This window comes from Cucurbita pepo, chromosome 2, assembly GCF_057944985.1.
Source record: "Cucurbita pepo subsp. pepo isolate OVF chromosome 2, ASM5794498v1, whole genome shotgun sequence".
NCBI classification, from domain to species: Eukaryota; Viridiplantae; Streptophyta; class Magnoliopsida; order Cucurbitales; family Cucurbitaceae; genus Cucurbita; species Cucurbita pepo.
This window is the reverse complement of record NC_141799.1, coordinates 4,104,149-4,209,042: the sequence shown is the minus strand read 5'-3', so window position 1 is coordinate 4,209,042 and position 104,894 is coordinate 4,104,149. Positions and strand designations below refer to the sequence as shown.

The window sequence follows — 104,894 nt, the reverse complement described above, 5'->3', positions numbered from 1 at the left end:
GATTTCAAGTCTTGGGAAAACAAAGGGCCAAAGGATATAGTTGGGAGTAATAGCAAAAGTCCACAAGTTTTTGTAACACAAGAGAGAAAATGCAACAACCCAAGCCCACCGCTAGTAGATATTGTCCGCTTTGACCCGTTACGTATCTTACCGTCAACCTCATGGTTTTTAGAACGTGTCTGCTAGAGAGAGGTTTCTACACTCTTATAAGGAATGCTTCGTTCCCCTCTCCAACCAATGTGGGATCTCACAATCCACCCCCTTTGGGGGCCAGCGTCCTCGTTGGCACACCGCTCGGAACCTAACTCTGATACCATTTGTAATAGCTCAAGCTCACCGTCCGCTTTGGCTCGTTACGTATCGTTGTCAGCCTCACGGTTTTTAAAACACATCTGTTAGGGAGAAGTTTCCACACTCTTATAAGGAATGTTTTGTTCCCCTCTCCAACCGATGTGGGATCTCACAATCCACCCCCCTTGGGGGCCCAGTGTCCTCGCTAGCACACCGCTCATTGTCTAGCTCTAATACCATTTGTAACAGCCCAAGCCCACCGCTAACAAATATTGTCCGCTTTGGCCTATTACGTATTGTCATCAGCCTCACGATTTTAAAACCCGTCTGCTAGGGAGAGGTTTTCATACCCTTATAAAGAATGTTTCGTTCCCCTCTCCAACTGATATGGGATCTCACAAAAAATGTCAAACAGATCTTTCACATACAGATAAAAGAAACAGGACAGCTTTGTTAACACCAGATATATATATAGATATATATATATATATATATATATATATATATATATATATATATATATATTTAAATAAATTAGTTTAAACACCATAGGTTCAGTCCAGAAAGATAGCACCAATATGTACAAAATATCTTGCAACTCGTTTATTTTGGTAACTCATACCTGGCGTTATGCACTTCAAGAGATGAAGTGATGAATCATATTCTTGAGTGTTATTTACAGACTAGCTTCCTCTTCATCTCCAGCATATAGGGTTCAAATTCACCTCTTCCTGGAACAATTCTGATTTCAGAGATTCAAGTGAATTACCTGTTTCATTTACAGGAGCTCCCACTCAGAATCAGATGCATAACTAGTCGATACGTTCTTCGTGTCCAACTTCCGCGAACCGTCTGTACCGAATTCCAGATCGATATCTCCATACCAGATTGCTAGCTGTTCATACTCCTTTGCCAACCTCTTTTTGGAATTGAAAGCCTCCTGGATTCTCTTCTATTTTTCAGTAAAGGACAATAGATTAGAAACAAAACATAGAATCTTCAGCACTTTTGGTCATTTATGGAAAGGCAAAGAAAAGAATGAACAGATAAAAATGATGGTATTTCAAAGTGAATATTGTTTGAGGAGGCTCATGTGTGTAACTTTAAATGAGGGAACGAGACCTTATATGAACGGAGCTTTTGCGTTCTGCGAGAGATAGCATTGAAAGCTTTATAGTCGACGCTGTCACACTCGTCTTTAACGATCACCGGATGTCCCAAATCCACTGTTTCCAATTCAGCATCCGAAATAGAGCATCTGGAATTGTATGGACGACCTGAGAAAAGATTTTAAGATCATTGTTAAACTCGGAAAAGAAGGGGAGGGGATAAAAGCTTTTCTCCGATTTTTGTGTCGTTGCTTTGAGGAAAATAAAATGAATCATAACAATTATAGATAACAGAAATGAATTGAAAGAATAGTACATAACAAGCTACGGGGCGTGCCTACTTCAGTCGAGAGACTTAGATCTCTAGAACTAGTCGATTTCGAAAATGCAACCTGGCTAGTGGTATGGAGTTTAGGATGAAATGCACTTTCATTGGCTCTTGAAGCATGGGTCCCTGTTGAGTCATGAATTGTTTAAGAAAATCAGAAGAAAACACAAATACTCCTCCTAGGTTGAAAGATAAGAGTACAAACCAAGTGAATCCATAAATGATAAGGAACTGCTGGAGGAGACAAACTTCATCTCCAAAGCCTTGTTTTCAACCAATGCACGATCGACCCCTTCAAAACACGGACGAGATTCATATTCAATAGATGCACGCTGATCAGCCGGTTCTTCAGGAAAAAAAGTACAATTAGAAAATTTTTGAAGGGATTTCAAAGAGGAGACTGGCCTCGTCTCTTCTACAGTTTCCCCACGAGTTAAGCCTTGTGACACGAGTTCAGAAGAAGTAGCGTCTGGAGCATTAGAACGACCAGTTCCATTTTCCAAGTTCTTGGGAGTTGTCTCCAACTTCGGTGAGAAGTGAACTAAATTATTTACCAAGATGCTAGAAGTTTGAGTAACGTTATGAGCGGATTCAACATCTGTACCGTGAATCGAAGTTTCCGGTGGACCTCTAGTTGAGGTCACAATATCCTCTTCACATTCATTATCAATTCTGCCTGGCTTCAACAGAAAATTAGAATCATCAGCTTCTTTACTAACAAAGTTTGTCTCACTCCGTTCATGGCTAAGACGGTCGTTGTTCAAATCATCAGTAGTATTAGGCTCGATAATGACACCCTTCTTTAAAACCTCATCTGAGTTTTCATCTGACAAGTCGTTGCCGTTCTTACCGGAGAGTCTGGATGATTCCAAAGTTGGATGAGAATTATACGAAATAAGAAGTTCTTCTCTGCTTGTAACGTTAACTTGACACGATGTACAATCAGCCATATGCTTCAAAGGATCACTAGCATCGAACTCCATGGTAGTATCCTCTTCAGACTTCTTGCTTGCATCTCTATCCGTTAAAACCTCATCATTAGTCCCTACTAAACATACATCGTCCTCCAATTGCAAATCAGAGTCATCACGAACTGAAGAAGCTCGTTTATTCGTATCATTAGTTTCACTAATATTTCTCGATGAGTGACTCGAAGGAATACTAAGAGACTGATTAGGAACTTCGGCAACTTCTTCATCTACAAACATAACTTTACAAGACACTCGACTGCAGTTATCTAGCTGATCAGTACTACCACGCCCCACAGATGCTTTATTAACATCATTATTTGCAGCTTTTCCATATGCATTTACAGGAACATGTCCCCTCCGAGCTGCTGCTTTCGCTTCATATTTCACGGAATCCTCTACACGGGGAAGTAGACCTTGAACAACACCAGAGTACAATTTCTTCACATTTTCACTTGCTGAACTAACCTGGTTTTCGACATACTTAACCGTATCCTGTTCGTAAGATCAGTTTAACAGATTATACTTACTGGAAGCAAAACTCAGTGACAAATTACTAAATTGCATGAACATTGAGCCACACACACAATCAACCCAATAAGAAAGTCACCATATGAGCTGTTTTGTCAACATATTGAATCACTGAATGCAAAGAGTATAAGAAATGGGGATACCTGGTTCATAATATTATCCATTTCATGGCAGGCTGCTTCAAATTTCTGGAACATGTTTCCAACCCACATATTAGCTTTATATCTAAAATCCATTTTTGTTCACCTGCAAGATTCATAATCCTTAAATCCCAAGAAACAGGACAGCAACCTCATTTCTCCCCAACTCTGCAAATATTTTGTTAATCATCATTCAACAGCCGTAGCATATCCTCATTTCTCCACAGTGCCAGTACTGATTTCCAATTCTTTTATCCTCTTATTAATGTAATTAAACCCACTTAAACATGTTGAATAAGATTTAAAGCAAAAAAGAGATCCTCCAAGACATTGGAGGCATGAAAAAACCAGAATTCTCGGTTTTGATCAGCAGAATTACGTTGTTTTTCCAAAATTCAACAACCACAGCACTTAAAAACGTATAGGAATTGAACTTTGACGCAACATTCACGCAAACTGAGTGTCAGAATCAAAAGGGGTTGGCGATCAAGAGTAGCAGAAGAAGAAAAGGTAATACGAAAGGAACCTGAGCAGCCCGTCGAGGTCAGTCCATCGTCGTTGGAAACCTGCTCTTTCTCCTCGGCAGCCGCAGAAACAGGGTTTTAGCTTCTTTCTTTTTCAATGGCAGAGAGAAAGAATATCACAGGAGGTTTTAACTTTTGAAGTTTGCTTATCATATTCAGATTAAGTCAAAACTTACAACTACTTTCTTTTTTTAAAAAAATAAAAAATAAATAAATAATAATAATAATAATAATAATAATATATATATTAAAGAATTTGATTTGAATTTTTAATGTGTTGATGGTTAAATTGTTGGCTTTTAACATGATTCTAAAAGAATGGAATTTTATGTTACATCTCACCAATATATTAATTAATCTTGAATATTAAAAATAATTAAATAACTTAATCTTGAATGGTTTTAAATTCATGATTTTTTTAATCAAATAACAAATTTAACATTTTTTATATTAAATATGTTAATTACATTTTTTTAGAACATTGAACAAATATAAATTTTCCGGGGTCGAGTTCCCACGGAATTTCTTTTCCATCTTATTAAAAAAATTTATTGCAAAATATTAATTTAAAATACTTTTTTAATGGTTCATTTTACAATATAATCTTAAAAATAATTTCTAAACTCAATTTTAATATTACAATGTAACATTCTACATATATAGTAAGCAGGGTAACAGAATGTGTATATATTTCTGTCTCTCTATTTAGCTAACAAAAAAAATATCTCTGTATGTTCCCTTTCCCTTTTTTTTTAGATCTCTCTATTGTAGACATGAGAATCCATACTCGATCGCAAGCTGCAGCACGGTTGACGTGTAGCTTGTTCACCCTCTTTGTGAGAATCAATATTGCTATCACTTGCCTTCCCAAGGAGTATCGCCACAAGGCCTTGCAACAGCTCGAGCTTCGTTGTCACTCGCACATAGTCGAGCCAAATATAGAGTAGCCATACAAGCACAGGTTGCAGGACAAATACAGCCACATAGAGGAAGTTATTATAAACCTGCGGACGGGATAATGTCTTCCTCAAGCTAAACTTTCCACTACAAGCTATAAACTTCGTTACAGAAATATGTCACTTCCACTGTAAAAAAAAAGAAAAAAAATGGCAACTACCTCTTTGGGCAACACCAATTTAGAAAGCCCAATTCAGAAATCAAAAGGTGGTGGGTGTCGTACATAATGCAATTTACCCATCACAAAGCAAAGCAAAGCCAAGAGGCTTCCATTTCTCTGTAATCTATTAGCAGTAGAAACTCTATACTTTGTGCAACTAGGTGACTACAATAAGGCAAAAGTCAAGCCTCACAATAAGCAAATAGCCTGATGTCTTCCAATAACCCCCAGAATTCAAGGCAGCAACCAACGTGACTACATTATAAAAATGGTCCTCTGTGCTTGCATTTAATCTCCATTTAATCTCATCAAAGTGCCCAAATACATATATAATTTAATTCACTGAAAACCACAAATACAAAATCTAATGTTTGGTTCAAAAGTGTTAAATCATCAATAGATGCATCCAAGACCAAATGAGTTGCATGCAGCACAGAAACACAGTCCCTAACACCAACGAAACAAAAAAAAAAAAAAAAAACAACCAACAAAGGAACTGCAAGAACGGACCCTGCCACAGTATCCTTCTAATCACGAGTACTATTACAAAGAGAGTTGGAATACTAAAATCGTTACATGTGCAAAAGGCAAGCCTCTCTTCAACAGGTAGCAGACATACCAAACCATAAGAGCATTAACCACTTCCCAATTCTCAAAATTTGTAGAGAGAGCTTTAGCCCAACAAAGAGGGGGGGTGGGGGGGCACAGAAATAAGCGATCACTTGTTAGACTATTTTGGAGGGGATGAAACCAAAAGCATATTAATTGTAGACAAGTACAAAAACACCATTGAATGATTTCTTTCTACAAGCACTCAAAAACATCTAGAAAAAGCAAAGCCAATACATTCACCAAATCAGATCGATAGTCGGCATTCTACGCAATCAGGTGAAGCACATAAAGCATCTGCATCCAACAAGATAAACTGAATCAAATACCCAGGTTGAACTTGCTTCATCATCCCACCTCATAATGCAAGGGGAATTCTAATCTAATTCAGGATCAAAATAATACAAACAACGTCAACATAACAAAACAAAATGGCATACCATCTGACATACAGAAAATGATGAGTACAAAAATTCAAGTCTCTTCCTAATCATTAAAAGTTGCAAATCCAACGTCAAAATTCAAAAGGTTGATCAATTATTGTCTGTCAGCCATAGGCAAACTTGTTATCAATTAAAGAAAGAAGATGCAACCTGAAGTAAAAACTTCGTCACGGACTAAAATTTAATGGTCTACAAAAAGGAACAAAATAAAATAGAAGCAAGAAAACAAAAACATGGGTAAAAGCTACCAAATCATACAATCATCAGGTAAGTAGGCAGCAAAATTGTTGCCATAACTTTAATACCAGTAACAAACATCTGAAACTAAATATTTATTAATTGCCAGTACATATGGAATGACAAAAATGAAGGGTGCAAGAAGAATAACTAAAAGCTATATTGTTCCTAATGTTCAAGGGAAAGAATTAGCCAATATAAAGGTCACCAGAAAAATGCCTGAAATAGATCAATGGTACGTAGGGGCTCCAAAATCATATAAATAGAACAGGATTCTACAAGAGATGGGAAAAGGAACAGACAACTTCGAAAGAAAAGCGAGATGTTTTCTTTAAGGTTATGCTTTATGCCCTGAGAAGTAAACCTTGCCCAGAAGAAAAATATAGAATTATTAAAATCCAAATAGGAAAGCTTAAACCCAGTGAAAGCCATCAAAACAAGACAAAAAGGAGAGAATGAGAGAAGAAAAAAGAACAAAGCAAACATGTGGGAGCAATGCACCCAAGAGTGTGAGGATCGAAAAATAAGCATGCGCAAATAACATTTAAAAAGTGACGAAAGCATATAAAAAAGAATTATATTTGCCATCATATACTAGTCAATAATTATACCAAGCATAAAATTCCAGACAAATAAAAAAGAATCAACACTGGGAAGGAAAAACTCATTCAAAACATTGAAATGAAAAGGCCTGCAACACAGTACCGTTGGGCAAAGGAAAATTCTCAAAACAATATATGACCAGGAACCATAGAGAAGCCATGGAATAAGCATAAAAAACAGAGGAAAGACAGGTAAGATCTCCCTCTACCCATTGTCTCAAGAAGGACTTGCATATTGCCAGCCTTCCACACACCAAAAAGGTGGATGAAATGAAAATTTGAAAAGAGAATATCTACCACTTTTGAGACCAACTTTGCAGATCAATAAGAAAGCACAATTCTACTCCCTGGCAAAATAGCATGAGCACTACAAAAGTAAAATAAGTCTCTCCTGGAGCCGATGGTTTTACCTTAAATTTTTTTCAAAAATCTAGGAATACTCATGAATGAAACATACATATGTCTGATCTCAAAGAAATTGGATGCCCACACTGTTGCAGGGCACTGTTGCAAACTTTCGTCCCATAAACCTCATGACTGGTTTATATAAAATCATAGCAAGGGTATTATCAGAGTGTCTTAAAAGGTTCTCCCCTTCACAATAACTGGGCAACAAACAGCTTTTGTAGAGGGGCGACAAATACTTGATGCATACCTCATGGCAAACGAACTCATTGATGAATGGGAAAGAAAGAAATAAAAAGGTTTAGTCATTAAACTTATCATGGAAAAGACCTTCGACAAGGTTGATTGGATGTTCCTCGAAAACATTCTTGTGGCAAAAGGCTTTGGCTCAAAATGGCGAAGGTGGATTAAAGGATGCATCCCATCCACAAAGGGTAGATATAAGGTATGCATCCCATCCACAAAGGGTAGATATAAGGTATGCATCCCATCCAGCCTTTTTGTGCCACACGGGGTTTGAGACAAGGAGATCCACTATCCCCTTTTCTCTTCATCTGATAATGGATTGCCACAGTCGCCTATTGACAAAAGCAAAATACGAATGGTAGATATAAGGTTTCCAGATTGATAATGAAGGCTTGAGCATCAACCACCTTCAGTTCGTAGACAACACAATTTTCTAACTTGGCAAATGCCTCTTCCATACAAAACATGATCGAGACGATAAAAACTTCAGAAGGATTCTTTGGACAAAATATCCATCTCCAAAAAACAGAGATCATGGGCATCAATATTAGCATAGATATTATTGAAGAATTTGCTAGCATATATGGTTGTAAAAAGGGAGAATGGCCAAATATATACCTAGGACTACCTCTAAAAGGAAACCACAAATCCTTTTCCTTCTAGAAGATTATTATTGAAAAAATAAAAAGAAGGTTGTCAACGTGGTCATCATGTTAACTTCAAAAGGCGGAAGACTCACCCTAATATAAACCACATTATCCAATCTCCCCACTTAGTACACATCTCTATTTGAAATGCCACAAAAAGTGGTTGCGGATTATTCAGAAACTACTTGTGGAAAGATGGCCCTTACCTTGTTCGATGGAATATTATAAACCTCCCAACACAAAAGGGAGGCCTCGATCTTCTCTCGATAAGGAAGAAGAACAAAGTTCTCCACGACAAATGGATATGGAGATATCATCATGGAGAAAAGGCCTTGCGGAGAAATCTTATAAAGGCTAAATATACTCCTACATCAAATGAAAATCACCCCCTCCATCTTCTATAAAAGGACCTTGGAAGTACATAAAGAAAAATCAAAACCTCATCACCAACCGAACTTGCCATAAGGTGGGTGATGGAGGAAGCACATCATTTTGGACCGACCCATGGATTGAAAACACCACATTAGCCCTGAGGTATCCACTTCTGTACTGGCTCTCTCATAGCAAAAAAGTCACGATCAAAGAAACGTGGAATGTTGTCAACAAATTTTGGGACCGAAAGCTTGGTAGGAATTTAAAGGATAATGAAGCAACAGAATGGGTGAATTGAGCCTTGACCTTACCCTTGTGGTACTGTCAAACAAAGCAGACTCGTTGATTTGACTCCCCAACGCTGACGGGGTCTTTTCTAAAAATTCCTTGATGATGGACATGGCGGAAAAAGTAGAAGCAATAAATCCTAGGCTAACAAAGATAGTCTAAAAAGGTGAAGTTCTATGGAAAATAGTGCATAAAGCCATTAACACAAGTGAAAATCTTAAAAAAAAGAACGTCTTACATCACTCTTTCTCCAAATTGGTGTCCATCATGCAAGAAAGAAAACGAATCACAAAGCCACTTGTTTATGCAATGCACATATGCTCATAATTTCTGGACAACGATTCTCAATATATTCAGATGACATCTCACATATACTAGGGAGGTAAAGGATTTTTTGGATATGCCTTAACATACTACCCTTTCAAGAATGCATAAACCCTACTATGGAAAAACCTCACCAGGGCTTCCTTTTGGAATCTGTAGAAAGAAAGAAATCAGAGAATATTTGCAGAAAAGACACATAACTCACAAAACTTTTTGACAATGTTGTTTACCAAGCTATATCTTGGTGTAAACTGTCAAATATTTTTACTTCCTATAGTTATACCTCCCTCATTGTAAATTGAGAAGGTCTTTTGTAAACCCCATGATAATACATCCCTTTTGTAAATTTCAATCATCAATGAAATTGTCTCTTATGAAAAAAATAAAAATAAATAAGTGTCGTGAAAAATGATCTACTGCATTTTTATATTAGTATCTAAAAACTTAGAACATCAGATGTCAAGGAACAAAGATAATGCAACAAGGACGTTTAAAATTTGAATGACGCCAAAGTAACAAAACAAAATTTAAAGGTGCTAATAAATCATATCACAGAGCCAATAAAATGGGGTACTATTAACACTAACCAGCATGAGGCAACATCACAAACCCTTGATTAAAAAAAAAAAAAAGCAAAGAAACAAACTACAATGGACAAGTGAAATAAAATCCCAGGGATACAACAGACAAGTTAGTGAACATACACAGTTTGGACCTTCAAATAGTAAACGAACAGCCATTACGGATGGAAAAGGAACGGACAATGCAACAATAAAGAACATAAACGGCATGCTTGAAAATTACCTCAATAAAATGGCGGCACATTAGGGTACATGCCCCCAGGCGGCACTCGGGGCGCCGGTGATGTACCCGTGGTGTGTGGGTGCTGATTTAGATAACCAGACGAAGACGACAAACTATATGGCAAACTATCTGGATAACCATTAGAAGGAACTCCCCCAGAATTCGGGGGCAACCTGTACAAACCAGATCCCGTTCCAGCACCGGAACTTCCCTGGCCGCCGGCTGGACCAGCACTCAGACCAGAAAAGCCAGTTGACCCAGGACCACCGTATCCACCACCGTAAGGGCCGCCGCCAAGCCCACCACCATACCCACCAGTACCATTCAGAGGATTTTGTGTTTGACTACCCATAGAAGACAAGCCTGGTCCCAACGACGAGTTCAGCGTATTATGCCCAAGCTGTGGTGGACCATGGAGACCTCCTGAAAACCCACCGTATGATCCAAGACCGCCAGGTCCCCCATACTGTCCACCCATTGAACCAGGCATCGGAGCCTGCGAAGGCATACCCATCCCATCTCCATGAACATTACCTTGATTACCAACAGAGCCCTGAACGCCATCAGGCCCAGAACCTCCAGGCTTTCCCTTCTTTCCATCATTGGCATATTTACAGCTTACTTGTCGCCCTTCAATAGTCTTAATCGGATCCACCAACGCCGCTTGTGCACCCTCCGCCTTCTTGTAGACAAACAATGCATAACCCCTACACTTCCCCGTCTGCTTATCGAACCCCAAAGGCCCTTCCTCAATCTCCCCGTACAGAACAAAATGCGCAAGCAATTTATCAGCAGCCATGTCAATCGGCACATTAGCCACGTAAATTTTCCTCATCGACACATCGGGGGCGTTGGAGTTAGACCCAGTATTTCCTGCAGCTGCCAATTGAGTCACAGTGACACGCCCATCAATCGTTTTACTCGGCTCTTTCAAAGCCAGTAGAGCACCATCAACATGCTTAAACGTAACAAACCCATACCCTTTCGACTTCCCCGTGGCCTTATCTAAAATAACGACGGCCTCTTCCAATTCGCCATATATAGAAAAAAGCTTCCGGAGACCATCGGTCGTAGTGTCCCAACCAAGCCCACGAATAAAGAGCTTACGCTGAGCAACATCTTGATCAGCAACAGAACGTACTGCGTCAAGCACATCCGAATGACAGGAAACCGCGTCTTGAAGAATGTCGATAAGTTGATCCGGAGTGAACCGTTCGATGATCTTGCGAGCATCTTCCGGTGAAAGTTTTAACAAAGAATCGTCGGAGTCGGTAAGAGGGACGCCGTTTTCGTCCATCTTTCGCTTCTTAACGACGTCCATGGTCGAGTCAAGAACGACGTGGAGGGAGGGAACACAGGGAAGAGAGCGTAAACCCTAAAGAAAATCCTACAAATTCCTAAACAGTGACGACGGAGTCGCCGATTGGTAAAATGTGGATCTTTACAGTCCGGTCCTCATTTTTTGGGCCTTTTGGGCCGATGTAAAAAGTGGGCCAAAGCCATATTAATGGCCCACCATATCTTTCTTTATTTTCAGAAATTAATAATATTTAATATTTTTTATGACGGATTTATAATAATTAAACCATGTTGGCTCACAAATATATTCTAATTTGGAAACATTAAACCAAATCAACCTTAATAACACCGAATTGAACTTGGAAACGGTAAGTGAACTCACTGTTTAAATGCCTATGAACTAAGTTTGATGAAATTGTTTGATGCGCAGATAACACATACAAAAAGATTCAAATCTCTGGTTTTTTAATCAATGACACATGCCTTAATCAGTTGATTTTATGTTGAGGTTGGCTTGGTGATTCAAAACATTTGCTAGACTTACGGTTACATTTACACAAACAATTTGAACCAATCCAACGGAGTTAACTGTTTAATAAAGGTTATTTGTCGGCAAGTTATTTATTATTATTATTTAAAAATTAAAAAATAAAAGTGACAACCACAAATGCTCCAATAATATAAATTAAACAAAACTATTGAAATAATACCTAATCGGATGAACATAATAAAGAACCAAAAAAGGAAGCAAAATCAAAATGGGGAGTCTCCAAAAGCCTATCCATTCGATCGAGTAAAATCATTACAAAGTTACAAAATTGAGAGATGGGTTTTGTTTGTGGATCCTCCCTCCACTTCAATCCAATGAGTTGCAGTGTGAATGAAATGAAAAGAGGGGTTTCTAAAAATAATCCCCCAAAATGGACAGGGCAGAGTGGAGTGTGTTACGCATTGGGGGATGAGAAAAAAAAAAAAAAAGAAAAAAAAAACTCGAAAATGGGGGGAAGCCCGAGTGCCGAGAGAGAGAGAGAGAGAAACGGTTTTGGTGAGAGAAAAGGCGAGTCCTCGTAGAGATGGGTTTGTCATGCCATTTGTTGTACTTGGTGGGTACTGTTCAGTTTCTCAAAGTTATCTTGCTTTCTTGGGTTTATGACCAACCGTGAAGAAGGTACTTCTGATGGCGATATGATGGGCAGAGGAAACGCTGCTTCAATTCTCCTTCACAACGGTGCAATACCCATTTCCATTTTGTTATCTCTTAGCCCTAATTCATGTCTTGATTCTTGATTCTTGATTCCATTTGCATGTTGATGGCGAATGTAATGCCTAGCTGAGGTGTTTTTTGTAGTGGGTTTGTTGTGTTTTTTGTTCATTTTAGCTAAGATGGTTTCTGTGAGATGTATGATGGATTTTGATGCGTTTTGAGCTGGAAACGAAGATTTCTGCAAATGGGTATGAAAGGATTCTTTACATTTTTATTGTGTTCTTCTCGTTTGTAAGATTTATGGAAAAATAGTAATGTTGTTCAGTGATTTATGAGTTTTGGATTTAGAATAGAGAGATTGACACTAGGACACTAAGGAAATGGGAGGGTGATACATGTTTGTCTCGTTTTCTATTCTATTCTATTTGAAATGCCGTGTGTCGAACAATGCTGGCTATCGATAGAAACTGTTTGAAGGGGTCGAGCAACGCTTCCTTGTCTCACGACTTTGCTTTTGGTTCGAGTGAAGGAAAGATAGGGGTGGTGGAAGAAGTTAGCCTTTCTTTGGACAAGTAAGATTAGAGCGTAGAAACGCCACTTCTTAACGCGCTTGTAAGATTTATGGACGAAGAAAGCGAAGTTGCCTCTTCCACACATTTTTCTTTCTCTATAGCTTGTCTGGTCATTTGTTTTCAACACCAGGAAGGAGGAAATCCAAAGAAATATGTTCCAAAAAGTAAGAGTAAAGCATCCGAGAGAAATGTCTCTAGCTCGGTAGTGTCATTCTTTAATGTTTTCGTTTTGCATCGATAAACATTATGGATTGTTTAGATCATTGATGCAATTGACGGATGATCTAGGAACTGTTATAGAATATGAAAGTGCTGGTAACAACGGGATTTTGTCGCTGGCTTTGTATTAGTTCATCGAAGTGAAAATGGGATACAGAGTTTGAAGTAGTTTGGAATGTCAAATTTCTCTTTAAGGCTTCAGCAGCACAAGCGTTAGATGAGTATATTTTAGCTCGTTGAAATCCTTTATGCCTATCTTATCTGCATATAAAAACATTTTCTCTTGCAGTTTTCGAGTACCTTCCCAGATGCGTTCCTTGTATATCGCACTCACATCTAATTACATTCTACCAGCAGACACTCAAAACGTCCCCCATTGTACAGTGTTTTTTTGAACAAGAAACTAAAATTTTCATTGAATAAATGAAAAAAGAATAATGCTCAAGGAAATAAACTCTGCAAGGGAGTGAAAGAAGAACGAAATAACCAAGAAGTATGCAAAAACAAAAGAAACAACAAAGCAACCCAATTATCGTTCATTCAATGTCTGTTGTTATTTGACTTGTGTCCTTTAAATTGGATCCGATTTAAGTTAAACATTCTTATTTTTTAAATGCTTGAAAGTAATGTTTGATTTCTCATGCTACAGGTCCTGCCTTCTGAAGTAGTGTACGTGTAGGGTAGATAAGTGAGGGTCGAAAGAAGGTTTTTGGTCCATTCGTATGGATTTCGAGGATGATGGCTTCGAGGGTTCTGCGAATGAAGACATTATTTTTAAGGAGGTTTTCTTTGGGAATATCTCTAGCCACTCCAATAGATGTCCTTGCAAAGCATTTAGTAATAAACATGAGCCGTGGAAGATAAATGATGCATCTTTATGTTCAAGTAGTGAACTCTCGACAGTGTCCAGTCATTCTTATTCAAGAAATATAAAGGTTGATGAATGCTACAATGCTACTGAGAATATTAGGACCGATTCTGTACTGTATAGTTTTCCATGCAAATGCCCTTCAGTGGAAGATAATTATGAGAATGCAAGTGCTAAGCGAATAAAACTTTCAACTGATGAACCTTCTGATTCTATACCCGATCTAGGTAAGGTTATGAACTCATCAGTAATTATAAGAGAATCTGCTTCTACATTCCACGTTGTAGAATCGTCTAGACAGGGTATTGTATCAAGTTGCTACCTGTTAAAGGATTTTGTAGAAAGGGACAGCAATCTGGGCGAACCTGATGTACCCAAATGCACGTCGTTGATTTTAGAAGGTCATGAACCCAATATGGAGAATAAAGTTAGTGCTTCGCCTGTTTCCGAAGAGAGCTCAATGACCAGACTCTTGGTAGCAAGTCCTTCCGATACATTCAACGAGAAGTTTGGATCTCCATTACATTTGGAGGTAGGACAAATGAAATTTCAATGTCCAGAACTGGACACTTCCTTGAAGACAGATTTGATAAGGGATCCCCGTCCTCTTCTCCACTATCATGTTGTTCACTTACTTATTGCAGCTGGATGGTCTATTGAAAGGCGCAAAAGACCTTGCAGGCGCTATTTGGAAACCGTTTATAGATCACCCCAGCGAAGGCTCTTTCGTGAATTTCCCAAAGCTTGGAGGGTTTGTGGTGAACTCCTATATGCTGATAGATGTAGTTTTGTAAAAGAATCTGACATCAAGGAATGGACCGGCATTCATCAATTCTTATTTGATCTTTGTGACACACTGTTACAAGTTGGGAAGGAAATGAATCAACTAGGAGCTTCAACGTCACTCGCTCATTGTTGGGTTATTTTAGATCCCTATGTTCAGGTTGTTTCGATTGACAGAAAGATTGGTACACTTAGGAAGGGAGAATTAGTTAGAGTTACCCGTAATATTAGGGTTATTGGGAACAATAAGACTGATAATTTTGTGACATTAACAAATGAGGATAGTATTTGTAACCTATCTGCTGACAAAAATGCACCTCCACTCCACGATCATTCACCGTCTGCCAAGAGTGCATTGACGGAGGCTGCATTGAAAGATCTCGATGGTGGCAATTGTGCTTCTGATGAGCAAACCTGTGATACAAGTTTATCTAATTACTATGGACATACAAAAGATGGAACAATGAAATTTCCGACAAGGGTGTCTAATTATGTCTCCGATGTAGGGGATGGTATGAATTGCTTGGTCAGTCATTGTAGTGCACTCAAACCTAGATGTCCGCCTCGTGGTCCTATTCTGTCTGGAAATTCAGATAATGTAATCCCAGTTTCTGGCCCTACATCTCCTTATGAGGACAGCGCTTTGTATAGCTCGGATGAACAGAGCTCTGAAAATCAAGTTGAAAAGCCTAATGAAATGGTGAAAAATGCACTGATGCATTCCCTGGGAGAAGGAAAAGAAGTGGAAGTCCCATTCAATGATAAGATGCAAAATAATCTGGAAGAATCTCTGTATTACTGTCCAAACTATATAAGCGATGATTTATCTCATTCTTGTGCTTCACAGGTTGTACAGAAGGTTACACATAATGAAGAAGGTGGGCAGCACGTTTCAACTTCAAAGTTCAAAACAGAGAGTAAAGTTTCTGCTGTACATTCTAATTTGCAGAAGAAAGGGCGTAGAAAGTGTAAAAAGATATCTGAAATTAATCCTACCTTGCCACCTCAGACCGATGTTGACGTGAGTTGTTCTCAATTGGATATGATAGAATACCAGAAGTGCCATATAGCTGATACGAAAAACATGGACGGTGATGTGAAGTCCTTGTATCTCAGTCCTATTTCATGCCATTCTGAGAGGAAAGGTTCAAAGTTCAAAAAGATTTATGACAGTCTTAGAGGTTCAACAACGAGAAAGAAGAAATTGAACGAATGTCAAATTGAAGATGATGACCTATTAGTTTCAGCCATAATTAGAAACAAAGATGTCAGTTCGTGTGCTGCTGGATTTTCCGCTGTAAGGAAGTTCTTAAAGCCTAGAGCAAAAACGAACCGCAAAAGGCAAAAGAGTAGTTGTAAGCTACTCCTAAGAAGCTTGGGTAATGGGGAAAAGAATTATAAAGATGGGAAGTGGTATACCATTGGGGCTAGAACAATCTTGTCATGGTTGCTAGATGCTGGGGTTATATCCTCAAATGGCATGATCCAATATCGAAACTCTCGGGATAATAGTGTAGTTAAATATGGTAGAATTACTGGAGATGGCATCATCTGCAATTGCTGCAGTGAGCTACTCTCAATAACTGAATTTAAAAGGCACTCGGGTTCCAAATTTAATCGTCCTTGTTTGAATCTTTACTTGGACTCTGGGAAGCCTTTCATGTTATGTCAGCTTCAAGCCTGGTCAACTGAGTATAAGACAAGGAGAAGTAGGACCAGAACAGTTCAAGTCGATGAAGATCGAAATGATGATTCATGTGGGATTTGTGGTGATGGGGGAGAGCTAATATGCTGTGATAATTGCCCCTCTACATACCATCATTCTTGTTTGTCAATTCTGGTTTGTCTCTTCACTTTTTTGTAATTTGGTGATGAATTTTCTTGTCTCCTTACCGCCCGCTCGTGTTTAGCTGTACTTGTTTACTACTATTCAGTATGTTTTTTTAAAACTTTTTTTGGTTCTCTCATGTTCAATATGCTGTACTTGTGTTTGTTCTAGAAAGCATACTGATGTTGACAGCATGTGAAAAGAATATACTGATTGGCATTCAAGTGTTTCCCTATTTTTCTAAGTAATTTGTTTTGGAGTTAAGCCTTATATGTAAGTGTTGGGAAATTATATGATTAAATAAATAATGCCTCTTAACTATTGAACTTTAGGAGCTCCCTGAAGGCAACTGGTATTGCTCGAACTGTACTTGCCGAATATGTGGTGATCTGGTGAATTATAAAGAGTCGTCGAGTTCTTCTGATGCACTAAAATGTTCTCAGTGCGAGCAAAAGTGTAATTCCTATGCCTTCCCTGTAATTATTTATATTTATTTTGTTATAAAAAGTGAGCTTAATCGGCTTATCGTATTTGACGTGGAAATTAATTTCTCTTTAGATATCTTAAAGATTGAAACTTGCATGTTGATTTCTGTGAGGATTATACATTACTGGATTTCTGTGGACGGTTGAACGTTTGAGAGCTGAGATTATGCTTAAAGGAGGCAAACGAAAACTAGAGGAATTGCAGAACCGTTCCCAATCGGAACAAATCGTAGATAGATCCTACATAAATGACTGTTTTTGGAACTCGAAACCGCTAGATAAGAATATCATCCCATGACCTGTGTAAGGGATTTTCCTCCTATCAGAAAACTGTCCTGATTCTCGTGAGCCGAAGAACGACGTTTGACATGGTTTGGATTACTGGAGGCCAACCACAAGTTTAAAAGGCTTCCTCAATAGTTCCATAGCAAAAGAACAAAGAAGAACAGATCCTTTGAGAACTTCTCATTGCTTTTAAGCACATAAAACCATAACTTGGCAGAAGAACCATAGAAGGGTCTCCTTGTAGTAGTACCTCTATTAACTCATCCATGATAAACTAAGTTTCTAATATGTGACTACTGCACTAATTGTTGGCGTTTTGAGGAGAGTTTATTCTTTCTATTTTTGCTCAAGTTCTCGTGAGGGAACTCCTGAAAATGGGTATCTCATCCTTCTAATAGATTGTTGGTTAAACAGATCATGGGCGATGCCTGAAAGAAAAAGACATTGATTATGGAGCAGAGTCTCTTATTTGGTTTTGCAGTGAGAGTTGCCATAAGGTATTTTTGTATGATTCTTCTGTCCTATTCTTTCTATTGTGGTAAATTTATTAGATTTGGTAGAAGATGGAATTCAAAAAAAGGCGAAGATATCCCAAATAACAAATATTCTCAAATACCTGAGTGTGGGATCCTACATTGGTTGGAGAGATGGAGAGAGGAACGAAGCATTCCTTATAAGGGTGTGGAAGCTTCTCCCTAGTAGACGCGTTTTAAAACCTTGAGGGGAAGCCCGAAAGGGAAAGTTCAAAGAGGACAATATCTGCTAGCAGTGGGCTTGAGGTTTTACAAATGGCATCATAGCCAGACACAGAGCGGTGTGGGATCCCGAGGGTGAATTGTGAGATCCCACATCAGTTGGAGAGGGTAACAAAGCATTCCTTATAAGGGTGTGGAAACCTCTCCCTAGTAGACGCGTTTTAAAACCTCGAGGGAAAGCTCAAAGAAGACAATATCTGCTAGTAGTAGGCTTCGGCTTTTACAAATGGCATCAGAGCCAGACACAGAGCAGTGTGGGATCCCAAGGAGGGTAAATTGTGAGATCCCACATCAGTTGGAGAGGGGAACGAAGCATTGCTTATAAGGGTGTGGAAACCTCTCCCTAGCAGACACGTTTTAAAACCTTGAGGGGAAGTCCAAAAGGGAAAGTCCAAAGAGGACAATATCTACTAGCGGTCAGCTTAGGCTGTTACAAATAGTATCAAAGCCAGAGACTGAGTGGTGTGCCAACGAGGACACTGGGCCCCCACGGAGGGTGAATTGTGAAATCCCACATCAATTGGAGAGGGAATGAAGCATTCCTTATAAGGGTGTGGAAACCTCTCCCTAGCAGACACGTTTTTAAACCTTGAGGGAAAGTCCGAAAGGAAAAGTCCAAAGAGGACAATATCTACTAGCTGTGGGCTTGGGCTATTACACCGAGTTTCTCCAAAAAAGAAAAAAAAAACATGTTCTACATTAGTTACCTTGTACATTTTATGATTTATGTTGCTGACCAAGTAACGCAGGCATACCGAGTATTTTTTAAAGTAGAAACTATGCATTGTCGATCTTGCTGGTTCTGATATTTACATAATGTTGTTCACTGATGTGTGCAGATTTACACAGGTCTTCAGTCTCAACTTGGGTCGATCAATCAGTTTGCTGACGGATTTTCTTGGATGCTTCTTCGATGTATTCATAGTGACCAGAAAATTCTATCGACCCCACGCTTAGCTATGATGGCAGAATGCAATTCCAGATTAGTAGTGGCTCTTACTATAATGGAGGAATGCTTTTTGTCCATGGTAGATCCAAGAACAGGAATTGATATGATACCACATCTCGTGTACAGCTGGGAGTTAGTACCTTTTCCATTTGCATTATTTTTTTTTTATTTTTTAATTTTTAAGAAACTGCGGACAATCTGTTAGCTATGGGCTTGGGCTGTTACAAATGATATCAAAGCTAGACACCGGCGGTGTGCCAGCAAGGACGTTGGACCCCGAAGGGGTGGATTGTGCGATACCACATCGGTTGGAGAGGGGAACGAAGCATTCCTTATAAGGGTGTGGAACCCTCTCCCTAGCAGACGCGTTTAAAAACCATGCGGCTGAAGGCGATACGTAACGTGCCAAATTGTTTTGCACTCCTCCTTTACAAAAACCCTAAGTAGTTTTCTTCTTCACCATGAATTAACTCAGTTTTCCAAATTTTCTTACCTTTTCCTTCGAAACTGTCTTCTGCTAAATTGTTCTCAGCTGCATTTATACTTATAAACTCTCGATGTGTTACGCAGGTCGAGTTTTCCTCGTCTGGACTTTCATGGATTTTACACTGTGATACTAGAGAAAGATGATGTGCTGCTCTGTGTAGCATCTATCAGGTATCCAAAATTCTTCTCTGGTAGCGTTTATCCTTAACTTTTATTTGTCTTGGCATTTCGGAGTGAGTTCGATGCAAGAAGTAGAAGTGAGAAGTAGTAATGTGACCATGGATTTTAGCGAGAAGTAGCAAGTTTTCACATTGAATTCTTAAATGAATTCTTCTATGGACTTTCATGGATTTTACTTGTGTTGGACTGTGTGGATAGTCTTTGCTTCTAGAAACGAGAAGTAGTAATGTGACCATGTTGTAGAGGATTTCAGGGAATGTCGGGGCCATCAGGTGTCAAATCTGGATTTCGAATCCTGATCCTAATCTTGGACATGGGTCGTTACAACTTATTAGAAGCTAACAGGAAAGTTAAATTTAAAGGCGTCAAGTTCAAGAGATTGTTCGACTCCATGGTTTTTCCCGATCCATAGTGTCATATCAGAGATAGATGGCCAACACATTTTATATATGTGATGAACTTAGAAGAATATTTTGCTTTTGGAAATATTATATTCTAGAGCGTTTACTGATTGTGACTCATTACAAATATACATGTAGCTATGTTCTATGTTTATTCCAACTTTCTTGTTGCAGGGTACATGGATCAGAAGTTGCTGAGATGCCCATCATTGCAACTTGTAGTAAATATCGTCGCCAGGGAATGTGTCGGCGTCTACTGAACGCTATAGAACAGGTACTTTTCCATGTCTTGCCAATAGATATGCTTAAACTCGTTATTCTTGGATGAAAACCGTTAATACTTTATTAAAAATTTCTAAATATACTTAAAAATGTAAAGGTATTAACGTTACTTTCCAAAGTTCGTGGGTATTTTTGAGATCTGGTGCTAACCGTTCCGTCTATGACTTATCATTGTTGGGTCGATCTTGCTTGTGGTTCCTGCAGCTCTCGCCCTTTAGGTTGTTCTTAGTACATGCTAACCAATGTAGATGCACGTTTTAGTAGATGCTAACCTATGTAGATTTTTTTATCGAAGTGTCAGTTCATCATTATTTTTTTGGGCGTTCCAGATGCTATTGTCCTTTAAGGTGAAAAAGCTTGTGATAGCTGCAATTCCTAGCCTAGTGGAGACATGGACCGAAGGGTTTGGGTTCATACCCGTGGAAGATGTTGAGAAACAAAGTCTTCACCGGTTCAATCTGATGGTGTTTCCTGGAACAGTGCTACTCAAAAAAGCCTTGTATGTAAGTGCTCAAAATTCAGAGAACACACAAGGCAAGTCTTATTTCTTCCCTATGCTAAACTCATCTTAAGAAATAGAGAACGAAATGATGTAACATCGTTTCATATGAACGGATCGTATAGCAGGAACTCGTTCGGATGCTGATTCAAAACAACAATGTGTTTACTCCTGTCCTGATGAAGCACGTCCCAGAACGGAAATGAAACGTTTAAAAGATCAAGACTTGCATGAACAGGATGAAAAGACGAAGAACGATCATGAGGGAAATCCAGCTCCAATTGATTCATCCACATTGCATTTGGTTGAATCAAATAGAATGGATAATTCAATTCAATCAGCACTACAATCTGATGGAAACTGTTGCACTGACGAAGTTCGAGCCACGACCCATGAGTCGAAAGAGTCGTTAGAACAGGACGTTGAGCTTCCAGAAGGAAAGAGCTGGGACAACGAAGTTCACGTAGCCACTATGACGAGATTAGTCGAACCTTTTGTACTAACTTAGACAATAATCCAACTTTAGAGAGAGAGAGAGGAGTCCAGGAAATGAGTTTGCAGGACCATTTTTCAAAGCTGTCCTGTGAACATGAATTTGCAACGTTAGGGAATACTTGAAATATGAGAAAACTCGAATCTTTTGACTTTTTAGTCAAAAATATACGTTTTAACTAGGTAAGCTGTTATTATTTACTGTGGTAAAAAAATTAAGCGGGTGAAACAAGGTAAATTGGAGATGAGCTAAATTGCCTAATTCTTTTTAGGAATATTAGTGGCAACATAATTGTAATAACTAGGATTGGTCGGTCATAAATAGGAGGTTAATTAAGACACGAGCAAATTCATTCATTACTTTTAGTCAAACAAAAAGCGACAAGGTGTTATTTACATAAAATAATTTTATAGGTTAAAGACAAATAAATTCTTTTAAAAAATCCATCAAAATTTAAGGTAAATAATTCAAAGCAATCAAGAAGTTAATTAAATTAACCTTAATTGAATTTCTCACTTTAATTTATGAACTAAAAATTGATTAAATAAATAAATTATCTTAATTTTTACTCAAAAGAAAAAAAGGAAAAAGGAAAGAAAATCTGAGGTCGGTGGCCCCCACCAACCGGCAACCAAAAACCAGAAACTCTCCGTCTCTGAAAGCGCCATTTCTTCCGATCGGAATGATCCATTATCGATCTTCGTTTACATTTCGATTCCATATAATCTGAAGCTCAGTTGGGTTGCTCTAGCCCTACGCCATGCCTTCCTCGCCTAAGCTTTTCCACGCGCGCCACTCGCCCACTTCTCCATTCTACTCTCGCAGATCCTCAGTGCTCCTTCTAGTTTCTTGTCTCCTCATCGGAATTTCTGGCTTCATTTTCGGATTGACCTCGTTTTTCAGTCCTCGCCTTAGATATAATTGTTCTAATCGTGACCCGAGGACTGTCAAAGTCGTTTGGGATAAAGCGGCTGATTCTGGTGGCGTTTTTGGTGCTGGTACTGGAGGGATTGGTGGCGATGCGAAGCGTCATAAAGTGATGGGGTTTGTGGGCATCCAGACTGGGTTTGCATCTGTTGGTCGGCGGCAATCTCTGAGGAAGACGTGGTTGCCACCTGATCGGGAAGGGCTTCAACGGTATTGTTTCTGTCTTGTTCATGATTCGAATTTTTTGTTGTATGGATGTTTAGTGAATTTTAGTTGCCATTTTGAAATAGAATTCATAGGCTTGTGCTGTGATCTGGATCAATCTTGGTGTATAATTCTTTATGCTTGTAGATTTATTCGCTTGATTTGGCAATGGCATTGGAGGGACATCCCCTTGAAGTTAATACAAATCATACACTGTTTCCAATTTTCCATGTTATATTGATATGCATCTCAGATTTTCATAAACTCTGCATTTTTGTGCGCTTTCTGGGAATGATATGGTGATTCGTAGTTGTGCTTGTAGTAATTTATGCACTGACATCAGTGGTGGCTCCCAGTTTGGAAGAGGCCACTGGCTTGGCTTTCAGGTTTATAATTGGAAAGTCAAGTGACAAGAGGAAAATGGCAGAACTCAAAAAGGAGGTAGCAGAATATGATGACTTTTTGCTATTGGATATTGAAGAAGAGTATAGTAGGCTACCATATAAAACGTTAGTATGAACAGAGTTTTATTAAACGAAATTCTGATTCTATTTATTTTGGAACTACTAATCTTTTATTCTTAAGTTTACAGGTTAGCATTTTTTAAGGCTGCATATGCACTATATGATTCTGAGTTTTATGTCAAAGCTGATGATGATATATATTTAAGGCCAGGTGATTAAATTTTTTGAGATGGATTCATTATTTCCAGATCTCCATGATATTTTAAATATTTGATACAGTTGGTTCCATCTTGCTAGATCGCCTCTCGCTTTTATTGGCTAAAGAACGCACGCACCCTCAAACCTACATTGGTTGCATGAAAAAGGGCCCAGTCTTCACAGACCCAAAATTGAAATGGTTTGATTTTTTTTAAAAACTTTTCTGTTTATCCTTACAAATTTTTTGTTCCATTTTTCTAATTTTTAATGTATTGCTGTTATCAATGGTGAGCATGAAAGCTAATAATGCAATTATAGCTGAGGCTGTAGTTTGGAGCGTTCGGTCTTCGGGTGGAAACCTGTGTTGGGATGCACAAAATCCACCCCATGAAATAGTTAGGTGGTAGAGGAGAGCACCAAGAAAAAGTGTGAAACTAGCAAGAGCCTAAATTTTGTCCTGATCTCTTAAGGAGGGACTCTTCTTATAAGAACACTGTCCCAGCAATTTGAAATTGGCCAATTTTTTGTACTCGGACTTGATAATGCGGAAGAATGTTCATGTAAAGACTTCATTGAGACCCAAAACCTGGTGTTTCTTCCATTTTTGCAGTTTAAGACGAGTTCATCTCTAGAATGGGTTTTAGTTTGATAGTGGAAGTGGAAGTGGAAGGTCACAATCTCCTACCAACATTATAAAATTTATTTACCTCAATCCAACCATTTGTCTGAGCATATATACTTTGTAAGAAATAATTTCATTGATGTATGAAATTACAAAATGGATAAAAAATCTTGAGAGATTGCCAAAAGTTTGCCCAATTGTTAAAAGGGTAGCATAACGATAAGAAGAAAAAAAACTGAAGATTTATACCAAGAAATAGCATCATAAATAATGGAGACACTTGATTAAGAGGAACTTGCAGTACGAACTAAAATTGCCAAGACGAAGGCCACCATACTGAAAGAGGAGAGAAATAATGTTTCAATCTATCACAATTACCATTGGAGAACATTAGTTCAGAATTTTTGCTATAAATTTAAAATTTTACAAGTATGTTCATAGATTAAATATTTTTACTGTGTATGCTAAGGTTAGTGGCGGCATTGCCATATAACATTCCTTAGCCAAGAGATAAACGGTGCATATATACAGTAATTAATACAGGCTATTCACTACGAGAGGTAGGCGTCAGCTGTCATACTATGGATTCCAGATTGCAATTGAGTTTTGATGATTCCTATTGATTATTTCCATTTTGTTTGATTGGTAACATATCCATACTGATTCATTTTGTAGGTACGAGCCACTGTCACATTTGCTCGGAAATGAGTATTTCCTTCATGCCTATGGTCCAATATATATCCTCTCTGCTGATGTGGTGGCAAGCTTGGGTGCTCTTAAAAATAGTAGGCAAGTTTATTTCTTAAAATATTTTAACCTTTGGGGACCTTTAAGCGTTGAGGATGTTACTAATTTTCAATTGAAGATTTTTTATTTGCTTCTTTTTACCCATCTCCAGCATACATAACCCTCTGAATACAAAGTTCACTAGTTAATAGTATTTGTGGAGCTTGTACTTGTCATCTAGATTTTTGAGTTGATTTCTTTTCAAGTTTTATAAACCATACTAACATCGAAATCGATCTTCATGCATTAGTCTCTCTTCTTTTTCTGTTGGTCTGTAAATTTCTGTGGATGGAAAATCTCATTTGTATGGTTGCCACTGAAAAAGCAAGTTATGATATTGAAAAGGGAGTAGATTGAAAAGAGGCCTGTGAGTGTTTTCTCTCTTCTGTCCTATATCCTCACGGGGCATCCTCTTGTTTCCGAGAAAAAGATCCTTTGGCAGAATTTTGTTTCAGCTTTCATTTGGAATCTTTGGTTGGAATGCAACGCCCGTATGTTCTTGGATAACAAACAAAGCTACTGCTCTTTTGTTGAATCTACTTCTATATTAGGCTTGTCATGGAGCAAGTTATCTCCTCCGTTTTGTAATTATAGTCTATCTACTTTCACGTCCCATTGGAGATTTTTTTAAAAAATTACTTGATATGTTCATTTGACATCTATTTCATATATCAATGATCCTTTTTGCATTCTCATTTCCCATTAGAGATGTTTTCTTTTTGTTCTAATTACTTGATTGACCTTCTTTTGTATATCTATTTCACATATCCATGAAATGGTTTATTGTTGTTGCCTGCTGAAATCTTTATGTTTATAATGTGTCCAATTTCATGAAAATTGCAGTTTCCGGATGTTCAGCAACGAGGATGTAACAATTGGAGCTTGGATGCTTGCTATGAATGTTGAGCACGAGAACAATAAAGCACTCTGTGAACCAGACTGTTCGCCAACATCTATTGCAGTATGGGACATCCCCAAGTGTTCAGGTTGGTATCCTTGTGCTCTCTCTCTCTCCCTCCCTCTATATATATATATATAGTGAAAAGTTACGTAGGTTATAAATACACCACTTTTATGGTTCTCATCAGAATACAATAACACTGTAAAACTCCCTTTATTCAATACCACTCTATCCATGTAAAGATATCTTAAAAGAACACCCATGATTATAACTCAAACTAGCAACAGAAATCCCATCCACTTTTGTTACTCTCGAAGTACAATTTAACAATCATAAAGCTTGGAGGTAGTTTTGTACTTGAAACTTGAAGTACAACTTACCCAGTTTCGTTTACCATTGACCTATTTGCAATGCAATGTAAATCATTGCACCATAGGATAATGTTAAGATAGTATAAATTTTCTGTAGAAGTTTGAACTGGCTATTGAAAATATGATCCTGTACAATCAATGTTGTTCTTCAGGGCTTTGTAATCCAGAAAAGAAATTGTTGGAACTTCACAATAAAGAAAGCTGTACAAAGAGCCCTACATTACCGGCCGATGATGACTCACGATAATCCCCATTTTCTCCGGGGAGTCGAGCTACGTCCGTCAGGGAGTTTTCTGTTTAATCCCAGGCATATAACGTCGATTTCACCCCTTTTAATCTTCAGAATATGTATTTTTCTAAAAGATTTCTACAAGATTGATTGATTTCATACTCTTCCTGATTCCAGGGGGTGGATTTAGAGTTAGAACAGAATATAGTTTTGGTTGTCACATCTGATTCTTTGGTATCTAAGTCTTATTTACTTCTGCAGAGCTGTAAAATTGAGAAGCTGCCACTGCCCTTTTGAGTTTAATATCCTTAAGATGGCATCGCTTCATTCTTTCATTCACTTTGCTCATCTTTCTGGAACTCATTTTGTTTGTAACTCACTTTCAATGAAGTAGAATGAAGTTTCCATTTGCAGTTCTATAAATTATTTCAAACAGAAAGAACAGAATGGTTGGAGGTTCAGATCCAGTCTCTGCTCAACCCACTCAAGCCAAGATTGGCAGCCAAAGGGTAATCTTCTAATTAGTTTCTTTTTTCTTTTTCTTTTTTTCTTTTGTTAATTATTATAAAATTTAACAAGCCAGGTTTGACTTGATTGCAACCAATATCTTAATGGATTTGAAAATCATTATTGCATTAGTTGAATGAAGAGTGCATCTCAAGGTAACCCCAAGTGGAAATAAAAGGATTCCATAATGATAAACCCAATGATTTGATTTGTCAATTCATTATGCCCCACTTCCTTTTTAGGGCAATATATATATATATATATATATATATATATATAGTAATATTAAATATTAAATTTTTAGTTGGTAGAACATTTTATATAAATAATCTATTTTGAACTATATCGATTTATTAGGATTTTTTTTTACCATTTTTTAATAAAAATTATATTGAAAAATAAAAACTTTAAAATAACTATTAAAAAAAAGAATAACAAATGAAAAAAAATTATCGAGAGAACTCGATTCCCGCCAATGTCTTGTCGGAAATCTTCACTTTGATTCTTACAAAATTAAATGAAAATTTTGCGGGAATAGATAATGAAATAGGTGGCAAAGATGGAGAGTCATCGTTAACCATCTGACACCTATTCCCGTTCCCGCCCCATGGACAAACTTAAATAGCTTTGAAGAAAATATTAGGAGGATTGTTGTTTGTGTTTAATGGGCCAAGAATTTGGTGGTTACATTTATGAAAACACCATACACATTTTAAAAAGTTTTGGTAATAATTCTTCAAATACATTATAACTTTCTTGTCTCCTTTTATTAATTTTTTTCAATCAACTTATAATACCAAACACATTAATTAGCCTAAGAACTAAGAACTACTCATTGAATGATTAAATCTCTTTCACATAAAATCTTGAAATCTCATAAACTTGCATCCTTAAGAGCTTGAAAACAAGGCTTGCTTTGATTGATTGATCTAAAATTTTGTAATGTCAGGCAAAAGGGAATCACATGATATGATATGGGTATTGATTTTGAATGATAATACAAAAGAAGTGGTACAAAACCCCTTGTAGCTGTTGTTTGTAATCAAGTTATGGTACAATTATTTTTGGTATCCAAGAGTTTGCTGGTTGTGATAATGATGTATCTGTTGGGATTTTCATCATTGAAAACAATACTTTGAAGTTCAATCATATCAATGTTAGCTACCAATAAGCATTGATCATGACAACCTTGCAAGCAATTCCCACTCTCTCAATTTTGTTCAACTTTGATTCTTAATGCTAAGATCTTATAATATGCATACATAATCTAGATTCAAATCATGCATATTGTCCTCTAACCCTACCATTATCTATACAACTTATCTTACATGGATGGGATGAAATGATTCTGTAACTATCTAACTCCACTACTAACAAATATTGTCCATTTTGAGCTGTTATTTATCGTCGTCAGCTTCACGATTTTAAAACATGTCTGTTAGAGTGATGTTTCCACACTCTTATAAGGAATCTTTCGTTTCCTTCTCCTACGCGTGGGATCTCACAATCCACCCCTCCTCCCCTTGAGGGCCCAGTGTCCTCATTGGCACGTCGTCCAGTGTTTAGCCAATATTGTCCACTTCTGTCCATTACATATTGTCGTTAGCCTCACGACGTGTCGGTTAGAGAGAAACGTTGTCCACTTCTGTCCATTACATATTATCGTTAACCTCACGACGTGTCTGTTAGGGAGAAATACTCCGTTTCTCTCTAACTGATAATGAGATCTCACAGATTTCATTGTTGTTCATCACTAACAATGATTTTATTAGGTGAATAATTGGATGAGAATTGAGATATTTGAAGTGGGTTATTGGATGTTGTGACTATCATATGATTGTAGTTTGTGAAAAGGTTCCTTGGCCATCAAGCCAAGTTATGTTGTTCTTTCAACTTGGGATTTGATATTAACTTAGTCCTTTGCACGAAAGGGAAGAGGGTTTGTTTATTGTTGACCATTGAATCAAATTTGTAAATCTTTAAGTAACCTCAATTATTGTGTTAAAATTGTATTACTTAAGAGTCATATATCTAACCCTTTTGCTTAGTAGGTATAATACGCCCAAATTTAAAGGAAAAAATTCATATTTTATGTAATAGTTCAAATCCACTGCTAGTAGATATTGTCTGTTTCGGTCTATTACAAATGGTATCAGAACCAGATACCAAACGGTATGCCAGCAAAGATGTTAGACTCTCCAGTGGATGGATTGTAAGATCTCACATTAATTAGAAAAGAGAACTAAACATTTCTTAAAATCGTGAAGGTTGACGATAATACAAAGTAAGTTAACCCGATACATTTGAAGATAGTGTGAAAAGGAGAAGAAAGGAGAAGAAAGCAGACATTTTGTTGAATACCTTAAACTAATAAAAGCAAAACAAGTGTAAACTTTGGAACAACATTGTGGTTTGAGAATTTCAATACATGGTCGGTGGTTGGGTTTCCAACATTACAGAAATGAACTCACTCATTGCCCCCTTTCATCTTCTTCGATCACCCACCAATATTATTGGATTCTCATTCTCATAGTAACTTTTCTCTATTTTTTTTTTTACCCAAGTGGGTATCACATGCCTCCCCACCTCAGTTTCCTCAATAATTACAATAATTAGAGAGAGAAATAGATCATGGGGTCTGTAAATTTTAAATTTTTTTATGTGGGTTTTCAATCTTGATGCCTGAATTCATCTGACATCCCTTAGATTTTGAAAAAATTTACTGTGATTGGAGGTTGAATGGATCTTTAACTCTCTCAACCAAAAAGGTCTGATTTTTATGAGCAATATCTATCAGCTAAGGGGAAAAGGGAGCTAAATAATTGAAATGATACTCTTAATGAAAGCAAATCGCTTAAGAATGGGAGCTAAACAGGCTAAGAAGCAGGCAGCCATGACAGACAAATCCCAGCTCTCTCTCTCTGTCTGTCTACAAAATGGAATCCTAAGTACCCATTTTGAGCTGACAAGGAAATGTCATGACATTGATTTGTGTTTCATAATGAATCTGGTTTTATGTTATGTTGTGCACTTAAGATCATCGTCTCATCTTTCTTTGTCCATCTATTTTCATTTGTTTGAACACATCAAAATTTTGTCCCTTCTTCATCAATTTTCTCATGAGATCTTACGTAGATGGGAGAGGAGAACGGAGAACGAAACATTTCTTATAAGAGTGTGTAAACCTTTCTTTAATAGACATGTTTTAAAATCGTGAGGCTAATAGCAATACGTAAAGGGCTAAAGCGGACAATATCTGTTAGAGGTGGGCTTGGGCTGTTATAAATGGTATCAGAGTCAGATACCTCCAGATGGTGTGTTAGCGAGGGCACTAGGCCTCCAAGAGGGTGGATTGTGAGATCACACATTGGTTGAAAAGGGGAATCAAGCATTTTAAAACTGTGAGGCTGACGACGACACATAATAGGTCAAAGCAAAAAATATCTACTACAAATGGTATTAGAGGCAGACACCGAGCGGTGTGCCAGCGAGGACGTAGTACCCTAAGAAGGGTGGATTGTGAGATTTCGCGTCAATTGGAGATGGGAACGAAACATTCCTTATAAGGGTGTGGAAACCTCTCCAGAGCATACGTGTTTTTTAAAATCATGAGACTGATAACGATACGTAATTGGCCAAAGCAGACAATATTTACTAGCGGTGAGCTTGAACAATTACAGATTTCTTCAAAGATGCACATCTTTAACTTTAAGGATAGCGTGAGATTTTAAACACTAAAGACCCATATAAAAATTAAATGATCTATTAGAAACATACGAACTTAAGATCTATAACGTATTAAATAGTGTTAAAACTTAAAAATTTGGATACTTTTTAAAAAGCTGTAGAGGTAGCAGCAAACAAATGTAGACATCGAAAGAGGAAGAGGGTTATGTTTATAGTAGTTAGTAGCATGACATGTGCATTAACATTGGTGGTGGTCTTGGTTTTTTTAATGAAAATGGAACACAGGAATCCATTGAACTTGGTCTGTCTGGAAGTTCATGATTATTATGTCTGGAACAAATAAGTTTTTGGGTTTAGTTTAAGTTTAGTCTTAAAATTTGGGAATCCTCACATGGAAAACATTCCAACTTGCACTATATTTCATGTCACTCACATGTCACTCACATGCTTATAACTCGATACACTTTTTAAAATTTACGTGAGATCTCACGTCGGTTCGAGAGAAGAACAAAACAATCCTTATAAGAGTGTGAAAATCTCTCCCTAACAAACGCGTTTTATGTGAGATCCCACATTAATTGGAGAGAGGAATAAGTGCCCCAATGGGGAGTGTACTGTGAGATCCCATATCGGTGGGAGACGGAAACGAAACATTCTTTATATGGGAACCTCTCCTTAACAGACATGTTTTAAAAACGGAAGCGTGGACGGGAAAGCCCAAAAAGGACAATATCTACTAGTGGTGAGCTTGAACTGTTACAACAAACGGACAATATCTACTAGTAGTAGGCTTAGGTTTTTACGGTTTAAGATTAAGATTACAACGTTTCACTGTGGTCCATGACGTGTCGCAAAATTTTGTCAGCTCCCAAACAACTTTCACAGTGTTTCATCATAATGTTCTTTCGTTTTCCACTCCCAAAAGTATTGATTCTTCTTCTGATTCCTTCAAGGTGTTAGCTTTCTGTGTTATAGAAACAAAAATCACCAATGGGTGAGATTAATAACATCCTCCATCTTTCTCTGACCCTTATGATTGAAGGGTCTGGTTTGAATGTCTTAAAAATTGGAGGGCTTGGGTTTGGTACTGTTTACAGTCCCTCAGAGATGGCTGCTGCTGCTGCTGCTGCTTAGATTTGAGGTTGGGGGGAAAAGATGGACCATTGTCATAGGTATATATTCTTTTTGGTGGCAGTCAAGATTCCCATTAAAATACATAAATATTCATTGGGTTCGATGAGTATCCTATACCATTCGGTTCGTCTCAACATTTTTCCAAAAGAACGGGAAACAAATCTTTCATTATAAGGGTGTGGAAATCTCTTCTTAGTAGACACGTTTTAAAACCGTGAGGCTGACAGTGATTTGTAACGGGTTAAAGCAACAATATCTATTAGTAATGAGTTTAGACGGTTACAAATGGTATCAGAGTCAAACACTGAGCAGTGTGCCAACGAGGACGCTCGCCCCCAAGAGGGGTGGATTGTGAGATACCACATCAGTTGGAGAAATGAACAAAGTAATTCCTTATAAGGATGTGGTAACTTCTTTCCTCTATCTAGCAGACTGACGACGACACGTAACGGGCCAAAGAAAAAAATATTTGTTAGCCGTGGGTTTGGATTGTTACAAATTAGTATTACAGCCAGGTTTCGAGCAGTGTGTCAACGAGGATGTTGGGCCCCCAAAAGTGTGGATTGTGAGATCTCACTTTAGTTAGAGTGGAGAACGAAACATTCCTTACAAGGGTGTAGAAACCTCTTTCATCTCCCTACAGACGCATTTTAAAACTGTGAGGCTGACGGGACACGTAACATGCCAAAGCAAAAAACATCTACTAGCGATGGACTTAGACTATTACAAATGATATTAGAGGCAGACACCGAGCGGTGTGCCAACGAGGACACTGGCCCCCAAGAGGGGTGGATTGTGAGATACCATATCTGCTGGAGAAGGGAACAAAGTAATTCCTTATAAGGATGTAGAAACTTCTTTCCTCTCTCTAATAGACTGACGACGACGCGTAACGGGCCAAAGCAAAAAATATCTGTTAGCAGTGGGCTTGGATTGTTACAAATTAGTATCAAAGCTAGGTTCCGAGCAATGTGCCAGCGAGGATGCTGGACCCCCAAAAGGGTGGATTGTGAGATCCCACATCGGTTGGAGAGGGGAATGAAGCATTTCTTATAAGAGTGTGGAAACTTCTTTCCTCTCACAGACGCATTTTAAAACTGTGAGGCTGACGGCGGCATATAACATGCCAAAGCAAAAAATATCTACTAGCGATGGACTTGGACTATTATAAATGGTATTAGAGGCAGACACCCGTGTGCTAACGAGGACACTGGACCCTAAAAGGGGTAGATTGTGAGATCTCGTGTCAGTTAAAGAGGGAAAGGGGTAGATTGTGAGATCTCGTGTCAGTTAAAGAGGGAAACGAAACATTTCTGATAAGGGTGTCGAAATTAAGAAGATTTCGGCGAAAGATCTTTCTTTGAAAAGAGGGTGTGTATACTAAATCCATGTTATAAAACCACATGCAATGTGTTTTCCTTCCCCTCTTTGTGACTATCACTACCCATAACAAAGCTTATGAACTTTCTTCCCCTTTCATATTGGGTTCTTCACAAACATCCATATTCCTTGCTCATACCAAATAGTGATCCTCTTTTGGATTCATTAACTTAGGTTTTCGACTATTCGATTTTGTTCGGTCAGGTTGTTTTTCCGTCATCAATCATCACTATCATCATTGAAGTGTACGATTGTTTCTGAACCAACCATCCTAAAAAAGTATTGACAATTTCATAAAACAAGAAAGAGGTTTACGACTTTGTGCTTTAAACGCTAATTTTCATTGGTGGTTGGCAATATTTGTTGGAGGTAGGTATAGATACAATTTAGTAATAGTAGGGGTCATATATGATCATGTTTTGTCACAATCGCACTTTTGATGACAGCGAACTTGCAATTGTGCAGCACTCAATTCCCAACAAGAAGTGAGTTAAGCCAATTCATTCTTGCGTCGCGTACGGCCAAGCGATGTATGCTCGAGCCTCTGGCCCCAATTGAAAAAGAAAGTTTTAGAAGATGGGGGAAGAGAGATTTCGAAAGAGAGTTTTGAAAGAAAGATTTAAGAGATTGAAATTGGTGTTATATGTGATGCAAACAAAAAGACAACAACAACTACTTACAACATATAAGTACGAGAGAAGTTGACCAATTCGAAATTTTGAGTTGGTTAGGTTTGTGATCTAAGCCGGTCGAATAAAGTTCATAACCCAACTCAACTCAATGCATCACTTAAATTGGTTACAAAGATAATTTTCATAACAACAAAGGTAGGGTTGAATCAATTGACGTGACAATGAATCAATCAAAATATGAATACTTAGTTAAATAAGCACATGGATTAATTAATTTAATTATACACTAACCCAAGAGATTAACTTCCCTTAATTTAATCTTTTTTTTTTCCTCTATTTATTAAAAAATTAATTTTCATAGATGCTTCACTAACTTTTTTCCATATCAAAATTCAAACTACATAATTAATTTCATATTAATTTATGAGTAATTCTCTTATTTAAGAGTCAAATTTATTTTTGACCGATTCATTTATTAAATTATTTTAAAAAAAAATTCGAAAAATCTGTAAATATAGTTTGATTGGGTTGAGTCGAGTCAAGTTGTAAACTCTATTTGAGTAGTTTGTCACGGAACAAACTAACTTGAAATTTTGATTGATTCAAGAGATCAGTCATTTTATAAATAAAAAATCTAAATTTTTTTTTATGAAAATTATTAATTGAATGGTAAATACGAACATGATTAGTGGGTTAATTACATTATTATTATTAAAAAAAATAAAGTTGAGTAAATCTATAGGGTTTGTTCATGAAACTAAGCCAAACCGAATTAAGTAATTAAGTAATTAAGGCCTTAATTAAGATTAGGAGTGAAGTGGAACCGTTAAGACAGAGAGACATTGAAGACAAAATTGAAACCCAAAAACTGTCCTTTTTGTTGGGTTTTATGGCAGTGCATGGAAATTCCAAACTTTTTATTTATTTATTTATTTATTTATTTTCCGAAAATCAAATATAATTTTTTTGTTTTTTTAGACAACGTTACTTGGTCACACAATAAACAATATTAAAATATGAACAAATTACACAAACCCCCCTCTATTTTATTGTATTTGTAAAAATTACCCACTTTAACTTTTAATTTCAATAACTATCCCTCAAACTTTGATAAATCATGGTTAAACCCAATGTTTGTACAATATTTTTTTGTTAAATGCAATGTAATAATAAAATAATAATAATAATAATTGGAGTTTGGAGACAAGGGAACAACAGCAATAAATGTTGAATGTCCCTCTCCTTGAGGCCACCCATCACTTTTATTTTTATGTTTTCCTCTTCGCATTATTTCATTCACGTTACCGTTGTGATTTACAAAACTATATACTAAATTTAAATGTTATGTATATTATATAGTCTTCTCCACATTATTATTTCTATTCCCTTCTTTACTATTCACTTCCCCTATTTATTATTGTGTCAGAATTGGACGTTACAATTTCAAGTCAAATCTTTTAAAGAACTTTAACCGTCTAGAATGACTGAAAGCGGATTAGAAAGTTTGTTTGAATTAAGTCTAAAAAAATGAAATTAATCCGTATCAAATTTTAAAAACGAGAGGTGAAGGGTAATATTGTCAATTTGAAAAAGCACATGAGGATGTGAGAAGTTGTGGGAGGGGATTAGTCTACCTGGCAATGACATGGATGGCCTCCTCATCATTCCCTTCCCTCCCGGCTTCTGTCGCCGTCTCTTTTTTTTTTTTTTTTTAATTAACGGCCGTTACCAAAATCTCTTTGACGTCGTTTGCTTAGCTGGATGACACTCTCATCCTTCAGCCTCCATCCTGAATGGGCCAGCTGGCATGCCACTTTCTCCAGCACATGGCCAGCTACTTCCCTGCTTCTAATTCCTAATCTTCCTATAACACCCCTAACTATCACCATAATTTACGAAAATACCACCAGATTCAACTGTGTAAATGACCCCTTAGATCTCTGCCACGTGTGGGGGCTCTTTCTGTAATTAAATAAAGTTTCAGGGTAATTATGATAATTTTCGTGTCAGTTTCTGGCTTGCGTAAGAAATTGTAAATATGGAAAGTACAGGAATCTAGGATAAATAGGTAACCAACGAGGGACCAGGGAGCAAAATTTTAAAATTTTTATAATCGGGATTAAAATTTTAATTATCACTATTAAATACTCTATATAGTATAGTAATCAATTGAATTTTAAGACTTTCTTTAATTAATTAATTTCCTAAATAACATTAAGTCAAACTACTAGATTAAACGAACCAAACATCACGTGAGTTATATTAAGTCAAACTATGCATTGACTAAACAAAAACCAAAAAGTCAAATTTGCTAACGATAAATAAATAAAATTCTCATAACTAGTTACTAAAAAATTAGAAACTGATAAACTCGACTAGTTACTAACCTCTCGTTTAGCTATTATTTTTCTCGAGAATAAAATTTAGATGGTCAAAAAGTCAAATATTAATGCATGAATGGACAAAGAAATACATTAATTGTGCAATGATTTTGTTTTGTTTTTTAGTTTATTATTATTTCATGTTTAATTATTTTTAAAAACACCCACGTTTAATATAATTTAATATATATTTTGTTAGACGAACACGATTCTCCACAATGGTATGATATTGTCCACTTTGAGCATAAGCTCTCATGGCTTTGCTTTGGGCTTCCCCAAGAGGCCTCATACCAATGGAGTTAGCATTTCTCACTTATAAACCCATGATCATTCCCTAAATTAGTCGATGTGGGACTTCCATCATCCAACATATTTATCATCGCTTTCTTGCAAATAATAAATAGTAAAAATAATTCAGTGAATTAAATTTAAAATTTTGAATATTTTTTAAGGCAATAATATTAATTATTGTTTAACTAAAAAAAAAGAAGAAATGGGAAGGGGAAGAGAATCCAATAAAATTTAATTATAAAAATTCCAGTTTATAGCGATTATATTAACCGGTGGGGACCAGAAAAGTGGGGTCGGAGTCTTCTGGAATAAACACGTGGAATTTATTATTGAATATTTTTCGGATTTTCTTTTATTTATTAATTTGATACATCGTATCTTCATTATTATTTAATTAGATAACAATAATTATTAACAACTTTCATACTTATCTTGTTAGTTAGATATAATAAATATGCAACTCTCCTCTTTTTTATATATTTGTTTTTTTTTTAATTTTTCATCTATTATTTACAATTTTTAAAAATATTTGTTTTAAACAATTTTTAATAATCATATATATAATATTATAATAAGTTAGTTTCGGTATACATATAATGACGTGGGTAAGTTTAGGAATAAATAATATAATTTCTGTCTCCGACACTATTCACCTAATGAATGGAAATCTTTCTTCACTCTCTCACTTATTTCTATCTTTGGTAGCCATTTTTCGGAAACAACTTAAAAGAAATTAAAATAAAAAATAAAGTAGAAGAATTATTTAATTTTTTTTTAGTATTGGATAAAAATCCCACCTCACATTAATTTAGGGCATGATCATGAGTTTATAATCCAGGAATGCTATCTCTATTGGTATAAGGTTTTCTGGGGGAAGCCGAAGCAAAGCCTTTCACTCATTATCATACCATAATGGAGAGTCGTGTTCATCTAACATATTTAAATAAATAAGACTCTGAAGCTCAAACAAGCTATATTTCTTGATATTTTTTTACCGGTCCAAACAAAATGTAAAATCATTTTTTGAGCTTCCATCATTCAATCTTTTACATTTTTGTCCCATTGATAAAGGTCCATTTTACATCAATTCAACATGGTCATCATTTTTCTAAATTATAATAAGAAAAAAATAATTTTTATCCAAATTAAAAAAAAAAAGAAAAGAAAAAAAAAAGGTGTGAGAGAGTGAGATACACGCGCCAAGGAAGAGAGTGGAGAAAGCTCAATTCTGGAAAAAGAAAAAAACAAACTAGAATTATGCAAGAGGAAGAGGAAGAGGAAGACGAAGAAGAAGAAGAAGAAGAAGAAGAGAAGAAGAAGAAGAGAGTGTTTAATAAAGATAAGAAAATAAATAAATTTAATTTATTTATTAAAAAAAAAAAAAAAAAAAAAAAAAAAAAAAAAAAACAGAAAACTTGTCTCGTGAAGCAGCAAGTGGAGTGTATAAAAGAGCTAAATTAATGTAGAAGTTGCTTCTTTTTTCTTCAATCTCTCAAAAACTCTGTAAAATCTCATCCAATTTTCCATTTCTTCTTCCTCCCTCTGTGAGGGGGAAACATAGCTCTCTCAACATTCATTCTTTAATTTCTCTCTTTTCCACGGATTTCCTCTGTTTTCTTTACGGCTTCTCTCATAATCTCATTCTTCCCCTCTACGGTAACTGGATTTCGTTTTTCAGGCCTCAAAATGTCGCATTCTCTCAATCCCATTTCGGACTACGACCATCTCTCCGATCGGTTGCGTGATTCCCTCACTTGTGAACCCAACAAGCCTGATTTTCGCGACCTAGATCTGGGTTCCCCTGTTTCGCCATTACGGACTCGGAACCAGACTGGTGGCGGCCCTGCTGCGAGTAGTAGTTCCAGCTCGTCCGGGTCCGTTTCTGGCCGGAATGTAACGAACCCAGTTGCCAAAAGATCTGATTCGGGTCCTAATAATCATTCCGGTGAACTCTCTGGGTCTAGCGAGAGCAGCCCAACTGCGGCGGAGAGCCTCCGATCCATTGGGACTCCTAGAAATTTCAAGTCTGGTCATACTAGATCCGATTCTGGATCGAGTCATCCGTTAATCTATTCGGGTCAGTCTCAAACCTCTGTTACTTCCCCGTCGAATGTGCTTCCCACCGGTAATATTTGCCCTTCTGGAAGGGTTTTGAAAACGAGCATGCCGTCGACCAACCGGAGTTCGAGATCCGATGTTTTGGGTTCTGGGTCGGGAAATTACGGCCATGGGAGTATAATGCGGGGCCTCGGCGGTGTTAAAACCGGCGGCGTTGAATCGGTTAGTAATGTTAGCTCGAGGGCCGGTTGTGGTGGTGGTGGTGGTGGTGGTGACTCGCTGAAGAGGGCGAAACAGAGTGGGGATCCAGAGGAGTTGAAGAGAGCTGGAAATGAACAATACAAAAAGGGGCATTTTGCTGAAGCTTTGAGTCTCTATGATCGAGCCATTGCGGTTTCCCCGGCCAATGCAGCTTACCGGAGCAACCGTGCTGCTGCCTTGACCGGGCTCAGGCGGCTTGGCGAGGCGGTAAGCGAGTGCGAGGAGGCAGTAAGATTGGATCCCAATTATGTGAGGGCTCATCAGCGTTTGGCATCCTTGTTTCGTAGGTGAGTTGAGATTTGGATTGTTCATATTTGTCTGTGCTGTTAGTACTGATATCTTTGTAGCTGAATTGATGATTTAGCTTATTTGTTATGTCTGGATGCTTGCAGGTTAGGACATGTAGAGAATGCTAGGAAACATCTTTGTTTTCCCGGCGTTCAGCCCGATCCGAGCGAGCTGCTGAGACTGCAGGCAGTCGAAAGGCATATAAGCAAATGCAGGGATGCCCGTCGACTCAAAGATTGGCGAAGCGTATTGAAGGAGGCCGATGCTGCGATTGCTGGTGGAGCTGATTCTTCGCCTCAGGTAAGAGCTATTCTAACGTTTTCGATATCGATTGAGAACGAAAAGGACTGATTGGTTTGATTGTTTATGTATCTACAGCTGTTTCTGAGTAAAGTGGAAGCTCTTTTAAAGCTTCATCAGATTGAAGATGCTGAATCCAGCTTATTAAGCATTCCGAAGTTACATCCATCGATTAATACGTGCTTACAAATGAAGTTTTTCGGGATGATTTCGGAAGCTTACTCTCATTTCATTCATGCCCAAATCGAGATGGCGCTAGGAAGGTATGTTCTTAAAATTTTAGCTTCGAAAGTCCGATTTCGAAACGGTTTTGAGAGCGTGGGAATTGGATAATGGATATGTTGCAGGTTTGAGAATGCAGTTACGGCTGCTGAGAAAGCTGCACAGATTGATCCTCGAAATGTAGAAGTGGCAATGCTGCTTAGTAACGTTCGGTTGGTTGCACGAGCTCGTACTCGAGGCAACGATCTCTTTAAATCAGAAAGGTATACAGAAGCTTGCTCAGCATATGGGGAAGGACTTAAGCTTGATCATTCGAACTCGGTCCTCTACTGCAATCGAGCAGCCTGTTGGTTTAAACTCGGGATGTGGGAGCGGTCTATCGAAGACTGTAATCAAGCGTTACTTATCCAACCGACGTACACGAAGGCCCTCCTTCGAAGGGCTGCCTCAAATAGTAAGGTAAATTGGCTTAGCTAATACACGATACCTCCTGCTGCATTCTTCATATGCGATACCTCGTTTTTGTTTCTATAACTCGGTTTTGGATCGACTGCAGCTCGAAAGATGGGAGGACGCTATACGAGATTACGAAGCTTTAAGGAGGGAACTTCCAGATGACAATGAAGTTGCTGAATCTCTTTTTCATGCTCAAGTCGCGTTAAAGAAATCACGTGGTGAAGAAGTTCATAATCTGAAGTTCGGTGGCGAAGTCGAGGTGGTTTCCAGCATAGATCAGTTCCGAGCTGCGATATCGTTCCCAGGTCTGGTTTAAGTGTTAAACATTGAGCTTTTGCTGTATCTTCAACTGATATTTGGCCATTGATTCGATATTCAACTTCGAATTGCAGGCGTCACTGTTGTTCATTTCAAAGTAGATTCCGATATACAATGCAAGCAGATATCGCCATTCGTCGACATCCTTTGTCGTCGCTATCCTTCCATTAATTTCCTCAAGGTAAGATGTCTGTCTTCTTCGCTTCATCTCGACAATGTCGGTTTACAACGAACGTTACGCAAGATGTTCATCCTTAACATGTTATCCTTTTTGTTTGTCATAAAAGGTGAATCTGGAAGATAGTCCAGCAATTGCAGATACCGAAAACGTAAGGATCGTACCGACGTTCAAGATTTACAAAAGTGGAAACCGAGTAAAAGAGATCATATCTCCGACTCACGACATGTTAGAGTACTCAGTGAGGTATTATAGCTTCTTATAGAACTCGAGTCTCTATTACTGCAACGACCCATGCTCGTTCGTTTCCTTATTCTCCTCTCCCTACCGAACCCTGATTTGAACGAAACACCACCCGAAACTCCTTCCTACGAGATCAAGGAATTACCTGATAACCATGAGTATTCGAAAGCTCGAAAATAATCCCATAATCCAACCAATGGGGCATCCAGAGAGAGATAGTTTAGTTCATTTTTGGAGTTGTTCTTATTATTCTATTCATTCATTCCTCATTGCTCTCTGGTTCCATCTCCTTTTGTTACATATCATTTTCCCATAAGCTTGCCTTACATCACTTCCTCGCATTATCGGTATCGGTCTCTACTCCCCGTTCCATCGAGCTACATTTTCGAGAGGGAGAGAAAGAAATGGGTGTTGGTAAGTGAGGAGGAGGATCTCTGTACATGCATATATGATACATACAAGAACAAAAAAAACCCCAAAAAAACACCAAACAGGAAGAGGGCAGGGGAATTGGATGGATTGATGGGCATAAAAATGGTGGATTTGTGATGGGGTTTGTGAATTGAATACATTGTTAGTTCTTCTGTTCTTCAAACATTTTCTCATTTAATAACAAACAATTAAAAATCAAACTTGTTGATGAATGTTGATGAAATGGGTATCTGTTTTCACAAAATGGGTATCTATTTTCACAAAATGGGTATCTATTTTCACAAGATGGGTATCTTTTGGAAAGGCCATTCAATGCTCTGCTGCTGCTGCTGCTGCTGATTTGAATTTGTTCTTAATAAGTAGTGGGTTGTTGGGTAGCTGGTTTCATTCATTGCTCTTTTAAAGTGTAGAACAACAGACTGTTCTTCAAAGCAAAACAAACAAAAAAAAGGGCCATTTTCACCACTTTATGTCAACTTCCATGCTATCACAACATGCCATTATTTCAAGGGATTGTTTTCTTTGCAAAATCGTTTGTTCGTTAACGACATCAACGGTGAAATTTAGTAGGATAATGAATATGGGTCCGATAATGGGTAGATTTAAGTTAGTCTTAAACACTTCAAGTCTACGATTAGTAGAGACTATGGGTCGTTGACGACTCTCCACAATGGTATGATATTGTCCACTTTGAGCATAAGCTCTCACGATTCTCCACAATGGTATGATATTGTCCACTTTGAGCATAAGCTCTCACGACTCTCCACAATAGTATGATATTGTCCACTTTGGCTTTGCTTTGTGCTTTTCAAAAGGCCTCATAACAATGGAGTTAGTATTCCTCACTTATAAACTCATGATCATTCCCTAAATTAGCGGACGTAGGACTTACATCATCGAACACCGAACACGTTAAGTTTTGAAATATTTAGTATTTCACTATTTTCTATACTCTTTTGGATATTATTAAAAAATTTAAAATATTTTAACCAAATATAAAATTTAAAGTTATTTTTATTAATTTATTTACTATAAATATGTAGATTTTAGGGGTGAGGCGTTAAAAAATAGTTGGAAAAAGGAAAATAAAAAATTGAAACTTTTAAACAAAAAAACAAAATAGTGGTACGAACAACGACATTTTGAAAGCTTTAATGAAGAAAAGGACAAATCGGTGAGGGAGCGCGTGGATTGAGGACGCTTAAAGGGTAAAAAAAAAAATAAAGGTGGTAAACGGTAAAAAAAAAAAGATATCAACTTTCCCAACTATTTATTTCGGTAATTTATTTGTGGAATTACCATTTTAGGTTTCATTTAATTTTAGAATTTGGATTTTGTTTTAATTTTGACTCTTTTGAGTTTGAAAATACAAATATTTGACTTTTTGGTGAGAATACACAACTCTTCTATTCTTGAGATGAGTGTATGGACTGTAAGCGGCTTCTCGGACTTAGTCGAGGTCAAGATGGTTCGGGGTTTAAGCGCATTGAGCTCAAACTCTTTCCTTCGGTGGGACATGGATCTCGATCTACCTTCACGGGAAGAAGTACAAGTTCCTGTTGATTGAGGAGACTCCCGACCCGATATGGATGTGTACGGAGAAAGGGATCCAGCCCGTATTAGGGCGATTGTAGAGGCCCAACTAAAAAAAAGGGTTGCTCAAAAAGCGGACGGGGGGGGGGGGGGGGGGGGGGTCCTTGAAGAACAGGTCCAGGCCAAAATCCTCCGTCGGGAATTGCTCATAGTTTTCTTTATTTTGTTACTCAATATCGAGATATTATACAATTAGTTAACATGAGTGAAGACGTTGAGCTCGTTATCAAATCATTCTATATTAAGAGGTTGAGCTCGAAGGTCCAAAAAAAAAAAAAAAAAAAAAAAAAAAAAAAAAAAAAAAGGACTCTTTTGGTCTATTATGGTTGTTCGTGAGAGAAATACTTATGGGTATTGAAATTTGAATCATCGGTTCAACAATGAACTTGTATTACCGAGAACCAAAATACAAATTTAAGTTTTGAGTCGGATATATAAATTTTACGATATTTCAAAAAAACGTTTTTCTCCAAAAGAAAACTTGCTCGACAGGATAAGAAAAAAGAAAACGATAAAGAATACGAAAAGATGGCTTCTCTCCATTGTCGTCCCGTCTTATCGATACTCTAAACCATTTTCAAACTTACAATGATAACACTCAAATTTTGTAGAGAAGAACGAGGTACATGTTTGATGTGTAAATGTATCGTATTGATGGAGAGAATGGAATTGTTGTCTTCAAAAACTTGGACACATTCACTCCTCGAGATTCTAATTCCATCCCTTCGAACTTTTTTTTTTTTTTTTTTTTGGTCAAATCTCGATGATCATGCTTAGGGTTTATAGTTTAGGTCAAATCTCATCAGCTCCAACAATCTTTTGCGACATGATCACGTTACTCATCCCTTGCTTTCAAGAGCAAATATTATACCCACAGACCAACACGAGTCCTTTCTAGGATGTTTTGTCTTCACTCATATGCATTCGAGGAAAATTTCCTAGAGGTCACCCAATTCAAGCAAATCACGCTTAACCTTGGAGTTTCTATGATTAAACTATCGAAAAGAAATGATTGTTGGTATAGGTAATAACTTTCAATTCGTTTAATTCTTTCGTAATCATCTTATCTTCAAGATCACTCTCATTCGAATGCAGTCTTGGTTCATTCATATATCCTTCATTTACTCAGGCGTCACAAAATTTATGTCGGGCGATCTCTTGAGATTTTTTCTAAACATATGAGTGAAGACAAAACATGTTAAAAAAACCCGTGATGACTATCGAGGTTGTCACATAGGTTTTCATAGATTACACTAAATTGAGTAAAAAAAACATCAAAATTAAGGTTTCATAGACCAGACCAAATTGAGTAAAAAAAAACATTAAAAATCATGTGTCAACTTTTTAAGGTTTTTTTTTTTTTTTTTTTTTTTTTTTTTTTCAATTTATTACAGAAATTTAAGAAAATTGATATTTAGAGATAATATAAAAGAAAAAGCAAACACTAAAAAAATGAATAGTAATTAGATATCATTAATCTACTGTTCCTAAACCATGATTAGCAGTGCTAATGCTAATTAAGATTATACGGCCGCCAATCAAAACGCGACATGTGTCGGCATCGAGATGTTTAGTCGGCCATTAATTATAATTTATCAACAAATTAAAACTTAGGTTGTGATTTGGTCTATTGTTCTATCATTACCGTCTTAAAAAAAGATATTATTTTCAACCATATCATTGATTAAAAAAAATTATATAAAATATATCAAAATGTGTATTAAATTATTTATAAAAATAAATAATCTTCGCACGTGCGGGTTCATAAATAATAATATTTGAATTAATTTGCGGTTTAATGTCATGGTAAATTGAATTAAAGTTTTGCAGACAAAGATGATTTCCTAGGTACGGGAAAATCGTTCCTTTTCCTATATTGGTTCGTTTTCTATTCATTTTTCCTTTACTTTCAAGCTTTTTTTTGAAACCCGTCGAGCATTCATCAATATCGAGAACGAGGGTAAAAAAATCAACACCGTTGGATTTGTTTTTCGAGCATTACGTGTCGAGTTTTTATGGAGAGATTTACTGAAACAGATTAACTTATAACCTAATTTTACATTAGATTACGATTGATGACACGAATAGAGGCACGATAATGATTGAATTTGACACTAGAAAATTTAATTATATCGAGAAAGAATGGGTTAATGGGATAATATAGTACGATTAAAAGAAAGTTGTGTGGGAGAGAGAGGAAGAAAAAGAGGGTGAAATTAATAAAGCATTTTGATGTTGGACCATATCATGTCTCCTCCTATCCCCATGATATGATCTTCATTTTCTTGTGCTCCTCCACTCCCACCTTGAGAGATTGATATTGTTGTTCTTCACGTATGTCGACTAGTAAAGGCAACGACGTTGGAGAAGGATCGTCATCGAGTTCGTCTTCTCTAGTTATCGTTGATGATAACAATCAGCAACAGCACCAACAACAACAGCTTGTTCCAGTGAGTCGTTACGAGTCGCAAAAGAGGCGAGACTGGTACACTTTTGGGCAATATTTGAGGAATCAACGACCTCCCTTGGCAATTTCGCAATGTAATTCAAGTCATGTGTTGGATTTCCTTCGTTATCTCGACCAATTTGGTAAGACAAAAGTTCACTTAAATGGGTGTGGTTTTTTCGGACAACCTGAACCACCGGGACCTTGTACTTGCCCTCTTAAACAAGCTTGGGGTAGTCTTGATGCTCTTATTGGTCGACTTAGAGCTGCTTATGAAGAAAATGGAGGTTCTTCGGAGACTAATCCATTTGCAAGTGGTGCTATAAGAATTTATCTACGAGAAATAAGGGACTCTCAATCAAAAGCAAGAGGAATTCCATATAAGAAGAAGAAAAAGAAGAACCCAACAAAGACTGATGAAGGTAATACCCGATCAATCTCGTTTCTTATTACTGGCAAAACTACTCATCGAACAAGTCCTACGATGAGTATTAGAACATTCGATCTCTAGAGAATGAACTAGGTTTTAACAATTAAACTATACTCGTATTGATACCAAACGTTCTAATTTTTACGAATAGGCAAAGTTTTAAGGATAAAACCGTAGACGAAGTGCTTCTTGAAAGCCCTAAATTTCATAATACCCGGCTACTCGGAATATATGTGATTAGAACTCTATAACAACTATTATTACTCTGACTTTTTCTTACTCTCCTTTTTCTTTTTCAAGAAAGTTAAACCCATTTGTAATGTTTCATTGTTTTTTCTTATTTATTCTGCTCATCGGTATGTTTCTAAACAGTTCGAGACAATAATTCGTAAAGGTTATCGACATGTTGTTCGTCATACACAAATATAGTCTCTATTGAGTTTACCATGTAGAAGTGGAAGATCCGAACATTTGATCTTCGGGAGTATGTATGTCTTAACTAGTTGAACTATGTTTAAATTGGTTGCTTATGGCAAGTTTTTTGATTCAGGGGCCTAAACAACTTCCCAAGGCTTTGGATTAGCGAGCACTGTCGAGTTCATTTGAATTGAAGTTTAGCTGTTTTTCCTTAGAACCGAAAGCATTGTGTTTTATTTGGTTCTATAACTCGAAGCTCAGCACAGACAGTTTCTGAATGCTTTTTTTATTGAGATTTTGTGTCAAATTTACTATACTATTCAGCTTGGATTATAATTATATAAGTATTTAGTGTCGTTCCCTTTCAAATATATATGATTTTTCGTTTATGAAACTTGTTCAATTACGATTTATAAAAGTTTAATATATAGTATAAAATGTTAGTTTAAAAACTAACGTTTATATTAGTATAAGCTAAAGTGATCACGAGTCGAAATCTAAAATCACCATTTGATGCCTTGATATTCCCAGACCAACACGGGTTAAGGACATATGATAAAATTAGAATGATACAAAAAAGATTAGCATGACTCCGGGGTAAGGATGACATGCACAAATCGACAAATGGTATTAGAGCTAGGCATTAGGTGGTGTGTCAGCGAGAACGTTGAGCCCTCAAGATGGGTGAATTGTTAGATCTCACATTAGTTGGAAAGAGGAACGAAGGTGTGGAAACCTCTCCCTAATAGACGCGTTTTAAAACCGTAATGGATCAAAGCGAACAATATCTGTTAATAGTAGCCTCGGACTATTACAAATTCTGCATCATGTTCATTCATGTACTATTTCTTTACTCGGACATCACAATTCAGCTCAAATGCTAGATTTTTAAATTCTCACCGTCGATCGGAAAATACTTTTGGAATTAATAGGACAAGCTGTTAGATATATGATATGATTTTCCATCATAACATTCATCTTAGGATTCCATTTTATGAACTTTTCATGTCTCTATCTATTATCACACCCTATTTTCTAAAAATAAAAATATAAAATTAAAACCCTTTAAAGAACTATTTAATTTTTATTGTTTAACAATATTAAAATATAAATCCCTCAAACCGAAAATGAAAATGTAACAGTTCTAAGTCCACAGCTAGTAAATATTGTTCGTTTGGCCCATTACGTATTACCATCAGTCTCACAGTTTTAAAATGGATATTTTAGAAAGAGGTTTCCTCGAATCTTCATTCCCTAGTTAATGTGGGATTAAAAACACTCCGTTCTCAAATCGCTTGTACAGTGACGACAACGTTTTTGTCGTTCATGGGGTAGCTTTGATACCGAAAGAAAGAAGAGAGTCTAGAGTGAATAACTTATTTAAGAGCTAACTTTATGCGAGTCAAATAAACTCAAAGAGTATAGCTCGAAAAGCTCGAGGGTTACGGTGTTCGAGACTTTGATTAAGATTTCTCCAAAAAAAAAAAAAAAATTATCACAACGTTAATGAATAGTAAACGTGCATTATTTTCAAGTTAATGCTTGATTAATTAATTAATTAATTAATTAATTAAAATCCGACATGTCGTTTCGGGCTTTCGAAAAAAAAAGGGAAACAAATGGGCTCAGAACTTTTAGTCCAGCGGAAATTTCTTGGGCCTGTCTTGAAAAAGGCCCACGATTACAGACAGTTCCTAAAAAATAAAAAAATAAATCAAAAGCTTAAACTAAATTTATTATTTTAAAAGTTTAAAGATCAAATAAATTTATTATTTAACCAAAATATTACAAAAATATCATATATAATTAATATATATTTTAGTGATAAGCTATGCATATTTTTCTATTGATTATTGAATTAATAAAATCCAAATAAATGGTGTGGTTTATCACGCCTCTCTAGTATCTACCAATAGCTTATAATAAGGCTATGATACCTTATCGTCAAACCAATAATGCTATTTTTTATTTCCAAAAAAACCAATAATTCTGTTTTTTTTTTTATATATAAAAGTCAACCAAAACAGTATTATTAAAAGTCAAACCTACAAAATAATTGGACTTAATTAATACCTTTACCATATTAAATAATGTGCTAGGTTTATGTTTTGTCTCACTCGAAAGTCCACATTGTAATTAAATAATTCTAATTATTGACAATTATTAATTAAGCTGACGTATGATATTTGAATTTACTTTTCAAACCTACCATTTATTAATTCAACCTACGCAACTAAAAACAAAAATACGTAGTCATGTTCCATGTCTAAAATTTGGATCAGACATTTGATGACTTTAAATATAGGATTGTTCCAAGCTACACAGATTTCATTTTGAAGTTTTTATGATTGAGTCATTGGAAATTTATTTATTTATTATTATTATTGAACAACAAAGGAAAAAAGAACCGAGCTTTGAAAATTATTATTATTATTTGAAGAGATAGTGAGAGAAAATTTGAATGGTTGGCATGCATTGGCATCTTTTTTTTTTTTTTTTTTTTGTAAAATTCGAATATTCTTTTTTAAGTGAGATAAAAATTAGGGCATTCCGAAAATTTGGCATACCTTTTTTTTTTTTTTCTTTTTTGTGGAATAATTTTTAGAAATAGTGGACTTCCAAGTAAGCGTGTCGTACAAGCCACGTGTCTTCTTTGTGTCCCCGACCAAAAAATCGCTTTTATTCGTTTTGACAATTTTGCCCTTTCTTCTCCATAAAGTTTCCATGAGAATTTACCTTATTATCCATCAAATTTTGATAACGGAGAAAGTTTGCCCCCACCATGCTTTTATAAGCCGTTAGAGATCTTTGAGGGCAACGGAGAAAGTTTTTATAAGCTATCAGAGATGTCATAGTGTGGGGACCGCGTCGGCCCCCTATTTCATTTTTCATTCCTACAACAAACATAAAAATAAAAAATCATTTATTTTTGTAGAAATTATTTTTGAGAATTTGGAAAGATCGATTATTCTTTTAAAAAATAGTTACTAACAAGCACGCGTGTATATATATATATATATTAAGTGGGGCAATGAATTGGACGAGGACAAGGAATATAATCCCATTTGCGGTCTCAGTTATGTAACAGGTAAAAAAACGTTCCCTACTCCTTCTCTCATTCTCTATCTAAACGGGAATCCCTCCTCATTCAAGGCGGATCTCATGGATAAAAGTTCAAAGTGGATTGCCGTGGATAAAATAGACATCTCTATAAGTCATCTTTTTTTTATATATATATATATATATATATATAATTAATCTTTAAAAATATATACGAAATAAGTCTACCCACCTCGTGTTAACGGACACCAACACTACTCAAAGTCAATTCATAAATTAATTTCAAACCGTATAAATCAATTTAAAATTGTATTTTTTTACTTTTGAAATTTTAATAATCAAACAAAAACAAAACTAAAATGACAAAAATATCAAACTTTATATGGTTTTTATTGGTCACAGGAAGAATTAAAATATGATTTGAATAAGTTAAATAAAAGCATGTGGGCCAAATATATAAAAAAAAAAAATGTGATGAAATTTAATAAAAATGGTATACAAACTCAATTTCAATTAGCTCTTTCTCCATTTGTCTTCGCCCGGCTACATTTCTCTATGTCCCCTTTTCTTTCTTTTCCCAAATAAAAAGGTAAGAGAGTGCAAAAAGACACTCCTACCCTTTAACGAACGAACCATCAACCAAACCCGAACTCGTAGAAAATACCCCTAACCCAATTAAGGGAACAAGACGTGGGTCCACTAAAAAATGCTCTCGTCTTCACTCACCTTCACGTCGTAGTTAGTACACTAGCAACAAATTGTCAGATTCAAACATTTAATTTTTTGATCGAGTATCTATCCTTTATCTAGGTAGGGACAATGAAGCTTTTCCTGTCCACGCTCCTGTCCCTACCACCTATTTCAATCTCCATTCCCACAAAAATAGATCAGATCGAGATTCTCCACAGAGAATCTCCCCTGTTATATATATATATATAGTGTTGGATGAAAGTGTCCACATTAGTTAATTTAGGGAATGATCATGGGTTTATAAGTGAAGAATACTAACTCTATTGGTCTGAGGCTTTTTTGGGAAACCCAAAGCAAAGCCAGGAGAGCTTATGCTCAAAGTGGACAATATCATACAATTGTGGAAAGTCGTGTTCGTCTAACATAAAGAATTTTTTCCTCTTTTTGGAAGTAGGTCTCGACAAGACAAACGAACATCGATGCACAATAAATAAATAAATAAATAAATAACAAATATTATAATTATTTAGGGACCCAAATTCATGCCTAATTATAGCAAAATATTACGAAAGTGGAACGTAGGCATAATTAGTGCATTAATCATGTGTCATTGTTTGTTTATCCAAGTTGACTTAAAATAATTATTGTGGGGTTAACAAGCTTATCATATTTTATTAAACTAAATTGTTATTTATTTAAATAATTTATATATTTTTAATAAATTATTCATTTTACTAAAAATAGATCTAAATATTCTCATCGCATCACCCCTTACGATTATACTAAATAAAATTAATATACAAAATTAAATCATTTATATTTTTTCTATTAAACATTCATCAAATTTAAAATAATAATTTATATAATTGAGACATAAAATTGAATAATTAATAAATTATTATAATAATTTTGTATTGAAACTCTCCGTAAAAATAAATAAAAATAATAATAAAAATCAATTTTTTTTTAATTTTCTAATTAAAATTGGAACCTTTCATTTTCAAGATCTAATTAGAATTAAAGCATATGCTATTACAGTATATTTTCAAGCATATCCAATTTATAGAAAATTATATTTTAAAAAGTAAAAAATATATATATAAATATTAATTTTTTAATTAAGATATTTCAGGAATGTAAAGAATTAATATGTTTTTTTTTTTTTTTTTTTTTTTTTTGTCTTAAATTTTTAGAAATATATATTTATTTTAGCGGTTATATTATCAGTTTTTTAGTTGAATAGAAAATTTAAAGAATATGTACGACTTTTCTTCTTATTTTGTAATTTTCATTGTTCTTGAGCATCGAGTGTGAGGCCCCATGGCTCTATAAAATCCTCTGGAACCGCTGGCATTGGATCTCAGAATCTCAACCACTCCCCTTTCTTCTGATTTCAATTCGTCCTACTCTTCCTTTTTAATCGCCTCTTGTTTTCAGGTACGTCTTCCTCCACGTATACCACATTACCACTATCCATTTTGGTATTTGTTGCTTATTGTGGGGGTTTTTACTGAGATTTGAATCTATTTCGAGGTAGAATCTTATGGGATCTCTGTTTTTACTCATTTCTCGAACTGGGTTTTGGGTTTAGTATTAGAATTCGTGTTTTCCTAGGCTCCATTTTGGTATTTGTTGCTTATTTGTGGGGGTTTTTAGTGAGATTTGAATCTATTTCGATGTAGAATCTTATGGGATCTCTGTTTTTACTCATTTCACGAACTGGGTTTTGGGTTTAGTATTAGAATTCGTGTTTTTCTAGGTTCCATTTTGGTATTTGTTGCTTATTTGTGGGGGTTTTTAGTGAGATTTGAATCTATTTCGATGTAGAATCTTATGGGATCTCTGTATTTACTCAATTCTCGAACTGGGTTCTGGGTTTAGTGTCAGAATTCGTGTTTTTCTAGGCTCCATTTTGGTATTTGTTGCTTATTCGTGAGGGTTTTTAGTGAAATTTTAATCTATTTCGATGTAGAATCTAATAGGGTCTCTGTATTTACTCATTTCTCGAACTGGGTTTCGGCTTTAGTGTCAGAATTCGTGTTTTTCTAGGCTCCTTTTTTGTGGGTCGTCGTTGAAATTGATGCATTCTTTTGGGTTTAATTTGGTGGGCTTGATGTGTTGTTTTTTGAGTGCCTAATGGGGTTTATGTGGTGATTTCAGAGAGGAATTTGGTGTGAAATATGGCGAACAGGAATCTGGAGAAGTTGGCATCAATTGATGCGCAGCTTCGGATGTTAGTACCAGCCAGAGTGAGCGAGGATGATAAACTAGTGGAGTATGATGCGTTGTTACTGGATCGATTCCTTGACATTCTCCAGGATTTACATGGGGAGGATCTGAAGGAAACTGTAAGTTAGAACAGGGAATTTGACTTTGAGTTTGACTTTGATTTTGACTTTGATTTTGAAGGATGAACTAAGTTTTGTTTCTTTGGATGGAAGGTGCAAGAATGTTATGAACTGTCGGCGGAGTACGAAGGGAAGCACGATCCGAAGAAACTTGAGGAGCTTGGAAATGTGTTGACTAGTTTAGATCCAGGGGACTCTATAGTGATTGCTAAGTCTTTCTCCCATATGCTTAACTTGGCTAACTTGGCTGAGGAGGTTCAGATTGCTTATCGTCGAAGGATTAAGCTGAAGAAGGGTGATTTTGCTGATGAGAACTCTGCAACCACTGAATCTGATATTGAGGAAACTTTGAAGAAGCTTGTGGGTGATTTGAATAAGTCCCCTCAGGAAGTTTTTGATGCCTTGAAGAACCAAACTGTAGATTTGGTCTTGACTGCTCATCCTACTCAATCAGTTCGTAGATCTTTGCTTCAGAAGCATGCAAGGTTGACTTATGAGTTACTTTCGATCATGTTTATGCTTATCTTTATATTTTATCGTTAGATGTTGTTGGTAGGATTGTTCGAAGAGAAGTCCACGTCGGCTAATTAAGGGTTGATTATGGTTTTTAAGTAAGGAATACATCTACAAAGCCATGAGAGCCTATGCTCAAAGTGGACAATATCATATCATTGTGGAGAGTTGTGATTCCTAATATGGTATTACAGTCATGCCCTCAACTTAGCCATGTCAATAGAATTCTTAGTTGTTGGGACCCTCGAAAGTGTAGTCAAAAGTGACTCAAGTGTCGAACAAAGGGTGTACTTTGTTCGAGGACTCCAGAGAAGGAGTCGAGCCTCGATTAAGGGAAGGCTGTTCTAGGGCTCCATAGGCCTTAGGAGAGGCTCTATTGTGTACTTTGTTTGAGGGGAGGATTGTTGAGGATTGTTGGAAGAGGAGTCTCACGTCAGCTAATATAAGAGGTTGATCATGGGTTTATAAGTAAGGAATACATTTCCATTGGTACGAGGCTTTTGGAGAAGCCAAAAGCAAAGCCATAAGAGCCTATGCTCAAAGTGGAGAATATCATACCATTGTGGAGGGTCGTGATTCCTAACCGTCCTTGTTATCAACTTATATCTTATTGATGGCTTGAGATATTTATATACTCCGAGTGTCAGTTCCAGTAAATTGGGAGAAGCTAACTAATTAGATGTCTGTCTTGCTGTCTTTAAACGCAGGATAAGGGATTGTTTAGTCCAATTGTACTCCAAAGACATTACTCCTGATGACAAGCAAGAGCTTGATGAGGCACTTCAGAGAGAGGTAAAACTTGCACTCCTATTGTTTGTCATCTGCTTGTGAATACTAAGACTAAATCATGTTGAGATATGCTTACACTTGATAAATGCATGCTGCTGGAGGTAATAATTGATATATGTAGCCGTTTGACATCGTTGCAACGCTGCATTTTGTATATGCCAGACATTTTACTGCAATGATTTGATCTTGACAAAGATTCTTTTGTAGATTCAAGCTGCATTTCGTACCGATGAAATCCGTAGGACTCCTCCTACCCCACAAGATGAAATGAGGGCAGGAATGAGCTACTTCCACGAGACGATTTGGAAGGGTGTTCCTAAATTTCTGCGTCGTGTTGATACTGCTTTGAAGAATATTGGAATTGACGAACGTGTGCCTCATAATGCACCGCTTATTCAATTTTCATCCTGGATGGGTGGTGACCGTGATGGTAAAATCTTTTCTTTCGTATACTTAATATGAACATTGAAACTCGATTATGAAAGTAGCAATGATATTGTGAGATCCCACATCGGGTGGAGAGAGGAACGAAACATTCCTTAAAAGGGTGTGGATACCTCTTCCTAGTTGACGCGTTTTAAAACCTTGAGAGGAAGCCCAGAAGGGAAAGCCCAAAGAGGAAAGAGGACAATATCTGCTAGCGTGGACTTGGGTTGTTACAAATGGTATCAAAGCCAGACACCGAGTTGGATGCTGGCCCCCCAAGGGGGGGTGGATTATGAGATCCCATCTCGGTTGGAGAGGGGAACGAAGGATTCCTTAAAAGGGTGTGGAAACCTCTCCTTAGTAGACGCGTTTTAAAACCTTTAGGGAAAGCTCAAAGGGGACAATATCTGCTAGCGATGGATTTGGGCTGTTACAAATATATCTTATCCGCATTGATGATACCTCTGGAAATCATAGCTGCTTCTAAGTTATTAGCTTTTCTTCGATCGGTCGACAGGTAATCCTAGGGTGACACCGGAGGTTACGAGGGATGTCTGTCTTCTTGCTAGAATGATGGCTGCTAATCTGTACTACTCACAGATTGAGGATCTCATGTTTGAGGTATTTATTCCCATTTGTGTGATAGGCAATGTTGCTATTTGGTCAATTAGCATCAATAAACTGAGGGATCATACTCATAATATTTTTCTGCAGTTGTCTATGTGGCGATGCAATAGCGAGCTTCGTGAACGTGCAGACATGCTTCATAATTCATCAAGGAGAGATGCAAAACACTATATAGGTAATCGATCACGACTTATGTGTTCTAGTAAAAGAAAAAACGTCCGAATGCGTTTAGTTTCGTTGTAAAATTTACTGTGTAGAGAAGAACTTAAGTTTGGTACTGGTGAATTTAGTTTTTTTTTTCTTTGGTATAGAATTTTGGAAGCAAGTTCCTGGCAATGAACCGTACCGGGTGATTCTTGGCGATGTGAGGGACAAGCTTTATCAAACACGTGAACGTTCTCGCCATTTGTTAGCACATGGACACTCGGACATCCCCGAGGATGCGACTTTTACAAATGTCGAGCAGGTTTGTTCTTCTTGGATCTTCATATGTCAAGCACAACAATCATTACATTGAACACTTTGCTAATGGAACAAATAGTTTAAAAGAAAGCTTGAAAGTTCATGTTAGTTTCTGATGTTTATGATTGATTTTCGAACTTCTTGCAGTTCTTGGAACCTCTTGAACTATGCTACCGATCCCTCTGTGGTTGTGGCGACCGTGCGATTGCTGATGGCACCCTTCTTGATTTTTTGAGGCAAGTGTCCACTTTTGGTCTGTCACTTGTAAGGCTCGATATCAGGCAAGAGTCGGATCGTCATACCGATGTCTTGGATGCCATTACTCAGCATTTGGAACTCGGTTCGTACAAAGAATGGTCTGAAGAACAGCGACAAGAGTGGCTTTTATCTGAACTCAGTGGCAAACGTCCTCTTTTTGGTCCTGATCTTCCTAAAACTGAAGAAATATCTGATGTTTTGAACACATTCCACGTAATAGCCGAGCTTCCTTCGGATAACTTCGGTGCATATATCATTTCAATGGCCACCGCTCCATCCGATGTTTTGGCAGTCGAGCTCTTGCAACGTGAATGCCATGTTATGCAACCATTGAGAGTTGTTCCGCTGTTCGAGAAGCTTGCAGATTTGGAGGCTGCACCAGCAGCCCTTGCTCGCCTCTTCTCGATAGATTGGTACAGAAATCGGATTAACGGAAAGCAAGAAGTCATGATTGGGTACTCGGATTCTGGCAAAGACGCTGGACGGTTCTCTGCAGCTTGGCAGTTGTATAAGGCTCAAGAAGAGCTTATAAAGGTTGCTAAGCAATATGGTGTGAAGCTAACTATGTTTCATGGTCGTGGTGGCACTGTCGGAAGAGGAGGTGGACCAACTCATCTTGCTATTTTGTCCCAACCACCTGAGACGGTTCACGGTTCGCTCCGTGTAACGGTACAGGGTGAAGTTATTGAGCAATCCTTTGGAGAGGAGCATTTGTGTTTTAGAACGCTCCAACGTTTCACTGCTGCAACGCTCGAGCACGGTATGCACCCTCCAGTTTCACCAAAACCCGAATGGCGTGCACTGATGGATGAAATGGCCGTTGTCGCTACAGAGGAATATCGTTCCATTGTCTTCAAAGAGCCACGATTCGTGGAGTATTTCCGCCTCGTAGGATTTCTTCATCATAGACTCATAATTTCATTACTGAAATCTGCACTGACTGAGCTGTTCTTAACTTAAATGTTTTGTACTTCTGATTGTAGGCAACACCAGAGCTGGAGTATGGTAGGATGAATATCGGTAGTCGTCCATCGAAGCGAAAGCCAAGCGGCGGTATCGAGTCACTTCGTGCAATCCCGTGGATTTTCGCATGGACGCAGACGAGGTTCCATCTACCAGTTTGGTTAGGCTTCGGGGCCGCATTCAAGCATATTATCCAGAAAAACGTTAAGAACCTTCACATGTTGCAGGAGATGTACAACGAATGGCCGTTCTTTAGGGTCACCATCGATTTGGTCGAAATGGTGTTCGCCAAAGGAGACCCTGGGATCGCAGCTTTGTACGACAAGCTCCTAGTTTCGGAGGACCTCTGGTCGTTTGGAGAGCGGTTGAGAGCCGACTACGAAGAAACGAAGAGCCTTCTACTACAGGTAAAATCTGGCCATTTTTCATTGAATCAAATGCCACACAAGGTCTTTCATTGTTGAATCAACAATTCCTTGTCCTTGTGCTGTAGATTGCTGGACACAGAGATCTTCTTGAAGGGGATCCTTCCTTGAAGCAAAGACTCCGTCTCCGTGACTCGTACATCACGACTCTGAACGTGTGCCAAGCATACACACTGAAACGAATCCGTGATCCGAACTACAACGTGCAAGTTCGTCCACACATTTCAAAGGAAATAATGGAAGGAAGCAAACCAGCAGACGAACTCATTCAACTAAACCCGATGAGCGATTACGCACCGGGGCTAGAGGACACACTCATCTTGACCATGAAGGGTATTGCTGCTGGACTTCAGAACACCGGTTAAACATGAGGCATTATATATGTAGTCTATGCCCATTGTTGTTTCATTTACTGGTTTCTAAATTGGCATGAAAGATAAGGCTCATAATTTGTGCATCAGAAGTTAGATGTTGTTTAAGTTAATCCAGCTTTTGATTGAGCGGCTCTCGAGTGTGGCCACCTTAAAAACGTATACACGCATTGTTGTAAGTACCATCAACGAGGGTACGGAGATTTGAACCTCTGAGCTACGCTCTGTTTGACTCTTTACGAATGTATTTGAAATTTGAATAATTGTGTGGGTTGAAAATCAAACTGGCCCTCAATTATGTTTCTCTTGCTTCATTTTTATCTTCTAATTATATTAAAGAAAATTGATCGTTCGTATTATGTTTAAAAAATGGTATGTTATTGTCTACTTTGAGCATAAGCTCTCATGGTTTTACTTTGAGCTTCCCCAAAAGGCCTTAAACGATCATAAACCTATGATCATTACCTAAATTAGCTTATGTGTGACTTTCCTCCAACACCTCCCCTCGAACAAAGTATGCCTCCCCTTAATCGAGGCTTGACTCCTTTTCTTTTGGAGTTTTAGTCATTTTTTACAATGTTTTTTAGGAGCCTCGAGTCCTTTTTCTTTGGAGTTCTTTGTTCAACATTTGAGGATTCTATTGACATGGCTAAGTTTAGGACATGGCTCTGATACCATGTTAGGAATCACGACTCTCCAAAATTGTATGATATTGTCCACTCTGAGCATAAGCTCAGCTTTGGGTTTCCCAAAAGATCTCAAATCAATGGAGATAGTATTCATGGATTATAAACCCATGATCGTTACCTAAATTAGCGGATATGTATGAAATTTTAAAAGCAACATTAACGCTCTTTACTTTTATAAAATAATTAAAAAAATAATTTACCATTAATGTATGAACGAAAAACGATATCAATACTTTACGTATTATCTCTATAATTGTTCTTTTAACTTTTTAATATTATTTTTAAAAATTCTTGATTATTTTTTAAATGTGATATTAATAATAAAGGTATTTTTTAAATTTTTTTAAAAAGAATTACACTCATAAAACTTTTAATTTAGATATTTTTTAAATAAAGTATTAAAGTTTTTCATTTTAACTTCTTTAAAAAAAAAAAAAAATTAAAGATATTTACCATTTTTTAATTTTTTATTTTAGTTTAAAGATATTTTAAAGACCAAATACAAAAATATTTTTATTAATTTAAATGGCAATTAGCACTGAAGTTTTGAAGACCATAATAAATAAGCAGTCTCTCCGATTTGCTTTCAGACCCGACGGAGAAGAAGAAAATGGCTCCAGAGATGAGGCAGAGGCGCCCTCAGACCTCCGACCTTCCGCAGTTCACGGCGGCTTCTTCTTCTTCCTACTCTAAATCCGGTAAGCCGGGCCGATCGACCACCAGCGACGACGAAAACAAAGGCATTGGTTGGTTCTTCCCTTTCTTTGCACTGGGGCTTCTCAGGTACATGAGTGCCACCTCCAACATCATTCACGACTGCGACGAGGTTTTCAATTACTGGGAGCCTCTTCATTACCTTCTCTTCAAATCTGGCTTCCAAACTTGGGAATACAGGTTCTACACCTCCCTATTCTCCCTCAATCATGCTCCTATCAACTGTAACTCTTCCGTTTTTTAGGAATATTTCGGAATTTCATTGGCCTTTGAATGCTGGTTATTGTACTTGCATCCTCCTATTCTGGTGTTTATAAATATTCATTTCTTGGTGCATTGGTTTCTTTTTTACCCGAATCGTTCTCCTAGTTTTCAGACTGTGAAAATGTTCCACCAATTGCTTGAGCTGGATTACATGCCAGATAGCAGTATCCTTTTCTTTTGGTAGAATCAGAGTAATGAATTTCAGTAAGCAATGATATGTTAATCGAGGAATAAGGCAGAAACGACATGATTTGATGGAGTAAGTGAGGTACTAATGGCCTTGGAATGTAAAATCCTGAATGAATATCTGAATTAGATCATTCGCCTTTTGTGGATTCTGTATATATATATTTCTTTAATCTATATGAATTCCAAAATGATCGAGTGCATCATTCATCAATTAATGCATATATTTTTTTCATCATAATATCATTCTTGTTTTTCATTTGAAGATCGGTCTGACTTTGATAGAGCTGCTATTTCAGCGAGATCTTGTTTAATTCATATATTCATTGAAATTGCACTCTCTTGCAGTTCCCAGTTTGCACTTCGATCATATTTGTACATTGTTCTTCATGAATTAGTGGGCCGACCAGCTGCGTGGCTGTTTTCTGAAGATAAAGTAAAGGGTCACTCCTTTTCAGTTGTTATGTTCTCAATAGCCTGCACATGTAGATCCAGATATGTCTTGGTTCTAATCTCTCTTTAAATTGCAGGTGAGAGTATTCTTTGCTGTAAGAATTTTCCTTGGTCTTCTATCTGTCGTTACAGAAACTGTTCTTGTAGTGGCACTTTCGAGGAGGTTTGGGAAACGCCTTGCCACTTACACGCTTGCAATGTTATGCTTAACCAGCGGTTGTTTCTTTGCCAGCACTAGTGAGTGGCCCTTTTATTTCACGTGTCTCATATATATGTCATTTATTCTGTAACTTCTACATGAAACACCATTTGGAATTGCTTCAATATATATTGTTGTTGCCTCATTTTCCAGGTTTCTTGCCTAGTTCGTTCTCCATGTATGCAGTATCTTTGTCATCTGGGTTATTTCTACTGGAGAAACCTGCTCCAGCGGTTGCTGTTGCTGCTGCTGGTGTAATTCTTGGCTGGCCATTTTCAATCTTGGTTTTCCTTCCGATAACGCTTTATTCTTTACGCAGAAAATTCAAAGAGGCGTTTCTTGCAGGGGCACTGACATCTATAGCTCTCCTTGTATGTCTTCTCACTTAGCTTTATAGTGTTGCTTTTGATCTTTTGTTGAATGGGAACTTTTATTAAGAGCAAGAGGATGAGGTATTCACGCAATGGAATTTTGATTCCAATAAGAAAACATAGAAGGATTGAATAAATCAAACTTCTTGATCCAAAGATAAGCGTACAGCTTCATCTTCTCCCTAAGATTCTGAATGTTTCAGGCACCATTCTATTGCACTCCAACCAGTAAATACAATGTAGACCAGATTTAGAAAACTTCTTTTTTTTTTTCTCTGCTCCTTAGTTCATATAAATTGTGTAGTAAACTGGGTTCTAAAAGCTTTTCTGGTTTGGCGTGTAGGCCTTCTCACTGCTTGTTGACTACCACTATTATAAGAGGTGGACATCATCTGTGCTAAATTTGCTGATATATAACGTCTTAGGAGGTGGTGAAAGTCACTTGTATGGAACAGAAGGACCACTTTTCTATCTTAGAAATGGGTTTAACAACTTTAATGTTAGCTTCGTTCTTGCATTACTTTTTCTTGGAATTTTACCAATTTCAAGGAAGAAGTATGTGCCAGATTTGCTCGTGGTCATCTCACCTATTTATATTTGGCTGGGATTCATGTCACTGCAGCCACACAAGGAGGAAAGGTTTGATACTTCTACAACTATATTGTATATCTTCCGTTATATAATGTTCTTTAAAAGAAGATTATTTTATTTCGTGTCCCTTATTAAGTTACGACGTATGGTGTTTAGAAATCCAAAAGATGATTCTATTGAATAAAACCTTTTCTGCTAGGAACGTCTGGGTTATTGAAGTTCTGTAAAGATTTGCCCTTTTTGATTTTATGTTGGGGATGAGAAGATAAATGGTGCTATCCTGCTCTGTTATAAATAGTACTCCCCTGTTTTGAATTTGATTGTTTAATTTCTCTAGAATCTTTAGAATTTGAAGGCTTTATCTAGCATTTCTAGTGAACATTCTTTGTTGAAACACGCTCTGCAGATTCCTTTATCCAATATATCCTCTTATTTGTGTTGCTGCTTCAGCCGTCATTGAGTGTTTTCCAGATTTTTTCAGAGATAGATACAATCCATATGATAATTCTCTACTTGTTGTGGTGAGAATCTACCATCCCCGCCTGAATTTATTAAGATTATGGTTCCTCTATTTAGCTAGTTAATTTGCTTTGCAGATAGCAAAAGTTCTTAGACCCCTTGCTCTTGGCCTTATCCTTTGCGGATCCCATGCTCGTACATTTTCACTGATTCATGGTTACTCTGCTCCTCTGGAGGTTTACAAGGTTTTGGCTCACCATGAGGATATAGGAACAGGTAGGATACATTAGTTTTTCTTTCGGGATTCTTGAGCTTGACTGTATGGTAATCTTTGTTGTAGTTTCTCCTAATAGTTGCTAAAGTATGACTTCTTCCAGGTTCCACTATTTGTGTTGGGAGCGAGTGGCATCGTTTTCCATCATCATTTTTCATTCCTGATTACGTGAACGAAGTACGATGGATTGATGACGGGTTCCGAGGTCTTCTTCCTTTCCCGTTTAATTCTACCTTGGGAGGGACAGCAGCCTCTCCACCCTACTTCAACAACAAGAACAAGGCATCAGATGAGCAATATGTACTATCCTCACTTCCTGAAAGCTTTTTACTCTTAATTTAATGCATGTTCTTTTATTGATGCTCTTTTGTTTCTGTGGTGATAAATCATGTAATGAACTTTATAGCTCCAAAATCTCGATGCGTGCACTTTCCTTGTCGAGCTTCAACTCGATAGACCGTATGCTTCTCGTGGAAGCGACACGTCAAAGTGGGAGGTAAACATCCGTTTTCCCTCTCCCTGGTACTTTCTAATGTAGGATTTTACTGAGACATTTGAACTTGCAGACTGTTGCAGCTTGGCAGTACCTAGATAGGGAGTTCTCGCCGCCATTTTATCGATCATTCTTCATTCCATACCTGTGGCAGAGTAAGAATGCTTTTGGAATGTATAAGCTGCTTAGGAGAATACCAAAATAATTCACAATATCTTAGGAGCCTGTCCTTGCTCAGTCTCTTACTTTGAATAGGACATTAGCTCATAAGTTATAAGAGAGTTTGCTGAGAATGTTCCATCATGTTCTTCATCCTTTCCTCGTCCCCTAAATACAGAAAACCAGTCGCTCAGCAATTAATTCTTTGGGTTTTTTTTTTTTAATATATATATATATAAAACAAAAAAAATCAGCAATATATGGTAGGAATTTTGAAGTAGATGTTTATTATTGAACTAGTTTAGTCAGTCTAGTTGAGTTGCGATCAAGTTAGCTTAATTTGGAAAGGTTTTTGATTATTAGGCCGGATCAATTGTCTTTTTTACTTTCTGTTTCTCCTCGTTAAAGTTGAGATAGTTTTTTCACCCAGAGTTAAATTCATATCTTAGATTGATAGTTAACGATTTTTTTCTTTTTTTTACTTTTATCTGTGATTTGGCGATACCGATATTGATATGAACTAAATTGATACAGTGTTAATGTTTTCATCTATGATTTTTTTGCTATATTTGCAAAAACAAGCGTAACTGATATTTCTTCTTTTTCTATTACAAGAATATCATTTTAATTTAAATTAAATGAAATTATCTTATTATATCAAATAAGTATACATTTTTGTTTTGAAATATTTATTTATTTTTTCTTTTAAAAGTAGTTGTATCAAAATTGTGTTTTGACATCTGCCTTTTTTTTTTTTTTTAAATTAAGTTGTAATATTTTTTCAAGTATTAAAAATACGAATAAATAAAAATAAAAAAGAACATTTTAATATAATGGGTTGCGGTTTTTACATCATTAATGTCGGTGTATTAAATAAATTACAAATAGATATTTGGAATGGAAGAGGATGAAATTAAATAATAACCATATTACAACAAACTTAATAGATTTATCCAATAATTAATATTAGTAAGAATAGTCAAAATAAAATAAGCATTTTAATAATCTTTAAAATTATACTAAACATTAAAAATTAGAATTCTCAAATATAACCATGCAAAGTAGTCTCGGCCATTTGTCCCATTTTCCTCCCCATTTCATCTAGTGGTCGTGATAGAAACAGTCATAGATAATTATGAGATGATATCCTTTCGAATGGGATAAGATAATTCGTACTATTATTTAGTATTTTCTTTTATTTAATTGAAGAAATAATTGAAAAATAAAACAGCAAGTACAAAAATGAGTAATAACCCCAGTAAAGACAGGTACGATTCAATTCAACAGTTTGTTCGTTCGGATTTAATTGTGTCATAGCTCTATAATTCGGATTAGGTTTATCATTGGATGAACTCCATTGTTGATATTGACCCTAAAAAAGAAACGGTAGGATAATCTGGTAGTTTGCGATTCAAAATCTTTTATGTTAGAAAATCGGGTAGATAATCTAGTATTCTTAGGCATGAAGATAATTAAATCGGTGATAATCTGGTATTCTTAGACATGAAGATAATCAAATTGGTCGTTGTGTTGAAACTTTATTATGAATTTCTAACCACATTCTCTCTAAAGGTCTTCCTTATCTCCTTCTCCCATCTTTGAGTGTAATTTTTATTTTTTTCTATTTATTTTTATCGTTGAACGCTGAATTTTGCTGTAAAAACAACATTTTTGACACGACAGAAACCATACATGATAATATGTAACTTGACATGACAGTTCAGATATAAAAATTAACTATGCAAATGATTTTAAGGTTATCTCATAATAGTAACAATGATTTTAATCTAAAGTTGAGAGATTAAAAAAAATAAAATTGAAAACTTTCAATCTTGATGGAGTTGGAGAATTGAGAGAGAGAGAGAACTTTTATTTGGATGATTTGCATGCAGGAACCTCTGAAGAACTGAGCTTAAAACACAGGTAGATCATTCTAAACTCGTCCACTATTGACAAGCAAGAAAAACCCTTCTGGAAAGAAATGGCCATTTCCTAAACCTTAAGCTTTCATGGGATTCTGGTTTTTTGTCACACAAACTGTTTACATCATCATAAAAAATGGTGTAGTTGGAGCTGCTAATGTTCCTGGAATAACACAGTTTATCATCATGATATCTGTAATCTTGCTGTGTACTCCCTAGCCCTCTCGTCACCAAGTGGCCCTTCACAACCATCATCCCCTGCCCATTTTGAACATTCTTCAGAGAGCTGATGAACGATCCAAGTCCATCTACCTTCTTCTCATTGAATCCCAATGTCAAGTTGGCTATGGATTGGAAAGACCCATTTCCTTCATCAATGGTGTTTGAGTACATGTAAAGAGGAAAAGTTTTGAGAGATTTGAATGAATAAACATGATCAGATTCCTCCTTGGCATATACACTACTGTTGAATTGAAGCTCCTGGTTCACAATCTGGCTATTCCCATCATTTCCCATCACCATTGAATTACTATAACTAAAATCTTGGTTTGATTGAGTTGTGATGATCCCATGAGAGGATTTCACCCATCCACTTGATGATACTGATCTGCTTGCCTTTGTCAAGAATGTTCCATCAGGACCTGTGAAGTTCAAATCCTCGGAATTCGATAGCGGCGAGATGATGTGATTCAAGAGCTTTCCTTCAGTTTTTGTGGATTTATCATCCAGCCAGAGATGCAGGTTTGCATTGATGTACCACACATTCAAGGCATGAGTGACACTAAATCCAAAGTGGTGAGGCTTTCCATCTAACAAATGGCCTAGAAATGGGGTCAGTTCTATGTCATAAGAGGGTAGGTTGAAGGATCCAATTCCAGTAATTGGCCTCCAAAGAAGGGGATTCACACCTCCAGTATAGATCACAGTGAAAGGCCAAATTGCTCCAACAATTTCATCATCAAGATTGACTAAAACCTCCCTAAAAGGACCATTTCCAGGTGTTTGAGTAAGATTGTTTGCAAGAATATAATCATTTGGAAGATTTGAATACCAGAATTCATCATTCTCATGAAAAGATAAATAAACTTCCAACACAGCCCTGTAAGAATTTTGGGGAATTTCAAATTCCTTCACCTGAATATCAGTTGAATTCTGTACTTCAAACCACAGACCATCATTCAATGGCAAACTCCGGGAAATTGGTAAGATTAAATCGGCTCTAGAATCATAACCAGCAGCTAATTTTTCAGAATATTGGAATCGTTTCTCTTCAGGATAAAAGTGGATATGAATTTTCACATGGTATATTCCTGTATACGTCTTATCGATAAGATTACCCAAATAAACAGCCAGAGTTTGATTCTTCGAGAGTAACGAATAATACCTCGTAATGTCCTTCTTCACCGTCCAAACAATTCCTGTAGCCTTCGGCTCCGCCGTACAGCTCCGAAGAATCTCAACGCCGCCGAGCCAAACGCCGAAGATGCGATCAAATTGCCTTCCTCTACAAGTCGCTTTCCATTCGAGAACAATCTTCGAAAATTTACTAAACGAGCAATGAGAAGGAGGGCTGTAATCCGCCAGCACGGGCGATTTTCCATAAGTGTATCCGAAATCGTGTTGGAGAAGGAGGAGTGAGCATGGTTGGGCCTCGGGAGTTTCAATGGGTTTGGTCACTTCAAAGAAGAGTGTCGGTGGAGTAGTGTGGTCGCCGGTTGCTGCAAGCTCGGACTCAGAGAAGAGATCTGGCCGGCGGAGCCTGGCTCTGTGAAGATCGGCATCGGAGAGGAAGGGGAGGAGGATGAAGAGGAGGGAAATGAGGAGGAGAGGGGATGAAAGAGAAGAAGCCATTAATGGTGGAAGCGAGTGGATAGATTTTTATTTGAATTGAGAAGACAACCTTTTGCCTAACTTTGAGCTTTTTAGAAATATTATATATATATATAGATATATATATGAAACAGAAAAGAGAAAAAAAAAAAAGGCTTTCCCGTCCCATACCAATGAATATTCACAAGATTCTGTTCTCCAAGAGTCATTGCTCGTATAGTTGGTTTATACCTAAGAAATTTCAATACTATCGTTGTTTAACGTTCTTGCTTGTATTCTTGTAACAGCTCAAGGTCATTGTTAGCATATATTGTCTGCTTTAGCTCGTTACATATCGCTATCAGTCTCACGATTTTTAAAATGTCCGTTAGAGAGAGGTTTTCACGCCTCTATAAGGAATATTTCGTTCTCATCTCTAATTGATGTGGGATCTCACAATTCTTTACTAAAAAAATGTTGCCTAAACTATATCCGAATCGAAATTAAGTATGCAAACCAAATGATGATGATAGTAATCTCATTATCAAGAAGGGAGACAGTCACTCTGTTTCAAAGCTCATGAAAGGGTTCGGTTTAGAATAGAAATTTGACCTGAATCTCCGTTTAACAAGAAAACTTCCAACGGAACGTAAGGGGAAGCCATTGATGATCCAAATCTGGAGGAAGGTTGCAGTAGTTTGCTACCTTTTGCACATCGAATCGTTCGGAGGCGACGCCCTGTTCTCATCTGCCATATCTGTCAAACATCATACAATTCATTTTCAGTAACTTGGGAGAAGCCCATGCTTCTATGCAACCAAAATCTCCACAAACATCTAACAAGCAAGGGGATAAGTTTGTAAGGCAAACAAAGAGATCGACTATTTAACCTAAAGAAGTAAGGTCAACTTGCCCACTTCTCGACTATTTTCATGGGGACAAACACCTTCTCCTACAATATTTGGTTGTCAAACTAACTCGTAAGACATTAAATCCTACGCAGGTGGCCACCATGTTTGAGTCTGGTAGGCTCCTTAAATGTGTCATTACTCATTTCTATCTAATATTATCTAAAAAGATATCACGCTACGATTTATCTTTTAATGGTGCAAATCATATTACTTTTGTAATAGCTAAAGCCCACCGCTAGCAGATATTGTCCTCTTTTAGCTTCCCCTCAAGGTTTTTAAACGCATCTACTTGGGAAAGGTTTTCCACACCCTTATAAGGAATGTTTCGTTCCCCTCCCCAATCGATGTGGGATCTCACAATCCACCCCCCTTGGGGGTCCAGCGTTCTCACTGACACACCGTCCGGCGTCTAGTTTTGATACCATTTGTGAGATCTCACATTAGTTGAAGAGGAGAATGAAGCATTCCTCTCCTTAATAGACGCGTTTTAAAACTGTGAGGCTGACGACGATACGTAACGGACCAAAGCGTATATCTGCTAGCGGTGGGCTTGAACTATTACAACTATTCTTGTCAAATTATGGGTTCTTGCCGCTGGGAAGACCAAGCCAAAGTTGGCTGGGAAGACCAAGCCAAAGTTGACAGTCAAGGACGTTTAAAAGATCAAAAGGAAAAGAAAAAAAAAAAAAAAAGTGGAGCAAATGTAGAGTAAGCTTCATTCATGAGTGGTAAAGAGTACCTCAACTATCCCCATTTTTGGTGCATGAATAGCCAAACACAAACAGTAGTCATTTTTTTCTGGTTCATAATCTATGGAACTTGATGATGCAGTATCTCTATTGACTAGCATCTCCATGAACAGACAGTTAGCATCGCGATATCCCTGAATTATATTTTCACGAGTTTTTAGGGGCGAGAGAGCAAATGTCGGAAAAGAGTTGACATAAAATCATTCAGTTTTAAAAGATAACCTTCCATAGTCGCACCACCACAAGTGCCTGTGTGTCTAGGAGCAATATACGGCCCAGTGAATCTGTAATCACTGCCAATGTACCGCTTGGTGACAAAGTCAGTTTCTCACCCTTCCTTGGATGGTCCTTCAAGCACGTCAAAAGAGAGGCTGCAGCAATCATGATGCCAACAAGTTCCTAAAAATGTTGTCAAAATTGTACAATAACTGATACATAGTTGTTAGAAGACTAAGCAACACGTAAACAACCAGTGGCATGATGTCGATAATAGATGAATTGCATCTTTATACATAGTTGTTTGTGATAGCTCAAGCCCACCGCTAGCAGATATTGTCTTCTTTGGGCTTTCCCTTTCGGGCTTTCCTCAAGGTTTTTAAAACGTGTATGCTAGGGCGAGGTTTCCACATCCTTATAAAGAATGTTTCGTTCTCCTCCCAAATCGATATGGGATCTCACAATCCACCCCCTTCAGGGCGGACGCTAGCACTCAAGCCTCTCTCCAATCGATGTGGGATCTCACAATCCACCCCCCTTCATGGCCCAGCATCCTTACTGGCATACCGCCCAGTGTCGGGCTCTAATACCATTTGTAACAGTCCAAGCCCATCGCTAGCCAATATTGTCCTCTTTTGGCTTTCCCTTTCAGATTTCCCCTCAAGGTTTTTAAAACGCGTATGCTAGAGAGAGGTTTCCACACCCTTATAAAGAATGTTTCGTTCTCCTCCCCAACCGATATGGGATCTCACAAAGACAATAATGTATAATGAGCTTAGTAAACGAGTTCCTAGATACTTAAAAGTTCATATGTTCACAATGACCAATCCAGAGCTTAGTATCTTTGCATGTCGAGATTGCTTGGCAAAGTATTAGATAGGATATCCAGCAAAAAGAACCAAAACTTAGTCCTAGGAAAACATGGTAATTGATTAAGTATTACGAGAAACCCAAAACTTAGTCCTAGGAAAACATGGTAATTGATTAAGTATTACGAGAAACTATTCGCACCTCGAGCAAAAGCTTGACCCTTCGCATCGGGCTTTTTGGATGTTTTTGGATCACTTTGCCAAATCATTTTCGAAAAGGAAGCTATTGTTGAAAATGTTACAGGTACAACTTTTGATAAAATGGCTCCAACTAAAGACCTGCTCTTGTCTTCAGAAAGTCTTTACACATGATGCCACCATACAAAGTAAACAAAATGTTAGAATAAATGACAAGCTTCAAGTATAATATTTTTATTTAAAACTTAATTTCAGCAAAAGACCAGACAACCTAACCTGAATGCTGAAATAACAGCATCCTCTCCGACAGTGACTGCACAAAAATAACGTTCACTCGACTGCCCAACAATAAAAGCAGCTGAATTCAAATACCAGAATAATTTCAGAGAGCTTTCATGACATTTGCACTGCTCCTAGGAACAACCAACAAGTTTTTCGATTGAAATAAATAAACGACCTTTTTACCTGGAGTTCCATCAATGGAGGAGGCATAACACCGATGATCGCTGCATCTGCACACGCACTATATTTGCTGACATTCCACACTTGATAGGCTAATGTTTCAAAAGAATTTCCAGAATCCTCCATATCTCGACTGCTTGATTTCGGATCCCAAATCCGTGCATTTGATTCTTGAAACCATTTTCGCAGTGCATTCTGTGACCAAGCATGTAGGGCATGTTATATTAATCCAAAACAATCAAGATCCATAAAGGAAGAAGGCAATATTTCTTAAAGTTGAAGCATAGAAGTATAACATCAATTTTCAAATGAATTCTCAAGAGGAAAAAAAACGAATTATGAACAATTTCTCAACAACATGATCAATGCCGAAAAGAACAGCACAATAATCTAAACCTACAGTAGTTTTCAAAAACAAACTCGTAGTAAAGAATGGCAGTAAGAACCTGAATATCAGACCCTTCAATGCGGGCAATTACGCCTGGCATAACAATCGAAACCTCCTCGTACGAAGATCCATAGGATAAGTCTCTCTTCAAACCACGAACCCTAATTTTTAGAATTCTTGCAGTATGGATCATCTAAAAATACACAAATTGGAAACAAATTCCATCACCATTAAGAAAAATTGGAGTCATCTTCACGATCATACTACCAATTAATCCAAAATGAATAATAACAGTCATTATATCATCTGAATTTATGAACTACCAATCAAGTGTATAAATAGATAAGTGACTCTACCATTCCACCAGCATCTTTCCAGGTGAAAGATCATATTAAACCCACAAGTACTTCCATAATTTTACATCTTCTGACTACTAAAACAGTTGTGAGCTAAAACATCTTCAATTCCCCATATCAAAATGATTACCTAAAAACGTATAAAAGACAATCAAAAGCGACAAGATAGGCTAGGTACCTGCTTAAGAATCAACTCCCCACTTAAGGAGTAAATCAGCAAATAACCACAAGAAGTCCCGGCCAAAATCACCTTAATTTCATCTAACACCAACCATTCTAAAGCGGAGATGTACTCCGCTTCGATCGGAGACAAATCAGAAGGCTTGATCTTCACCTGATACCCATCGGAACCGACCCAACCAAGAACAAGGATGACGGATCGATTGGCCAGCGCCAGAGAGTGCGAATCAAGAGCACATAGAAGATTGGGGTTGTCAACGAGCCAGCCTTCATTTCCAGCGCCAAAATCGTCAAGCTCCTCACAAGCTATGCAGCCCAATTCCGTAGTGTAGGTTCGTCGCGCCATTGCCGGAAAATGGACCTTGAATCCTATGCTTTAATGCAGATGAAATTGAAACAGAGGCATAGAGATTTGAGTCGAAAGAAGATCGAATCGACAAAGTTTTGCACAAAGAAGCGTGCCTGCGAAACACGCGTGTCATTCCCAAATCTTAACTCCAAACGACGGGAGAATGTTTAATAGTTTTAAATTATCACTTTTAAAACATTTAATTTGTAATTTAAATTAATAGATAATTGTAATTATTATTATCATTTTTCCAATAAGTTTTTTCACGTGTTTTTACTTTTTTAACCTTCGAAATTGCATCAAAATATTTTTTTTTTCTTTTTTTTTTTAACTGTATTTTAAAGTTCAAAATTAAAAATTTTAACCTCAGATTATGTAATCCAATCTCGACTACCCAACCCAAACCATAAAACTTAGGTTGGGTTATATTTCTTTTCGGGTTGGTGGGTTGATTTTTTTTTTTTTTTTCCGAGTTAACTCAACGAACCCAACCAACCCAAAAATAGAGTTACAATACAACCACTCGACTACGCAACTCAAACCATAAAACTTAGCTTGGGTTACATTTATTTTCCGACTTGGGTTGGTGGGTTGATTAAAATAAAGTTACAATACAACGATGCCCTACTTAATTTTCATTATGAATGTTTAATATTTAAATTTTATGAGATTTTTAGATATTAATATAATATAAATTTTTAAATAATTTAAAAATTAAAAAAAATAAAAAAAAATAAAAACCAACAACTCAATTTTCAGATCAACAACCCAATCAATTCAAAATTTCGGTTTAATTTTAAAAAAATTATCAAAATTAAGATTTTTCTTTTTTTTTTTTTTTTTTTGTTGTAAAATTAAGATTTAAACATTTAATTTAATTTTTGAGAGGGAAAAAATAATTTAAATTAAAATCGAAAAAGGAGTGTGTCATTTAATTCTATGTCCACTTAAACTAAAAATTTCCTAATGGGAATCCATAAACTTCTTAATTATATATATATAATCAATCTTCATTATTTCCCAAATCACAATTCCACGATGATAATCAAAAGAAAATTAGTCAACAGAATTTCCAGAACCCATAAATTTCCTTATTCAAGGTCATTAACGGCGACGGCGACGGCGACGGCGGCGCCGATTCTCAAAGTAGAGATTGGCTCCTTCTACATTCCCAAACACAACCCTTCAAAACCCCTCGGAGAAGACGCCCACTTCGTATTTTCCGATAAATTGGTTGCCGGCGTGGCGGACGGCGTTGGTGGTTGGGCTTCCAAGGGCATCGACGCCGGCGTGTACGCCAGAGAACTCATTGGGAACTGTGTAGTTGCCGTTTCCGGAGATGCTGGCGCTGTGGTGAAACCAAAACGTGTATTGACGGAGGCCCACTCCCGGACCACTGCCGCTGGGTCGTCGACGGCGTGTATTGTCTCCTTCGATGGTGGGTTTTTACGGGCGGCGAATGTCGGCGACAGTGGGTTCATGATTTTCAGAGGCGGGATGTTTTCTTACCGGTCGCCGGTGCAGCGGCGGGGGTTTAACCGTCCCTGTCAGATGGGGGTTGGTGAGAAGTACGATAAGCCGGCGGCGGCGTGGAGTGGGAAGATTCAGATCGCGGCTGGAGATGTAATCGTAATCGGAACGGACGGGCTTTTTGACAATGTGTTCGCGAAGGAGATTGAGGATATTCTGGTGGCGGAGGTGGCGGTAGATACGGCAGAGGATTTGGCCGGACTGTTGGCGGAGTTGGCGTTGTGTAACTCCTCCGATACGGTAAATGACGGTCCGTTTGCGGAGGAGGCCCGGGAGGCCGGCCGGATCCACCGTGGAGGGAAGATCGATGATATTACCGTCATTGTTGCAAAAGTTACCGCGTCTTGAAGATTTTTTTTTCTTTTATGAAATTAGAAATAGTAAATTTGCTGAGTTAACTGGGGATAATTTTTTTTTTTTTTTTTTTTTTTTGTATATAATCTTTATTATAAAAACTCATAATAAATTATTATGAAAATTCATTCAATCGGGAACCGATAAAGCCACTTCACCGGAACCTGAACCTGATGGGACTCCTCTCCCTATTTTTTCATTCATTTCTATTGATTCTCAAATGAAACATGAATTATCCTTCACCTCTATTACACTACCATTTACGAACTGAACTCAAACACCATCTATAGTTTTGTCAAACAGCAGCCCGCCTAGAAGAGCCACTTGCGGTGTAGTATTTCACATAAGATAAGCACTAGACCACCTGAAGCAGCCCGCCTAGAAGAGCCACTTGCTGTGTAGTATTTCACATAAAATAAGCACTAACCACCTGATGGCAGGGCAAATCTAAGTTCTCTTCCAGTCAACTGTCCACCCAGTCAGCTGGATATTCATTCCCAAACTCTTTTTATCAAACTCTTTCAACCCTTACCAGGCAGTTTTAATTATGTGTTCGGGATGTTTAATATAATTTATAAAAATTAAAAATTTAATATTATGATGTACTTTTCAAGTATAAAGAATATACATCATAGTCTTTAGTTTAAATATTACAATTAAGGAAGTGAGACAGTAATATTATCTAATCTTAACCGCATTTATGTAGTCACATAAACTGATAATATAATCTCATCCTCAACCCCATTTATCATCAAAGCGCGACAAAATATTCTCCATTCCCTCTCCTTTCTTTATTTAGAATCCTCCTCCCGAACAAATCTTTGCTAAAATTGATATATCTAATAACACATATTTAACCAGAAATGATTTGTTTAAATTAACTTAATATATATTAAAATATTAATTATATGCACGTATATTTTTAGGTAAATAATCTCATTTGATCTCAATTCTAACTCGATAATCAAGATATTATTTTTTTTTTTTATAAAAATAAAAAATAAAAGATCAATAATCAAATAAAAAAAATTAGAAGTTGAAATCGGATTGTCTAATCGGGTCGGGTCACAAACTCTTGGTTCAAAGTCCAAACTTCCGTGCAGTGGGCCTTCATTATTGGGCCTCAAGCCCTTCTACTTAAAATATAATATAATTTATTTATTTTTAACAAATTAATCATATCCATACTCAAATATTTATCACACATTATTTTAACCTATGATATTCCCATTTATGTCTTCATTTAATCATCTATATTCCTAATTTCGTCCTCTTTCCAAATTCAGCCTTTCTCTTGCTATCTGAAATCAAGAACGAGAGCGATAATTTAAAACTGCACCAAAGTCAATTCAATATACTATGATCCAGTGATCGAAATCCTTTTCCATGTCTGCAACAGAGCCTCTAGTATATGCAGACTCTTTTGTATCGTATATTCCGACGTCATAAGTGAAGTTTGTCGAGTCTATCAGTGCTAGGGTTATTCCTCTTATCTACAACGAGTAGACTGACGTTCTCATAAACGACTTCTGAAAAAAATTCAATCGTAAGAAATCAAAGTCAACTTTAAAGTTATTGTTGAAGATAAATTCAAAATCTCTACTATTTAGCTGTCCTTACCAACCCGACGTACAAACACGACAAACACGTGTTAAAATAATTAAAATCTCTACTATTTAGCTGTCCTTACCAACCCGACGTACAAACACGACAAACACGTGTTAAAATAATTAGTACAAGAGAATATTTTGATTGATACAAAACTTTAAATCAAAATTCGAACGACAGGACAAGTTTGGATAGCCACAACTTTTATATATATATAATAATTGATGGATATTTTTGAGATATTACAATCGACGTGTCGTCCAAACTATGTTGTCACTACGACATGTCGATTGATATCGACATTTAACGAGTAAAAGAAAGCTACTGGTTATTTCTCATAATTTTGACTCCTGTTAGAGGAGATATTTTTGCTGGTCGTCTGACCAGACGGGACATCAATGGTGGTCTTCGTCTTCATCGAATCATTGTGAAGTCGTTTCCTCTCAGTTCTCCACAGAAATTATTCTACCTGCTACTGTTCCCACAATGCTAAAAGAAGTGGTTGACGCCGGCCGCCAATCCCATTGCACTTTTTCTCCGTCTCCGATTTTCATCTTCAAATACCTATGGATCTCCTTCTCGATCGTCTTATCCCTCAAATTTAGCCTCGTCGACGCAGCTATTTCGTTCCCGAACATTATTATGCCGTCTCAATTTGGTCTCGATTCGTCTTCCTCGTGTACGAAAATGGATCTGAAGTTGAATTACCATCCGGTGATCGGAATTCTTAGCCATCCCGGCGATGGTGCGTCTGGTAGATTAAGCAATGCGACGAATGCTTCTTATATCGCTGCCTCGTATGTCAAGTTCGTCGAATCGGCCGGAGCGAGAGTTATTCCGATTATCTATACCGAGCCGCTTGAGGTTATTTTCGAGGTAATGATTAGGGTTTGTGAATTTTGAAACCTCGCGAAGCTCAATTAGGGATGATCGAGCTAAGTTCTTACAAAAATGTTGCAGAAGCTCGATTTGGTCAATGGAGTGCTCTTCACTGGCGGCTGGGCTAAAAAGGGTTTATACTATTCCGTTGTTGAGAAGATTTTTAAGGTTATCTTGTCTTCTGCTATAATTAGACTGTTTACTCAAAGCGTTTTTCCATAATGTGATTGATTGTGGTGTTTCTGCAGAAAATTTTGGAGAGGAATGATGCTGGGGAACGTTTCCCTTTGTATGCCGTTTGCTTGGGTTTTGAAATCTTAAGCATGATCATCAGCAAGGTTATCCATTCCCTATCATTGACGAAATGATTCTGCAATCCTTTTTTTGAATTCCCTTGGTTTTTTTCTGGAGAATTAAGGTGTGAGATCTCACTTGAAGAGGAGAACGAAACATTCTTTATAAGGATGTAGAAACCTCTCCCCAGTAGATACGTTTTAAAACCTTGAGGGGAAGCCCAAAGAGGGCAATATCTGCTAGCGGTGGGTTTAGACTGTTACAAATGGTACTAGAGCCAGACAATAGGCGGTGTGCCAGCAAGGACGTTGGTCCCCAATATCAATTGGAGAAGGGAGCGAGTGCCAGCGAGGATGCTGGGCCTCGAAGGGGGTGGATTGTGAGATCCCACATCGGTTGGGGAGGAGAACAAAACATTCTTTATAAGAGTGTGGAAACCTCTCCCCCTGGGCCCCGACATCAATTGGAGAAGGGAACGAGTGCCAGAGAGGACGCTGTGCCTTGAAGGGGGTGGATTGTGAGATCCCACATCGGTTGGGGGAGGAGAACAAACATTCTTTATAAAAGTGTGGAAACCTCTCCCCCTGGGCCCCGACATCAATTGAAGAAGGGAACGAGTGCCAGCGAGGATGCTGGGCCTCGAAGGGGAGTGGATTGTGAGATCCCACATCAGTTGGGGAGGAGAAGGAAACGTTCTTTATAAGGGTGAGGAAACCTCTCCCACTGGGCCCCGACATTGATTGGAGGAGGGAACGAGTGCCAACGAGGACGCTGTGCCTCAAAGGGGGTGGATTGTGAGATTCGACATTGGTTGGGAGGAGAACGAATCATTCTTTATAAGGGTGTGGCAATCTCTTTCTAGCAGACACGTTTTAAAACCTTTAGGAGAATCCCAGAAGGAAAAGCGGACAATATCTGCTAGTGGTGGGCTTGGGCTGTTACAAAAGCCAATTCGTCTTTATTTACACATATGAATCATCAGGGTCAAATAATTTCCGCATATGAATCATATTCGTCTTTATTTACAGGATAGGAACATTCTCGAACCATTTAACTCATCATATATGGCATCAACTCTGGAATTTGTGGACAATGTGAATATTCAAGGAACGGTCTTCCAAAGGTATGTACCAGTCTTCATGGTTGTTCCAAAGGGATTTTGATTAACTCAAATTGATACTTAAAGATACATTCCTTCCCCAAATGTAGAGTTGAAGGCCTTTGCCATATGGATAGCATTTGAACTGTTCAGCTCAGGAAATGTATTAGTTTCTTCAAGTTTTGTGTATCTGCATAGGCTAGGAACGGGAGTGATCACACATGGGTATATAATTGAGGACAATACTCTCCATTGTTGTTTGGTCTTTTGGTTGGAACGAAAAGCAAAGCCATAAGGGCTTATGACCAAAGTCGTTAATATCATAACATCGCTGAGATAGGTAAAGGTTATATTGTCCTTAACAATTGGTATCAGAGTCGTCGTGTCTGAACCTAGCTGGAGAAAATCCTCAAAGTGAAACAAAGTGTGCCCTATCAAGTCAAACCATCCCTGATAAGAACTGATCTTTGTTCAAGGGGAGGAGGTGAAGATCCCACAATGTTATTCGTGCTCGTGAGGCTGTTTTATGTTCATATCCTATCTTTTATGAGGCTGTTTTATGTTTATATCCTTTAACTTGCTATCGATGTTCTTTTCACCTGTAGATTTCCGCCTTATTTACTCGAGAAGTTGAGTACAGATTGTATTGTAATGCAAAACCATCGTGTAAGTTCTTGTGGGTGCGATCGATGATTGATCGACATTCTTTCGATAACTTAATTCGTACTAATATAGATTGTCTTCTTTTCCATACAGTTTGGTATCTCACCAGGGAGGTTTGAACAAAATAAAGAACTATCCAGTTTTTTTCAGATATTGACAACTAGTAATGATATAGACAATAAGGTACTGTCAAATTTCTCTCAACTCTTTACAAAACAGTATCAGACTTCATATAACTGCACTTATTCAATGCTCCTCTACCTCTACCTGTACCTGTTGCACCTTCAGTAATGCTTATGTCGATTACAGGTCTATGTTTCCACGGTTCAAGCTCGGGATTATCCCGTGACTGCATTTCAGTGGCATCCTGAGGTAATTAATTGTCTAATATTGTCTGTTTTAGCCCATTACGTATCTATTAGGGAGAGGTTTCTACACCCCTTTATAAGGAATGTTTCGTTCCTTGCTCCATCCGATGTGGGATCTCACAGGGTGTGTGGCAAGGTGGGCTAGACATGGTTAAACATATGGTCGAGCATGCTGTGGTCACATGCATGACATCCTCTCCCCCTAAACAAAATAAGTCACTAAAAACTAAATCAAATTATTTCTCACTTTCTGCTTAACTGATAATTCCAAACTTGTTGGATGCTCTGTTCTTTTCGTTTTAGACAGCAATATCCTACATAAAAGACCATCTCATAACGTTGGTCATGATCTTTGTTGATGTATATATCAATCGAGCGCCTAAGATTCTACGTTTGCTTGCAGAAAAACACCTTTGAGTGGGGCTACTCCATGATTCCGCACACGGAGTATGCAATTGAAGTGACGCAGCATGTTGCCAACCACTTGGTCAGGTTAGAACATGACAACTTCTTTCTATACACCTTTTTAACAGGAGGCCTATCACTAAATCTGTGAGGAGAGAGTGTACCTTAAAGTTGGCCTAAGGATCTTGTAACCGCTAGCGGATATTGACCGTTTTCACCCGTTACGTATCGATGTCAGCCTCACGATTTTAAAACGCGTCTACTAGAGGGAGGATTTTACATCCCTTATAAGGAATGCTTCGTTCCCCTTTCCAACCGATGTAGGATCTCACAATCCACACCCCCTTAGGGCCCAGAGTCCTTGTTAGCACATTGCCCAAGTCTAGCTCTGATACTATTTGTAACAGCCCAAGCTCACCGCTAACAGATATTCTTCGCTTTAGCTCGTTACGTATCGCCGTCAACCTCACGATTTCAAAACGCGTCTATTAGAAAGAGATTTCTACACCCTTATAAAGAATGTTTCGTTTTCCTCCAACGGATGTGAGATCTCACATATCCAATAGCCATTAGCAATCAGTTTGAATAGTAAAACTTTTTGGTGGGTTCTTATGATTCATATGGCAAAGTTTGTAAGGAAATTTAAACTTCAATATTTGTGTGTACAGGGAAGCCAGAAAATCATCGAACAGACCACCTGCACAGAAGGTTCTTGAAAGTATCATCTACAACTATAGCCCAACTTTTGGTGGCAAAGCTGGGTAAGTCCAAGTTACTCTCTAGATCTTGCTCTTGTTCTTGTTGGTTTTGTTGATCCTTTTGTAACAGAGTTCCTTTTTTCATCTTGATGTGCAAATGTAGGAAGGGATTCGATGAAGTTTACATCTTCACATAGTAAACATCCAGCTACTTGATGTAGTGTATTAAAAATCTCGAATGTCAGAATCAGTTTGTACGACTAATCTTATGAGACAATCATATGATCCTACTATCTTTAGTTGTTAGAAAACACGATAGAATATCAAATCGTAGATATGTAACCACCATGAATGGTACTCATGTGCTTGTTGAATATCATTCACTTAATCTAAATTTTTGTATCTTTGTATATGTATATATTTTTGTATCTCTATTTATGAATTGTTCATGTAGAGTGATGATTTGATAGATTACTGGTACGATGTTACACATCGTTGTCAAGCCTCACAGTTTTAAAACGCGTTTGTTAGAGAAAGGTTTTTACACTCATAATTTAACATTTTTTGAAAAGTTAAAAAGATCAAATTATAAAAAAAATAATTTTAAACTTTGTCGTACACTTAAAATTACAAGATTACCCTTAATGTTTTTAAATGTTTCAAAACTGTTGTACGTCGAAAGCGGAACAAATGTACTCACAATACCAATTAATGGAATTACACAAAGAGACACCAAGATATTTACATGGTTCGGAGAGAAAAAGTTCCCCTACATCTACGGGTAGCAACACATCCTACATCCATGGGTAGCAACCAATCACTAATAAACCAAAACGTTTCGGAGAAAAAGTTTTCCTACATCTACGGGTAGCAACACATCATCACTAATAAAAACAAAACGTTACAAGTGAATACCTCACTATCACGCTATATAGACTCTCACCAATATCTCTCACCAATATGTCACTCAATAAATACAATGTGACACACAAAATATTCCTGACTAAATCTAATTCAAATAACCAAATCAAATCTAATCCAAATAACCAAATCAAATCTAATCCAAATAATCAAATCAAATCTAACCCAAATAACCAAATCAAATCATTCGTTTGAATTTAAAAAAAAAAAAAAATTAGACTGAATGAATTAAAAAAAAAAACAATTAGAATAGTGGATGACAGGTCTACACAACATAATATGTTTTTCAATTATTGTCACGTTGTTTCAAGTGATATCATCATTTAACACACGGCTCGGTGTCTAGCTTTGATACAATTTGCAACAGCCCAACCCATTACAAGCAGATATTGTCCGCATTGGCTCGTTACATAATTCGTCGTCTCATGATTTTAAAACGCGTCTATTAGAAAGAGATTTTCACACTTTTATAAGAAATATTTCGTTTCATTTTTCAATCGATCTGAGATTTCATGAGAGCAAAAATTAGGTAATAATGCAAAATTTAAAATTAAAAATATAGGGCAAAATTCTCTCTCATATATATATATATATATATATATATATATATATTTGAGCATTTAGGGAAACTTAAAAGGGAGAGGAAAAGTAGAGAGTTACGGCGTAAAAGAAAGGCATACAAAATTCCGTGTTTGGAAATGGCGGGAAAGAGTGAGTAGTCGAGGAGGGAAAATCTTTGATCTCTCTCATTCTCTCTATCTCGCGCCCCTACTTCCCCTTCTCATTCTCCGTCGTCTTCCCATCGCATTCTCCGTCGGAGGAGGTGATAGTACTTCAACGCAAATGGCTGATATCGAAACCCTAGGCATTCTCCAGGACATCGAATCCCTCGTCGCCGATAAGCTTCAAGTGGTAACTACCCCTCGCTCGCTTCCCCTTCCTTTAGATTCTATTTTCGCCGTTTACCAGTCTTCTTAATCGTATTTCATTTCAGTTTCTTTTCTTTGGTTCATGGAGCCAGTCTACTACTACTCTATTTTTGTTAATTTCGATTGAATTTATTTTGTTCATCATGTTTATGCCGATAATGAAGCTTTTGGCCTGGATTAACGGCGATTTAACTCTTTCCTCGGCCAGTGGCCTTGCAGTCATTTGTAAGCTAATTTTGTTGCTGAGTTGTTTTATAGTTTTGATGCAAACGCTATATTGAGAGGTTGTGATTTATGTTTCTATGAAAAATTCGTCTCTATCACGGAAAGTAACATTTCCAAGACAAATGTAACATGTCTTCTCATTTTTTAGGTGTTGCCCTACGTTGTTTATATATAGGGAGAGGCTCATCACCAAAGAGCTTTTAAATTTCTTCTATGAATTTTCTGTATTTTATGTTTTTGGATGGTGAAAATTGTACTAGGGAAAAGGAAGAAATTTTGGGGGTTTTTTGTGCTTTCAATTAGTCATTCAGGTTTTGCTTCCAAGGGCTGACTTTGCCATTTTTGACTGAGGAGTTCTGCATCAGTTCCATAAGATCACTGGGCATTTTTTTTTATAGTTTTGATGTACATTTTTTTCTTTATTTTTCTTTATTATAATCTAGGAATTGGAGTAAATTTAGTTTCTAGCTCGCCAACACCTGCTAATTTCGTTCAGCATTTTTACTCAGGTTTCCTACAAGTGGCTAAGTCGCAGTTATTTGATATCTTCGGATACTGCAAAGAGGTTAGAAAGTTGGCATATAAAAATTGCACGCGATTAGTTGGTCCTCGTTCAATGTTTCTAATGCTGAGTTGTTATGTAGGTTGCTTCAGGAATTTGTTGAAAAGCATGAAAGTGGATTACAAGTGGTCTATGCCTTGTCCGGATGGTTGAAAAATGACCCCCCAAGCTACCATATTAGGCTTGTTTCTGATTCAAAACTTCCTGGTTAGCTTCTAATTTGGTGCATGCTTTTCCACACATCTCGATGATTCTCTTTTTATAGAAAGAAGATTTGGAAAATATTAGATATTACATTTGCTTGTATTAAAAATAATGTACTGCCAACCTGAGCATAACTTTACTGATCAGAACATTATACTCTTGACAAAAAGGACAAAGAGGTTTAAATCCCCACATCCACAACATAAAAAAAAAAATATTGTATCTTGATAAAGCTATAAACTATATTGAAGTCTTGCAGTATTTAATAGTTTGTTGCAAGTGTTTCTAATGATGAACCCTGCTTCAGAACTCTGCCCCCATCTTATGTTATTCGAAGTTGAGTGTCTATTCCAGGGACTCAACGACTTGAGTTTATTCTTTACTTTTGAACAGAAGCAAAGCAAGATTTTGATGGCACCTGCTCGATTCAAGTTTATAGTGTTCAAGCTTCCATTCCAAAGGATCCAGCCGCACTGTGGAATGCTGAATTCGTTCAGGCAGAAGAGCTCTTCAAGCAGCCCTTCACTGTTGACAATTGTTTGCGAGATAACAGGTTTCCTGTATTTAGCTCAGTTAAATTTCACTTAGATGGGTTATTGTCATTTTGTCTTCTGTTTTTCTATTAAGCGTTTCTTGGTAGTGGGCATGGGTTTGAACTTGCACGTCTGTCCCACTTAATCCTTATTTACTGAGGCTAGAAATACATCTTTTGGTTGAAAGAGAATGAATGGAGTGAAAAAGGTACTGCATTGCATCCACACAAGCCCCCTGATAATGTCCACAATATTGATCTCGGTATTACATATCATGCACTTCCTCTAGACGTAACAATAATGGGATTTATCTTTCTCTGTAGTTGTGGTGCTATTCAATTATATTAGGTGAATTGTAAGATTCCTGCTTGGCTCTTTATTTCTCTAGTTTTAATAGCCTTGACAACTCATTTGCCTTTATTCGTTCTAATTCTTTAGGTTCTGTGGAATTTCCAATTCCTATGTCAAGCGCAGCATTGATGAGATACCTGCAAGCGTTGCGGCTCCTCAGCCAAGAAGTGCAGTGGGTGCAGAATCAACAAAAAAGAATGAATCATGTCAAAATACTACCGTTCCTCAACCTCAAAAAAGTGAAATGCACAAAGTTAGTCCTAATGTTGGTCTACAGAATCCCCCTGTGGTCAAAGAAGTTAAAGGTGAAAATAACAGTACAGGGTCATTTCATCAGACCTCCAAGCCAATTGCAGTTAAAGAAAAAGTTGCTTCCTTACCTGCTAATAAGAAGAAACCTCAAAGTGATAAAACCTCTTCCAGTACTGAAAGTTCATTAGCAAACTTGTGGGGACGTGTCCCTACCAAGTCCAAGCTCAGTGACAACCATGAAAATGTGAAGCATGCCACTGCAAACCCTACTGGTTGGTTATCCCTCCGGGTTGATTTCATTCTAATTTTTGCATGCTTCTAATTGGACTGATTATGAAACACTTGTTAGTTCCGAATGAAATTTTAAATGCACTGTACAGAAAATATTGGAAGTAATTTCGGCATAATACCAACTTTTTTCCTTCTAACCCTTGCTTTCTGCTGCAGTATCGAGTGCAGAGGAACAAATTTGTGCACATGAAGAACTACAGAGCGACAACAGTGATGATGACGATCAAAATGTAAATATCAAGAGGGCCTCCAATGAAGGTGGAAGAAAAAGGAGGGTGGTTATTGATTTCTCAGATGATGAAGATTTTGAAGATGCAGTCAGTTTAGCATCACCTGAAAATCCGAAGGATCAATCATGTTTAGATCTGAAGCAAAAAACTGAATTGCACGAAGAGAAAGCTCATTTGAACAATGACAAACAACAGAACGGTGAACTGAAAATGGAGGAGGAAAAGACGTGTGTATCGAAGCAATCCTTAGTAGAAGAAAAACATCAGAATTCCTCCCTTGCAGTAAAAAACGAGGTTTGTGCCCATGAAAATGTCTCTAATAATAGAGAGAAACCAACAGACGCTGCTCCTGCTTCACCCAAGAGGAGAAAAGTATTGAGGACACGAATTGATGAGCGTGGGAGAGAAGGTATACCTACATACAGCCTATTTCACATTAGATTGCGTTCTTTATGGGGCTTGGTTTAAAGAAATTTATTTCTTCGAGGGTATTTTCAAACCTGCCTTCTTCACCCTATAATTGATGGATATACTTAACTGCCGCTACATGTTTATTTACATTTATGTTTCTGGAAGTGAAAATAGTTTCCATTTTCACATGTTGAAAGATTGCTTTCGAAGGAGCAATACAATTTTAGCAAGAAATGTCTTTTGGTGCATTTAAGTTATTTTGTTTTATTCCTACTATTTGCATGTGCTGAGAGGTTGGTTATAACTGAACATGGTGATTTTAAAAGAGGTTTTCATTTGGCTAATACATGATAATGTGGTAAAATTAATTCATCTTTTCTAATTTCTTGTGGTTTAATCTAATTTCTTTTCTAATTTTACTAGTAAATGAGGTGGTTTGGGAGGGTGAAGAGCAGGAACAGAAGAAGGATGATATCTCTTCAACAAAGAAATCTGATCATAAAGCAGCAGAGACTACTACGAACAGGTTACTTCGTTATCAACTCCTTTTCTTCCATTCATGAAATTATCCATCATGTTATGTTTTGTGACTGCTGCACTAATCTTCTATCTATCAACTATTCATGTTCCGTTTTATTCATTATCTTTGAGGGTTTGATATAGACAGCCTTTGTAAGTATAAATATGAGTGCTCGTTAAGTAGTAAGCAAGAAGTACGTTGTTGCTATTATTTAGAACAGAACTGATCTGCAAAATAATAAATTGAAAGCCTTACACTTCCTAGGCTTTCTAGTTTCAAAGCTGTAAGGTTATTGCCTCCACCAACCATTTTATGATTACGACCCTTAGTTTGCTTGCGCGCACACATACACACACACAAAGACGAGTTCTATTGTACCATGCTTTAGTTTAAAGTATTTTTGTTCGTCATTCAATAAGATTTTAGTTTTTGGGTATGGAATCCAGGCCTCCTCCGGCCAAGAAGTCACCAGCCTTGGGCAATGGTGGTGCAAATCCAGCAGGGAAAGCAGGAGCCAAGAAAGCTGGAAATGCGACTGGTCCCAAACAAGGAAATATTCTTTCTTTTTTCAAGAAGATTTGAGGAAATGTCAGTCGAGCAACTTTGTAAATGAAATCTTAATGGTATCCAGCTTTTGACACCCTTTTTCTGTTTTTATTTTATTTTATTCTCTTTTTGTGTGGATGGAACGGTAGTTGATAAATGCAAAGCTAGGTGTTGATTTTTATGAAAAAGTGCTGTACATTGGTAAGTCAAAACCTACACATCGTGCTGTGATTTGGATTCAATCAGCATAATTTTTATACTTCATCTTCAGTGAACAAAATTGTTGACATTTAGTTATTGATCATGAACTTAACTATTAAATTGAAACGGTCATTTACATAATGAGGATACCCATGTTGTACTGCCTTGAACTGTACGTTACTAAATATGTGTGATAACGTTCTTGTTAATTTGATTGTCAATTGACATAGGTTTTTTTAAAAAAGTTCATATCAATCAACATAGGTTTATTTAAAAAAGTTCATATTATTGATTGACGACAAAATATGAGAGATAGTATGATATGAAACATATAATTAATTTGAGATTGTTTACGCGTTGAAAGTAAACATAGTAATCCCCGTTCAGATCCTTAAAACCCATTTAAATTGGATATCATGAGATAAGTCACAAAGTATAAAACTCAAAATTCAGAACTATTTGTATGGAAAAGAAGGTACAAAAAATAGTTAAGAGAGCAATAAGAAATGGCGATGGGTAAAGCAATGATTCCAGCCTTTGTGGGTGGCATCAACAAGTGACAATTCCAAATAGACACTTGATTCGATCAAAAGGAAGCTACAGTGAGTTAGCATAATAATAATAATAAGCCCAATCCAATCCATCAATGTGAGAGACGGTATGAAACAGTTGGTTGTAATATACATGATTTACAATCAATTTAGCACGCAAAACATACAATTCCTCATTGCTTATTACTTCAAATCAAGTTGGTTGGCTCGCTCAAAACATACTTGGGCAGTTCGTATCTTGCACCTGCATTTCAGTTTTATTCTTATAAATTGGAATCAACCAAAGTAGAGGGATGGAGGGTGTAAATGTAAATATATACCTCTTTCATCGTAACAAATTGTTAAATCAGCACTTTGTACAATGACGCCTGCACTATCCACTATTGCTTGTGCTAGTGTCAGATCAGCTTCTGCAGCAGCTCGAAGTGCATCCCATATCTCTGTTCTCCACGAAATACACAAACACAAACTTTTATTGTTATTAACCACACTCAGGGATTTGCTTCTTTCATCTTCTACTTAATATCAACTGTTCATCAAATCAAACTAAAACTTCTCTCTCTACTTTCATGCAGGTGTTCAGCCATTTGCAAATTAGATGGAGCTTAACTTTGGTCTAATGAATTCTTTTGTACATGTGTTACTCCACAACCTTGAATCATGCTTAACATCAATATGTGCATATGAATTTTGCATAGGAAGATGTGCAGCTTCATATGCAAAATGTATGAAACGAAATTTGAAGCTGAACTGAACTTAAAAGCTTCAGATTCTGCTGAATTTGTGAGATATCCTATCGGTTGGGGAGGAGAACGAAGCGTGAGGAAACCTCTACCTAGCATACGCATTTTTAAAACCTTGAGCAGAAGCTCGAAAGGGAAAGCCCAAAGAGGACAATATCTGCTTGCGGTGGGCTTCGCGGTTATAAATGGTATTAAAGCCAGAAACTAGTGGTGTGCCAACGTCCCCCAAAGGGGTGGATTGCGAGAATCCACATTAATTGGAGAGGGGAATGAAACATTCCTTATAAGGGTAAGGAAACCTCTCCCTAGTAGACACGTTTTAAAAACCTTGAGGGGAAGTCCAAAGAAGACAATATCTGCTAGCGCGGGCTTAGGCTGTTACAAAATTTAAGATCTCTTTCATCATCTTAAAAGCCAAAATATTGTAATGTCGTGCTTTTCCAACTTTCGTTCTACCATTAGAGACATCCATACACGAAAGAAGATAGGCATACATTGGATAGTTATACTCCACTCACGATGTACACTCTGCTAAACATATTCTAATCTATCTAGAGGTATGTATTTTGATTTTGTGCATGATTCTATCTACATTTCAAAACGGAGATACGTAAGAACTCACTAACTAATACACCTAACTAGTAAGTATTTTTGACAGATTTGATCATCATGGCTAACGAATGTTCTAACAAATGAGGTGATGGAAGATACTCAATAGCATAGTCTTAAATAGAGATCACCTTTAGAGATCCATAATACAAAATCAATTTCCTTTACTGTTATTGTAATAGCCCAAGCCCACCGCTAGTAGATATTGTTCTCTTTGGACTTTTCCTTCTGGATTTTAAAAAGCGTATGCTAGAGAGAGGTTTCTACACCCTTATAAAGAATGTTTTGTTCTCCTCCCCAACCGACGTGGGATCTCACAGTTATGACATGCTAAATATAGAAGATTACTTCTCATTAGTCATGATTAACTAGGCAATGAATTCTTGACACATTACCTTGAATCATATATTTGCATGAGCATTAAGAACTTCTTTCAGTAATACTAATCTCAGTTGTGGTCATCAAATATGATATCCAAATCAATGAATTAGCTTGAATTTAATAACACCTATAACCAAAAATATTGTGCAAGACCCAAAAAAAAGTTCAAGATTACAGCAATACCTTTTGTGCCACCATAATGAGGAGCAGTATCCCAAAATTCATCACGCATCCGCGCAAGATCTGTCTTTGTTATTGGCTGGGGATGCTTCCAAGCTTTAGGCTTCCGAATTTTTTTCACAGGCCCTGAATTACAAAAATTCTTCAAGTGACTAAAAAGGATGGCATAAGTTCCTTATAACTCTAGACATTAGCAGCTGATGAACTATGATTGCAGAAAAGAAGTTGAAGTGCGTGGATTAACGGTATGATCAATGATAGAACTCATCGACATTACAACACAGTAAGCCACCGTGCTTGCTGTCTCGCTAAGAACATTAACATTAAATTCCCCAATAACATGAGAATTTCTCCAAACATTTCTATCATCTCATTGAACAATAGTATCATATTGGCTTTTGAAACGCGATTACGCAAGGCACAATATATCATATTGGCTTATGAAAATCGATTACACGAGGCAATAGTATCATATTGGCATTTGAAATTCGGTTACACAGGGCACAATAGTATCATATTGGCTTATGAAACTCGATTGCACGAGGCACAATAGTATCATATTGGCTTATGAAACTCAATTACACGAGGCACAGTAGTATCATATTGGCTTATGAAACTCGATTGCACGAGCCACAACAGTATCATATTGGCTTTTGAAACTTGATTACACGAGGCACAATGGTATCAGATCAGCTTTTGAAACTCGATTACACGAGGCACAATAGTATCATATCAGCTTTTGAAACTCGATTACACGAGGCACAATAGTATCATATCAGCTTTGGAAACTCGATTACACAAGGCACAATAGTATCATATTGGCTTTTGAAACTCGATTACACAAGGCAAAATAGTATCATATCGACTTTTGAAACACAGATAACACAAGGGGTTCAGCCGAATTAGCATCTAACAGCAGGGGTGTATGAGATGCAAACAATTAACCTCCCTAAATTAGCAGCCCCAATTAAAAGCTATAGCAATCAAATCAAGTACTAAAACAAAACAAGAAACTAATCAATCTCAGCTCTTCAATACCAACAATTGCATGCTTAAGAACCTCCAAACCAATTGTCCTAAAACGAAAAGCGCAATAAAAACGTAAATTACACTAAGAACAAAACCAATCATCAGTTCTAAGCTTAAAAATCCCATCAGTGAATCACAAATACCAAAATGCCAACAATCAATTCGCTCGACAACAAATCCGATTCAAATCCACAAATTCTCATCTCACATTCCACACACAATAAACCCAACACGATTAACCACTTTCATCAAAGTAGGATCAAGCCAAATTCATCGAAGAATCGAAAACAATAAAATCCCAAAATTAAGCATCAGAAAGAAGATGAAATCGTTCAATTCCCAGAAGAAGAATCTCGGAAAAGAATCAGAATATGAAAAGGGAAGTAATAGGACAATCTCACCGTCGCCTTTGGCCTGCGACGATCCGGCACAACCCATTAAAGAGCGCAAAATTACAAGAAGAAAGAAAGAAGGAAGGATGAGAAGGGATGGAAGAAGGAATGGCAGATTTGGGAAGAGAGCGAAGAAGCTTCGCTGAGAGTCCAAAAAAGTCAAAAGCCGAAGCTGAGTTTACAGCGCCTTTTTTTTTAATAATAATAATTTTGTTAAAATAACATTTTGGTTACTTTCCTTCCTTCCATTTTTGTCCTTAAAATATCTAATTTCGGTGGTTTGTTTCTTCAAATTGGTATTTTTTTAAATAAATAAATTTGTATTAATTGAATAATAACAATAATTTTCATATTTTTAAAATTTATTTAACAAAAAACTAATGGAAATTATTTTTTTTTTTTAGAAAAGTAAAAAAAAAAATAAACAAACAGAACTTAGGTTACGAAATTAAAAAAAAAAAAATTAAATTAAATTTGAGTTAAATTTGAAGATCTATGAAAACAAAAGAATCCAATAAATACTTTTTAAATTTTAAAAATTAATTATTATATTTATCGAATAATTTATATTAGGAAAAAAATTGTATATCTTTTTGATATTCTATGTCTATTTATTTTTATTTATTTTGATATTTATAATTATTAAAATTGACTTTTTAGAATATTATTAACCGTTGACTAATAAAACCTTGTATGCAAGATCAAAAAATGTCAAGACGTTGTGCAGGCAAAGTCCAATTGATTTCAAGTTTATCTCTGTAGCCACACATCAACGTTGAAAAATATTATTTTTAATTTTATATGTAATGGTCAAATTTACTTTATCTTGGAGATTAGAGGGGATCGGGATTAAATTCCGACCACAAACGTATTTTGTCGGGAGACTATAAATACCCACAAATTGGTAGGTAAAAAGGAGATTTGTGGATGAATGAAATTGAGATCTCAAATTGAGACGTTTTTTCTTAAAAATTCGAGTATCAATTTTGTTATTTCTAAGTTTAAAGCAATTATTGTGGTAGAATTGCATACGAGTCATTCAATAAATCTTGATCAAGTTCGATTGTGGAGTGACTCAATTTAGAACAAAGTTTCAAATATTGCTTCTAGATCTTTGATCGATTACATCCGAGTCATTCAATCAACTCTTGATCAAGTTCGATTGTGGGGTGACTCAATTTAGAAGGTTCCAAATCTTGTTTGTAGATCTTTGATTAATCTAATTCTACCATCATCTCTAATTGATCCGAATTTTGTGTAAGGAGGTGTTAATTTCTTTGCATTCTTGCTTCATCAAAAAGTTTCGTTGGGCTGACGAGGGTTACTTTATCGCCCGTAGACCGCACAAAAATGGATTAATTATGATTCTTCATTTAATTATAAGAAGGAATATTAATTTTTTTTAAAATAGTTAAAATATTTGTAAAAAGAATATATTAAATTACCACCCTGTAATTTTAAACGTTAGAATTAGTATGTAGTTTGATAAAACCAAGACTATTTACCCGAGCTTTATCGACCATGATGATAAAATTCTAATTTTTAAACTATCGAACACTAAATTCTAATTTTCTCAAACTATAGGGACCAAATTTAGCATCAACCATTAATTCTCGGGAGTATAAAAAAAAACCGAGTAAACGAGAAAACGACGCGGTAAAGCTAAAAAGAAGCCATTAAAGCTCAATCTTCAAGTTTCTTCATAAACCATTCTTCAAAATGTCCCTAATAACCTTCTCAAAGGAAGTTAGAAGCTGTCAAACCTTACAGAAAACAGAGGTCATTTGTGTACTTTGGCTATATGATCAAAGTAATTCATCAACAATCAAGTTCATCAGAAATGGAAAGAAGAAGAATCAACTCTGTACTTATTCCTCATATTGTACTGCCCGAACATCGGCTCGTTATAATCCATGCTCGTCTCTGCAGGTTTCGGTTCAACCCCAACTCCGCTTGCTAAGAATTCCGATCCTTTTTCCTTTTGTCGATGTCTCGATCGATCCTTCTGGCCCTTGGATCGGCTATGCGACGAAGAAACCATGCCTGTCCCGTAAAACTCGGCACCGTGCTTGTTTAAGAGAGACGGGTTGTTCTTGAAACTACTTGACTTCATTTTTGGTGGCTTCATTTTATCATGTTTGAGTGAGGCATGCTTGGTTTCAGAGAGAGGAGTGACAGTGCTTTGTTTTAAGGTCACATTGGTTTTGATTTCATCTTCTGGCATCTTGAGAGTATCTTTCAAAGGTGTCAGGCCTTTCTTCTGGTATGAAGGAAGGAAGGATTTGAGGTTGCTCGGTACTGACTCGAGCGCCTGCTTGTAAAGCTCGGTAAAGACCTGTCGGAAAGACTCCCACCATGTTTCTTCTTTTATTGTACTTACGAGCGGAGTGTGTTTTCCCTTGCTCGGCTCGTTCGTTTTGGACTCCGAACATTCACTCGGTACCTATGCATACACTTCGAATCAGTTGGCTAAACAATGTTTTGAATTCTCATAGATAAACGCAAATAACTACCCAACTATGAACAAAACGCGAGATTTCGAAAGGTGGTGACGGGGAGAGGCATCAGATGTACACGGAATTGAAGATCTTGGCGAGATTGTTGCTAACTATCGTTATAATGATCAGCATTGAATCTTGAAACAGAGTATCGGTTTAAGCGGGAGAAGGGAGATATATGAACTTACAATAAAAGAGAAGAACGACAGCCCGAATCCATGTTGAAGCATATATGTAACGTATCCTACGAGAAGAGAGCCAACGAACATCGCAACGTCTGCAAAAGGTTTATCAGTGAGAAAGGAGTAGCACATTATATTTCATACGAGCTAACACTGTCGTTTGATTGCTCGGTTTTAAGCAGCTGTTGATAAAACTATTGCCCAAGTTATTCGAGTTCATTTATCAGGACTAACGACTGTGCTATTAGTTCATCGATGTTGAATATCGAACGATAAATAACACAAGTTAATAACATGATCAAACAAGTTCAAACCTGAGGTAGAAACGGAACCGTACTGATAATCGCAATCCTCTTTGTTCAGAGTGATTTGGCGAAGTGCAGCGTTGCCTCTATCGACAACCAACAACGAACAGGTACGCCTGACATATATGACATCAAAATCGTTCGAAAACTTCGCTTCCTCACCGGGCCCATCGCTATATCCTGGAACATTTGTCTTGCCTCCTGCAATTGTTGTCACGCCTGCAAAATCACTTTTGACTTGAGAATGTTCTATTTGTCCAAATATACTACCTAAGACTTCCACATTCAAGTTCATTTATGCCCACTTCGAGATCACAGAGTTTTCCACATCTCGAGAAAGCACGGAGGATGAACGTTCAAGCCTACCGCTAACAGATATTGTCCTCTTTGGACTTTCCCTTTCGGGCTTCCCTTCAAGGTTTTTAGAACGCGTCTACTAAGGAGAGGTTTCCACACCCTTATAAAGAATGCTTCGTTCTCCTCCCCAACCTATGTGGGATCTCACAATCCACCCCCCTTCAGGGCCCAGCGTCCTTGCTGACACTCGTTCCCTTCTCCAATCGATGTGGGACCCTCCTAATCCACTCCTTTGGGGCCCAGCGTCCTTGATGACACACCGCCTCGCGTCCACCTCCCTTCGAAACTTAGCCTCCTCACTGGCACATCGCCCGATGTCTGGCTCTGATACCATTGATAAGGGCCCAAACCCACCACTAGTAGATATTGTCTTCTTTGGGTTTTCTCTTTCGGGCTTCCCCTCAAGGCTTTTAAAGCACGTATGCTAAGGAGAGGTTTCCACACCCTTATAAAGAATGCTTCGTTCTCCTCCCCAACCGATGTGGGATCTCACAATCCAACCCCTTCGAAGCCCAGCGTCCTTGATGGCACTCATTCCCTTCTCCAATCGATGTGAGACCCTCCAATCCACCCCTTTTGGGGCCTGGCATCCTTGCTGGCACACTGCCTCATGTCCACCCCCCTTCGGAACTTAACCTCCTCGCTAGCACATCGCCCCGTGTCTGGTTCTGATACCATTGATAAGGGCCCAAACCCACCACTAGTAGATATTGTCTTCTTTGGGTTTTCTCTTTCGGGCTTCCCCTCAAGGCTTTTAAAGCACGTATGCTAGGGAGAGGTTTCCACACCCTTATAAAGAATGCTTCGTTCTCCTCCCCAACCGATGTGGGATCTCACAATCCACCCCCATCGAGGCCCAACATCCTCGCTAGCACTCATTCCCTTCTTCAATCAATGTGGGACCCTCCAATCCACCCCCTTTGCGGCCTGGCGTCCTTGCTGGCACACCGCCTTGTGTCCACCCCCCTTTGGGACTTAGCCTCCTCACTAGCACATCGCCCCATGTCTGGCTCTGATACCATTTGTAACAACCCAAGCCCACCGCTATCAGATATTGTCCTCCTTGGGTTTTCCCTTTCGGACTTCCCTTCAAAATTTTTAGAACGTGTCTGCTAGGGAGAGGTTTCCACACCCTTAGAAATAATGCTTCGTTCTCCTCCCCAACCAATATAGGATCTCACGATTCTTCCTTAGAGAGTTCTTATTTACATTTACAATGGGATAGAAAAGACTAATGGTAGGTACCAGCATCAACAATCTTTCTGATGGCAAGGTTCAAAGTATCAGCAACATACACATTTCCTTTGTCATCCATCGTCACGCCTTTCGGCTGATTGAACCGAGCATCGCTTGGTTTCCCATCAACATGCCCTTTGTAGCCCTGGAAAGACCCGGCAACCAATCTCGCTCGACTATCTGAAAAGGCGATTGTTTCTAGACAATTATTACAAACACCCAATAAGTATACAACATTCCATGACATATGAAGAACTCTAGTAGTGACCAAGAACAGAAACCAAGCTACACTTGTTACAGCAGCTAACAAAAGAAGTCCACATTTTCATGAATGAAGAACAGAGAAACGAGCATACATCGAGACAACGGTGGAGAAACCTTGACGACATTGCTATTAACCGAATCGACAGCAAAGAGTTCTCCATCCTCAGAGACGCGAATCTTGTAAGGAACCATTCCAATTTCATTTCCCTCAACAATAGTCTCAACTAAGTAGCCACTCTCAAACTGAAGAGCATTCGCATCTGCAAGAACCAACCCTCTTCTCATCAAAACTTGATCAGATTGCAGCTAAAACATATGAACATCATGAACAAACATAACACAACAAACTCAAATAGCCACTACAAAATAACCTGGTTGAGGTGTTTTGGACGAAGAACCAGTCCATTTTAGAACAGAAGACAACTGCCTTGCCAATAGTCCTGAGATTAACAGCATGATAACAATCACAAAGGGGTTTATCAAGTCGAAATTCATGAGAACAAACAATAAATGAAGGATCCCAGATAAACCTTAACCAAAAGTTCTAGTTGAAATTCAAGCTCGCCTCGGTTAGGAATCACGAATCTACACAATGGTATAATATTGTCCACTTTGAGTATAAACTCTCATGATTTTGCTTTGAGCTTCCCTAAAAGGCCTCGTACCAATCTAAATTAGCCAATATGAGACTCCCTCCCAACAATCACCATCGAACAAAGTACACAATAGAGTCTTCCCCAAGGCCTATGAAGCCCTTGAACAACCTCTCCCCTTAATCGAGGCTCGATTCTTTCTCTGGAATCCTCGAACAAAGTACACTCTAGAGTCACTTTTGACTCCATTTTCGAGGCTCACACCTTCTTTGTTCGACATTTGAGGATTCTATTGACATAGCTAAGTTAAGGGCATGACTATGATACCCGATTAGAAACAACGAACCTCCCACCAGCCCCCACTTGTAATAGATAACAAATTTCGGGAACAAGAGCACATCTCAGTGAAATCAACCATCAACCCACAAGAGTAAGAAGCGATTAAAGGGCAATACAAGAAGAACCCACTTACCAGAAGGAGCAGAATGAGCTTGAAAACTAACGATTGGAACAATGAAAGCGAGGAAGAGAAAGGGATTTCTCATGGCTCCCTGAACAAGAGATTCGCAGCAGAGCAAGGATTCAGGTACTTCCCTTGCGATGAAATTTTGAAGATGGGTCGAATTTGAAAAGGGAATTGAGGGTTTGATTCGAAGTAAGAAATGGGTATGGTTTGATTTTGGTTCGCAATCTGTGTGTGCGCGATTCAGAGAGGCATCTTGTTCTTGAGCTCGCCTCCCAATCCCACTTTTTATGGTAATGGTGTGCTTCTCGCTCTCTTGGTTTGCTAATGGCGGACCTGTGGCTTGCGCTTAGGATTTCGAGGCTGGATTAGCGTTCAAATACAAACATTCTGCGCAAAGAAAGATTAAAAATATTGGGAATCTTCTAAAAGTTTAATTTTTAATGACTGCTCTTTAGATTAATCGCTTAAAACTTCTTTTCAATCCAAACTTTATTTCGAAAAATACTTTCGTGATTGTTCTTTTTAAAATATTTATAGAAAACTTTAACTTTTACTAGTAAACTTTCCGTTAGATGTCATTAATCTATTCAATTTATGTTAACTGTTTATTCATGAACGTAAAAATATTGCACAAAATCCTCTAATTTTGAGCGTGACTTCAATATGACATACACTCAATCTCTATATAATAAGATGTTTCATAGAGTATTAGTCTATTCAAAATCAATCCGTCCTCTTTCATGACATTTTCATTTCTACCGGCTCTTGAGTCCAGTAATCAATGTTATCACCTATGACACAGTGGCTATATTTCAGTTCATAAAACTAAGTTAACCATCTAACATCGTGTCTCACATCATGTAATAATTAACTACAGCACGAATTCTCGGTAAATCTCTAACTTTTAACCAATCAATTGAGTCATGTTTGAATTGACTATAGTAAACGTGGAAGACGGTTACATGGCTGGCATCAATTATTGAGAGGTCTACTTTAGACGCTATTCTGATATAGAGCGGTGTGGGCATAACCCAATATGTTCCTTTATGTGTGTGCCTCTTTCAGCTTTGTTCTTATGATGCTTGGTCTGTGAACTAAAAGACAATACAAAAAACAAGACAGGGAGATTTAAAGGAAGACAAGAACAACACAAGCAAGCACATAAAAAGGGAACAAATATCTAAAAATATAATTTCTTCCCGACCCTATCCATCTAATTACTTCCATGTGCCTCCATTTAATTTTCGTCATTGCATTTTTTATAAATATTCGCTCGATTTTACGATACATTTTTGCTATATTCATGTATATCTAACTCCGACAGAAAAATTTTTATTCATTTTTTATTAAATTTATTAGGCTAAATTGATAAAAATAATATTATTTTGCGGTGAACTTTCAAAATTTTTAATAATATTCTTAAATTTTAAAACTTAATTATTTTTTTCTTAAAAGTAACCTTAAAAAGTTTGAATATAATATCTGAATTTTTTTTAATAGAAATAAATGAGGTTAATACTAATTTAAAAAGTTTAATAGTTTTTTAAATATAATAATAATGTTAAGGGTATCTTTAAACTTTCAAAAAAAAATCGAAAAATAATTAAATTTTTTAAAATTTAAGAGTATTTTTAAAATATTACTTGTGCGAGAATATTTTTAAAATAAAATATTAATATAAAAATATTTTTTTTAGATAAAATACAGAGTTTAATGAAAAATAAATGTTATCGAATTGCATTATGATAATTATAATAATTATAAATGAAGAAATAATTTTGATATACCATAAAATTAAAGCTATAAATATTAAGTTTTAGCGATTCAATTATGTTATTATAAGTTAATGAAAACATATATTTTAGTTATATTAATATATTATAGCTTTAATAAAGACGCTATTAAATGTTTTTATAGCATTATATATAAGTTATATATTTATACTCTATTATAGCATCAATTATAGCTATACAAAAACGCTATAAAAAGTCTCAACTTTTAATAATATGGGCTGTCACAACGTACGAAAAACACTATAAAAAGTCTATAATAGCATTTTTCGTAAGCTATTGTAGTGAACGGTATACTAGAAAATTTAATAATTTCGAAGGAAGAAAAAGACAAAATGACACGTAGGTTAAAAAAAATACGTTTTATTTATTAACCTAAAGTTTTTAACAGGTCAATAAAAAAATTGCATGCAAGAAACGGTCCAATGAGTGTAAATGCCACGTCAGTGAAATTATATGGAAAAGTTGGAAAAAGAATTGGGGCTGAAATGGGCCCCACTTTGCCAGTTGTCATCTGACGTATCCGCTCACACCATTTTTACGTTCTAATTGTTTACACTCAATCACCCCTCCCCTCATTGGGACCATCACCTTTCCTTATATACCCTCTCTTCCAAATCCCTCCCACTTCAAAACTTATCCCCCGTTCTTCCCAAATTACCCCTTCCTCCCCCGATTCACCATTTATTTAATATTTTTAAAATTTATAAATTTATCCAACAAAAAATTGAAAAAGATACATTAATTTTAAAAATGTTAAATATTTCACAAATTCATTACATACAAAAATAAATAAATATTTTATTATTATTCATTGTATCTATGTTCATATGATCTAATAATCTAACTATCTATAGTTCACGTACCAATCTTTTTTTAGGAGAACAAACTACAATTTATAAGGGTGTGGAAACTTTCCCCTAGCAGTCGCATTTTAAAGCCGTGAGGGGAAGCCCGAAAGGGAAAGCCTAAAGAGGACAATATCTGCTAGCGGTGGATCTTGGGGCGTTACAAATGGTATCATAGCTAGACACCGAATGATGTGTCGGCCTTCTCGCTATTCCTTAAAGGGGGTAGACATGAGATGGCGTGCCAGTAAGGACGCTGGCCCCAAAGGGGGGTGGATTGTGATGTCCCACATTGGTTGAGGAGGAGAACAAACCACCATTTTGGTGTGGAAACCTTTCCCTAGCATACGCGTTTTAAAGCTTTGAGGGGAAGCCTGAAAGGGAAAGCCCAAATAGGACACTATCTGCTAGCGGTGGATCTGAGGCGTTACAAATGGTATTAGAGCCAAACACCAGACGATGTGTCAGCCTTCTCGCTGTTCCCTAAAGGGGGTAGACATGAGATGATGTGCCAGTAAAGACGCTGGCCCAAAAAGGGGGTGAATTTGGGGGCGATCCCACGTCGATTGGAGGAAGGAAAGAGTGCGAAGGAGGACGCTGGGCCCAAATGGGAGTGGATTGTGATGTCCCACATTGGTTGAAAAGGAGAACAAACCACCATTTATAAGGGTGTGGAAACCTTCTCTTAGCAGACACGTTTTAAAGCCTTGAAGGGAAGCCCGAAAGGGAAAGACAATGGAACTCAACCTAACACTATGTTTAAGATTACTATAAAAATCAAGAATATTTAACGTTTACTATCGATGTTAGTAATATGTTGTGACTGGTGAATGTAGCATATACTGTGTTTTTAAATAATAATAAAAAAATAATAACCTGACAACTGGACCTCCAATAAATTTGTAACTCAACACATATTTTAACAAATAAATTATGGTAATAACTGAAAAAGTCGGGGGTATTTTCGTCTCACAAAACCCCGAAGGTATGGTCTTCGTAGCCTTGGTGTAGCCCCGTCATGTCACCTCCAAAACCATGCCCTTTTTCGTCTTTTCACCTGTTTCTCCCTCCAATCGTCCCTGTATTTCTCTGTCCCTTCCCTCCCATTCCTCTCTCCTTCACTCTGATTCTCTCTCTCATTGCCATTTCTTTTACCCTCTCTAGAATTTTGGTTCTTCGAAGCGGCGCGACAGAGATAAGACACTCCATTCAACGATCTCGAGTTTTCAGGAGACGTGTTTTTTGAGCTCCGAAGAGAGTACAAAAACCTAAAGCACTTTGAAGACAGCGAAGAACGGTTACTTCCATTGGATTTTACCCTCATTGGCGTTTCAGCTCGTCTCAAGTTTCTTCATGAGGTCAATGCCGCGTTTTCTTTCCTTGTATTCTTGCTATTCGTTGCTCTTTCGATGTTTTACGTGTTTATTTGAATGGTGGAAAGGCCATTCTCGAGTGTAGTCTAGCATTTCATTCATTATATATGGAAAATGCAGAGATGCGGCAATGTCTAAATCTTTGTTGCTAATGTTATGAACGGTCGTATGCTATTTTCATTTTCCTGCTATGATTCTTCTCTGTTTGTGTAGTTTTTACTCGGATTTGAAATAGAAACGAGAAAACTGTGTGTTTGGCTCTGTTTTGAATTTTTCTTTCGTTTTTTCATACTGCAGAGTGAACGGGTCGCCGAGGTCTACTTAACTGTGTTTCTCACGGCGTCTTGTGGCTCCGTTTTCTTGAGATTTACGTTGCGATGACTGGTTGACTGACTGGAATCTCCGTGATTTCATTGGGTGATTCATTCAGGTACAGTAAACGAAAGTACTGTTGATTTTTTTAAATTGGGGTTTTCCCGATGTTTGCACGAGTATGGAATCATGTAAAGGACTTCACGTGATGATTCATATTTGAGGCAATGTCCCTTTTTAGGAAATGCGATTTAAGAAAAGATGCCATGGATCTCACCACACATTTCCCTGTTTTTTGATGTTGTGCTTATCTTTAACGTGGAACTCCTTTCCAGTTTTCCCATTTAATATATTTTTGTGGGGGATTGATGGGAGCTATACGTGCAGAAAAAGTAGCCATGTAGGCTATCTTAAAGGAACATGGAGATTCTTTTTGAGAGGGGGCTTTGAAGTTATTAAAGTAGGTTGAGTTATTGACTAAAGGCTCTTCTATTAATAGTACTCTAAATAATGGAAGGCTGGAACTCCTTTATGTCACCCTTTTTTTTAATGTTCATGATTAGTAAGCGACCATGGTCACTCGTCTGCATTTGCAGGGTATTCTGTCTTCTGGGTTTGTTTATTGAGTTCATGCGTGCCTACTGTTGACTCGATTTGTTTAATCTCAAGAAATATTGTAATGTGCAGTTGAATAATTATATAGAAAGCTCGTTTTGTTTTATAGGCTGCCTTTTTGTTAGATCTTTTGAACCCCTTGCGCTTTTGTTGTTTAATTCTTTGTGAGAATTTTGATTCCCTCCAAACATGATATCATTCCAGAGACTTGGTTCATCTCCAAAGTTGTGCATTAAAACTTTAAAGATAAACCTTCAAGCAAATTTTTCGAGCATGTATCTTAGAATTGAATTCACTATCTTAGCATACCGCCATTAAGACTTGTAATCCAAATGATCATATGAGGTGCAAACACATGAATTTATCTGATAATGTGTATGTAATTCTTACATTTCAGACGGTGATTTGGGATATCTTCAATCATTCTTGCCATTTTTCTGCCCCAAGATGGAATCTGTTAAATCCTCCAATCTGACTCCAAGTAGTAAGAGTAGATTGGCACGTGCTTTTACCAAAGTACTTCACGTCCGAGCTCTAACTGGGATAGGTCCCGTTCATGGAATTCAGAAAGTTAAACCACAAGAAAGGATCAGTGATGATTGCACAGCAAGTAGAAGTACGGGTAGTCAATCTGAGTCTTTTGATAGTGGTGAAGAAGAGTTTCAGAACAGAGTCCAATTGCAAGCATTGGTTGCCAAATTGTTTGCTAGCATCTCATCAGTTAAAGCTGCATATGCCCAGTTACAGTATGCTCAATCCCCTTATGATGCAGAAGGCATTCAAGGCGCTGATCACTGTATTGTCTCAGAATTGAAAGTGTTGTCTGAATTGAAACAGTGTTACCTTAAAAAACAGTTTGATCCTTCACCTGAAACCACAATGCTCTTAGCTGAAATTCAGGAGCTAAAGAGTCTTGTGGGAACATATCACATAATGGGGAAAATATTGGAAGCGCAAGCAAGACTGAAAGGTTCTGAAATCGTGTCTCTTGGAGAGAAGATTGAGGAAATTAAAAAACAGAATAGGTTGCTCGAGAAGCGTTTAGATCGAAGTGGGCTGTTTTCTGTCACCGGTGATCACTTATCAGGAGTCAACACTAGTCATTTCATTAAAGTTCTTGGACATACAATTAAGTCTGTTGGAAGTTTTGTCCGGATGATGGTGGATGAAATGAAATCTTCTGGTTGGGATGTTCATGCAGCTGCGACAGAAATTGAACCCGATGCTGTTTATTGGCATGATAATCATAGGCGCTTTGCATTCGAGACGTATGTTTTCAGGGAAATGTTCGATTCCTTCCATAAACTCAACTTTGCCCTTCCAAATGAATCGTTGCCGGAAGAAAGGAAACAGAAGCAGTTTTTCCTTGCAAGATTTATGGAGATGAAGCTTAGGAAAGCAAAGGATTTCCTTTCACAAAATCCTAAATCAACCTTTGCCAAGTTTTGTCGAGTTAAGTACTTGAGGCTCATTCACCCCAAGATGGAATCATCATTATTCGGTAATTTGGACCAGAGAGGCCTAATCAGCTCCGGTCAATTCCCCGACACAACCTTCTTTAGCACATTTGCAGAAATGGCAAGATGGGTATGGCTCCTGCATTCATTAGCTTACTCCATTGAACCGGAGGCCTCCATCTTTCAAGTAAGGAAGGGATGCCGATTCTCTGAGGTCTACATGGAAAGTGTCATTGATGAAGTGTACCTTTCACCTAATGCCGACCCAGTTGTGGCACTTACTGTCATTCCTGGCTTCATAATTGGTAAAACTATAATCCAATGCCGGGTCTATCTCTCACAGTAATTTATTATTTATGAGTATCAACTAATAATTCATAGTATTGGCCCCTTCACCAACTCAAAGATCAAGCTGTTTAACAATTTATTATGTCTCGAATTTGGACAAGTTGCTGCACATACTGTGACGGAGAGACAAAACATCCTACCTCGGCAAGGCAATCCAAACGAGTAAGTGCAATTTTCTAGCCATTTTGAAGAGAAACCGCGTGGACTGAAGTGTTTTAGATTAGTTGGCATATTTATCTTGACTGAAAACCATCCCATCAAGTTTTGTTAATATCATATTAGGTCGGTGACAGAGGGTTGGTCTAGCTGTTGTGCAACACAACCAGACATCATTGCATGTACATATAAATAGCAATAAGTATTATATAATTACATGTATAGTTAGATCGATGGGACATGAGACAAATATCTCATTTTTTACATTACATCTCTTCTCTCATAGTCTAATTATTCGAGTCCTTGGATTCTCTGCTAAGCTGCAACATATTGCCAAAATTCTGTGTTATGTACGTATCTCTTTGTTTTGATATTGCAAGTGGGATGCTTTGCTTTCCCAGTTCCAAGAATCTTTAATAGTATGTAGTGGTTTGTTTTCAAATGTTTTCTTCAGTGTATGTAGGAAACTGTGATGGGTGCTCTGTAGCTTTATTGGATTGCACAAATGTTTTCTTGAGCTGTTTCCACGATATTATAAGATTCTTATGGCCCCACATATGATACTCCTGCCGCTGATTTTAATAGGGTCGGTGATGTTGGGCCATGTGACTGCATAGGGCCCCTTTGCACATTCTTTGTTTTCTATACAAAAGGAAGAACGGCATTGTTTGTGATGGGTACGCATCCTTTGATTCTTTGTTCTTCTTATATTTAATGCTGAAATGTTTGATTTAGTGTCCTCTTGGGACAATTTGATCAGTCTACCTTCTCAGAACAAATGCATGTTCGATGTTGTATATCATATATTATATGATTTGATATTTGTGGAACTCTGAATCAACATGAATATAAGATTTTCGTCCTCTTTCAAATAGGGTTAGAAGAACGTCAGATTTAGTTATCTCTCATAACTCAAATCGTGGGCGTGCAAAATGCATACCTTCATAGGTTTGACTTGACTCGACTCAACTTGGACTAAGGTGAACTTTTGATCTTCATGGCCCAAGAGTCTCTTTACTTGGGCCCGACGTTACCATGAGTTCTGTACAAATTTTTGTTTGGCTCGTAGGTGTACTATATCTTTTTGGTTTGATTCTATTGTCTAAAATTACTCGATGTTTAACTCCTTAAAATTTCACGAACATGATGCAATTAGATAGGTACCTTCTACCATAAAGGTTAAGCCTAATCAACGCAAAACTTAAGATAAGTATAATTAATGATTTACAAAATAATATTGAAAATAATCATTTAGCAAATCTAAGCAATTCTATTATTTGGATATTAAATATTTATAAAAACCACAATGGCAAGAAATTACAACAAACCAGACAATTTAGCATATCATATGATCTATGACTGCTTTATTTAATTTAAATTACACAAAAAAAAAAAAAAAAAAACATATTTTATTTCATGTGACGCTGCCTTTACTATTACCAACATGGTGTAGATAAGGTGTTAGTTTTAGGTCTCTAATTCTTAATGTTGTCATGGTCGTGGTCGTGGTCGTCATCATCGTGATCATGGTCATGGTCGTGGTCATGGTCGTCATCATCGTGATCATGGTCATGGTGATCATCCAAGCTATTGACATTAGCATCGTGATCGTGATCATGATCATCATGGTCATCCTTGTCATGATCATCGTGGTCATGATCGTCATGGTCATCCTTGTCATGGTCATCATGGTCATGATCATCGTGATCATCATGGTCATATTTGTCGTTGTCATGATCATCGTCATGGTCATGATCATGGTCATCATGGTGGTATCCAAGGCCATGGTCGTGATCATCATCATGGTCGTCACTCTTCACAACACTTTTCTTTTCCTCTACATGAATGAAAAACGAAGTTCAAATAACATCAAATAAACTACACTCAATTTAAAAACTTAACCATATAAACTTAAAACATGATATACATTAACCTCATTCCAAAACAAATTAATATAACCGTGAAAATCCATCTAAAATTCAAATAACAACAAATTTAAATTCACTCTAATACCACACTAAATAACCAACATCAAAATTTATATACAAAAACAAATTTGATCTTTTCGAAATATTCTCAACAAACAGCGCTCAGCTTCAAGCATAAACTAACCAAGAAAACGAGCTGAGACATGAGAGGAGACGTAAAGAAGAGCGAGGAGGAGGCCGAGAAGGAGAAAGGTTTTAGAGTAAGCCATTATTGCTTTGTATGTTAATACTTTGGTGCTTCAATGTTGCATAATGAGTGCCAATTTATAGAAGGGTGGAGGCTGTGTTGGGTAATGTATGGGCTTTGGGTTAGTCAAAAAGTAAGTATTTTGGTTGAAAAAAACCCACAAAAATAAATGAACATATCTTGTGATGATCCAAAACCAACCCCATTTTTGACCTTTAATCGTTTAAATTCAATCTTGTTCTTGACCTTTAATTATTTTTAAATTGTTTCATTTAAGATTTCATCTTTGATTACTTCAAAATGTTTGAAATTTCTTCATATTTGTTCATGTTTTCATCACCTTTGGAATTTGGTCAAATGCATGGTTTGAATTGTTGATTCTTTGTTCTTGTTTTTTGACTTAATCTTAAAAGCATCAACCATTAATGTCAAATGTTGAAGAAAAGTAAACTTTACATTTGTTATGGGCCGACCCAAGATCGGTAAAACAGGCTCGGGCCCATCAAACGCGTTGGGTAGGATCGAAAATGACACGAAATGGACACGCATTTGAAATGTTTGAGACATAGTACCACACTCAGGTTTGGGTTCTTCCCTTGTAGGTTTGATGATTAGCTGTTGAGTGTCACAATCATACTCTTTCAAGACAACTTTCAGTGCGAGTGTGATTGTACGACACTTACTTTTGTCCTTGATAAGTTAGCCAACTAAAAGTTGGATCGGCATAGGCCCGTATAATATATGCCCAAACCTCTTATCTTAACGGTCTTGGAAAGCGATTTTAGACAATAAACAACAAACAATATTGATAGCATATAACCCGATATTTTAACTTCTAATTGCAACGATCCATTTCTAGGATTTGGATCAAAATTCGAAATTCGAATTCGACACCTGATGGCCCCGACATTCCTCTACGACATGGTCACATTGTCTACGTCTCGCTACTTCTAAGAGTGAAGACTATACTCACATAGTACTAAATAATAATTAAAAAAAAAATCGAATAAATCAACCAAATCATTGGCGTTTAAAATAGTTATTAATATATAAAACCCTATTTTTCGAGAGGTTTCACATTTATATTTAATATTTTATTTATTAAATTTAAAAATTTATTTTCTAAAAACATTATAATATATGCATCGATATAGTTTATGTCATTATCGTAAGATTTTCCTTTTTAATATTATAAAGTTTAAACTATCGACTTTAAATAAATAAATATTTATTAATTACCACTTAAGTAAGCTTAATTTTACCGAACACAAATAAAGTTAAAATTAAAAGTTCTATATATTAAAACGATCAAATACAAACAACCCTTTATTGTCTCCGACAACGACAAACTAATTAGGATCCCACATTCACGTGTGTGTAACAATAACCTAAGTTCAACTATTAAAACATTCATAAAATCTAGATTCATAGAACCTAATAATATAATCTTGACATACACCAAGATCTAGTCGCCACCGCCGCTGAAGGGAGCGGGATTTTCCCGGTTGCTCGGGGCGGAGGGGGGTATGGGGCCTCTTGGGAGAGAGCCGAGTAGCATGTCGAAGTCGACGACGCCCATTGAAGGCAGCTTGGTGTCCTTGTGGTAGAAGCTCCTGATTGCTAAGGTGGTGTGAGGTTGGCAGAGGAGGAAGGCCAGGAACAGGCATGCCGCCATCGTGAACTTTTTGGTGCACATCGGAGTTGGGTAGGTGATGGCTTGGAAAGGGACAGGGTTTGTAGTGTTTGTAGTAGTTGTTGATGATAGTTTGAGAAGTTGGTGTGTGGTTTGTGGGGTTTTTATAGGGAAGTTTTTAGTGATAAAAGTGAGAGAGCGAGAGACGTATGGGTCAAGTAGGAGGTGCTGCTTACGGCTGCTTTAATAACAAAGAGGGCCACTT

General features: G+C 37.1%; 15 protein-coding genes, 1 non-coding gene and 1 pseudogene across 31 annotated transcripts; 11 read left to right on the top strand and 6 right to left on the bottom strand.

Annotated features, from left to right (window-relative positions):
* Positions 1-795: 795 nt before the first annotated feature.
* On the bottom strand, positions 796-4,051 carry LOC111789382 (uncharacterized). 6 transcript variants are annotated; one of them, XM_023670137.2, is made up of 6 exons: positions 3,894-4,051; positions 3,371-3,473; positions 1,934-3,191; positions 1,717-1,854; positions 1,414-1,568; positions 796-1,243 (listed from the first exon to the last, which is right to left on the bottom strand). In XM_023670137.2, exons 2-6 carry the CDS (start codon positions 3,461-3,463, stop codon positions 1,070-1,072), a joined length of 1,818 nt encoding a protein of 605 aa, XP_023525905.2. In that variant the 5' UTR covers positions 3,464-3,473; positions 3,894-4,051; the 3' UTR covers positions 796-1,069. The 6 variants fall into 6 exon arrangements, 4 of the variants coding, with proteins under 4 accessions (XP_023525905.2, XP_023525907.2, XP_023525906.2 ...); XM_023670139.2 differs by having other exon boundaries at positions 1,738-1,854; XM_023670138.2 differs by having other exon boundaries at positions 3,371-3,535; positions 3,894-4,043.
* A 445-nt stretch (positions 4,052-4,496) lies between these two features.
* LOC111788538 (UBP1-associated protein 2C) lies at positions 4,497-11,410 on the bottom strand. Of its 6 annotated transcripts, none has more exons than XM_023668885.2 (2): positions 9,986-11,410; positions 4,497-4,895 (listed from the first exon to the last, which is right to left on the bottom strand). In XM_023668885.2, exon 1 carries the CDS (start codon positions 11,304-11,306, stop codon positions 9,987-9,989), a length of 1,320 nt encoding a protein of 439 aa, XP_023524653.2. In that variant the 5' UTR covers positions 11,307-11,410; the 3' UTR covers positions 4,497-4,895; position 9,986. The 6 variants fall into 6 exon arrangements, with proteins under 6 accessions (XP_023524653.2, XP_023524650.2, XP_023524648.2 ...); XM_023668882.2 differs by lacking the exon at positions 4,497-4,895 and adding an exon at positions 5,323-5,999; XM_023668880.2 differs by lacking the exon at positions 4,497-4,895 and adding an exon at positions 5,323-5,914.
* Positions 11,411-12,033: 623 nt separating this feature from the next.
* On the top strand, positions 12,034-21,754 carry LOC111788536 (increased DNA methylation 1). 2 transcript variants are annotated; one of them, XM_023668878.2, is made up of 9 exons: positions 12,034-12,512; positions 13,929-16,770; positions 17,091-17,214; positions 17,943-18,025; positions 19,123-19,364; positions 19,803-19,889; positions 20,474-20,573; positions 20,911-21,115; positions 21,209-21,754. In XM_023668878.2, the coding sequence occupies exons 2-9, from the start codon at positions 14,002-14,004 to the stop codon at positions 21,586-21,588; spliced, it is 3,990 nt and encodes a 1,329-aa protein (XP_023524646.2). In that variant the 5' UTR covers positions 12,034-12,512; positions 13,929-14,001; the 3' UTR covers positions 21,589-21,754. The 2 variants fall into 2 exon arrangements, with proteins under 2 accessions (XP_023524646.2, XP_023524647.2); XM_023668879.2 differs by lacking the exon at positions 12,034-12,512 and adding an exon at positions 12,519-12,736.
* A 403-nt stretch (positions 21,755-22,157) lies between these two features.
* On the top strand, positions 22,158-26,688 carry LOC111788539 (putative beta-1,3-galactosyltransferase 14). Its single transcript, XM_023668887.2, has 7 exons — positions 22,158-22,710; positions 23,061-23,213; positions 23,297-23,379; positions 23,466-23,565; positions 24,664-24,777; positions 25,618-25,760; positions 26,199-26,688. The coding sequence occupies exons 1-7, from the start codon at positions 22,334-22,336 to the stop codon at positions 26,291-26,293; spliced, it is 1,065 nt and encodes a 354-aa protein (XP_023524655.1). The 5' UTR covers positions 22,158-22,333; the 3' UTR covers positions 26,294-26,688.
* Positions 26,689-37,745: 11,057 nt separating this feature from the next.
* On the top strand, positions 37,746-41,243 carry LOC111788534 (TPR repeat-containing thioredoxin TTL1). The gene is made up of 7 exons (XM_023668876.2): positions 37,746-38,893; positions 38,999-39,194; positions 39,273-39,457; positions 39,542-39,875; positions 39,973-40,177; positions 40,265-40,371; positions 40,478-41,243. The coding sequence occupies exons 1-7, from the start codon at positions 37,974-37,976 to the stop codon at positions 40,631-40,633; spliced, it is 2,103 nt and encodes a 700-aa protein (XP_023524644.2). The 5' UTR covers positions 37,746-37,973; the 3' UTR covers positions 40,634-41,243.
* A 3,613-nt stretch (positions 41,244-44,856) lies between these two features.
* Positions 44,857-46,285, top strand: LOC111788535 (protein LIGHT-DEPENDENT SHORT HYPOCOTYLS 10). Its single transcript, XM_023668877.2, has 2 exons — positions 44,857-45,504; positions 46,063-46,285. The coding sequence occupies exons 1-2, from the start codon at positions 44,973-44,975 to the stop codon at positions 46,068-46,070; spliced, it is 540 nt and encodes a 179-aa protein (XP_023524645.1). The 5' UTR covers positions 44,857-44,972; the 3' UTR covers positions 46,071-46,285.
* A 185-nt stretch (positions 46,286-46,470) lies between these two features.
* LOC111789443 (U6 spliceosomal RNA) lies at positions 46,471-46,568 on the top strand. Its single transcript, XR_002814341.2, has one exon. It is a non-coding gene; the product is annotated as a U6 spliceosomal RNA (small nuclear RNA).
* A 4,388-nt stretch (positions 46,569-50,956) lies between these two features.
* Positions 50,957-57,175, top strand: LOC111787976 (phosphoenolpyruvate carboxylase, housekeeping isozyme). Of its 2 annotated transcripts, none has more exons than XM_087121364.1 (11): positions 50,957-51,116; positions 51,840-52,027; positions 52,121-52,512; positions 53,248-53,332; positions 53,537-53,759; positions 54,273-54,376; positions 54,470-54,557; positions 54,694-54,848; positions 54,992-55,990; positions 56,086-56,472; positions 56,559-57,175. In XM_087121364.1, the coding sequence occupies exons 2-11, from the start codon at positions 51,860-51,862 to the stop codon at positions 56,853-56,855; spliced, it is 2,898 nt and encodes a 965-aa protein (XP_086977490.1). In that variant the 5' UTR covers positions 50,957-51,116; positions 51,840-51,859; the 3' UTR covers positions 56,856-57,175. The 2 variants fall into 2 exon arrangements, with proteins under 2 accessions (XP_086977490.1, XP_086977491.1); XM_087121365.1 differs by having other exon boundaries at positions 51,056-51,212.
* A 925-nt stretch (positions 57,176-58,100) lies between these two features.
* LOC111787754 (alpha-1,2-mannosyltransferase ALG9) lies at positions 58,101-61,995 on the top strand. Its single transcript, XM_023667799.2, has 10 exons — positions 58,101-58,444; positions 59,063-59,150; positions 59,245-59,404; positions 59,520-59,737; positions 60,081-60,376; positions 60,735-60,849; positions 60,925-61,063; positions 61,165-61,361; positions 61,468-61,557; positions 61,628-61,995. The coding sequence occupies exons 1-10, from the start codon at positions 58,161-58,163 to the stop codon at positions 61,757-61,759; spliced, it is 1,719 nt and encodes a 572-aa protein (XP_023523567.2). The 5' UTR covers positions 58,101-58,160; the 3' UTR covers positions 61,760-61,995.
* A 1,419-nt stretch (positions 61,996-63,414) lies between these two features.
* On the bottom strand, positions 63,415-65,563 carry LOC111788969 (peptide-N4-(N-acetyl-beta-glucosaminyl)asparagine amidase A). Its single transcript, XM_023669573.2, has one exon. The coding sequence runs from the start codon at positions 65,484-65,486 to the stop codon at positions 63,660-63,662; it is 1,827 nt and encodes a 608-aa protein (XP_023525341.2). The 5' UTR covers positions 65,487-65,563; the 3' UTR covers positions 63,415-63,659.
* Positions 65,564-65,954: 391 nt separating this feature from the next.
* LOC111788970 (uncharacterized) lies at positions 65,955-70,221 on the bottom strand. The gene is made up of 8 exons (XM_023669574.2): positions 69,712-70,221; positions 69,236-69,370; positions 68,793-68,984; positions 68,604-68,665; positions 68,332-68,489; positions 67,327-67,475; positions 67,095-67,238; positions 65,955-66,201 (listed from the first exon to the last, which is right to left on the bottom strand). The coding sequence occupies exons 1-8, from the start codon at positions 70,057-70,059 to the stop codon at positions 66,022-66,024; spliced, it is 1,368 nt and encodes a 455-aa protein (XP_023525342.2). The 5' UTR covers positions 70,060-70,221; the 3' UTR covers positions 65,955-66,021.
* Positions 70,222-71,087: 866 nt separating this feature from the next.
* LOC111787664 (putative protein phosphatase 2C 55 pseudogene) lies at positions 71,088-71,991 on the top strand (annotated as a pseudogene).
* Positions 71,992-73,879: 1,888 nt separating this feature from the next.
* LOC111789236 (gamma-glutamyl hydrolase 2) lies at positions 73,880-78,376 on the top strand. Its single transcript, XM_023669942.2, has 10 exons — positions 73,880-74,430; positions 74,515-74,601; positions 74,682-74,771; positions 75,756-75,850; positions 76,432-76,492; positions 76,583-76,672; positions 76,799-76,861; positions 77,261-77,349; positions 77,931-78,023; positions 78,124-78,376. Exons 1-10 carry the CDS (start codon positions 74,041-74,043, stop codon positions 78,155-78,157), a joined length of 1,092 nt encoding a protein of 363 aa, XP_023525710.2. The 5' UTR covers positions 73,880-74,040; the 3' UTR covers positions 78,158-78,376.
* A 1,138-nt stretch (positions 78,377-79,514) lies between these two features.
* On the top strand, positions 79,515-84,123 carry POLD3 (DNA-directed DNA polymerase). Its single transcript, XM_023665792.2, has 8 exons — positions 79,515-79,793; positions 80,545-80,600; positions 80,680-80,804; positions 81,195-81,354; positions 81,773-82,209; positions 82,385-82,867; positions 83,293-83,395; positions 83,836-84,123. The coding sequence occupies exons 1-8, from the start codon at positions 79,725-79,727 to the stop codon at positions 83,969-83,971; spliced, it is 1,569 nt and encodes a 522-aa protein (XP_023521560.2). The 5' UTR covers positions 79,515-79,724; the 3' UTR covers positions 83,972-84,123.
* A 570-nt stretch (positions 84,124-84,693) lies between these two features.
* LOC111789418 (uncharacterized) lies at positions 84,694-88,205 on the bottom strand. The gene is made up of 4 exons (XM_023670187.2): positions 88,031-88,205; positions 86,604-86,726; positions 85,008-85,127; positions 84,694-84,931 (listed from the first exon to the last, which is right to left on the bottom strand). Exons 1-4 carry the CDS (start codon positions 88,065-88,067, stop codon positions 84,876-84,878), a joined length of 336 nt encoding a protein of 111 aa, XP_023525955.1. The 5' UTR covers positions 88,068-88,205; the 3' UTR covers positions 84,694-84,875.
* A 1,492-nt stretch (positions 88,206-89,697) lies between these two features.
* Positions 89,698-94,303, bottom strand: LOC111789280 (uncharacterized). The gene is made up of 7 exons (XM_023669997.2): positions 93,929-94,303; positions 93,235-93,303; positions 92,956-93,123; positions 92,609-92,779; positions 91,016-91,225; positions 90,708-90,796; positions 89,698-90,464 (listed from the first exon to the last, which is right to left on the bottom strand). The coding sequence occupies exons 1-7, from the start codon at positions 93,999-94,001 to the stop codon at positions 89,856-89,858; spliced, it is 1,389 nt and encodes a 462-aa protein (XP_023525765.2). The 5' UTR covers positions 94,002-94,303; the 3' UTR covers positions 89,698-89,855.
* Positions 94,304-97,668: 3,365 nt separating this feature from the next.
* LOC111789136 (protein GRAVITROPIC IN THE LIGHT 1) lies at positions 97,669-101,998 on the top strand. Of its 4 annotated transcripts, XR_015420075.1 has the most exons (5): positions 97,669-97,918; positions 98,231-98,363; positions 99,258-100,827; positions 101,407-101,498; positions 101,697-101,998. XR_015420075.1 is itself a non-coding variant. In XM_023669794.2 (2 exons), the coding sequence occupies exons 1-2, from the start codon at positions 98,818-98,820 to the stop codon at positions 100,661-100,663; spliced, it is 1,431 nt and encodes a 476-aa protein (XP_023525562.2). In that variant the 5' UTR covers positions 98,732-98,817; the 3' UTR covers positions 100,664-101,231. The 4 variants fall into 4 exon arrangements, 1 of the variants encoding a protein (XP_023525562.2); XR_015420076.1 differs by lacking the exons at positions 97,669-97,918; positions 98,231-98,363 and adding an exon at positions 98,422-98,705; XR_002814271.2 differs by lacking the exons at positions 97,669-97,918; positions 98,231-98,363 and adding an exon at positions 98,732-98,842.
* Positions 101,999-104,894: the final 2,896 nt, after the last annotated feature.

Bases quoted from the DNA above. Each gene is read 5' to 3' on its own strand.
- LOC111789382 (XM_023670137.2), bottom strand. From the start codon at position 3,463: ATGGATTTTAGATATAAAGCTAATATGTGGGTTGGAAACATGTTCCAG. The intron at 3,192-3,370 runs GTATCCCCATTT...TCTTACGAACAG, and splicing joins TGGATAATATTATGAACCAG to GATACGGTTAAGTATGTCGA. The intron at 1,569-1,716 runs GTACTATTCTTT...ATCTTTTCTCAG, and splicing joins CACGCCCCGTAGCTTGTTAT to GTCGTCCATACAATTCCAGA.
- LOC111789418 (XM_023670187.2), bottom strand. From the start codon at position 88,067: ATGGGTTGTGCCGGATCGTCGCAGGCCAAAGGCGACG. The intron at 86,727-88,030 runs GTGAGATTGTCC...TTTGTAATTCAG, and splicing joins GTCGCAGGCCAAAGGCGACG to GGCCTGTGAAAAAAATTCGG. The intron at 84,932-85,007 runs GTATATATTTAC...ACTGAAATGCAG, and splicing joins AATTTGTTACGATGAAAGAG to GTGCAAGATACGAACTGCCC.
- LOC111787754 (XM_023667799.2), top strand. From the start codon at position 58,161: ATGGCTCCAGAGATGAGGCAGAGGCGCCCTCAGACCTCCGACCTTCCG. The intron at 60,850-60,924 runs GTGAGAATCTAC...TTTGCTTTGCAG, and splicing joins ATAATTCTCTACTTGTTGTG to ATAGCAAAAGTTCTTAGACC. The intron at 61,558-61,627 runs GTAAACATCCGT...TTGAACTTGCAG, and splicing joins GCGACACGTCAAAGTGGGAG to ACTGTTGCAGCTTGGCAGTA.
- LOC111788539 (XM_023668887.2), top strand. From the start codon at position 22,334: ATGCCTTCCTCGCCTAAGCTTTTCCACGCGCGCCACTCGCCCACTTCT. The intron at 24,778-25,617 runs GCAAGTTTATTT...TGAAAATTGCAG, and splicing joins GGTGCTCTTAAAAATAGTAG to TTTCCGGATGTTCAGCAACG. The intron at 25,761-26,198 runs GTTGGTATCCTT...GTTGTTCTTCAG, and splicing joins GGACATCCCCAAGTGTTCAG to GGCTTTGTAATCCAGAAAAG.
- LOC111788534 (XM_023668876.2), top strand. From the start codon at position 37,974: ATGTCGCATTCTCTCAATCCCATTTCGGACTACGACCATCTCTCCGAT. The intron at 39,876-39,972 runs GTAAATTGGCTT...GATCGACTGCAG, and splicing joins GGGCTGCCTCAAATAGTAAG to CTCGAAAGATGGGAGGACGC. The intron at 40,372-40,477 runs GTAAGATGTCTG...TTGTCATAAAAG, and splicing joins CTTCCATTAATTTCCTCAAG to GTGAATCTGGAAGATAGTCC.
- LOC111789236 (XM_023669942.2), top strand. From the start codon at position 74,041: ATGCTAAAAGAAGTGGTTGACGCCGGCCGCCAATCCCATTGCACTTTT. The intron at 74,772-75,755 runs GTTATCCATTCC...CTTTATTTACAG, and splicing joins TAAGCATGATCATCAGCAAG to GATAGGAACATTCTCGAACC. The intron at 76,862-77,260 runs GTAATTAATTGT...GTTTGCTTGCAG, and splicing joins CATTTCAGTGGCATCCTGAG to AAAAACACCTTTGAGTGGGG.
- LOC111788535 (XM_023668877.2), top strand. From the start codon at position 44,973: ATGTCGACTAGTAAAGGCAACGACGTTGGAGAAGGATCGTCATCGAGT.
- LOC111788970 (XM_023669574.2), bottom strand. From the start codon at position 70,059: ATGGCGCGACGAACCTACACTACGGAATTGGGCTGCATAGCTTGTGAG. The intron at 69,371-69,711 runs GTACCTAGCCTA...GTGTATTTTTAG, and splicing joins GGGAGTTGATTCTTAAGCAG to ATGATCCATACTGCAAGAAT. The intron at 68,985-69,235 runs GTTCTTACTGCC...GCTTGGTCACAG, and splicing joins TTGAAGGGTCTGATATTCAG to AATGCACTGCGAAAATGGTT.
- LOC111787976 (XM_087121364.1), top strand. From the start codon at position 51,860: ATGGCGAACAGGAATCTGGAGAAGTTGGCATCAATTGATGCGCAGCTT. The intron at 54,377-54,469 runs GTATTTATTCCC...ATTTTTCTGCAG, and splicing joins TTGAGGATCTCATGTTTGAG to TTGTCTATGTGGCGATGCAA. The intron at 55,991-56,085 runs GTAGGATTTCTT...TTCTGATTGTAG, and splicing joins TCGTGGAGTATTTCCGCCTC to GCAACACCAGAGCTGGAGTA.
- LOC111788969 (XM_023669573.2), bottom strand. From the start codon at position 65,486: ATGGCTTCTTCTCTTTCATCCCCTCTCCTCCTCATTTCCCTCCTCTTC.
- LOC111788536 (XM_023668878.2), top strand. From the start codon at position 14,002: ATGGATTTCGAGGATGATGGCTTCGAGGGTTCTGCGAATGAAGACATT. The intron at 17,215-17,942 runs GTAATTCCTATG...TTGGTTAAACAG, and splicing joins TTCTCAGTGCGAGCAAAAGT to ATCATGGGCGATGCCTGAAA. The intron at 21,116-21,208 runs GCAAGTCTTATT...ATCGTATAGCAG, and splicing joins AAATTCAGAGAACACACAAG to GAACTCGTTCGGATGCTGAT.
- LOC111788538 (XM_023668885.2), bottom strand. From the start codon at position 11,306: ATGGACGTCGTTAAGAAGCGAAAGATGGACGAAAACGGCGTCCCTCTT.
- LOC111789136 (XM_023669794.2), top strand. From the start codon at position 98,818: ATGGTCACTCGTCTGCATTTGCAGG. The intron at 98,843-99,257 runs GTATTCTGTCTT...CTTACATTTCAG, and splicing joins CACTCGTCTGCATTTGCAGG to ACGGTGATTTGGGATATCTT.
- POLD3 (XM_023665792.2), top strand. From the start codon at position 79,725: ATGGCTGATATCGAAACCCTAGGCATTCTCCAGGACATCGAATCCCTC. The intron at 80,601-80,679 runs GTTAGAAAGTTG...GTTGTTATGTAG, and splicing joins TCTTCGGATACTGCAAAGAG to GTTGCTTCAGGAATTTGTTG. The intron at 80,805-81,194 runs GTTAGCTTCTAA...ACTTTTGAACAG, and splicing joins TTCTGATTCAAAACTTCCTG to AAGCAAAGCAAGATTTTGAT.
- LOC111789280 (XM_023669997.2), bottom strand. From the start codon at position 94,001: ATGAGAAATCCCTTTCTCTTCCTCGCTTTCATTGTTCCAATCGTTAGT. The intron at 93,124-93,234 runs GTTATTTTGTAG...TGGTTCTTGCAG, and splicing joins GTCCAAAACACCTCAACCAG to ATGCGAATGCTCTTCAGTTT. The intron at 92,780-92,955 runs GTATGCTCGTTT...TCGCCTTTTCAG, and splicing joins TTCTCCACCGTTGTCTCGAT to ATAGTCGAGCGAGATTGGTT.